The following is a 143,832-nucleotide window of genomic DNA, read 5'->3' on the forward strand; positions in this document are numbered from 1 at the left end:
ACTATTTTCCATCCTCAGTAAAGATAAGGGGGAAATGTGTTTACAATAATGCTAAGGGATTGGGCTGCATGTATAATGAGTTGGGGGGGTTTTTCCCACTAGAATTTTCAGAGAGACATTTTCAGATATACTGTCATTATGATGTATATAACTTCCATATTTTAAAACGTTTATCTCCAAATGCCCAATACAGTCATGCATTAAGTAATACATTCAGAAATTAAACAAAGAACCATGTAGGCCTATGTATCCTTCTTTGCATCAATGACAATTAAATATAAGTACCCCCATTATGAGTCATTTTAGAGATTACCTTCACAATAAATGAACTTAAAGATTTCGACAGCACAAGCTGTTTAAAAAAATAATCATCACTTTTAACAAATTCGATACACTTTAATTACAGACAAAATTATAAGTTCATATTAACCAGACTGTAGTTTACCTTTTTATCAATCATAAATAAATGCCTTGCAGGCAGCCTGGCGCCGCTTCGGACTACTAATGTGAGAGATTGCTACATAAAATGTTCATATAAAATGAGGAGGGTGGAACATTTTTTTTTCTTTTTTGGGCATTCATGAGAGAATCGTTGGATTCTTGGTATATTTATCATCACATCAATGAAAAATAAATGGCCAGTTTTTCTATGTTGTGTGATAAATACTTTTTACGCATCAATACAAAAACGACTGGTGGGTTGTGGAGCGGTTGAAGTTTTGTGAAAGCAAGTGTGTTTTTGTGTCTCTCCTGGTTGTTATTCATTTGCTCAGGCTTTGCACTCATCGGAGATTTAACATAATAGCGTGCCCTCGGCAGTAAACATAACAGTACACTTTTGACAGTAGCATTTTAGCATAATCTTTTAATAAATAATCATCTTGATAACTTTATTAATGAGGGCACGCAGTAATAACATAAAATGAATGTCCTCTTAGCAGCAGTGCGCAAAAGTAAAAAAATAAATAATTAGCATAAAAAATGTAATGATCTGAACGTTGAACTTTTGCTTATCATTTTCTATTAGTATTAGTATTATTAGTATTTCATCAGATTTTTGGGGGGCAAACACAAAAATGGAAATTATGAAATTTTAGTTATGCTTCTATGCTGTCAGTGGCGTGCAGAAGGGGAGGGGGGGTGGGGCTATTGGCCCCCGGTATCTACTGCAGAATCCATTGCACTGTGTTTGTTTTGTTTGGTAGTGTTTTAGAAATTAATATAATTCTGAACTTTTTGTTATATATAGAAAATACTTCATCAATTTCACTTCCTGTCTTCGCCTTGTGGCTGTGTAGTCGGAAATCCTCACATCAAGTGTTTATGTGGGTGAATTTTGTTCCACCGTTCAGTGAGCAAATGCCTTTGATCTGCACAAACATGTGACAAGCATGACTCTGCCATCCGCCTGCCTTATCTCCAGCGCTCTCGTTCGTTTTGCCTCACCACTATTTATCATGCCCTGTGACGTCCCACATCACCAGCTGAGTGGGACTAAGTAAGAAAATCTTCTGCTCATCTAATACAGTGACTACCTCTTAAACATTTCTTTACAATTCTTATATATTTTTTTAACCATATCGATGCTATATCCTCTACCCAATATTTATGTGTAGGGCCAAACCAAGGTCCCAATCAAGGTTATTAAAGTTAAAGAAAACTAATAAAGTCACGAAATAGAAATAAATAAAAATAAATTTGAAAAACAAAAACTCACAGACACTAAATCAAACATTGATTAAACAAACTAAAATTAATTAAATGATCTTTTGGGGTTCATTTTAAACGTATTTATTTCTGTACTGCTGTGCATACAAAAGAACGATGGTCAATTGAGAATTGAATACTTAAACCCACAATTTTTCATTCCCTTTTTTTATTTTGCACTTGAAAAATACTCCATAAACTAAAAACAAAAAAACTAAATCTAATACTAAAACAAAAATGAAGCATTAAAAAATACAAACTGATAAAAAATAACAAACTTGCTCTAAAAATTGCATAAAAATAATTGGAGAAAAAAAAACATTAGTCAAAATGAAAAAAAAAATTATAATGAAAAAAATCTACAACTATTATAACCTTGTTTTGTTTGTTTGTTGTATTCATTTTTTCCCTTTTTGGACACATTATTACAGGTTACATCGATTACATCATATCATTTGCACACAACAACAAAAAAAGTTATTCTTGGCTGATTTTGGTTGTCTTGGTAATGTTTAATTTATGATAATTTCCTTTGAAAATGAAAATGCAACTGGGCTGTTCGGGTTGTCTTAAAAGATGTCCTGAACAGTTTACTGTATGCACAAGGTTAGATAGGGCGGTAAAAACCCAACTGTTTATCCTCTAAGTTCAAGGCACGGTTCAAGATATGAATGCCATCACTCTTTTGTACTGCAAAAGATGCCTTGCAAAGTGGCCTCTGCCCGCCCACAGCAGTCCTTGGGTACAATCATTATCATTAATATTCTATTCAGTTGAAGAAAAAAGTTGCAGAGCCACCTCAAGGGCAAATTTGTATTTGTTCGATGTTGAATCATTACGTCTCTTTGGAAGAGTTGAATAGACGGAGTTGTGTGGGAAATCAGTTGTGTCGTAAGCCTCCACCTCTCTCAGTCATCCTTCAAACCATTATTTTTTTGTCCAGAAAATGTACATTTTTTGTCCTCAAAAGAATGCGCCTACTTTTCGGGGTGCTGGCACACAGTCGAGTCTTTGACCTGAAGACTTTCGTAAATAACAAAAGCTCAAAATCTAAGTTCAATTCTCCGCCTGTCATCTTATGCCAGAGTTAGTGCTTAGCTTGCAGACATAAATCGGTCAAAGAGGCAATCACACACTGCGGCTGTTGGTCTGCTCTTGAAATAAATGATCTCACGCTCACATCTGTCTTTATATCGCCTGCATGCTTGAGTGAAGGACCTTTTATGAACCTGACTTTTTTTAACCTCCTGGGATCGCCAATGCATTTCTGATGTCCATGTTTTTTCCCTCCTTGTTGCTCTCATGAAGATTTGACTAAACATTAAAGTCCATATATTTACTTTGTCAATGGACTACATTGGTATAAAGAAAGTTACGATGCATGTAAATAATGAGAAACTTCTAAATGTCACCATGAAATCTTTTGCATTTCCTTTTCACCTCTTAATGAAACCTGATCAGAATTTCCCACAAACATATAATCAGGATTTCAATTATTACTGCAGTGCAGCCGCAGTCATTCCGCAGTTGGTGCACTGCACCCCACAGGAATTTTATGGGCCATGATATGATGAACACTGTTTCACCGTCACCCTTTTGGCCAATGAGAGAAGCAGAAATGTATGCAAATTATAAAACAACATATTAATGTAGCAGTGTAAAACATATACCACAATATTAGGCACACCTGTACAATCTAATGAGATCTTACTCACTTTAAATTGCCCAAGATGTGAATTTGAATGTGATCGGTTGTTTGTCTGTTTTTTGTGCCCTGTGATTGACTGTCAACAAATCCAGGCTGTAAGCCAGATGGATGGATACAAAACAACAATAACAACTGAACATATATGAGTTAGAGCAATACTGAACTTGTACTGGGAAAGGTTTCTAGTAGGGCCTTACCTTAACCCTAAGGTTTCAAGTCGAACAGATCCAAATTAAACTGCTACCTGTGTTTTGTGCAGAAAAGTCCCTGTAGTGTATGTGGTGACAGACAGACGACTCCCATTTTAAAGTTGAGATGAGTTCAATCAAAATAGCAGTACGGTAAAAAAAAAAAAAAAGAAGAAGAAAAAAAAGGATAGATGTCACAGCAGCTTTCACACTGGCTTCCCGGTAAATTGACACATCAAAGTTGATTTATTCACCTATCCTTTTCAGACAGAACTCAGCAAGACGTTGCTCAGTTTGAAGTGTGTGATCACACGGTCGATGCGGATCTGTGCAACGAAATAATAAGATGCATGTTGTAGAAGTTTTAAGTGGCTAATTTTAGGATTTGGGACTTACTTGGCTAAAACTTAACAGGCTCAAGTTGACTTTTGACAAAACGTTCTGGTTTGCATTTTGCAAGTGTACTATTTGTTTTATTTTTGAAAGAAAAGTATTTTTTTGTGACACCAGTAGTATTACTACACCGTAAATTCTCCAAAGGAATATGGATTATTGAAGTACTTACGCCGTCTTTGCATAATACTGTACAAGTCTCCGGCGTTAGCAGCTAGGATAAACATTAACACCTCACCATGTGCACAAGACATGAGGTGCATTCACATGCAGTCGGACATTTCATATTCAAGATTTTTTAATCTATTATCTATCTATTTATTCATTATTAATTAATGGTTTGCTGTTACCCACCTCCTACTTTACCTGGCAACAGTCAAAGAAGGGGAGTATTTTTTTTTTCCATTTAAAGCATGGCTCAGTGATTAAGCGTTCGTCTCCCATCCGTGAGGTTGTGGGTTCGATCCTCACCCTTGGTGGCCATACTGAAGTGTTCTTGAGCAAGACACTGAACCCCGTGGCAGCAGTCGGCAATTGGTGTGTGAATGGATGACTGTCAGGCATTATATAAATATATTTTAAAAAAGCATTCCATTTACATCGAGTAAGTCCTCCTCGGCAGTAGTTGGCGCTATACATATAGGCAAATCAGCACCTGGCTCAGAAAAAAAAGTCTTTGTTGACAATTTTTTGTTGTGTTACTGTAAATTAGATTGTATATATTAAAACTTCAATCAGTATCGCTACTCGGTATTTGTGAGTACTCAAAGAGTACTCATACTGGTATTGGTCTGTTTGTGTGTATTGGTTGTTTATTTTAGTAATATTATTACTTTGGGGATATTTTCTAGACTGCAAATGCAGCAGAGAATTAGGGTAGATGTCTCGTTTTTGAGCCTTCACAGGTTTTTCATAACATCATTCAATGTAGTTAATTATTTAGTTAGTAGCTACTGGTTAATGTTAATTGCTTAGGCGCATGACGTCCATACAAGTAGAAAGAAATTATTTTCATGCTCTAAAACGAGAGGAAAAAAATCTTGACTCAAGCTTTCATAGTCAATGCACCTGAGTCCAATAAAACTGTGTTGTTTCTGTATCATTAGCCCAGCACATGTTGCCGTATGTTTTAATTTTAATAACCACCTTTTAAAAAATAAAATAAAATAAAAAAACATCCTTAACGGTGATTGTTGAAATGTCATTAAAAATGCTGTTATTATACAATTGAGCCAATTTGAGCCTCCCAGTGCGCTTGTTTTCCAGCATTGTCATTTCTATGTTCATTTAATTCAAACTTTGAAAAGCATTGGCTCACCAAACTGTTGTTACCTTTACTTTATGTCATCTTTTCTGTCTGAACAGGTCTCTTGCCTCTAACACTTGTCAGCATGGATGAACACGAGATGCAAAAGCCATCGGTGATTGCCTCGTAAAGTATGAATATTTGTCATATCTATTGTGCCCCCGCTGGAAGGATTATGACAAGCCATGGCTACGTTTGTCTTCCTAAATATGACAGTCTGCCAAGAAAAAAAAACCTCTGGCTGTGCGGTGTGATGAAAGTAGCTGCATCTGCAACTTAATTAGAAGGACAAGATGAAAAGTTTGATCCACAGCATTAGGAGAAGCAGGAGCAATAAATATGGAGCCGTTTGACAAGAGCTAATAAGGTAAAAACAAAAAGACACAAAAGCTGGCCAGAGCATGAGTGTTTTTTCTACTGAAGACACTTGTCGGAATTGTAGCTCCACCACAGAGCCAAAGGTGGATGTGGCTAAAATGGCCTTCTTAGGAATAGTGCTGGTAGTCTTTGTCGTGTTCGGCGTCCTCGGCAACATTCTGGTCATCCTCTCGGTGGTGTGCCATCACCACTGGCGCTCCGTGACTCATTACTTCATCGCCAACCTGGCGGCGGCCGACCTCCTGCTCAGCTCTGCGGTCCTGCCTTTCTCCGCCACCTCAGAAGCGCTCGGTCAATGGGTGTTCGGACGGGCTTTCTGCAGCGTATGGGCCGCCCTGGATGTCCTCTGCTGCACCGCCTCCATTCTCAGTCTGTGCGTGATCTCTATCGACCGCTACCTCGCCGTCAGCTACCCTTTGCGCTACCCGGCTATGGCTACTGGCCGACGAGGCCTGGCCGCGGTGGCTGCTCTCTGGGGCCTCTCGGCAGCCATATCTGTGGGCCCTTTGTTTGGCTGGAAAGAGCCTGACCCCGAAGACGAGACAGTGTGCCGAATCACGGAGGAGCCCGGCTATGCCTTGTTCTCGGCATTAGGATCTTTCTACATACCGCTGGCAATCATTCTCTCCATGTATTGTCGCGTGTATAGCGTGGCAAAGAGGGAGACAGAAACCCTCAAGAAGGGGAGTGACGGAGCAGGGGTTGAGACCGAAGGGGTGATTCTGAGGGTTCACAGAGGGAACGCCGCTCAAACCAGCAAGCATGAAGAGGACAACGGCACCGGGAGGTACAAATACATCACCAGTACTCTACCGAAGATGCTCAAGCTGCCAAGAGAGGAGAAAGCAGCCAAGACCCTTGGGGTTGTCGTCGGGTGCTTCATTCTGTGTTGGCTCCCGTTTTTCCTGGTCTTACCAATTGGTAAGTAACTCCGACTACAACAAATTTCTGAAACATTTTGGATACATGTGTGAGCGGACAGACTTGTATACCGATCTAAATTGTGCCGCACGGACATTGTTACAAAAATAGACCACATGTCCGCTTTTAAGTTCCTGCAGTAAAAAATTTTTTTTTAAATGATTCGGTCCTACTTAGGGCCTTAAATATTTATTTTCAGACGGGTATGCCGAGAAAAAAACTCGCAAATTTGCGACTTTATTTACGTTGCGTAGCTATAGTCTAATGTGAGGATTTGTTGGTGGTTAATGGGACACTATTTATAAAATGAAAAGGCAGGATGGAGATGGATTAATTCCTAATTTAAACTTTACTCGTCATACACGGCAGCTAGAGCGACAACACTTCCTGATCCCCTTATCAGCTGACTAAACACTAACCAATCAGAAGGTAGCATACTTTAGGTAAATGCAAGCGTATGACGGAGCGCAGCAGATTCGACAAATCAATTGAGCTATTTGTACAAAAAAATACCAAAATGTGTAAATCATAATTCTGGAAACCAAAATGTACAAGTAAATATTGATTTTAACAAATTAACTTAATTGCTTGATCCTCAGGGTGTGGACCTTTGCAAAGCGAGGTGTCTTTGTTGCTGGCAGTACCCAACGCTTCAAATTCATATGGTTAAAGCCATTACTATCTCCTTATTTGAAAATCCGACCGAAAAGTATCGGCACAAACATCCGAGTAGTACACTACGTGTATTTCTCCCAATTTGCTGAGTTTTTTTCTCGCAAATCTGCCATTTTAGAATTTTTTTTTCTCAGAATATTGCCCCCGCCCTCTAAAAAAACATATATTTATACGTGGCCCTGTAATACGCCGTCGTACGGTCCTGCCATGACATGTTTCGCAATTTTTATTTTCCTCTACTTGCAGAATTCCGGTAGGTTGCGCGCCAGACACGTACCGTCGGACTTATAAACACGCTTAAGATGGCTGCCACACATACAAGTACTGTAGTTTATACCAAGATTACGTGTGAATAGAGCATGCACAGAACACAAACCAAAGTTCCGTACCCCAATATGCATTTATATGACCAAATATTAAAATTGGAAAAGGGGCACCCCAGGGTTCTTACTCAGTTTTTTTTTTCAGGTTTTCCATTTAAGTCTTATCTAAGCCACAGAAGGTCAAACTAAAACCCGTGGATGTTTGGTCAAGGGCCACATTATTAGCTACGTTTATTCTTATAAATTATTAAATCCGATCACCATACAGCACAAGAATGATGCATAAGCATTAACACGACTGTCAAACATGAAACATCAGTAGCTCTATCTTGTTGGAGATTATAATTACAATCCTAACTGAAGATTCATTTGAATGTGCTTTGCTAATCTTTGAGATGAATCAGATAATCGCGCTAAGAAGTTGCTTTGATTTCTGCAGCACTTTTATCACCATGTCGTCATTCATGTTAAAAGATACAGAGAGTTAATTATGGAATTCTTGAAGTGGCGATGATGTTGTGGTAACATCTTCATTAAAATGCCTTGTTAATCAATCTGTTAAGGAAAGATTGTCCGGGGACTATTTTCAGAATATTTTTGATGTTTTGTTAGGCAAAAAAATGAATGTACAAAATCACACAGTCATCCATAAAATTGTACAAAGTAGAATTAGTAGGCAACAAGAAGGATTGTCACTAAAAGTTGTCTTAGCCCCTGCAGACAAACATAATGCAATGTGAAAATTGTACAAAGTCATCTAATCAATTCAGCAGCAGCTCTCTGTCACTGTTGATCCTTGAAACATTTGCATAATGTTTGTTCTGTCATATGAGCACAACATCGGGTTTGACCTTGCCCAATATGCCGCCCCCTTACCTTTTCCAAGAAGACACATCAAGAATTCAACCACAAACAGCCAACTAACTATTTTTTTTTTTTTAAAGCACACTGTAGCAGAATTGACTTTGACTGCCTGATGAAATTGAATGAACGTCTCTCCAATGAAACCTATTACAGATAACAAGCATAAGGTTTAATAAGCCGTAATGCGCATCGGCATCCTCAGTCACCGGGTAGCCTCTCAAGGCAGTCACGTCATCACAGGAAAACATATGCATTTCAATCGAGGCAAGCCTTCACGGCTCACAGCACAACGCTCGTTCCAGCTCCGAGGCAATGATCGCTCGGCGTTCCCACTATGACAGTTTTGAAAACTGCTGATGTTTTGGGTTTATTCCTAAACGCACCACGGGGAGCCTTCTTTGTTTGCCTGCCTGTCATTGCAAATGATTACTGGCAAATCTCATACGAGGTGACTGATCACCATCAGTAGATGGGATCGCTCGGAGGGTGGAAGAGCTTTTTTTCCCTCACATAATAACTTGGAAGACAGCATTTTCTATTTAGCAACTTATGAACCAAATACAAATCTGGACTTTTATGGCACAAACACTAAATGATTGTTTCAGTCTGTAGATGATTACAACAAATCTAAGAATCCACTCAGACGTAAAAATAAGGCTGGGTTTTAAAAAACGAATAATCAATATTGAATCCTTTTCAAGCCTGATATCAACTCATAAAACAATGAATCCATTATTTTGTATATCTCATTTCCCCTAAATTCTTAAGGAAATATATATTTTTGGGGTGTATCTTACTGTTTTAGCATTAGAATCTAGCTAAGTTTCATCATTAATCACAAACCCGTTCAAAACACTGGGAAAAAGAGCTTGTTGAAACATGGCCCTGGTTGATCTCTTTTATACTTTGGTGCCACCTGCTGGCCTCTTTTTTTTTTTTTTAAATAACAACTACCATTGCTTTAAGCGACCTCTTCAGGTCAGAGGCTGCATCAAAGCTTTCTGTATGCTCTAGCATAAAAAAAAAAACATGTATAAATATGTTTTTGGGACTATGGCAATATTTCAAATAAAACGTTTTTATACGTTTTTGGGAGCAAATGAGTGCATCGATATCGGATGGAATTAGGTGAATTTAATGGAATTGGAAAAAATCAAAATTGAATCAAACTGAACTCTTGTGAATCAAAATCGAATCGACTGAGGAAATTAGAATCGATACCCAGCCCTAATAAATAACTGTTTTTAGCAGGTGTATTGGTATTTTTTTAGCGATACTATCATGATATACTGATTTATGTTCGTAGGATCAATCTTCCCATCCTGCAAGCCTCCTGAGACTGTATTCAAGATAACCTTCTGGCTGGGGTACTTCAACAGTTGCATTAACCCCATCATATATCCGTGCTTCAGCCAGGAGTTCAAGAAAGCCTTCCTCAACGTGCTGCATGGCCGCTGCCTGAGGAATGGCAAAACCCAAGGACCTCACATCCACTCCTCTAGCCCAGGACCTAAAACCCCTGAGTTCTCTACCGCCTACGGTGTTTCGTCATGGGGTTGCTGCGGAGCGCTGCGCATGTCCTCCGAAGGTGGTTCCGACGATGCCAGTTCAGCAATCCAGAGGAAAAATCTCCTGAGGTCATGGTGCTTTTCAACTCGTCCAACTGCAATACCTGAGAACTCATCTGCAAAGGTCTTACAACTTTCCCTAAATGTTACCGGGGAGGCTGTTTGACTGGTACCTGACAGTACTTTGGGAAGTACAAGGATCACTCACAAGTACAGTGTGTATATTATTATTTTCATTCGGATGTCAACTGATACAACTACTACTACCTATATTTGTGGAACCGAGCCTTTATGGGGGATCATTTACTACAATGTTAACATAATTGTTGTAGTATACATTCTTTAGAGAATAATCCACCTGTTCAACAATACTGGGAAAATAAAATCTTATTGAAAAAGGTGCATATTTTCAACAGATATCTTCACTACTTCAAAATGCAATTGCAGTCTGTCTAAATGAGTAGAAGTCATATTCACAGATCATCGGAATTTTCATGATGCAATGTTAATTGGTATGAGAAAACACAGAATGAGAAGGTTGTTAAAGGAGAAAAACAACAGAAAAAGCTTGATGTCCTCCTTTGGTGTTCTTTTGTTTGCATTGCTCTTTGATGGATTTATGGGCAGGTTTTTTCTTAGTGTGGCTTGGAGAAAGGACTAAAAGCAACAATGGCATTTTTTTTTTTACATGACAAATTACTTCTGTGAGATTATTTTAAACTTGGAAGTATTAACAGTGTTCATAATAGCAAAAGCATTGAGATTGCATTTAGTTTTTGAGCTTCAAATAATAATGGATAAAAGCCCAAAGAAAAAGCGGGCTAAGGGAATACAATAATATTGATGTTTTCAGTTTCATGTGAATACACTGCAGCACTTATGTTTCAACAAATGCTGCCATTGTAAAATGACATTCAACTAGGATGACTGACAATCGACACAGACAATCGACACTGACAACTAACCACTAGCCATGCTATCGTGACAGCTGGACATGAATCTCATTTCTGAAAACTGAACACCAGGTGGCCATTTTCCCTCCCAGTCATTAAACGGACCACTTTCTCTTTAAAACTACTGAACGTAGAATATTCCATTTCGAATCGCTACCGCCACCTGCTGACAAAAAAATGAAACTGCACATACCGTTCTTCACACGCACACACCACGCACATTACGTCACACCTGCAGACAGGGCGCGGGGAATTCTAAGGTGTTAATCTACTAATTAGAAGGCATTTCAGTCATAAATGGTCAAATAAAAAGCTTACTGCAAAGTTATTTTTAGGTGGGGGGTTCCATATTGCAGCTTCAATTTGACCTCACCAGAGCAAAAAAACAACCCTGGATGCAAACTGACAACACAGCGCTTCATATTTACCCTTCCAAAATCGAGATTCAGCACAAGTTCCGTCGCACAGTGTAAACGTTCCGTGAATTGATGATCTATCCATTTGACAACCATGCAATTGGCATTCAAAAAACGTGCAGTGCATAACAGGCTTCTAAGGCACTGTAGTACTCCCTCGTGTTCAACAAAGCACCAAAGCAGTCAGTCAGCAAGTGGAACAAACCACACCAGTCCGTTTGCATCATACATAATCACAATAGGTGTAAGCGGAGGCAGGCGGGCCAAATAAGCCGAAAAGTAGTCAGGGAGATGAGGAAGTAAAAACTGAGATGAAATACTAAGGATGTAACAATAGCACAACAAGTTATTGTCATCGTCAAGTTAGGATATTAAATCTGTTCAAATGGCCAGGTTGTATTCCATTGATGTAGTTCAAGCACACCCTGGTGGTTAGTTTATTAGTGCAGTTTAATTTTAATTATTTTGGCCACCATGCTTCATCTGAGGGGCAACGTACCAATTAGCAAGTAAGTGCCTCAAAATTGTTTTTAGTGATCGTAGGTGGTTTATGTACATTAATGTTACAACTTGAATTTTATGTATAATTATGACCTCAGATAATTAGTATTCTGATTATTGCTCACATGGATGAAAACTGTACATGTGCTTTGTAATTGGCTGCCAACCAGTCCAGGGTATACCCCGCCTCTCTCCCAAAGTCTGCCGGGATCGCCTCCAGCACAACCGCGTCGCTAATATGTGTAGAAAATGGATGAATGGGTGTAAAACAAAAGCCGTTGATTCTCCTTCCCAGAGTAAAAAAGCTTTGAAAAATAATTGATGAAAAGCTTTAACTGTGTTTTTATTCTATTCAAGACTCGTACTGGAAGTAGCACTAGAACGAAGTAGCCTTTCTTCCAGCGTGCCTGCCTGCCTGCAGGCTGTGATGATACCTGAGCAGGCTTATCTGCCAAGCGCAGGACGATGAAGGAATTTTTCGAAGACAAATAATTTGTCATTTTGAAGTCACCTGAGGTGAGAAGACAAGAGGATGTGCTGCCAATGTTCTCTTTCCACTCTTAAAGTTGGTACTTTTTTAACAACAACAATGCATGTTTGACTATATTGGCCCGACCTCAAACAATTCATTTTCTTAAATCTCTCAAATATGCTTTTTCATTGAGATATTATGCAACCAAATGAATTTTGTTGGAACGACTGGCCGAAATATGCCTCTTCAAAATGTGTTTATTAAATACTTTGCCTCTCTTGTTTTCCCCTCCGCTAATGTAAATCCGAAGCTGTTGTGGTCTGTTGACGTGGAAAATTTCTGTAATGTTTGTTGTGATTCAAATCGTTGCATGCACTGGAGATAGAGCGTTCAAGCTGAGTTGAAAATAAAAAGCGCAAACCTTAAACATGAATAATTCAGAACATATTTATCGAATCCACGTTTGCGTCTCCTTACCGCAGTCAACCTGCATATGTTATCTTCTCTGTGTGTGGGAGTCTGTCAGATTTATGTTTCAGCAGCTCTCATTTAAGAAGCAGTACGCTGCTAAATTAGTCCAAGCAAATGGATAGCAATGGAGACATGTTGCACTGAATGAGGTAAATGTCATATTCTGACCGGTTTCCTGACACCCCTGGAACCCTCCAATAGAGTAAAACTGCACATTTTAGAGTGACCTTCTACTGTGGGCAGCCAAAGACACAACCTCATGATGTCTAATAAGCTTCATTTTAACCTACTACGGAGTTCACGGCAAGGTTGAAGTCAGAAAAGCGGCGGTGAGTGAATATCTGCCGTGAGAAGTTCACTGTCACAACAATAATTCAAAAAATAACATCATATAATATAAATTGTAAAATTTTTATGATATCATGACTTTTCTTACTGTTACGTGACTTGCTGTTAGGAGTATGACATCAAATTGATTTATTTAATGTAAGATTTTTCAGCTGATTTTTGGCGCCCCCTTGAGTCCATGAAGCTCTAGCAACTGCCAATCTCGCATGATGGTTAACTCATTCACCGCCGTTGACGGCTATAGACGTAAAAAATTCATTTGAACTATATTAGTTAAAAACATTTTTTCACTTTTGTTAAGAGTATCAAAACCTAGATTTTTTTTATTGTGCATTTGTAACAGATATAAAATTTGTGATTAATCGATTAATTACACTTTAAAAAATGGAATCGTCTGACGCCCCTAATTTTTTATATTCTTTTCTTTAGGCAATTAGAATTTTTAATTGTAATTAATCACATGACTTCACTAGTTAACTCATGATTAATCACAAATTTTATATCTGTTCTAAATGTACAATACATTTTTTTTTTTAGGTTTTCATACTCCTGTTAACAAAAGTGGGGGAAAAAATGTGAAACTAATAGTTCAAATTCATTTTTTACGTCTATAGCCGTCAATGGCAGTGAATGAGTTAAACTGACCCTGCCTGCCTGCCGCTACTGATGATTATTACTCTAGCTAGGCGAGAGGCGGGGTGCATCCTGAGCTGCTGAGTGTTGCCGCCTACTGGGAATGTTCAAGTGGAAGTCAGCGTTAAACATTTATTGACAATAATATGTTATATGTGAACTTATTAGTCTAAACATGACATTCTGATTAATATTACATTTGTGGAAAATGAGTTATAAAGCAAAATCCAGCCGTTTTTATCCATTTTAGGGGTAATCTCCACATGGAAGTGAATTTGTATGGGATCAAAACTGATTTTATATCAAATATTGCAGCTGCGAAATTATTCGTAAAAGTCCAAAATAACTGCTTGTAACAATATGTGAACCGTGCGATAAGGTAAGCAGCTGGCTGTTATCCTTGAAGTTTGAGGACATAAAGGAATTAAAATTCATGTGGGGATTACTCCTTGATGTGTTGCGTAATCTAAAAAGGTCAGGGTACTTAAAGTGTGGAGGTTTGAAGTTAAAAAAATCAGGGCTGCATTGTTGAAATTCCTTTTAATCTAGAAATTGGGTGAAAATAATTAGCGGCTGCAGTAGGAGACCTTTTCATTGCTCAGAAATAATATCCGCGAGAAACAAAAATGAAAGGTTATTTGATGGTTTGGGCGGCATAATTGTATTCAATTAAGGCTGATCAACTACTTTCTTTGTCTCGCTCTCTTGACCATGGATCTGAAATCTTGAATTGTTTGGATTTTTGGTGTTTCCACAAAACAATACAAAACAAAATGGAATTTATTGTAACAAACGTGAATACAACCAAACATCAAAAAAGCCTTTTGACAATATGTGCTAGCTTTCCAGTCAATAAAAGGCGTTGCTTGTATTCATGTAAGGGAATGTGAAGACAGAAAGGATTTTTCTAAAAGCCCATGATTGATAGGGTGCCTAAAACATAGCCTTGTGCAGACTACTAGCTCTGACCCAGTCTTCATGGGAACAAAAGTAGTACATGATGATGACTAACAACAATACTCATAGGTATATATTCTTAATCCTCTGCAAAGACCAAGTACCATTTACCATATTGAATTGAAACAAATGTGGCAAAAAAATAATAATTTATTGTTTACATTCTAAATGTCATTACTGGTTGTTGTTATTATAAAGTACAATAAAGAATGCAATTTTCCTTATTAAAAACACATTACAAAATGTTCTTGTTTTGTTTGTTTTTGTTTTTACTGGAACGGTCATTTCTAATCATCATGCTGTGTTTTGAGTTATGAGTTGAACTTGTATCTCGAGGCACCACTGTATATTCAAAGTAGCGAAATTGAAACAAATGTATATATTATATCAGATGATATAACATTTTGGCAAGTGTCACCATAAGATATCAGTTGTTATCAAACTATCTTCTAGAACTAGATCCATTTGTATACAGTTTGACCTCATTAGAATATGAAAAGTGAAACAGCCAAAGGACTTATTATCAACAGGGTTGCAGATTGTGTCTTAAGGATAAATGTGTTAGCTAACACACCCAACCACGCACGCAGACTCAAAGCCTGTCAACACTGTGTCAACAAATGAAGCTCCCGATACACACATTAGGGAGACTCTCAATCAATCTCTCACGATAACCTGCCAGTCATTCGCTTCTCTCTACAGGCCACTTTAATGAATAAGAAGGCTGTTTTTCGGTATGCCTACTATGCCTTATTTACTGTCAAAATGTCAGAGCAGGCGTTCCTCCTAAAATCCATCTCAGCAGCATCTGCATATACAGTACGAGTTGGATTGCAGGCACGCACACACAGTTTTTGAAATAAAAACCAAGGTGAATCATTTATGAAGAGAACAAAGCAGAAGCGGTAGAATCAACTAGTGGGAACCAGGACCCAGTTGAGTCAGCGAATGAAACATTGATCTGGTTTTCAAGAATGAACAGAGAGTCAGACAAGCCAACATAGATATAACGTATACCAACAGTATCACCATGAAGCGAATGTATGATAAAAGAAAAAAACTACAACTAGTGCAGAAGGTACAATACTACTACAATAATAAGTTTGGTGTTCTTTCAGGCGCAAGACACAATTTTGTAGATTTGTAATTATTTTTAAAAAGGCACAAATAACATTAATGGACACTATTTATTTAGGAAGTTTTTAAAATAATGTTGAAGCAGACATACTCAGACCGTCGTAAATATGTTGGTGTGGTGTCACTAGCGGTGATGATAGGCATTGATTAAAATGTGTCAGACTTAACCAGCCGTTATGTCGCCATTTCATCCCAGTATTTGGCGGAGTAATTGTTTTTCAACCTCGAATATTTAAAAAAAAAAAAAAAGTGCATGATAATCACAGAAACAAAACGAGGGGTGAATAACAAAAAAAGTTAAAGTTTGCCGGTCATTTCCGGCCACTGCTGGCCGCGTTCCAACACTAGCACCCACACCCCTGCGACCCCCCGACCGCGCGCTCCCGTTCATCGGCGGGAGGGCGTCTCGGCTATCTGCAATGCTTCGACACTGAGACAGACTCTACCTCGCACCCGTCGACGGGAACGCGCAACTGAAAGGTGGAAGCGCAAGTACTGGGACGCGGCCACACGTCACAAACCGGAAACGGAAACAAAGTTGATGGGTTAAAACACAGAAGTCGGAAGTCACGCCTCCTCCGTGGCATATAGTTCATTGGATTCAGGTTAGTGCTGTGGTTGATCCATTGCAAAACTTGTATTTTCCTCTGTTGAAGCCATTCTTTTGTTGATTTGGATGGATGCCTGGTTGTCATGGTGAAATGTTAAATTCCTCTTCAGCTAAATCAGAAGCCAGATGCTTTTATGGCAGAATAGACTGCTATTCAGAGCTGTTCATAATGCCCACCATATTGACAAAGGACCATGTTCAACCTGAAGGAAAACAGCCCCAAGCATCATGCTGCTATTGACACATTTCACTGTGGTTATAACATTGATTTTGTCATGTGCAGAGCTGTTTCTGCATCAAACACACCAATTATTAATTATATCCCAAATTTTGAACCCTGGTTTGAGGAGACGACTTCCAGTCTTTTTTGAATGAAGAAAGAAAGAAAGGAAAAAAAATCGACCAAGCCATTATGTCTGTTTACTGTTTGGCCATCCTTCTTCTCTCCCGGTCAACTCATCCTGTTAAATTTCAAAATAAGGGCTAGACTACCATCTAGTGTTAAGAAATCGCATTGCAAATAGGTTGTTCTGCATTCAGGGCGAGTAAATCAGAAGCGAAGCAATGATTAGAATTCAATATCTCGCGATTCAAATTTTGCTGGTGAGATTATGCGTTTTATTTCATTTTCATATATTATAACATCTTCATGACACCTACCTGATAAATATCCTGTCATGCAGTAGTGGACCTAAAGTAGAAAGTATTTCCCCAGGACAACTGTAAACCATACTATCATATCATATCTTAGCATAACACAATTATGTCCACATTCCTTGTCCGCTAGCACTGTTGTGAGCTGAAGGTGAGAGGAAGAATACACTCTGGAGTGGTCGTCCATGGGCAAGATGTCTGAAAGCTAAATTAAATGGAGCAAATGTGTTTCCTTGACCATTACAATGCTACAAGAGAAAAATATATTTGATTTTTATTGCCTTTTAATCATCTGGTATTCTAAAAGTGTAGTTCTCCCTTTAAATAATCTTTTATATGTTTGTCATTTCTGCATTTCATAAAATATGACACTAAAGAAACAAGATTGAATCATGTTTTACTTTTCTTTTTTTTTATTCTTTGAAGTCCTTGTTGTTTTTCCCCTCCATTTTTTTTATATTACCAGCCATTGAATTGACACTTTATTTCCTATAGTGAGCAAGCATCCCAAAGCCACCGGAATAAACACCATCACACAGTTTCACTTTCACAAAAAGGGTAAAAGAGGAGTATTGTCGGCGTATAGAACATCCCTTCTCAGTCTGCAGCACATTGCGAACATACATATTACTTGATTAGCATATCGCATAGCATTCAAACTCAGGCTGACACGGCTTTCGAGAAAAGTACAAAAGTTGTGTGGTTGACGCGTGTATGTGCAAGGAGGGATGGGACGTACACAATGGGTGATAATGGTGAACTCAGACAAACCACAAGCAGCGGATCATGAGAGTGGAAAGATATGTTGGCGTGGTAACAGCTGCAAACGACCCAAACATATTTAAAAAATTGTTAACGAAAAGTAAGAAAATAACTAAAATTGTAAAAACATTTTTGTTTAAGAAATAAAAATGAAAATGCTAAAAATAAAATAAAATAAAGATTTTACAAAACTAACTCATTATGACGAAAATGTCCTAAGTTTTCGTCTTTGGTAATTATTTTAATACATGAACCTTTAGGTTGATTTTGAATGTGATTTTAAGTGTATTTATTTCAATAGAAGGACATAAAAAAAATGTGTCGCGCAGTAGTGACATCGTCTAGCAGCAGCCAATAGAAAAGCGCCTCAAGATGAGGCCGAAACGCAATGCTAGGTAAGATTAAGAAGGTTAGACAGCTCAATGTAAAACCAATTTATTAGTAGTAGTAGTAGTGGTGGTAGTCGATCATAGTGGTTCAGGAGCATCGTACACAATCTGGCCCAGCAGTCCGTAATTTGGACAATGGTGATTTAGTTTCAGTAATGTTGAGTGGTTTCAATAGCAATGACAAGGGGGAGGACCGGCGGCCAGATAACAAGCCTCATCCATGATTCGACATAATGAAAAAAAAAAAAGATAAATGCACCCAAAAACTATTAAGAGGTAAAGAGGACTATTGGAGCGCTGCCAGGGTCCATCCCTCCAACGTGGACACCGCACGCGACACACACAGTACAGAACATCAGCTCGCCGCCACTTTCAAGCGCAAAACAACATGCTCAGCCTTTCAGCAACTAGTTACAAATTGACACCAAAGAGCAGATTAACAACAAAGTAAAAAAAAATAAAAAATCAAGACCGTGAACTCTTTGACTTTACAGGAGCTCGAGACCCAAATGAAAGCGCAAAATCTGGCACCTTTGAATCGGTTTATCCTTGCTATTTTACATCTTTTTTTATTTTTTTTTATTATCTTACATCCTTCACTTAAAGAAGAGCAAAACAATTATGTATACACCTTCTACGGATTCAGGCACATAACGAGTAAGAACAGGAACATTCTGAGTGAAGATGCACGGCTTGGTGATGGACGGCTTCCAAAGTTTGCAAATTGGACAGCTGCTGTGCGAATTAGATGATGTGGCGCGACAATAAGGCATTCATTCATCTTTCCCTTAATTAGCCTTCATCCCACTTGCTAATGGCAAGATATGTGGCGAGATGAGGCGTAAAGCTACATTTACAACAGGAATCTTCAGCTGACAAAGTTTAGACTCGTATGTTACGTCAGCAAAGCTAGAAATCATAAGAGTGTGATGGGTTGTACTATTTAAAAAAAAAAAATTTTATAACTTAAGACAGCCCTGTGGGTGAATTATCGATTAAATGTTGGGTGGTGATAAAAGCACACATGCTGCTCTCAATACAGTACATTTGACCTTTTGCACTAACGTACCAAATCTGCTTGACGATGTTAAATCAGCCCACCCAATGGTGGGTGAAAGGGAGAAAAAACAGTATAAAACAAAATAAAAAGTGCACAAAAGAGTGTGACTGTGTCCTCAAGGTTCTGGTTTGAAGGGGTGAAAGGGGAGTGAGAATGTGGGAGAAAAAAGCATGAGGTGGCAGAGTTACAGCTCACGGATGGCCGAATGCCAAATGGATCGTCGTGAGAAGTTCCGGCGCGGAACCCTCCTCTGATCCTTTACCCGCCCCTCTGCGCAATGGATGGAACGCTTTAACCCAGGGTGGTGATGTTAGTCTTCCCACCAGGGGGCGCCACAATGCGCTGGGTGTTGCGGCGAGGAATGTTGTCGTCAATCTGAGAACCTGTGTGGCCAAAAACAGTCAATTGTACTTTTAAAAGGGAGGCTGAAGCTTAATATGTATCCATTTGATTAGCAAAGTGGTTGTGGAGCTTTTTACATCATAACATGGACATAATCGCAACAATCGCGTTTTTGTCATTTTTTTGAGTCACAACATGGTCAAGCAGATTGTAAAAAAAAATAAAAATAATTCTTATTTTTGTGCAGATGATTTTAACACGGCAGAGAAGTCAGAATCATTGAAGGGGGAGGGGGTGGTGGTGGGGAACCTAATGAGTTTCATAAAAAGCTACATTTACAGAAATAACGAGCAGAGGATAACTTTACAAACTCTCCAGCAGTCAGCGTCATCCAACTGTAGCATACCCTCTTAGTGCTAAGAAAGCCCTTGAGATTTTCTTTTAACACAATACCACATTACAACAATTTTTTTCCCAGATTTTTCTCTCTCCTTTAAAGTTGAACAAATACCAAATGACAAAGTACTATATTGTAAAACAGACATATTTTCTGCCTCTAATTCATAACTTCATTGCTGTAAGTGTTATTAAATATTGGCATTAACATTTGATTATCAAATCCATACGGGTCAGGCCCTACTCAGTATTCTCCATTGGTTTCTTTCTTTGAAGAAATTTCTAAGACAAGTGTGTGCGTGTTTTTTTAAGATTGACCGAACATTTCTTTTTCTCAAAGCAAACATGGTGCATCGGCATTTAGCCGTTATGCTGCACGTAAATGGAATAAGATGTCAACAGAACTGACATTAGCTCCAGGTGTAAAAGCTTTTGAATACAAGTTAGAAACTTTGCGTCTTTTAGAGGATTTCTATCATCAATTTTTCCACACTTATGTTTGTGTGCAGTACAATATTTTATCAAATATGTAAACTCCTTTTTATTTCTCTATTTTGCTTTTTTTAATGTATTAGACTCTTCTGCTTTTTAAATTTCGTAAATTCTATTTCATGTTGCCTTGTAACTGTAAATGACATTGTGTATGAAATGCGTTACATAAACAAAGCCTTGCCTTTAGTTTAGTCAAGTCTAACTTAAAAGACGACGTATCGGATGAGACTTTACTAACCAGAGAGGCTGAAGCCAGATTGATGCAGGTTCCTGACAGGTTGCTGGCTGGGCTGCTTTGCAGGTGACGTCTTGGCAGATGAGGAGGGAGTCATGGCTTTAGGGGTGATCGACACCTCGCAAACCGGACCGTCGTACAGTCCTCTGGGTACACCCCTCAACTCAGCCAGCTGCATTGTGGGAAATATAGTTCAGAAGAAAAAAAATTGACATGTAATCGAATTGTGTTGTACCCTGCTGCGAGCTTTTATCCTCTTGTAGACGTAGTCCGGGAAAGGTTTGCGGGCCACGTAGCGTCCAGAACCTTCTGTGGTGTGGAGGTTTCCTTCCTCCAAGACGATCTTGCCCTGGCTGATCACCACCAGAGGCCCTCCACGCACCTCTGCTCCTTCAAAGATGTTATACTCCACAGTCTGTAGGAGGAAGCCATTAAAGAACAAAAGAAAAATATATGAAGGCAAGTCTTCCTCTTGCAACATAAAAAAATTAATAAAAAAATTCAGACTGAGACCAAGTACCGATACCACTAGTATGATAATTATCAAGAAAGATCTAAAAATCCCAATGTAGCCTTTGTTCCCCCAAAATTTAATTAATAGCAATTTTCTATTCTTCTAAATTCTAATTTCTGATTTTCCTGATCGTACGCATCATCCGTATCTGACGCAGTCGCGAGTACCGATAACTTGAAATAAGGCCCAATACCAATACCTGGTATCGGACCTCGTCCATCCCAAGCAACGAATCTGCATCATTGTAGACATGCATCAAGAATCGTCCACAGAATATAAAGTGGAAACACTTAAGTATTAATATAACAGGCATGCTAGGTTCATTGAAGCCTCCTACTAGCAGTCCTTTGGTGTGGATATTTTATATATATATATATATATATATATATATATATATATAGAGATAGATAGATAGATAGATAGATAGATAGATAGATAGATAGATAGATAGATAGATAGATAGATAGATAGATAGATAGAGAGAGAATCAACATACATAAATAATAATAATACAACTTTATAATTACATCCACAGTCAGGGTTTCATGAATTAATATTCACAATTGTACTTTAAATATGCAGTTAAATGAAAAAAAAAACTTGTGTCATAGTATCAAGAGGTTAAGAATAATGCATTCATGTGAAAATGTCCGAAAAAGGACTGATACCAAAATTTTCATTTGAGATATGGGGGGTGGCCAGAGAGTGGCAAAGGGCGCCCCGGGTGCCCCCCCCCCCCTCCCCTGTCCATTATGTAGCTCCACTCCTGATAAGAAGCAACAACCCCAATAAACACAGCACAAATAATGCTCCTTAAAAAGAACCAGCTAAATGGATGTCAAAACTAAACCCCTTGCAGCAATATTAACCATGACATTGTAATAGAAACACATTACATGCTTGACTTCCTGTGTGTATTTCCCAGGTTGTGTTAGATGTGAAGGAGCGAGACATTTTGATCAAACAGCTCCCGGCTGGGTTTCTCGAATGCTTTATTACAGCCACGCTGACACAAATACGGGTACATTACCGGTACACCAAAATAACTTCAAAGCAGGATTCATCCTGTCGACATGATATTTTTTTGCTCCTTTCTTCGGGATGATGATGTGAACTCCCAGTAGACCGTGTTGCGCGCACAGATTTATGAAAATCCTACCCAGGAAGCTGTTGACGTCCTTCCTATTTGGAGTATCAGGCAACCAAGTAAAATTAGAACGGTATGAAAAGTACTTATGGCGATTGAACCCACATTGACCCAAAAATGTTCTTGGTAAAAATTGTCATAGCAACAAGTTTGAAAACAACGGATGAGGCACACAAGCCTCAGGGAAGAAGAACAAACGGGGTCAATCAAGGATAGTCCAACATGGAGTTGTGTGTGCTGAAAAACTACTGAAGGCTGAGGTCATTCATTTTGGATGAATATAAACGGCGGAAATGAGATCACTAATACAGTACAATAAGCTTGTATAGAATGAGCAAGCCCTACCGCTAACATCATCATTTTCCGACCAGGCGGAATAAGAAGAAACCAAATAAAACGGATCCAAGAACAGCGCAGACGCACACAGATCTGTCTGCAAACAATCAACACCAATGCGTTCCAGTTCCTTGGCAGATTTTGAGGATGACATCAGCCCCCTGCTGCCGCGGGAGGTCCACACCCTGCTCAAGCGGGACGACCATAAAACCTCTTCTGACAGAATGAAAGAGTCTGCCTGCTAACTAACTCTTCTGGCTTCATTAATCACGTGAACTAAATTGTGATTAAGTGCATCTTGGGAGAGTTTTATATTCTGTATTGTAAATGGAGTGTCACTATTCCACTACTGACCTCAGTTTTTCCTTGCTCGCTAATAAATAACACAGCAGACAGCCTTAGCGGGAGTTGGAAGACAACGACACTATACTTGAAAGTAACTCAATAGAGCAGAGACCTCGGTAAATGTCGAACTGTTAACAGAAATATTATGTAATCTACAATGTAGATGTAATTTGATGACCTACCATATTGGAGAGAAAAACTTTAAAACAATATTGATAATTAATATCTATTATTACGATTCAGAGCGCAGGTATAAAAGGAACTGACAGAATGTGACTTTACGTAACTTCATGCCAAAAACACAACATGCACGGGAAATACGCAAATTCTCACACACACACAAAGGAGAGAGATTGCAAACGGTGAGGGAATAGCATACCGAGTTGTGGCTCTTGGCAGAGATGATCTTAGTAACGTCGGGGTCCCACAGTACAAGATCTGCATCGGAACCCACAGAAATACGACCCTTGCGGGGGTACAGGTTGAAGATCTTGGCCGCATTGGTGCTGGTCACCGCCACAAACTGGTTTTCATCCATCTTGCCAGTCACCTAAAATGAATCCCAATTCAGTTTGAGAATAATCACAATCAGGGAATAGATGAGCACAAATTCCAGTGTCATTTCCAACCTGCTCAATTATACTACACAAAAAATCAGCTTTTATAAAATAATGCCTTCTGCCTTGCATACATTTTTTTTTAAATTCGTAGTGGCTTATATTTGATACCGTTAGCTTGTAATATGTAAACCGGCAACATAAGCAGTAGGCATGGGCCGACATTAGATTCTGGCTTCATCTATCCTTCCTTCCTTTCCTCAGTCTTTCCTTTGGTCTCTTGAGGTCTCCCTAATTTGTTGGAATGTAGATGTTTCCTGGGTTGGTGAAAGATTCTGGTTGGTAACCCGGTGGGTAGAAGGTGATGTCTGGTCGGTTCAGGATTTCGCTTTTCTTTCTTTTATTTGATCCTTCCTCGGGTCTCCTGACAACCTCACGACTCCAGCTGGATTTTGAAGTATTCGGTTTAGGTGAACGGTATGGGATTTTTAATAGGTTTTAGGTAATTTAATGAGCATACACTCACACGCACATGCACATACTCACGCACATACAAAAAAAAAGAGAGAGAGAGGGGAATGATGATATGTCGAATCGGTAAGATTACGGAAGGACCAATACTGAGCTCTCGCTCAAAAAAGAAAAAGAAAAAAATTAGATTCTGGCTGTATGATAACCGTGAGCAAAATGATCGTGGTATCACAGTGTTCAAATGACAACTCTAAAATTACCTTTTTTTTTTTAAATATTTGGGTTGAACACAATATATTTTATCAAAATATAGAATTTTTGATACAAAAAAAACGTGTACCATTTAACATTCTTCTTCTGTTTTAATTACCCACTGGTGAGCTACTTTTAAAACAGACCCGTGGGCTATTTTTGCTAATTTGGACAATCCAAATTAAGGTATCTGTCTCTTTCATTTCCATTTCACCTCCGTGCAAAACTGCCCACATCCCCTCACTGGTGCTTGCCAAGAAGGCAGAAAAAAATTAACTTCAAAGAGACGAGAGACTCAAAAAAATCTATGATGTTACACACAGCACATTCACCTCATTAGCGCCGAGACGGGAAGTGGAAAAGCTACACTACTTATATACGCTGACAGAGATAACTTAAAACACAATAAATATCTTATCATTTATAAAGTCTCAATTATTGCCTAAATGAAGCCAAATTGTTGAGAGAATGGCCCAATAATGACATTTTCCTTGGAAATTTAAACCACTACGGTCATTCAGTCGGACAAAAAGAAATTCCTGTATCGTTCCAATGAAGTGAAGTTAATGTGCAATACACGCGAGAACACGCACCACACACTTGTCCCAGATAATCGACATCCTCTCTTCTGTCCCGTTGACACCTTCGGGAATCAAGCTGAAGTCATCTTTGCCCACGGCGCGTTGGGCAGTGTTAAAGGGACAATGTGCACTTCCTGTCACCTGCAGGTCACCACTGCGAGAAAAGGAAGTGAAAATAGAAAAGACTTGTCCGGATATCTCCACTTGGAATGTTTTGATTGCGGCGTTACCAAGAGAGCAGGGAGTTGAGATAGTCTGGTGTGGTCGGGTCGGTGCTCAGCGGTGGGGAGGTGACGTAAGCCGCTGCCTTGGCCCAGTTCTTGCTCCAGTAGTGTGAGCCGTCTGTTCCCAGGCTTGCAGTGATCGGCTCTCCGTAGACAACAGTGCCTGCCCAAAACACTTTCGTATCAATATAAACTCATGATACATTAGCCTTAACTCTTTTACTACCAAACGTTATCCAAAAAGACAAACCCATACAAGATTGGATTCCATTCTTTCAGTAGAAAAAAAAAAGCACGATTCTACCTTATCCCGTTCTTTAGTAATCACCAAGCAAAACAAGCTTTTTTTGTGAAAAGATACATTTTCTGCAAAACATTGATATGACTAATATTTTTTGTTTAGTGATGCTCTGTGAATTAGATTTAATGTGACAAACGCTTTGATCATTCAAATCATCCTTAAAAACGTTCTATTTCCTAAGATCCGCCATGATTTCATGTAATTTGATACAAGGGAGTCCATTGAAAAGAGTTACAATGCTGCCATCTGCTGGCCATAATTAGTGAGTGTTCCCCCCCCCCCCACCCCATTCACAAACCAGAGCTGCACAAGACGTTTCGCTGCCCACTGAGAAAAAAAAAACGTAGTACTCGGTGGGCGTGTCCTTAACGTCAATTTTGGCAGTAAGAGTTAAAAATCAAATAATATATGAGCCATGGCAGGAAGACTCACTGTAACAACCCTGTGTTAACTCAACAACTTGTGTATATATTTGCAATGATAGCCTTTGATTTATCTCGACTGAGACGTAAACAAATCAGTAGCGCGCCGTTTTGGAATCTCACCCTTCTTCCTGGCTTGAGCGATGACATCAGCAGCACTTTTGCTCATCACCTTGGTGATGTACAAAGGGCAGTTGGTCTGATTAGCCACAGTCACAGAGCGATTTACAGCCTCTGCCTCCACCTGGAAAAGTAAAATAATAATACCATAGTAACTTGGTTTGCAAATTAAGTTATTCAGAAAATATTAAGGACTGTGGTATCATTTTTAACTAATTTACTGCCATAAATTCATTAAAAAAAATAAAAATAAAAGATTATTAAAAATTAGGGGTGACAGGCGATTAATTTTTTTTATTGTAATTAATTGCATGACTTCATTAGTTAACTAACAATTAATCACAAATTTTATATCTTTTCTAAATGTACAATAACAAAATTCTAGGTTTTCATACTCTTGTTAACAAAAGTGGAAACAATTTGAAACTAGTAGAAATAGTTTAAATTAATTTTTGACGTTTATAGCCGTCAATGGCAATCAATGAATTAAAAAAAAAAACATTATAAAAAATTTGGGGCGTCAGGCGATTAAAATTTGTACTCATAATTAATCGCATGACTTTACTAGTTAACTCCCAATTAATCACACATTTTATATCTGTTCTAAATGTAAACAAAATTCTAGGTTTTCATACTCTTGCTAACAAAAGTGGGAAAAAATGTTAAACTAATAGAAATAGTTCAAATGAATTTTTGACGTCTCTAGCCGTCAATGGCAGCGAATGAGTTAATATCTTGCACTACTCATCTGAACCGCTTTGTACAATGTCAAGCAAAGTTGCGTGTCTGCGCGAGGACTATGATAACAAGAAGAGCGATTTGGAGATGTTTTTAAAGTCCAGCTCTCTGACACACTTAATCGCTCTTGTTTCCATTGCTTTCACCAAAAAGGATGTGCTGTAATACATCTGCTCATCCTCACAGCTTCAAACTCTTCAAACACACGATATTGAGCGCGTAGAGGATGTTGAAGGGCTTTCCAAACAAGTGACACATTCAAGGACGAAACGCAACACGGTCCCCATCCTCCTTTGCAGGATGTCTAAAAATGCAACATAACTGATCCAGCATTTGACACAGATTTGAAAAATGTGTCTCACCTCCTCAGGACGGCTCAACACGTGTCCCTCAGGACCGTTGATGCCCTGCTCCAAGACCCTGCGCTGTTCCTGTAACACGCACATACAACAGAATGCTGAGGATTATGAGTGCAGACTAATATGCCCTTTATGAATATTCATCAACTTTGTGTCATTATAGCGATAAAAGGGATACTACTGATGAAGAACATGCTATTTATTGTTGAACTTGTCTATATTGATTTTGTAGGTCATACCTCTGCAACAATGTCTCCATTTTCAGCATGCACCTGAGCGATGGCTCCAAGATCACGGATCACACTAAACACTTCATATACCTGCGGGAACAACCAGGAATTATTACATGTCACATTGCATTTACATTCAATGGCCACTATATTAAAGCATCACTAAGGAACTGTCACTTTATGTTGATTATGGCGGCGCCATATAGACAAAAGCGTTAAGGAAGACCACGTTTCCCATGATGACAAGCGCATCGCGTCATTTTTTAGCTCACGCCAGCGAGTGAAAGCCGGGCCAATGTTGATCCTTGTAGCTTCCCTTTTTACTGTTTCTTTTTTGTCTCCTCAGACAAAACTTTTCAGTTTTTTTGCAGCTTGTGCCCGAAAAGCAGTAATCAACATTCAAATCGACCTGCGTCTTTGTAACGAATGGGGAAAGGGGGAAGTGAGCAGTCAGCACAATTGTAGTTTTTTGTGTGGTAGTGTTCCTACCATCCTCCTCAAAGTTGCTTAGTGCCAGTAAAAATGATACAGACCCTCTCAGACCAAGTACCATTCAACCAGTTTTAAGTCGATGTTTCATCAGAAGTTATGAAAATATTTTATTAAAGTTGAAAAGTTCCTTAGTGCTACTTTAAGTACACCAAAAACACTGCTCACTATCCATTTTACAAAATAATGAGATAGAAATCAATCTACCCAATTTACATTGCCACTTTACTAAAAAAAAAATTAAGGATGTATACACACACTTAGAAATATGAACAAAAAAAAAAAGAGTAAATGGGCCCACCTGAGTGTCAGTTAGCTGGAACAGATCCTTATAAGCCAGATAGACCAGGAAGGAGTTGATACCTGAGAAGGTGGGGAATGACAGTACTATTTTAATTTCAAAACATGATTATGTAACACACACATCAGAGTAGGAGAGCAATTATCCACAAAAAAAATATTAAATTTATAATAGGACATGGGTGACATGCTAAAATTGTGTAGAAGTATACAAACTTATAATGACATCAACAGCAAAAGTGTTGGTTCATTGCGCCATTCTGGTTTACGAGTGGCACACACCCGCCACAAGGGGCCACTAGTGAGCTTTAGTAGTCTATTCTTATCAGACATACGGATTTTTGGAAACAAAAAGTGTGGTTTAAAGCCAATTATTTTATGAAAGTCATACCGTGATCCTTCACAAGGGTCTCCATCTCTTCCTGCATGCCTCTGTGCCACTCAGTGATGTCCATATGCAGCGAGTAGTCGCAGCACGACTTGCTGTCGGCCCATTCGCGCCACTGCTCGAAGGCCGAGATGAGACTGACGCCTGGCTCGGGTAGCACGTGGTCGACTGGATGCACGCATAAACAAAACAGCTTGTTCTCTTTCATCTGTGTTGTGTTACTATTGGCTACATTCAGACTGAGATCACAACCTGGCAGCGGAATGTTGCAGTTTGAACTTGAAGTGTCAGAGAGAATCATGACGTAAAGCAGACAAGGCGTGATGATGATAACAAAGGCTATTTGCAGTATTTGTGTCTATTGCCACATGCACGTAAGTAAGTAAAGCTGGGAGATTTTATCACTCACTTATCATTGTGGTGCCTCCCGCCAATGCCGCTTTGGTGCCCTGGTAAAAATCATCAGCAGACGTCATGCCTCGATCGGGCATCTGGAAGCGTGTGTGCACATCGATCCCGCCTGGCAGCAACATGCGCCCATGGGCGTCGATGGTTTTGACCCCACCGGGCACGATGAGGTTTTCACCAATTTGCCTGAAGAAATGCCATTAAATCAATTGTTATATATTTCACATTAATCATGTGTTTTAACTCTTTATTTGGGCTAATTGAAAAACAAATTCAATTCTTTAAACCAGGGAAATTATCAAAACCGTTTAAACCTAACATTTAAAAAATATTCATTATCTTTTTATCTATAATATACAAAAATATATTTAGACCCCTGCATTCTTTCATCAACCGATTGGTTGGAAGAAAACAAAGAGCTCATTAATTATTATTTTTTTAATGTTCAAAGAATCTCGAAATTCATGTCCAATGGCATTTTCAAGTGTAAAAAAATACAATGTTTTTAGCAATTTTAATTGCTATCCACAATCTCAGCCACAAAAAGAATGTACACAAGCAGAATAGAAAACAGACAAATGGGTTCCAATTATTATGATTAGAATATTGAGATAGCAATGTTGAGAACCCTTAAACCATACAAAAAAAAAAATGTTTTTTTTTTTTGGGGGGGGGGGGGGGTAACAGGTTAAAGACACAATCCTTATATTTTAGCAAATGTTATTAAAAGTACGAGAAAATAAAAGAAATAAAATTAATCTACTCTTAATAATGACACAAGATAGAAAAGAAAATGGAGAGATGGGTTCAAGTTATTATGATTAGAATCGAATTAGTTGAGAACCCTTAAACCATAACAAAAAAAACAGATTTTTTTTTGACAGGTTAAAGGCATAAAAAGTACAAGAAAAGAAAAGAAATAAAATTCATCTACCTTTTAAAAAGAAGATTTAAGTACATTTCATTGCTTGATTTATTAAAAAAATTAAATGATTTTTTTTTTTTTAGATAAAAGTGTTAAATCTTTCTCCTTTTTATACATTATGTAAAATAAAGCATAAACAAGTATTTACATTTTTAAAGCCCCTCGACAACAATGCCATTTGAGGCCTTAATCTGAGCAAAATCCATTTAATGACTCGCGGAAAAACACTGTTTTTACTGTCCTTTTTGTACTATTTTGACAATTACAAATATTCCCCTTTTATAAATAAAACATTCTGACATACTTTAAATTTTACTGCGGTGCATGTGGTCTAACTCAAATGGTGCAAAAGATTGACTCAACAAACAAACATGCAGCTCACTTGATAACTCCATCCTCCATATAAATGTCGGCGCAGAAGGACTGGTCATCGTTGACGATCTTCGCCCCTTTGATCAGGAGACGGTCACTCTGAAAGATGTGGTCAGAATGACTCTCTTTAGTAATAAAAAATAAAAGTCCTAGCTCTTGGGTTACAATTTCTTCAATTAGATATTCTACAAGAAGCAGATGCTGCAGATCTGAACATACACTCATCAGTCTGGCATTTTAAAGACTATCAAGGTAAAGTTACGAAGCTAAGTATTGGCTTTGGCTCGGCTTGCCAGGAGATGTAGTGTGTCTATGGAGAACGTCAAATAAAACAGAGGTGTGACACTCCAAACTAAACATTTATATACTCTAAGAAATTGACCGGGCAGCGTTCTGATAAAGAAACATAAGCTGACGTCATTCCTCGAATAAAACACTGCGAAACACATGAATGCATTTTGGGCAAGGCAATTAGAAAAGCCTTCAAAAAATTAAGGTGAAAGTTGAATTGCTGTATAGGTACAAATTATTCCATTGAAATATATTAAGTGCAGCTGCTGAAGCAATTATCCATTGTGTTGGCTCTGCTATTCAATTATGGATGTACTGTAAAAGACATTTCCCCCAATGATGATTTAATTACATTAAGGCAGACAGACAATGCTCTTGTTCAGTGTGCTGAACAGGCTCTGTCACAGCAAATAATAATAATAATAATAATAATAGGATAAGAATTCACTGGTTAGAAAAGAGGACAGCAACCCACCCCCCTGACACGCCCCTCAGTCCTTTTTAAGGATTCAAACCTTTGCGGGCCCAAGAGTTAAATCAATCATTATTCTACGCCCACTGCAGGGCAACTATGTCTCCCTATGCAAGAGAGTGGGGTGGAAGAGCGGGGGGTGGTCTGCTCCTCCCACTCCTCCCTCAAGTCACCCTGCTGTTCTGGCACACTGTGCAAAAAGGGAGTGGCTGCTCCGGTCACAAGGACTACAGCATCCTACGCTAACAAAGGACGCTCTATTTAAACCAGTGTTGTTAGCCTCAATACAGCCAGTCCTGGTCCCAACAGCTGGTTGTAGCCCCGCCCTACATCGATCCACTGCAGAACTGTGAAGCAATCCAATCCAATCACAGACTTGTCAAGTAGTAATGCTTGACAAGTAGTAATGCCTTGCTACACAACTGTATACTGCTTTTCCTATAATACAGCTTGGAAGTTGCAAAACACAAGGCTTTTGTGTACAATTATAAGCTAAACCTTTAGATCAGAGGTGTCCAATTTTTTTCCCTTCAAGAGCCATTAACAGAAAAATCGGAGAATGCAAAGGCCACGTTAAAATTCTCCAAATTAAATGTGTTAAAAACACCACACTAAAACAAACAATGTTGTAGTTATGTTTGAAAAACTGCTGTGCTTTAGCTTTCTGTCAAAGGTGATAATTCTAATTGGTTGAGATTTTTTTTTCACAATGTTTGTCCCACTAGAACAGATCTGACACTGTAGGAAGTTAACCATTTTTAAAGCTAGCGATAGCTACATAAGTTTAGCTAGGATTTGTTAGTGAACGTTACAAGAGAGTCTATGAGTGTAAAATCTTATTAAAGTGTTTACAGTTTGTGGTCTAATTAATTATACAGTATAGGCAATTATGAACATTGTTGTTGGGGCGTCAATTACTCTCACAGTAGAGCATTAAGCTCGAGCAGGTACAAGGAACTACAACGCAAACTCTTTCTTATCTTCTCTCTTGATGGGCTGTAAAGGAAAAGAAAAAGACAAATAGACTATAAAACAGAATCATTATTGACTTTAGCATGTCTTGGAGATGTTGGTCATCTGGCATACGAGTGGTTTGAAGCTTCTTTGCTAACTGTTAGCTTACTTCGACATCAAGCGCATGACCTTAGTAACAACATGGCCAAACGACAATTTGCTTCACAGGTCCGCTAGCCTTTTCACACAGATGAAAACCAATTTCAGGTTTGCTTTTAGGCTCCTTAGTGAAGGAGAGGTGTATGATTATGACAAATCCTCATAAAAATTGTATATGTTTGGAACAACAGCTGCTGAAAGTTAAGTGGGGGAATTCTGTCAAACTACAGCCAAGAATCCAAACTTCAACTTCAAGCTCAACAGAGGCTGCAGAGTGTTTGTGTATGATAGTACTGGGTCTGTGCCAAGCATGACATCGACCTTCGTATCATAAGACCCTCTGACAGGATGTGGAACAAACTCAATAGCAAAATGCTGTTTTGAAGTGGAACTAAACTTTAGCCTTAATAAAAGCTCTTTATCTGAACAAGGCTTCTACAGCATATGAAGAGTGAAAAGTACGGCATCCCCGAATGACACGCAACCCTGATGGCCACTGACGTAATACCAGTAAAATCGAGTCATTTAATATTCAAAATACAGGCCAAAAGCATCATTGTTGCTACGCAAACGACTGCTAGCATTTGTGATTGCCCAGCAACGCTTTGTTTTTATCCAAATGGAAAATATCCTAGTAACACAAGTGAAGTCAGGTGGAGAACACTGCCAGTTATGACATTCAACACTATGATTTAATATACAGCTATTTTGACTTATTCCACCACACTGTAAATGTCTGTCCGCACATGGGCTGCAAAAACAAATCCGCACTACATTTCATTTACATAGTAATAGAAGAATAGTCCATAATAAAATGACAAAATAGGGATTACGCATCACTTAGTATCATACAGGGCTGGACTGGCCATCTGGCATAGAGGGCAGATGCCCGGTGGGCCAGCGTCTTTTGGGGCCAATGCAGTGCTTGATTGATGATTATTGTCCTCCATTTTACCCCAAGAGACTGGCCTAAAATTTAGAGGGACTAGTCCATTATTCAATTTGGAATATAGACAGCAAACTGAACCAACATAAGTTGTGTTATTCAGGAGGGTTTAAGTCAAAATGCCAGGGCCAATTTTTTTTTGTGCCAGTCCAGCACTGGTACCATTATTTCAATAGTAAAATATTCTGTATCATTTTACAAAAAGAGTACCTACGTAAAGCGTATATGCAGTGGTTAATAAATCATTTGTTGACGCAAACTAGTAAACCACAAAATAGTAAGCCCAGATTTAGTTTTAGTGCTTTGCCCCATTGCCAATAATAACTGGTTGTGCCACAGTATTCACTACCAATTTCTTTGTGAGGCTCAATGGTTAATTGAATGAGTGAATGAAGTATTATAAAACCAGTTGAGAAAGATTAGATGATCACATCTTGAGTCCAGGCGGGAAGACATTTACAAACTTATTTTTCATTGTAGCGCCACCTATTGGCTATAGGAAATACATGTTTTAATCTTTGATGTTTTTTTTTTTTACAAGCGGGTTAACAAGATCTACCTCATATTCGCCGAGAAGAATGTTCAGGCTTTCATGATGTTGAAACACGAAGTTTGGGATTTTTTTTTCTCGTGAAACTGTTGCCAGTGGCAACGCGCTGTTTGCCAAGAAAACTGAATTTGAGGGTCTTTACATGCATGAAAACTCACAAAAAAAACACACTAGGCTTGGCAAAATAATCAAATATTTGATCAGTTTGTTGTGAGATTTTTCAAAAGCGTCTCAGTAGCACCCCCTACAAATTATCAACGAAGCAGCCGTGGTTGTTGTTTAACTCTTTGACTGCCAAAAACGTTAAATGACGTTTAGTAAAATCCTATGGAGGAGTGCCAAAGACGTTAAAAGACGTTTTTTTTTTCAAAACAGAGGTGAAACTAACCATTTTCTATTGTTGATTACTGAAAAACGGAATAAGGTAGAAACAAACTTTTTTTTCTGATGAAAGATGAGAGTCCAATCTTTCATTTGGTAGTATGTGTGTTTCCATAGTCCAAACACATAATTTTCTGTGGACCTTGAAAGATCAGTCAAAAATGCTTAAATCGGCTGGCACCCACGGCATCCCGTTTCTGAAAACGTCTGGCAGTCAAAGAGTTAATACATTTTAAATGACATTTGTAGCTTGAAGCTTCGAAAAGTAATGTTGTATTTTCACTTTTATTTTTTACAATTATTTTCTTTTACATTTCCTTAAAAATCATGTCTCTCTCTTTCTCTTCCATTTCTTAAAACCACACACAAAAACCACCAATACTCCTTGTTGACCCCCTCGGCTCAGGACAAAGAGCAACCAGAGTCACTGCGGCCTTTTTGCTGACTTTGCAACACAATGGTGCGCCTTGTTCAAGCGCTAAGCGATGAAAAAAAGTTCCATTCCTTTGCAACTTTGTCTGGTGCTTGACTTTGGGGGAAATTTGTGATTATGCCGGAGGGGCGGAGACGTAACCAGTGGATGGGTGGCTGCATTTGGAGAGCAGCATGCTGTGTAATGTGCGAACAGACAGCGCCCCAAGGCCGCTGTGTGCTGTGAGATAACAACATGAATGGCGGGGAACATCCTTAGAAATTAAGTGCAGTCACTAAGGGACAAGTGCAGTGCTGCAGGTGTACACTGTCTAATATTAGCTCATCTGTTAAAAGATTGTGGCTAAAGGGCATTTAATCCAGCCATTCTTATTTAAACGTCTTTGTTTCCTTTAAAAATAGATTAGTCGCCACTTTGTGTGGTTTTCATTTGCTTAGGCTGCAAAATAAGTCAAACTGCTCATGCAGGGAAAAAGTCAACAATATGATTGAAGAGAAAACATTTCCGATCTGATTTTGATTATTCTTCGATTTACATCAACTCAAGTATATGATTTATTATTACGCCTCAGGAAGGCAAAATAAGTCAAACTCCTGAAACAGAACATTCAGCAAGCAAGATTCTTACATCCCTAGAAGGAAAACTTAATCAACACCTCACAAAATGTGCAAATTTCTAAGTCGCCCTTTGTAACTACAGTAATAGAAAAACAAAACAATTGTCAGTTGCAGCCTTTCTAATAGAATATTCACTTAAATTGCAAATTCTCCAGTCATCTTCCTGTTTGAAGGAGAAATCACTGGCAGTGATTAGTCTTGATGCATCCAGGAGGTGAAATTGCCTATGTCATGTTTAATTGATGAGAAATGCTGTCTAAGTACTGCACAGCTGCTGAGTCTTGTATCAGGCAGATGATGACTGCCTGCGCATGTCATGTGTAGCCTATATGACCTCACTTCAGAAGAAATAGACAAACGCTTCAAATTTCATTTGTCCTGTGCCTTACATTTTCCTTTGACAAATATTACAAATAAAAAAAGAAAAGAGAATTAAAATCATTTTGACCTTCCACACCTGAGTGATAAAAATCATGTTTGTCCCATGCATTTAAATTTGAAAGGAAAAAAAATGCCTCTGACCTCTTTTTCTTTCATGCACAATTCAGGAATAGCCCCTCTATCCATTTATGTTCGACCTAATTACTATAAGGACTACAACACCAACTAATCCTCTGATCTCCACACCACCAACTGGCTGCTGCAAATGCCTTGAATCAACCAATAATGGCACCATCAACTCTACAGATGAAGTAATCAATAGTATGTCTAAAGGATCAATTGAATCAGCGCTGAGGTAAATTAGAAACATAATTGTTGCGTCTGATAATTTTTTATGTTGCAAGTAGACAAAGTTAACACTCACTGGGCCTCACTATACACAATGTAAAGCGACATAAATTATATTTACATATAAAATGCACAATTTTGAGCCATTTACCTGTATAATAAACATTTAGTTTATGCCAATCAAAACTGTTTTAGTTCTTTTATTTTGCCCCGCAATCTGCAAGGGGACAGGAAAATACGACCCTGCAGCTCTTAGCTCCTCCTGTGCATCCTTTTCTCACTCAGCTGAGAGGACAGAAGAAACATGGAAGGAAATAGGAGCCACTGCCCCCCTCCCTTCCCCCTCCCTTTTCACTCATTTACATCCTTGCAAGCTCCAAAACGTTTCCAGGGAAGAAAAAAAAATAGTCCTCCAATGTGACACTTTCAATTTGTTGTTTCCATTTTTGAAAATCAAAACAAGAAAGGGTGCATGTAAAGCGATTCTATCAAACCCTGCAAGCAGGAGGCATACGTTTATAACAAAGACCACCGGCGTAAAGCTGACTGAGAACAGCACAGTGCACCTAAACCTGCATTAGAGCAATATTTAGTGCGGGAAGTTGACACTTTACACGTACAAGTAACGACCGTCCGCTGTAACGTGCTATCTTTAAAACGCATTACTAAACGCGAGGAAGCGGCTCAGATTGGAGATTTCAGAGCGGAGGGTGAGACCGCGGCGTTCCCGGTGACATCCTGTACCCACACCCGCAGGCCCACACGGCCACACCGCAGCCCACCACACTGCCTTTCACGCTCCATTTCCGCGGGAACTCACTGTGATGCGAGGGATATTCTTCTTGCCTTGATAGCCCGACATCTTCACCGCCTTGCTTTCGCCAGGGGACCGCTACGAGCGCGAGCCGAATTAGGGGAGGGAAAAAGAGGATGAGTGGAGAGAAAAAGCAGGATCACGGTTGTTCTTCGGGAAGCTCCCCCACCACAAAAAAATGTGGGAAACGGCAACAAATATGTGACACTGTCTGAAAGTCAGGATGGAGTCCTTGGCAGCCTCCCGGTCTCCGCCGATGCACCGAGCCTTTCCGAGCCAGACAAGAGGGGAGGGGCCGAGCCGAGCCGAGCCTGGTCCCCATAAGAAAAGGAACGCCAGTGCGCATGCGCAAAGCCTCGCCCTGCTCCATTGACAGGACTGTAATGCCGTCAATTGCTCGCCTAGGATTAGACAATGTTGAGAAGTAACGTAGTACAAATACTTTGTTACGGTACTTTTCCCGGTATTTGTACTTTGAGTATTTATCTTTTCCCTTTACATATTTTTACTTTTCCTCTCGACAGCTTATATTTATTTATGTACTTTTGACAACTTTGACAAACCAAGCTTGTCACTTTGCAACCTCCCCAGATGATGACACAATGAATAATAAGGGAAATAGAGAGAGGTAAAGTCAACCACGGTTGAAATCTTGATTGGCTGAGATCTTGGGGTCTTATGGGGTGGATGCCACGGACTTCCGACTTCCGGGTTTTGCCGTGTTTCCGGCCACTGTTGGCCGCGTTCCAACACTCGCACCCCCAACCCCTGTACCCCCCAACCGCGCGCTCCTGCTCATCGGCGGGAGGGCGTCTCGGCTATCTGAAATGCTTCGGACACTGAGACAGACACTACACACTCGCAGCCTCGCACCCGTCGGCGGGAACACGCAACCAAGGGGCACAAAGGCGGAAGCGCAATTACTGGGACACGGCCCACACGTCGCAAACCGGAAACGGAAACAAAATTGATGGGTGAAAACCCGGGAGTCCCGCCTCCTGCGTGGTATAAGGCGTAAAAACAGGAAAAGTGGGCAATATGGAAGAACGTGAACCAGGAAGTAGGGATGGGCGAGTACCGATACCACGTATCAGGATCGGGCAATACCCGGCCTTTTTTCAAGGTATTAGTACTTGCGACGCTTCTGTAGTCGTTTTACAATCAGGAACTAGAAATTAGAAGAACAGAAAATTGCCATTAATTTAATGTAATTTTGAGGAAAACTGCTATATTGGATATATAGGTCTTTCTTCAAAATTATCTGCCATTGTTTTTTAAGGAAATGTTATGCATTTTAAAAAAATCTAGTTTCAGTATCAGTACTTGGTATCGGTATGTTCTCAAGATTTGGTCTGAAAAAAAGTGTTATTGAACATCCATAAATGAAGATGGCAACAGATTAAGAGAAGCCAGATGTTCCTTATCCATGGCCTTATTTAAGAAGTTGGAGGGGAATTTGCCGTTTTCAAACTCCTAGCAAGATATGAATGTAGCTTTATGCTACCTGTACATCAGAAGATTTGTAAAAGACTCTTGGAAAACTACCATCTCACACCTGCTCACACCTTTGGTCTATACCAACGGTGTCAAACATACGGCCCGCAGGCCGGATTAGGCCCGCAAAGGGGTTTAATCTGTCCCGTGAGACGATTTTGCAAAGTAAAAAAAAAATGAGTCATGTCGGACCAATTAGTCAGCTGGCTTCAATCAAAGCATATAAATTTGAAATTTCACACGGTAATATATTTTCCTTCATGTGGCCCCATTATATAACTAATATGAGTTTGACACCCCTGGTCTATACTGTATAGCTTTTAGTCTCAGCCTAGTCTCAGAATGAGATTTTACAAAGACTATGAATTTTGAAGGGTCACTATTTACAAGACTACGTATGGTTGTCTCCAAGTACTCTGGCTTCCCCTCGCATTCCAAAAACACGCATGTCAGGTTCACTAAAAGCTCATCCAGTACATGCGACAAATAGAGAGGAGGTGAACCCAAATAGTTTCAACCTCTAAAGATGGCTTCCCCAATCCTGGTCCTCAAAGGCCGGAGTCCTACAGGTTTTAGATGTTTGCGTCCTCCAACACACCTGATTCATTTGATCAACTCATCAGTAAGCTTTGCAGAAGCCTGATAACGATCCTGATCTCTAGAATCAGTTGTGCTAGAGGACGGAAACATCTGAAACCTGCAGGACTTCGGCCCTCGAGGTCCAGGATTGGGGAAGCCTGCTCTAAGAGATACAATACCTGACAAGTTCACTAAACATAGACACAACTGTATACAACGCTGGGCAAATGCTTGTAATCTTTCCAAGAGCAATTGCTTGTTACCCTGATAAAGCAGCGTGTCTTTTAACTCTTGGAAACATGTTTGTATGATCCCATCCCATTTGGCCACTGTGTACAATTACAATATTTCTGGAACTGGAAAGGAAATGAGCTCAAATTAAATCGAGGCCTCTCACCAGAGATAAATCCCTTCAGAATGAAGAAAATCTAATAAGATAAACTTAATATATTTGTTTCAATATTGAGATTCATCGATTCTAATGAGCTGCATGTGGAAATGTATTTATGAAGCTTAAGTTATACCAAGCCTTTGACTGTCAGATGATGAACTGATCATCATTATCATGTCAATGGTTGAGAGCAAGTGAAAACTATCTTGTGTGTAGCTAAGGCTTCCAATCAATATGCAACATGAAACCCGAGCTCAACACCACCACTAAAAGCTTTCAACGGCATCCTGAGTGCTTAAAAACAACATAAACGATGGATCGACATGGTTGGTGCAACCCAATGAATTAGCAGCAGCAGCAAAAAAAAAAAAAAATTGATATATTTTCCTGCTAATGTGCCACATATCCCCATGCTAGTAAGTCTGAAACATGAGTTGCAAGCAATGCGTGTGCAGTTGTATAAGATAATGCACTGTAATGCTGGCTAATTGAACAATGATGTAAGCAGCCACTCCCTCTTGCAGCTCTGCATGCCTCCATCCACTCGGTTGCATCACAAGGCTTTCTGGGAAATTGAGTCAGGGTAAGTTGTCTGGTGGCCAGTGAGTGAACCCATGTTAAACAATTAAATGATAGGTTAATATAATGTGCTTATGATGAAAGTGTGTTTTTTTTTCTTTAAATATAATTTATACAAAGCGGGATTGGGGGAAAACTTTATTGGGGCGGAATAAAAAATAAAAACAAACATTACCTTTCCATCATCCAGATTCTGCAGAGCCTCCTTCCCTGTGCTCGCCCTGATCTCCACCTTCTTGGGCTGGGAGATGTCGCTCTGCCGGTCAATGATTCGACTGTCTCGCTTGCCTCTGCACGCAGAAAGCGCATCGAAGTCCAAAGTCTTACTGTCGAAGGAGCCTTCCACCGGACAGAACACGCCACAAAACTGCTGCCTCGGCCTGGCGGGGCTGTCGGAACCCATGTTCTTAAAAAAGCCGCCTGCTGGCACATCCCCGGTGGTCGACATGCCTTGCAAACGGTGTCGCAGCTGCACAGGAGAAAGGGGGAGGAAAGCTCCTTCTTTATCTTTCAGCTAGACTGCTCTCCTGTGCGGCCACCGCCTTGAGATGATTTCAGTTGCAGGTGGTGGCAGCGTGACCAAAGCGGACAAATGAAAAGGACAATAGAGCATGAGAGCAACCCCACCCTTGTGAAAATGCCTTAAAGTGAAGGAAAAACGAGAAAATGTTAACGCCGTTGGACTTTTATTTCTAAGAATAATTTCCTAAGCTTCTTCAGTATAGCATGCGACCACAATGTGACAAGTCCGCCTACGTGAGGGACACACCGGGAGCCAAGCCTGTCAAAATAAAAGCGAAAAAAGGATTACCTGTAGCCGATGTTGCTAAAGATGCCAAGAAGCAGGTGGCGTACCAAGAGCACAATAGTTCCTTCTTCCTTGGAGAAATTCAAGCCGAAAAAGCGAGGCACGTGTCACAAATGAATGCTCTAATTGTCACATGTGGACGGATACGTGTATGAAGGGCGTTTCCGGTATAATATCAAACCTTGGAGAGTTCCCTGAAGTCAAGTCACACATCCAACAAAAGAAGCACGCTGTTTTTTTCAGCACTCTATCTATCTATCTATCTATCTATCTATCTATCTATCTATCTATCTATCTATCTACCATAACATAACTGTTAACCTAGAAAAGGGGGGGGGGGGGGGGGAGTAGGGTGTTGGGGGGCAGAATATTACAATAACAAAATTATTATGTTTTTTAGATTAAAAAAAAAAGATTAATTTTGTGGGGGTAAAAGGTGCAACTTTGCAATTATAGTCATAATATTATTATTTTAAAGTCGAATTACGAAGGGAAGAAAGTTACCACTCATTATAATATACCACTTAGCTTATTCCTGGAAAAAAAAGACACTAAGGAGAAAAAAAAGGATTATATTGTCAAAAAATACTTCTTTTGTCCCTGGAAAAAATAGCATATGTTACTGTATTTTAATTTTTAAAAAAAAAGAAGAAGAAAAAAAGAAAGACCATTTCTGCAGGGATGTCAGATATCTGTAATACATCACAACCATATCAGAACTTTTAATGTTTTTATTATTATTATTTTGTATTTTACAATATAATTAATTATGGCCATTTTTTTAAATATTATTATTATTTGGGGGGTGGGACTCCCAAGCCAAGGCTAGCAGATCTCTGGAAGCCTGAGATTGACTACCACTGCATTACAGTGTTGTTTTAAGTTTATTTCTGTTTCAAATTTAGCTCTGTTTCTGTTGAGTATAACTTAAATACAGATCAATTGACAAATGTAATTCAGTTTCTTGGGGGTGAAGTGCTGCTTCTACAAGTGAAAATACAATTGATACTTTTACTGTGTCCATTGGTGCTCAGGTTACTTTTCTAAAAGCAAGTAATTCACATTTTGGGCTCCAAAAAGCTCCTCCCTTGGTCCCCAGTAACTTTGGCAACAGCTTCAGCCTAACAAATTCTGACTCACACTTAAACAGACTGCAGAAGTGACTGTGGAATACATTTCAGCACGTCAACACAGTTTCCATAACAACATGTTTGGTGCTGAATAGTTTAGTTGCCACTATGCTTCCTCTCCGGAGGGCACCACTCTGTGTGTGTGTGTGTGTGTGGTAATCAGACCAACAACAGAGGCTGAGAATGTGTGACGTGAGTTTGGAAACGTGAAAATAATAGTGGGTTCACCCAAGTAAAGACAATGCTCTTAACATACACACAAATCAGTGTGAAACACAAAAGGAGAGGCTGAGCCGAGACAGAGGGGAGCGCTGGATAATTAGTGAGGAAAATTGGCAGCATGCCTGATAAACAGTTGGACGAGCTGGAGGGGGGGTGTGCTCTCCGGAAAGAAAGGGCATGGTCCTGGCATCCATGAACAGACATACAACAAGTAGCGAGAGCAGCAGATCCTATTGGTCCTTGTGTAAAGCTATTTCTTTTTAAATGAGACCTGTTTACTTATGTTTACACTGCAGTTCATCACGCTGAAAAAAATAGCGTGCTGTTGTTTGGAAGTGGGGTAGGAATCCAAACATACAAAACATGTTAATCAAACAGTCAGCTAATGGCAATACCATTAAAGGACAAAGGGAAGTTTGTAAACACACTATACAGCTTTAGTATGGGCCATATAATTTATGGTTGCCTCTGGCGGTCCTCCACCATGTTTTCTTTCTGCATCACTTTGTGGTCAGGGGTTAACCACATACAATATACTGTCATATAACATGTCTACAGGAAACCTGATTAAGAAGTGATCACAGTATTAAAGTGTTAAATTGTGACAGACTGTGCAGGTGAACCTAATAAAAGTAATATTAATATTATTATATAGGTAGACCGGTGATTTGAGCTATACTTTAACAGTGAAGGCAACCCAAAAATGTTCTTTACAGTATGGTTTATGCGCCCTCACTAGTCTAAAAACAGGATTTTATGGCAGTGTCTGACATGTACACATTCTACTGCTGGTGCATGTCAACTAAAACTGAAGAGAAGAGGAAGCAAAAATGCTCATGCTGAAGATTGGGTGTAGGGACGTTTTTCATTTTTTTTTTAATGAATCCGTCTAAATTTTTGTTTGTAATTGTGTTGAACGTTGAAAATGAAATGTTGCATCTCAAGGGTTTTCCTTTGAACTAAATAAATAGGTATGAATGAGAGATTCTCCTCACCGACGCAAGGGAAATATCTGGCCACCACCCACGGTAACCCATGGTAACGCCATCGGCTGCAGTGGGAGGAGCTATGGGTATTGCTGTGCTGGGATTGGCCAATAAAAGGTGTGCTGACGAAGGAGGAGGAGATAGGATGTGCGTTGTACACTATAAATCAATCAGGCAGGGATTAGTTGATTAAAACAGCTGCTGGGTCGACTAATAGCTGTTTTTGAATGTTTCAGTTCATAATATTGTTTAAGATGAGCATTTATGGCAATGAGAAAAATCAGATATGGTCGAGTTTACCATTCAGTTTGATGCGCTCGTTTTGCAGTATTTTTTTGTGAAATTAAAGAGTAAATTGTAAAGCAGTTGTTCACTGTGTTAGTCAAGAGTAGCAATGTACTTTGTGTTCAATTGGACAAAATCAAATTATGTTGAAATCAGAATACTTTCCGACAGCCTGTAAATCATTATTCAACAACATTCTTGGTAATTATGTTTTAACAGTGAGAGCATGACTTGGCAATTTATTGCGTTTGTGTATGAGAAGAAACATGGCAGCACTGCAGAATATTCACCACTGGAGAGCAGTGTTAGTGAGAATTGACGAGAGGCATATTCTTCAAGTGAGGGGTGGGGCTAACTAAGCAAAGACATCCTTTGAGTAGCTGAAATGTGAGCAATGTGGGATCCCCCACATTGCTCACATTTTCAGCCACTGGGGGGGTCACACAACTGATAAAGGGCAAGTCTACTTGGGAGGTCATTTTTTTCCTTTTTCCTCCTCAAAGGTCAGCCCATGTCCCTGTTTATGACTATAACGCTAACAGGAATTTTTTAACAAGTTATGAAACATGGGACTCAGGGCTCAGCTATGCCGAAGCAGGCACGCACAAAGCTGTGGATTTGAATGAGGTCCAAAAAAACAACAGTTGTGGACCGTGACAGCTGCCAAAGGGTGACACAGCTTGCTGAGCACAAGAGGAGGGAGCAAACGACACAAAATCCCACCACAAGTTTTTGGAGTGGTCCTTAAGGAGCAGTGCAATGAATGTTCCAAAATATCCACTCTACCCCGTGACTTGTTTTGAAAGTCTAATACAGTACATAAATAACATGACATATTCATTCAGGTTATCTTTAATGACAAAAATGTTTATCATCTGCTGAATGGAATAGGAGAAGAAAAATAAAGCAAATGTATTACAATAATTACTGTCAGGCCATCTCAGTGTGAGAGTACTCACCAGGTCCCTTCTCACATCAGGACCAGTCAACGCAAATTTTGGGGATTTTTTTTTTTTTAGTTTGGAACATGTTCAAGGCGACTCATGCGCTGTGCATTCAATTCACAATCATGTTAAAAAAAAGGAGGCATAATGAGCCTTTTGACTGCTGCACATATACACAGGAGCAGAAATAGTAAAAACAAACAAACAGCGGAGTAGTCACGCTTATGGTAATACGGTGATAGCTAAATCAAAATCACCACTCTGTTAACTAATTGTTATTTTTTTGGTAAAAATGATCACAATTAACCCGGTGGGACACTGCTATAAAGAATACTACAGAAATTACAGAGGAATACTTTTACCTCTCATCTGTGCCTCATCAACAATTCTTTCTATTAAATGCTTAACATTTTTGTCTACAATGCATTTCCACCTATTTCGCATTAAGATGATGGGGTCAAAGAAGTTCAGCACTGGGCAAGACCCATGTCTACTCCCATAGAACCTTAAATAGCAGATAAAGTTTTGTGCTGTTTTTTAACACTGTCAGTCACGTGTCTGCCGTCACACATGGAGTTGGGCCTTAAATTAAATCTTTTAATTGTAGATGAGAAAACACATCTTAAAAACTGAGTAACTACTGCCCCAACTCAGGAAGGCTTTGGTGCTTATTTTGTTTTTGTTTTTTTTTAAATGGCAATTAAGTCTTTAAAAAATGCTTTTTGAACTAAATGTTCAAAACTTCAATCTGATCTACATTTTTGACTACATAAATTGATAGCAAATCTTTCCAGGTAACTTAAAATGGGCACAAAAGACCAAAAGAATCCAACAGCATACCGCTGTGTACCATTCAGGACCCGATTAGTTCTTACGACATGTCACAAAGTGTTCAACTAAAAGAACATTGACACACAGTCTGAAACCTTTCTGGACCCTGCAACACTGTTGCCCAAGACCCAAACTTGAAATACTGTCAGCACACATGTGACTTGCACATACTTGCACACACCCTGTTTTCCATTTACTGTCTTTTCTGAAAGAAAGTCACCCAATTTTGACATTTAAAACAAGCCCACAAATATAGCCATTTGCACTCTTTGAAAAGCTTTTACAAATGAGTGGATATAAGAGGGGAATTAAGTATCAGAAAGGCAATCAAGAAAGAGAGCGGGCAGGGCTGAGGGAGAGGAGGCTGATGCATTTCTCCTGAGAGGAAGGCAGCAAGCAGGGGAGAAGAAGGAGAAACTCTTCAAATGACAGCAACACTTTCTCTGGCTCCAGGCTACTTCTCAGGCACTTTTCTTCAGTTTCAGCTTCAGAAGGAGCTGGTGGGAGGCGTGGTCAACCTCTTCCCAATGTACACTCTGTTGACAAGATGACCAGATGCAGGTCACGTGGCAAAATGCAGCCCCAGGTAAGGAATGATGGTTAAAATGACATGACGTTTATGTTGGCAAGACAACTGACATGTGACTAAACAGCGCCCCCCTCTGGAGATAATCGGCAATTCTGGAAAAATATACCATCCATCTATCTAGCTTTTTCCACACTCAACACTGACCAGAGTACAATTGATGGATCAACAGGTATAAGTTTTAATAATCACTTGGTGTTTCTTACCCAAGTCCGAGGGCGAGGATGTGTGAAATCAGCAGTGATGGGATGAAGACTTTGAGGAACTCGGCAGAGAAGAAGCCTCCTTTCTTCATAGCCCCGGTCTTCCTCATGCTGAGTGTCACAGAGCGTCGAGGGTGACAAAAATGAAACTCCCTGGGCAGGAAAAAAAAACACACACAGGGCATTTGTATCGTACATTACATATAAAGTATAATAATAATAATAATATTAAAGAGAACATTTCTTCAAAAAGAGGCTTCGAGCTGTTTATTGAATATTTACTATCAAAGTAACCCTAAAATGAAGAGACATAGTTTTGTATATATACCAACAACATAACGTTGCCTTAGGAATGTCCAATATCTTCTTAAACACACAATGCAAAACGCCATTTACTGAGTGGCTGCATTTGAACCCTTTTAAGTTACAAACATTTGAACACCATCGGTGCAGCAAGCATATGTTCTTTATCATCTATTTCTCTATTATACTGACCCCTGGTGGCCATTTCAGTGAGGACATATGATTTGCGGTACAAGTGCTTTGAGTTAAGAGCATGGTCATGGAATGAATTAGTCATAAGTCAAACTACCTCTGCTCTGAGTTAAGTCTGTGAGTCACAGTGACATACGTAATAATGTCAAGCAGCTGAGTTATTTAAGTATCCTGACTTTATTTCTATAATGACTAACCACTTTCTCAGTAAAAACAAGTAGGTGTGTGTGTGTGGCGGGGGGATGTTTACACAGTTAGGCTTACTTAGGAGGAATGTTTTCCGGTCGACTAGACCAGTCAGCAACCCAATCTGCGTCCTTCATCAGGATGTCCATGTCCTGCTCCTTGTCCAAGACATCCTCTTCTGTCTAAAGACACAAACATTAAGTCAGCATCTATAAAGCCTACAAACATAATATACTTGTGATTATAGAAAAACACAAAACCTATTTGTCATCTTGATGTGTTTGCAACCCTTTGTAAAGAATGTAAATGCTTTTCATGTTAGTTACAATTCTCATGAATACCCCAGTGTGGGGATTGAGGTCGTCACGGCAACCCCCTCTAAAAAAAACTTCAGAGGCCCCACTTGAGTTCTTACTTGACTGTCTCGTCTGCTGGTCACGTCCACATCAAAAATGATCTGCCCTTCATCTTGTGGAGTGTGGGGCCGTGGAGGACTGGAGGGGGGGGGGGGGGGGGGGCAAAACAACAAATGAAAAATCTTCAGTCAGTGTACGATCCCTAAGGGTCCTCCAGAACATCGTGTATGATGGGAAACCTCCTAGTCATATCATGGAAAATATTTTGTTGTATTATACACTGGTGCATTTTGTACAGCATTGCTAGACGGCCTAAGCAAAAGTAAAATGTGTTTGTGTTAAATCTGGCAGCCACCCGGGGCTGGCAGGTGGTCTGGCATGTGACAAACATTACATAGTGCAAACAGTGCACAACCTATCCAACCACAGGTAACCATAGCAACGATAGATAGGCCTTCAGGATCTTCAACGATTTTATTCCTCAGCATGCGAGGACCTGATCTGGGATGTTCAGCATCACTGAAACTCAGCTCGAAACATTATTCAACTTATTCCTAGTATTACTGACAAGAACAACGATACATTCATGTAAGCGTTTTAAAAGGCACTGTGGTTTGTGGTTGTTAACTTATCCCATGTATTCCAAATAAAATGAATTCATTATTCTAAGTAAAACCTCATAGATGGAAACGGGAGTAACTAAATAAGTAGTCACAGGATCATCTGACCTTTTTGCCGCAGATTTGATCCGGTTTAAAAAGGCTAAAAGTCACAAAGACCTTTTATACAAAAGTCAACTACTCCGGTGAAATAACAGAATGCTGTCAATCCGGAAGCTTGGGACTTTCCGTGAACTTTGCCAAAGAAAATTCTTGAGCTTTAACCTACTGTGTATTTATTAGTAGAGAGAGAATAATAATACATTTTATTTGTAATGCACTTTATATTTCAACAATCTCAAAGTGCTAGAGAGAATGAACTGACAGGGTGATTTGAACCTGATAAGATAAAACTAAATCAAAACATATTTTGTTCAACAAGTCAATAAGTCATTTTTACTTAAAACTGTCAGCCAAAGTGAAATAACCTTTGACTTCTATAGCCATCATTGGCAGTGAACCCAAAAATGCTGTTTAGAATAATATGATAACAATACTTGCGGATTAATATTGGATTTGTGGAATACGAATAAAGCAGCAAAATCCTGTGGCGGCCATTTTTTCACTTGTTGACTGAAAATGACATCAGAGTTGCTCAGTGCTGAGCTAATGACCAATCAAGGCTCAGCTTGTTAACGTTACATGACCAAGCTCAGAAAATAGGTGAGCAGTGATTGGACGTTACCTTACAAGTAGCAAAATGGCCGCCCCCTGAGATGGACAAAAAATAAGTGGATTTTGCGACTTCATTTATATTCCACAAACACAATATTAATCAGAATGCCATGTTTAGACTAGTTGGGAAACAAACAACATATTGTAAAGAAAATTCTGACTTCCCTTTCAAGGTGAATGATGAGCCCACCTGTCACAGGAGGAATTGCTACGGCTCGACTCGTGCTGCGCATCCAGCAGGATCTTTTCCATGTCGCCGTTGTGGATGGAAGATGAGGATGGGACGTGCCCCAGTGCCCCCACAATGGCCTCCTCTTCCTCCACCTGAGGAAGGGGCAACAGGCCTGAAACAGGGCTAACTGTGGAAGAGGATTGGGTTGACCCTGCAGCACCTCTGTTCATTTCCAACTCCACCCAGGACCCTGTGGGGAGAAACACTCGTTTGCTGACTGTGACTCCAAACTACACACTGCGTATTTGTGTACATATTCTTACGTTGTGGTACAACCATTGATGTTATTATAACTTAAATTCACTAGCTTGATCGCATTCTCTAACTGTGTGGAACCGATTGTTAACTAATTGTATCAGTTGGACTCAACACTTGAGCTATAAACAGGAGTTCAGTTAAAAAATAACATTTTCCAACTAAGTAAATGTCATTTTGTGAAATGGACGCCCCGAGATGTTCCAAAAATAACCGTTTTGACCTCAGTTCTGTCTGTAGAAAGATGTCATGACATTTTTCAGGAAGGCAATAAAGTAATTATATTTATTTTTAGGGTTGCAGTTTCAGTTGATGTCAAACCAGGTCGCTTTTTTTATGATTGTTTTCGTTCCTAGTCTTTACGTAGGTGTGACTTATGGAAAGGAAAAACATCATCAAATCATAATACTGTATGTTTTATATTTGTGAATTATAGGTCCAGCTATTGTACTGGGTCAAATTCCACAGGCATTCTCAAGGTGTGGAACTAGTACCACAAAAGAATTTCTACCAGGTACAGTTCAGTTGTGTTTAATTTTTAAGTTCAATAAACTTGCATTTAATAGTTACCAACTACAGTCTTTGGTTTCGATTAAATTTTATTTAGCTTTAATAAACAACACATTTGAACTGAATCCTCATTTAAGTACATTTTTTATTACTTCCTATATTTAAGCAAAGAATATAATGTTACACTGGCTTAAAAAAAATCTACTTTTTAGGACTAAAATCTTGGTCTCATGTACGATTAAACTCAGGCCTGATACAGTCTTGAATTTTAATGTTGATCATTATGGTGGTACTTGTTGGACAATGCTATGAGTTATTTCCCACTCAAATGTGGATTTACTGTAACCCTAAAATGCTGTTTACATGGCTTTGTCTTGCTTAATATTAAATGATGGCAGTACAAGTAAACATGGACAACGTTATGGGAAGGAATTACATCCCTGCTTGCCCTGATTTGACCTCACAAACTGGCAGGGTCCAAAAAAAGAATCTGAGCAGCACTTTCACACAAAGACAAACAAGTGGATATGACGATGGACTGCCTGAGAGTGTCAATCAAATGTTGATGAGGAAAGCACTATTTCCTGCTCTGTGGTGACAGGGCAGTAAATGCCTTCCTGTGGGTTCTTGTGGACCTTCCATGTGATATATGACGCTCGTTTTGCATGAGCAAGCAGCTGAGCGGGACTGACCGCACAAGTTGTATTGCAAATTACAGGCAGGCTGGTGCATGACGCAAAAAAACAAACAAATAAATTATTATTTTTTTCTCCAATATCATCAAGATACTTTAAAAACATCCTTACCATAGACTAGGGATACATCCCACAGAGGTCCTAAGATCCCCTAACAGTAAAATAAACAGTGTGTTCACACTGTCAATTGCAAAGGCCGTCCTGTCCAGTTACACCCACTGACCCAATATGTGATCCTGCCTTCCCCCTTAGACTGAGCATTTGCTCTCATCCTGTGGATTACATAGTACACTATGAGCAAAGCTGCTGTTGACAGAGCATTGTCTCTGCTCTGTGGTTTGAAGCCACGTTGCCATGGTGCCAGCGTTTGCGAACATTCTGGCTTCAGACCTGAAATCAGCTGTCATGTGGATTAAATGAATGGACACAAAGTGACCTTTCTGATTTACTGATGTTAAGAATCAGAAACAGTAGAAGATTGCTTAAGAACCATGCTTTGGAAAGCATATGTAATATAGGAATTTGTTTATTACCTAGCTCCAGGAAAGTCCAAAAATAGCCTGCTGGTTCAGATAACACACTTACACACTGTGCCGGCCTATCTTGCTGATATGAGGGGGGGGGGCATGTATTTAGAACTTTGTTTTAACATGTACGGTGACAGTCCAGTATGTCTCAAGGCTTCATGGTTGATCTGAATTGACACCCGAAAGCTATAAACAAAACTGCTGGCCAAGTAAACTGAGAAGTCCAATAGAAGACTTACTGGAGCCTCTTAAATATTATGACACAAATAAAATACAGCTTTAAGCACCAAATAACAGAAAGTTTGCCTAAACGGATGACAGAAGGCCATTACATCTGGCTATTTTATCTTAATAACACACACACTGTACACTATTTTTAAGATGGTAGGCGGAAATATTTGAACTCAATGCCCACTTTCTGACGTCCGAGTTAACTGTCTGCCACTGGCCCTCGTCAGCTTGTAGCTGTAAATAGAATGCCCCGTCATGCCGCGCTCCATAGTGATGATGAGAAACGTTGAAAGATTTAATAAACATGCTTTGTTCGCATCGGTTAAGTGTTCACTAATTTGGATTAGCAGGCTGATTTCTACTTGGTTTGCTTAGCTAACGTAAAACTCCGACATCAAGTGAAAACAACGATTACTGTATTTTCGAAATACAGTATGTTGTTTCATTCAGGTCAAACAAAGTAAAAAATACAAAAAAAAAACAGGGGGAGAAACACAACCACAAAGATAAAAAGGACGCTATGAATCCTCGTCAAAATGGTTGCAGAATCCTCTGCCCAAAATGTTACCAATTTTTTGACATCTTCGATCTCGCCTTGTTGACAAAACTTAATCCCACCTCCATAACACCGCGTGAATTTCTGACTGGTTCACATGCCTGTCAGCCAAAACGATCTAAACAACCATTGGTCCGGACGCTGTCAATAAACAACGAAACATGGGGCTCTTCGCTCCACCTCCTGAAATGTAGCTTCGAGAAGGGAAAAAAGATAAACTAACACGCACAACTATTTGAAAGAAATGTAAAATACATTACACAACACATCACAGACACTCCCACACTGCAGTCGGTGCCACATTGAGGAAAAAAAACAGTTAAAAACGTGAAATATAGCTGACTACTCACCGTTTAGCCCCGAGTCTCCGTTGTTGTCTGTAGCACTACTAGCGTCGGACATCGTTGAGCTTGGTAACAACCAGTGTGGGCTGTATAAAAAGCTTGTCAGTGGAAAACGCGTGCGACTTTCCCTTCATACATTCAGACGGGTAACACAAGTGTACCGTCTCGCCGTCAGATGCTTTTGTTGGCGAGGAGCAAACGTAAGCAAGGCTGTTACTGCGATTTGTTTATATGGGCTACTGCTGAGGCGGTAGCCGCCGCGAGGCTCACAGATCCTCCCGGAGCTGACTGATGACGTCGCACAAGGAAGGCGACAGTAATTATATAACGTTCTAAAAATACATATATTCATTTAACTAATTACACCCCAAATGCATGTGTTATTCTTTTAATAATACAATGTAAAATATTGAGATTTTTGTCTTGAGATGTAAACTCGGCGCCCATAATAAGCGTGCGTATACTCACGTACACAAATTGGGCCCGCATGAACCTGGTTTCAACAGCCAGCTGATTTCAACGATAAGTTAATTTTCTGACTTGGTTCCTACAGAAGAGCAAAATACAAACCGTTATATCTGGTGCATTAACATCAACAGGCGTCAGGTAATATTCGGCAATTATTTTAGCGTTCACTGTTTTTCATGTATCAAATAATTGCTCAATTAATTTTTAATAAACATATTTGTAAAAAATAATAATAATAAAAAAGCACCATAAGACCTACTTATCAGGTGCCTCATGCAAACAATCAAGAGACTGCAAAAAGTAGTTCCTTTATTACGGTCAGTCATAGATTTAAATTGTAGTCGCACATTGACAAATAGTTTGACTGGTCCACGTTTGTACGGTGTGGCGACAACACGCATCAATTCTCCTGCAGCCCATTGCACCAACACATAGTAGCAGTGTGTTTTTATTTGAATTAACAGAATGCAATGAAATGCCTCAAATAAAAATGACCAGTTTTGAACATTTGCCTAACAAACACATACACGTACTTTAGTCAGAGCAAGTCCAGTGTCATAGCAAACAATTCCCTTATGAAAAAAAAATTCTGATTTGTGGTACACCATGGGAAGACAACACTTGAGATTAGAATACCCCAAAGTAAAAATACTGAAGATCCAGTTTAAAACTATTAGAAAGGAGGACGGAATAATTCTGGAGACACAGGTATATCATTTTTTTTTTAAATATAAATGGACAACCATTGTGATGGATAAATCAACTCAGGTTGCTATTGTTCAACAAGTGACACAAACCAAATTCGATCATCACTGTTTTGAATACTGGCCTTCCAAAACCATAGTTAACATGACTAACTAACTAGATTCGAGAAGATCAGAGCTTTGCCTGTGTCCACAATTGCTGCATTCGTTTGTGACTTTGTGTGCGCACGTGTGTGATTAAGATATGGAAGGAGACTCAAATAATACTTTTGACAGCATTACAGATAATTTCATAAAAAGGTGTATGCACACGCATTTAATTAAAAAGCAAACAAACAAAAACGGTAATTTTTCTTTTAGAAACTTAAACACTACTATGGCACGGGACAATGAGGAACATACTAATAAAAATTTTCACAGAGCCAAGGGAGAAGATTATAAAAATAAATTTGTACTCAGAAATCTGGTACACCCACGTCACTTCAGGAGAGATTTGTGGGCGGGCAAAAACAAACAAACAAACAAACATAAAAAAAAAATGGCACATGACTGAAACAACAAGGCAAGTGTCACTGTCACAGACAGATTGATGATGGGCAAGAGCGAGGCTTCCTCCGTCTCCATCTCCCGTTCACACAGTAGTGACAAACGGGGGATGCTGGTTGTCAGCGTTACCATGACCCACCCTGGCTGAGGCCGCGAGGCGGCAGGTGGTGCATCACGACGTCTCACACACACACCAGATACTGTGCACGTTAATTGACTTTATCCTGGAATATGTAGAGGTTGTTGGTCGTCGCTACTGCGATGATGTTGTCCTGGGGATGCCAGGCGGTGTGCAGGATCTTCTTGTTAAAGTCCAAACTGTCTACGCTGATCTCGTCCTTCTTGCGCTTGCCCCCTACGCACACCTTGCGGGGTTTAAGGACCTGCATGGGCTTGATGTTTTCACGGGAAGCCTCCAAAGTGACGTCGCGCCGATGGCTCCGGTCGAACATCCGGAAGAAATTGTTGTATGAGCCAGTCATCACCACACTGCCAGGAGAATGTAGAGAAATGCAGAGAATTTTAATATTCGGGATCAAACATTTCTGGCAAAAATCTGTCAGAAAAAAAATGCAAGTTATCAATAAGGGTTTCTGCAGGTATCAGCAAATCTAATTGAATCATTTTTAATGCAACTAAAAACTAATTTTATGCCCATGTCGTATTACATATACACACACTCACTCACATATACATACGTTTTAGATATTAGAGCTGTCACCCGATTACAATTTTTAATCGCAAATTAATTGTGTGTTATACTTTATCTGTTCTAAATGTACAATAAAATATTTTTTCCAGGTTTTTCATACTCGTTCAATGCCATTGACGGCTACAAATGTCAAATTCATTTTAATTATTTCTATTAGTTTAACATTTTTTCCACTTTTGTTAACAAGAGTATGAAAACCTAGAGAGAAAAAAATATTGTACATTTAGAACAGATGTAAAATTTGTGATTAATCATGAGTTAACTAGTGAAGTCATGAGATTAAAAAAATTGTATCGCCTGACGCCCCAAATTATTAATAATCTTTTTTTTAATGAATTTATGGCAGTGAATGAGTTAACATAAAAGTGGCCAAACGTGCTTACCAAATACAAATGTGGTTCTATGTTTTAGTTAATTGCTACAGTAATTTTATAATTCCTGCCACTAGATGGCATTAAATGATTCATGTTGGACATTGGTGACATGAACAGTACATTTTTCTTTTCAAATTCAGAGCAATTGGCATTTGGAACATGAATCAACTCTTGGACTGTTGGTCATTTTGTTCATTAATTCACGAGTCTCCAATTCCCATAAATACTTTTTTTTTTTAACTCACATTTATTATTGCTAAATTGTGTTATTGTAACTCGTTTGCTCAATTCTGTATGTAAAATAAAGCATAAACAGCAATATTTTTTACATCAATTAAAATTGTTAATGGCTCTGGACGTCACATTTAACGCTTGTTAATGCCATTTAAGGCCTTAATTTCAGCAAACCTGCAGAAGCCCTGCCAATACTGATGATCCCAAATGAATAAAATCATGAAATTGACTGAAATCAACCAAAGGAGAAGTTGTCCTTTTATCACCTGTCGTTGCCATTCCAGCAACATTCAAACTTGTCAAAGATGCAGTCATTTTCATAGAGCGAGCACAGTTTGCTCCTCAGGTGCTCATGAACCTGAAAGGAAAAGTCGGAGCAGGTTAGAGACTGAAAGATCTTTTCAACTCCAGAGTATGGAGTCCCCCCCACCAAAAACATTTTATGTGTAAAAGTCTGGTACAAATACAGTAATTTCTGGGCTACAAGCCGCTACATTTTTCACTTGCATTCGACCATGCAGCTAATACAAAGGTGCGGCTTATCCATCAGATTACGATAGGACGAACTATAAAGGAAGTGCGAGAGCATCTGGCAGAGCAAAACAAACCAAGTGAGCCCAAATACAGTAGGAGGGAGAACGAGAGCGAGACAATTTGCGCCCTCATTACGGAAAAGAAAGTAGCGGGAACCCGGTGTGGTAACATTAAAACACCTGCGGTTTACAGTCGGGTGCGGCTTATATGTGTAACAAACTTTGAGTATTCCCCAAATGTAGCTAGCGCGGTTTATAGTCAGGTGCGCCTTGTAGTCCAGAGTTTACTGTAATTTAAGAACACACCTGATATGTCTCCACTGGCCTGTTCTCCATGTTCAAGTCCCAAATCTTTACGGACAAATAGTCCCGGGTCATCATGTAGCGTCCGTTGTGGCTAAATTTCACATCTGAGATTGACGATATAATCTCAGAGAAGAAAGAGCGATTACTGGGATCTTCTGGTTCTTCGAAAACTGGACATAAGAAACCAAAAAAATTAAACGTTCATGTCTTTTCTCAAATATGCATTATACATCTGTATTTGAGCCGTGTCAATAGGAAGGAATAAAAGGCCGTTTTACACATAATGTGACCTATATGGTGAAAAATCAAAAAATTAAGAGGGAAATTGTAGCAAGTGTTACTACTCACGTTTGGAGTGCTTGTCACAGAGTGCAGAGATCCTCATGTCACACAGACGGATGGTTCCTTTGCTGCTGCTATAGACGAAGGTGTTACATTGATGAGGATGGAACTCGGCCGCTGTGATCACCTCTGTTAGCTCCTCCATGTTGGCTGGTTTGATGTCAACAATATCTGGAAAATGCCGGGTTAAGAGGAATACACATGCAGGATCCACTAGGCCGAGTAAAATTGCACAATGGTGTAATGTGTCTGCACGATTTAAACAAAAGGACAAGGGCATAAACAATCATAACTAAAATAGAAAATCAGTATGACAGCTGATCAAACGTGCACATCCCAAAAAGTCCATTCTCATCATCACTTTCGTAAACAAACCTCTACCTACAGACGTCTGTAAATCTGCCGTCGTGTCCAACAAGGACAGAAAAAGATACTGAAGCTGCGGTCGGTGATCTCTAGGTGCCAAAGGTTAATGCGGAGGTCATCTGCAGACAAGTAAGTCTCGTTGTCACTGTTGACCGAGATCGAGTTGATGTGGTAGGTGTGAGCGTTGGCGAACACCCTGCGTGGGCTGGCTTCCACCATGAGGTCCATAGGTATCAAAACCGGCACCTGAGATATGAAAGAACAAGCAAAGGGTTAGAGAAATAGAAACTTGAGCCACTTAAAATAACTTTAGCAATCCTACCCTCTAGGAACTGAATTTGGAAATTTGAAAATGTTAGGTCAGGGATCTCATTGCAGGATCTCCTAAAGGCTTGCAATCGTGCTCCTGTGTTGTTGTATAATGTGATTCCTTGTGCTTTCGGGGTGTGTTTGATTCATGCACTGACCCGTAATGAGGTGATAGTGTTGGGATCCTTGTAACGTCCATCTTCCTCCTTGAGATTATAGCCCTCCGGTCTCCTGTCTCGTTCACTGATTTTCCACAACTTAATGGTTTTATCTGTCGAAGACAAAATATGGCAAACGTCCCCTAAAATGAACACAAATATTTTGCCAAACTTGATTTCATAACCTTATGCATTCAATTATAACGATCTAGAGTTTACGTTAGCAGCCCAATGAAGACAATTAGGTCTTTTTTTTGTGTGTTAAGATTGTCAAACTCTCCAACGACAACAAAATATCATCTGAAGGCACATTGGAACTGTTTCATAGGTGCTCATTAGAAGTCTAGCCAGTTCCTAAATTATCTCCCTCAAGCATTCAATTACTCCATTGGGCATCATCAAAAGGTATTAGTAGACTGTACCAGCACAAGCTAATGCAGCAAACATGATTCCTGAATGACTAATATACCATTGGTTGACAACAGGAACTGAGCTGCATTCTTCTGAGGAAGCCAACGAATCTTGTTGATCTTTTCTTCAATCTCCAAACTCTTCAAGTAGTCAAACTCAGGCTCGTGACTCTGGAAAGTGCTATAAACGTTGTATTCGCTCCGAAACTGAGGCATACTCTTATTCTGTGGGAACATTAGAAAAAGACACGTTGATAAAAGAGAGGGATTGTTGTTATAACAAAGGAAAATATAAAATTTCGGCAAAAACATCGTCAGTGTGAGCAATTTTGAGTCGTACCTCAATTTCCTGTTGGAAAATGACCACACGCCCGCCTTTGTCACCTGTGGCCAGTAGCTCACCTGTGTGGTTGAACTCAACCGTGGAGATGATGTCAGCTGAATGAATATTAAAAAAAATTAGCATGAACAACTTTTGATTAAAAACAACAACATTTTCCTTTAACGTACAGTCATTTCAGACGATCATGCCTTTTTGAACACCAAATTTCAATCTCAACCTGACAACGCATAATGCATGCTCTGGCAGCCTGATTCACTACATTGAGGGTAGGCCCGAGAAAGAGAAGATGTAGAGCAGACAGGATAAGAGTGAGCCACTTTTTACATATATTGTTACTTAATCCATTCCTGCCCGGTGAAGCAAAAAATCCAGGAATACAAAGGATTATAGAATTTCTATGAGAATGTCTTTGTCAACTGTTTGCCTGAGGAGAGGGCTCCGCAACGTGTTAGTCTGTGTAATAACTAACCTACATTAATATACATGTAGCAAAGGAGTGACTAGTTTTGTTATACATACAGGATAAATCCCCCCACATAATGCAATTGGATAGAGGTGGACTTGATATGCACAAATGTATTTTTCATTTTAGCACAAATAAATATAGGTACATAAAATATGTAATACCTAATTTCCGCAAATAGGATCCAGGGTGGTTTATTTAGTAATCCTGCTACCTACACTATATGTCAAAGGAATCTGAATAGGGCTTGGGCATATTAATTAAATAAATAATTTATGATATTGGTGGTAGATGGAAAATGTTTGGTTTCAGCAAAGAAATTGCTCTATATTAAGTACAGCTATTGAATCAAATCTTAGAATTTTACTGTCGCTTTATTCAACGCTTGGATTACTGAATTTATTAATAGCTTGCTTTGTTATGGACGTCAACAACTAACCTTCAACTAACTGATGACGTACAAATGAGGTGCATTCAAGGCCCATTTAACTTTCCAACTGTGCGCATCGCTACACTGCTGTGAGCTCTTGGTAACAATACCTTCAGCCACATCGTCATCAATGGCTCCTTTCACCTGAGAGAAGCACCACTGCATGTCACCTCCAGCTCCTGTTAAGTTCAAATAAACGCTGAAATGAAAGTGATGACGCAGACAGGTAGTTATATACACTACACATGCAGAATATTGAACGGGGAGGTACTTAAACAATGAATACTATAATTCAAAAGAAATGTCAGATTTTCATTAAATATTCATTAATTTAATGCAAGGCACCAATTAGCGAAACACACCACCATCCTAAATATTTTACATCAAAATATGGTTACGTGCAGATATGGGAATAAGCAGTCAGTCATTTATGAGTCATCACAGTTGCCATATTCACATATTCGAAGGAGAGTCGTGACTCCAAAAATATTTAATAACAGAAAATGATCCAGAGAGGTTATGAAATATAATTCCAGTAGGACAGATTACACAGTAATTTGATATAATGTAAATGAAAATGAGCAATCTGATGAGCACCTCATTAGCAACCATCGCATCGCAATGCACAAGCCCGTGAACCCATCTCACTTCCCCGCCCAAAAGGAACAGATGCATTGCTTTGGTGACCTTTTCATGCCAAACGACTAAATAATCGTTCTGCCAAATTGGGTCAAAATGGTCAAATTACACACCTCATCAAGCATGATAACAAAATCCAACGGAAGTCGTGACGTTAGCAGCCGGTGAATGAAAAGTAGAATGGTAAAATACCTAGCTCCATACATTTTCAACGACAGCGGGACATTATGCACGAGTATATATTCCAGTTTCATCTTTAGTCACCTGCAAAACCTCCCGAGCATTTAAGAGCTAGCTCTGCGGCGATAGCATGTGGTCAATGTCAAAGTTTGAGCTAACGTTAGCTTGCAGGCTCTCTTACCAAGACAGTTATAGCATGTGCATATTGGATAATTTCTTTATTTTTGTGTCAAATGTCGCTTTTAAAATTCACTTGACAGTGGCGTTGATGTCTCAAATGATATGATTCGAAGTGCCACGGATATACCCTCGCTGCAAAGCAGGGAAGTTGTCGTTAACACTCAGGCCAAACGCGTGATGACACTGGAGTTTGCTGACTAGCTAACGTTAGCATTAGCATAGGCTAAGTTGTGTTAGCCTGCTACCTTTAGCTAAACTGCCAGTAGGGCGTACGCAGGATCGTCCGGCCATCGAGGCGGGGGGCTTGTGCACCCCGGGCGGAGTTGCCAAAACGTTGGCGTATTCGTAGTGTTTACATGTGGAACGGGTGAAATAGATTACCTGCCATGACGGGACAGACTGGGGGCTCGCCTCACTCAAACACGATCCTTCCTCCTACTCCCACTCCCACGCGTTGCTTCGTGGTGGGTAACTGAACTTTCTCTTGTGATGGATCTCCACTATCCGGCAACTCGAACCAGGCACGTCGGAGCGTTAGGTGAACAGTTTTCAGCAATCGGCGCTTCTATTTCCCGCTCCCGAGTCGGTGTCTCTAGTTAGCATCCCACAAGCCACTTCTCCACCCCGCTACAGCCTCCTTCCGCACCTCCACTAAAATGTTTTTTTTACAATGCGCGCGCACGCCGCAAGGCAGATGCTCTGATGCGCGCGCATGAACGCGCATAAATTGTGGCTAAAATATTGAATGAAATCAGCATATGCAAAGAAGGCGCTTTCGTCAGAATGATCTCACCGTGACTTCATTAGCTGATCCTAAACCATTCATTTGAACTATTATCAAAATGTTTACAATGTATTTGAAATTAATCATCATTTCTTCATAGAGACATTTTTCTCCTACGTTTCTTGACTGATTACAACCATTCAAAGTCCCAACTTCAAAATGTTTCGTTTATACAGGCCATATGCAGTATCACCCCCTACCCCCTCAAAAAGTCCATCATTTTTACGATTACAAAATTAAGAGATATTTGACACTTTTTCGTCCACCTTCCAAATTTCTCGCTTGATTAAAACGATTTAACATAGAAATATTACAAAAGTTGTAGGAATTGTGTCACACCTATTTCAAACCCAACAACAAATTTCTCTTTAGTGTATAAAGAGACCCCGCAGTGTTCGCTTCGTTCATTGTGGGCGAAGAAGCAAGAGTTGTAGAAGCACAATACGACTTAATGCCCCGAGCATCTGACGCTTCCTGGCCGGAATGATCACCGTGGTGCTGGAGCAATCTCTCTTATTCATCTGACATGGCGCCATGTGATGTATTTTCTTCCTAAAGCGCAAGGGGGCCCATTTTGAAGATGTGGATGACATCAAGACGGCTGTAATGATCCCAGGAAAAATCCATGCAGAAGTGCATGATGAAAGAGAAGTCTGGGGAAGTGTGTTAGACTCCAAGGGGATTACAAGGAAACTTGTAAATATGAATTTGAAATACTGTGCAGTATATCTTTTCAACATACCGTTTACTAGTTAGCACATTCCAAAATTTCCCACACTTTCCCAATAAAATGTTCTAATTATTAAGAGATATGTTTTTTAATATGAACTCCTTCTTGACTGAAATAAACCATTCCAACTTCACGTCTCTCATTCTACATTTCAGCATTTGAGTTTATTCCACAGCATTTTAGTTCTTCACTAGAGCTCCAGCATTCTCCAGTTCACTATAATTATGAGAGGAGCAAACCTTGGATGATTTTACGGTATAGCGTATATTTTCACGTGATAACTCGTTGCCTATTTGTTTCCTCCAAAGAACAATAGCCTTTTGTCAATTTTTTGTTTTGTGGTGTGCCATAAGATTTTTTAAATGTAAAATACATGCCTTGGTAAAAAGCTGCAGACACTTTAGCTTTGATTTATCCCGTGCGTGGATTTTTCTTAGTCGTGTCACCGCTAGGTGGCAGCATCGTTCAACGTAAACGCTGTATCACATACCGGAAGTAGAATTATAGCAATATGTGTGACGTCAAATTCCATATATTTTCTCGCGCCTGTCTATTATCAAACTGTCTCAAGCATGCAAGATAATCACACTACACTTCGCAAAAGGGTCCCCCACCTTTTGCGAAGTGTAGTGTCGGGATTGAAAAAAAAAAAAAGGCGTGCGCGTGGACTTGCGCACGCACTCGACCCCCACCTGGTCTTGTGCAGGGCAGGCTTGGCAGCAGTAACGGGGTGTGTCGTAACGGGGAGTGTCCCGGGACAGTCTCAAAAGTAGCGGCTTTGCGCTCGACGCCTCACTGCTCCCAGCCTGCAGCTTGAAGCGCTCATCGGGTCTCGCCCACATCTCCTTTTGTTCTCCGTTTGTTTTATATATAACTCAGGAGGATCTGTCAGGTACGACAAATTTAACTTTACAGCTCAAGCATTCACGCCAGTGGGGCAGATTGTAGGATGGTAATTTGATGCCTCAATTTACGATGAAATTTCATGCATAACAATACAGAACGCACGGGCCTGATTTTTGCATGGCGGCCTACCTTGTCTGGTTTAATGCCGTACTGAACAGTAGTAGTAATGCTGTAATAACAAGATTAGTCTGTATTCCAGTCAATGCCATAAAAGGACATAACCCTTGCTTGCATGCAGACATAAAATTATGGTTTCACTTGTATACACTTGGGAAGCACAGTGGAAAAGTGGGTAGTGTTTAGAACGTCTGACTTTGAGATCTAGTGTTCCAATCTCACCTCCACTTCTCCCCATGGATGAGTTTTCTGATTTCCTCCCACATTCCAAAAAACATACTTCTTAAAGAGACTGCAGTGTCCATGTAAATGTGAGTGTGAATTTGTTTGTCTTGTGCGGTCCAAGGTGCACCAAAGTCAAATGGCCTGGGACAGGCCAAGCTATAGCTCCCCTAAGGAAGAGAAAGGATGCGGTGGATGGATAGCATACATACACGGATTCACACACTCAATTAAAGAACAGTTGGACTTTTAGAAATGATGTGACAGTCCTGACCAATTGCCATCCACAAGAGAAAATGTCTGTTGTTTCCATAGAAACGTCTAAGCAAATAGTGAGAAAGAGGAAGTCGAGTCAGCGACCACAAGATGAGTGTGTCACTCATTGTTGTGTTTGCCGCAACATGCGCGGAGGCGATATAGATAGACAGTTGCTATCCAATCAGAATGGACAGCGTCAAATCCACATTCAGCTGTGAGTCCAGGAAGCCTGCATCCTGGCTAATCCAAATTCTCAAACAATTGCATGCTTTCTTTGTGTGCATCTTGCGCGAGATTTGGATGTTTGCTTGCGTTCCAGCAAGGATTCAAAGAAAAGAAATTAGGGGTTTATTTGGTTCACAAATTTATTTTAGATTTTTGCAGGATGAAAACGTTATGAGGTGTTTCTCAAATGTATACATACTGACTAAACTCATGAGACATTTAAAGGGGAAGTAAAGTAAAACAGTTTTTGTACAATAATATGTGTTATGCAGCCCCATTTGTCTAAACAACATTCTGATTAATATTAGCAGCATAATCCACCTGTTTCTATCCTCTGTCAGGGGGCGGCCATTTTCCCACTTGCTGTCGACAGAGAATGACATCAGTTGCTCAGGGCTCAGGTTACAACCAATCACATTATCAGCTTCAGAGAACAGGTGAGCCGTGATTGGTTGTAACCTGAGCCCTGAGCAACTGTGATGTCCCCATTTTCAGCCGACAGCAAGTGGCAAAATGGCCGCCCCCTGAGATGGATTAAAACGGTTAGATTTAGCTGTTTACACCATATTCCACAAATGCAATGTTAATCAGAACATCGTGGTTTGACTAGTGGGGGTATATACAACTTATTATTTGTAAAGAAAATGTTTGGGTTGATTTCCTCTTTAAGAGTTAAAACTATTTATGCTTTTCTGAATAGGTCATCTCTCCCAATACAAGCCTGAATTGTGGGTTTGTGAGTTTTCAGCTGGGACACCAGCTGACAAATCACAAGGGTTTTGATGCCCACACTGTTTTGTGACATCTGAGGCTACTGTTTGTGCTGCACCAGTAGTGAGGCCTGCAGGAGGGTCTGTCCAAAAGGAAGGGCCATTGGTGAGCTAAGAATGGGGGAGGGGATCAGATTATTGTGTTGGGAGCCAAAGGGGGTTAGAGAGTTCTCTGCACTTCCACAGAGGTTTGGGATTGTATGCAGATTTGTTTACTTCTCCTAGTTTATGGTAGTAGTTGTAATGAAAACAAACATTAATGCTTTACATAACCAGCGTTATATGCTATAACAAACTTGTTTGGTGTATTTGGGCATTTTCAGACAACAGGGGTAGCAAAGTGGTTAGCATTGCCTCGCAGGTCAGAGGTTCTGGTTTTGAATCTCAGGCTTTCCTGTGTGGCGTTTGCCATTGAAGTCTTTCGTGTAACCTGCCTCTCACCCAAAGGGTCAGCTGGGATTAGCTCGAGCTAACCCATTTTCTTTGTTCAGACTATTTTCAGTCTTTAAATTTTTTTCAAATTGTTAAGTTCCTCAGGCATGACGATTCCCCCCAATGTTTGCTTTATTAGGATTGACAAAGCCAGTGTCTTACTCAGGGAGAAAAACAGCTTCGGTGCGCAGTGATGGCAGAACGCTTTTCTCCATCGGGGGCTATAAGGCTGTTGTAGTGGATTTTTTTTAGTTTATTCTGAAGCTCCTCAAAACCCAAAAGCTGAACAAAAGAGATGAGAACGTAGATTTGTGTTAGTCTCCAAATTTTTTTTTTTATAAAAGGGTTTCTATATTTAACCAGACAGCTAAACATGTGTCACTGAATTTGAAGACTCTCCTGTGGCGCTGTAGATTTATGGCATGCAGATTTTAACAACATGAGTATGAAATATCACAGTTTTCGATTGTTCTTTTGTTTGACGTCATCCTCAACATGCCACGTTAACATTCTCTGCCAAACATCTGCCCTCATGTCCAACAAGAATCCCGTGCTTCCACTCAGATCTTTGCTTGCATGTGGTAATCCGATTGTTGGGTGTGTCGGTTAGTGACTTTTATAGCGACTCAAGCAGAAGTTGATTATTTATAACCTGCAGTTTGGAACATAAGTCGTTGACTTTAGAAAACTCGTACGGACGCCCAGAAAGAATGTAAAAAAAGTGGACATGTCCGGGCAAAAGATGACATTTTGGTCACCCTAGTTTAGGAAGTAGCAGTTTGACGGTTCCGGTGAGTCCTGACTGTTACGCGAGAAAAGCAGAAATAGTGGGAAAGAAATTAGCTTAGCCACTAGCTTTCTTCCACTTCTGCCTCCAATTGGCAGTATAAGCTTCCCATTCTTGTGGTCAGACGGCCATTTTGAACGCTGTCCGATTCTCGCTCCAGTATTTGGACCGAACTAGCAATAGAAAGTGCTCGTTATAGTTCAGTAACACTGTGTTCTTGAGGTGTTTTGATGACATCTTCAGCTAAATGAAAGAGTTCAGTGAAACATGAGTGGTATTACGCAGGAAAGGCCATGGCTTAAAAAAAAAAAGAAGTCAAAATCTAATTTGCTAACACTGCTTCAATTCAGAGAACTTGTTTATACCCTGTGGTGTTGACTCTGCCAGTCAAGCCAGTCTGCAGAAAACATTTCTGTGACCAGGTGTATTATTCATGGTCACGTCACACTGTGAATTATGTAATCTTAACATAACCATTGGTTGTTGTTGTTGTAGCCAGAGGCTGTTAAATATCCAAGTTACATTCAATAAGAATAGATCACTGTGCATTGACAATATAGTCCTTTTTAATACATATTTTTGGTTTAGTGACTTTGGAATGTGACTTTTCAACTGATTGCTCCCCGATGAGGCCGTGTTTTCCTCTGTAAAAGTACTCCACTAAAGGGCTTGTTTTCATGAGTGCAGCACAAGGAATGAAGGAAATACCATTTTTTGTTTATTTCAAACATTCTATTTATAGGATACAAGAAAGCTCCTTATAAATCCTTGTTATTCTACCTTCAAAAAGTGAATGTTTGTAATGGCTTTCTAAAGCTCAGCAAATGTGATGATACTGCACAGGCTGTGCTTTTCAGTACTTTACTATTGTTTGGGCCTTTTTACTATTGTTATTATTCCACGAAACAAGCAATAACCTCACTACTTTAGTTATCTGACAGTGATTTAGCTACTCAGAAAAAAAAACTTTGAAACAGTCAGGTCAGCTCCATTTCTCACATTATAAACATCACATGGCACTGAGCAGGCACCTACTTGAAACCCTTGACTAGACCGGCGCCCATGTGTCTTTATGCGCTTTCGCAAATGGTCAGGAAGGAGTGCGTGTTTTGATGTGAACATTTAGCTGAGGCATACACATTAGTATTTGGTAAATGTTTCCATCCATCCACCCATTTTCTATACTGCTTGTCCTTATTATGGTCACGGGTGAGCTGGAGCCTATCCCATTGTCCGTGCAGTATTCTTTTATTTTTTCATGCAATATCGGGAAAGACAGCAATTATTATCGCAGCGAGCCTTTTATGTATGCAAATCATGCAAACAAAAAATCAGGAAATTAGTTCTTTTCATAAAGCACATTCATTATCAATCAATTAATTGTTAAAAATATGCATATCGCAATAATATAGTGCAAATTCAAAAAAATTGATGGCATTTTTGGACTAAGCAGCCCAAAATCACTCAAGATTTTTTCTTTATTTTTTTTGGGCCAGTTTTATACAGTAATTTTGCGTGCAACACTGCTACACCCTGAAAATGAATGAGAGAGTGGAGACATTTAGATAAACTTGACCTCAACCCAAGAGAGCATGTTTTTTTTTTTAGTTCAAAAAGCACAAAAGTGAAGGTAACAATTAAGAAACGTAAACAAGCAGCAAATCAAGATAGCTTCAGTAAAGGCCTTTTGAATCTTTTCCATGAAGTTACTGTAATTGCTAAATGATAATTTTCATATCGTACGGACAACTCCGGAATTAAAGTTTCAAATCTACACTTCAAATCTTGATTGCTTCATTTGAAATGGTGGTTACTTCTGAGCCTCACAGCACTCAACCTCTTTCACTAATGTGTGTCGCAGATGTGCAAAATTGGAATATGCTGAAGAGAAAATATACATATGAAGGCTTAAGTCAGCTCCATATGGTGTTTAGAACTTCTATGTCGGACTGTCTGAGTCATAATATCCAAAGCTTCCTTCCACAACGGGAAACACCCGAGCACATCGTACCCGTGATTCACTATGCTGTGTGTGCACTCATATCTAACTATAGCTCAAACTGTATCTTTGTATCCATGGCAACAGCTCAGCCTTTAGGGGAGTGGTTTGATATTTCCAAGCGCATGCGGCTCATAAATAGGAGGAGCTAAGCTTCACTTATCACAGAGTGACTACTGTTAGCGTTTCCTCTCCAGTGTTTGCCCACAGAGTCAAACCAAGCTGGTTGCCAGGACATCACACCTGTATGCTCAAATCTGCAAAAGAGCAAAAATAATCCACTTTTAAAAAGCAGTGTGATTTTCTTTCCAGTAGAATGGCACAGCACCCAGAGTTTGAGCGGGCTGGAAAGAAGCAGGGCCTCCAGGTTTGGAGGGTGGAGAACTTTGACCTGGTGCCTGTTCCTGAAAACCTGTATGGAGGATTTTATACAGGAGATGCGTACATCATCCTCAACACCATCAAGCAACGCTCAGGAAACCTGCAGTATGACCTCCATTTCTGGTTGGGTGAGTGCAGAAAGCCTAATAATGCGTTCCCAAATGCAGAATTAAAGAGGAAGGCCACTGTAAAACATTTGGTCCATGATGACCTAATTATTCTTTTCTGCTTTTGTTAGCTATTGTATGTGTATGCATGTTCAATGGTTGGACAAATATGAAGTGCTGGCTCTATTAGGTCTTGTGTCTGATTTAACTCATTCACTGCCATTGACGGTTATAGACGTCAATGATGTGTTTTTACTGGGCTGGCAGTGAATGAGTTTAAATCAAAATGGCCTCCCTGGATAGATGTCAGACCCCTGGAATAAAACACTGTGTAGGTTTATCATGGCATCTCTGTGTTGTTCATATGCAGGGGATTTCTGCACCCAGGATGAGAGAGGCTCGGCGGCCATCTTCACATTCCAAATGGATGACTTCCTTGGAGGAAAACCCATCCAGTATCGGGAAGTCCAGGGATATGAGTCAAAAACGTTTCTTGGCTACTTCAAGTCCGGGATCAAGTATATGGTGAGATTTTAATTGACGTTTACATTACAACCTGCAAGTTTTTTTTGCCTGCTGTAGTTTACACTCTAAAAACAGTTGGGTCAAAAATAACCCAACTATGGGTCAAAAATGGACCGATCCTCTACTTGGGTCAATTTGACCCAACAACCCAGAAAGTTGGGTCAAATTGACCCATTAAGTGGATCGGTCCAGTTTTGATCCATAATTGGGTTACTTTGTTATTGTTTGTTACCCTTTTATTTCTATTGTTTACATTACAACCTGCAAGTTTTTTTTTTGCCTGCTGTAGTTTACACTCTAAAAACAGTTGGGTCAAAAATAACCCAACTATGGGTCAAAAATGGACCGATCCTCTACTTGGGTCAATTTGACCCAACAACCCAGAAAGTTGGGTCAAATTGACCCATTAAGTGGATCGGTCCATTTTTGATCCATAATTGGGTTACTTTGTTATTGTTTGTTACCCTTTTATTTCTATTGCAATTTGGTGCACAGCTTTGGTATGTTGGCGTGTTAAATTTAGCGGGGCAATCTTATCATCACCATTAACATAAACTAATTACACTTGATATTGATAGGCAGTCATTAACTTTGGAAAATGTACCTTGCAGAAAGGAGGTGTGGCATCAGGGTTCAAGCATGTCGTCACCAATGAAGTGGTCGTACAGCGTGTGCTCCACGTTAAAGGTCGCCGTGTTGTCAGGGCAACAGAGGTGCCGGTCAGCTGGGACAGCTTCAACCAAGGGGATTGCTTCATACTGGACTTGGGAGATGTGAGTCACTTTGGGGGTACCATTTGGACTTTATGAAAAATGGGAACCTGTCTGCATTATGTAAACTTACTTTTGCTCTTTTTCATGCTTTACAGGAGATTTATCAGTGGTGTGGTTCCCAGAGTAACCGCTTTGAAAAGCTGAAGGCCACACAGGTCGCTAAGGGGATCCGTGACAATGAGCGCAGCGGGAGGGCCCGCGTCTATGTCTGTGATGAGGGTACGGAGAGAGAGAAGATGATCGAGGTGAGATTCTTTAGACTATGTGGTGTGCTGTTATTTGTAACAACAATAGGTACACAATAATCAAAAGTGTCAAAAATAAAAAACAATACCGCAAAATTCCTCATTTTTATTTCGTAGGTTTTAGGAGAAAAACCAGACCTGCCTCCCGGAGCTTCTGATGACATCAAGGCTGATGCTTCCAACAGGAAGAGGGCCAAACTCTACAAGGTACCACTGCTTCCTTTTTGCATTATTGAAGTGATTGTTTGTTGTGATGTAGCCTCATTTTGGTGGGCATTTTTGTTAAATACAAAAAAACTCCAAAGGCCACGTAGATAAAAATCGACAGATGCAAGGGCCATTTTGAATTGTGTATTTTTTTGTTTGTTATTTTTTTTGGGGGGTGGGGGAACTGCTACCTGCGCAGATTTCTATAAGGGAATTGGGGTGGTCAGAAAATATGACCCATCAGAAAATGTAAATCTTTGCACAAAACAGCAGTTTAATCCTACATTCAGAACGAAAACAGGAATCTTTCATGTGATATGTTCAAAATTTTGATCTTGACAGTGCAAAAAAATGGCGGAAACCATTTTTGCTTGTAATTTTTTTTTAAATTCACAACAGTGTTATGAATAGAAATGTTATTAGCTAATTTGCATCTTTTCATATTTAGAAAAGCTCAGTAAATAAAACAAATGTATTCGTAGCAAATGCCATTTTCAGTATGTCCTGTGGAACGCTTAAAAATGAGCGGCGGGCCATAAATTGGACACCACTGGAGTAGACTATTGATTATTTCAGAGAGAAATATATGATATGTAAAAAAAAGAAAAAAGGATGCACCATGAGATGACACTTCCAGCATGTTTTATAGCAAACGACCCTCGACCAAATAATTTGTGATTTTGAAAAATAACAACTGTAGTACATATCACAAAGCAGCACGTAAAAATGATGATAATGTTATCAAACAAACAACTCATTAAATTTCCCTTTGAATTGTCATATGACAATTATTTGGGATATCGACACTGTTGAAGTGCACAATTCTAGAACAGTGTGCTTCTAATCTGTAATGGGTTCTCTGTGGTCAACAATAAAATAGATTTTTTTGGTTAGTAAGATTCTACAAGAGTGAACCAAATTGTTTTACATTGACACAAGGGCCAAGGTGCGTATATCTAATTATGAAGGTGCACAATTTGATACTTAGCTAAATTAAAATTGTGCTCAAGAGTTCCATTGTAGTTCATTTCTTTTTAGGCTAGTGTGGCTAGTGAACTACTTTTCCGGGCATAAATACCCATTTGTATTCAGTACAGTCATCTTTCACTTGCATGCAAACCTTTAAAAGCCGGTGGGGAAGCTAGGCGAGAACATTTGATCCAATCCACCATGTGATTCTAAGAACAAATAAAACCTCAGGGGAACTTTACTTAAAAGCCCCAAAATATTCAAGCCGCAAAAGGTCAAAATACATAATAAAGAACAGTTGTTTGATTGTTTTTTTATTGACGTTACTTAATAAAGAAAATTAAATTTCAAATCGCTACTGCCACCTGTGGCCGAAAAATGAAACTGCACACACTCACGTACACAATGCACACTTGATGTCATTCTGAAAACTATTGACTTTTAGGGATACCCGTTGTGAACAGCTAAAGTGTTAATCTACTAATTAGAAGATGTTTCAGTTATATTAAATGGTCAAATAAAAAGGCTATTGTAAAGATATTTTAGGCCAAATTATGACAGAGAGCAGCTGTAAATGTATTATGGCCCTTGAGGACTTTATAAATACTGAGCTCTCCCCAAATAGGAGTTAGGTTTCCTTTCAATGCTCTACAAACTGACCAAACATATTTGTATTAAATGTGACGTGCTTCTATGTCAGGTGTCCAATGCCAACGGTGGTATGACAATTGCACTGGTGGCTGAAGAAAACCCATTCCGCCAAAATGCCCTGGACACTGGCGACTGTTTCATTCTGGATCACGGCTCCGATGGAAAGATCTACGTATGGAAAGGTATGCTAAAGGTGTACTTTTCAAAACATGATCCGTTTTGATCAAATGTAGTCATAATGACTCGCAATTCTCGCGTCACGTAAAAGGTCAAGGCGCCAACATGGATGAGCGAAAGGCGTCGATGAAGGCTGCCGAGGAGTTCATCAAGAAGATGGGCTACCCCAAACACACCGAAGTGCAGATCCTGCCTGAGATGGGCGAGACTCCGCTCTTCAAGCAGTTTTTCAAGAACTGGAGGGACAAGGATCAGACCGTGGGCCTGGGTGTGGCCTACATCGCCAACAGCATCGCCAAGATCGAGAAGGTGCCCTTCGACGCCGCCTGTCTGCACGACTCCCCCGCCATGGCCGCCCAGCACGCCATGGTGGACGACGGCACCGGAGAGAAACAGGTGAGATGATGGAGGCACTCTTTTCTAATTGTGCTGTTTCTTTTGACTCAAAAGAACAAGGCTTGATTCCCCCCCCCCCCCCCCCCCACAAAAAAATTGAGGTTTCTGCTCTCAAGCTCCTCCTACTATTGTGAAGTGAGAAGTGTAATGTAATTTTCATTCAGTTGTCAATTTTCGTGGTTGAGATTATGTAGCGGGGTGTATCTAAAATTAAATATCTTAAATTAATACTACTATGGTGGGAAGTAACAAAGAACAAATACTCTGTTGCTGAACTTATGTGGATTTTTCTGGTATTCGTATTTGTACTTATTTTTCTGATGACTTTTTACTTTTACGAGCTAACTAATATCTTTACTTTGTCAAAATCGACTTTTTTATTATTATTTTTTTTTTCAACGTAGCGGATGATGGATGACACAACAAAAAAGGCTTTTAAAGTCAACCACTGCTGACATTTTGATTGACCGATTGATTAATTGATATCGGCGGGGCTTATTAGGTGGACTTTCCCATCCATGATACAGTAGAGTCAGAATCTACAGTATGGACTTATTTAAGTGGATTATCTATTTTTTCTATTATCATTAACTAATTTAGAATTGTATTTGTTGTTTAGGTCACAAACTTGACCTAACAGAAGGGAGAAACTGGGGATAAATTATTATTATTTTTTTTATACATTGTGCCATTTCCCATTTGATCAAATCAGGTATCGCATGCATAGTAACTGATAGTAAAAATAGATTTGGACTTTTAGCTTTTGTTCTTAAGTAGCGATGTCCCAATCTGATCGACATGATCGGTAATCGGTGCCGCTTACGTGATTTTCAGCTGATGGATATCGGCTGAAAAAGATCAGATATTTAAATTTGCTTAACTTCTGAAGTTGAGAATGGCATATTTTAGCACTATACTTGATTTGAACCACTGCTGATTTCCAGTCATAGAAAAAGGTATTATGTTGGGATACACCTTTGTTCAAATATTTAAAAAAAAAAAGAAAAAAAAAAAAGGTAATGTTGAGACAATTTGGATGTGGTCTGCTTTTTCTTCGTCATTACATTGCCTTGCAGAGGTTTTGCATTGGGACTTGGTACTCAAAATTGACCTTTGCAAACGGAGCCCTTTGGCACTATGATGTCATTTTCAGTCTACAGCAAGTAACAAAATGGATAAAAACAGGTGCTGCTTAATTCATATTCCACAAACTCAATATTAATCAGAATACAGGCGTCATGTTTAGACTGGTGGTGCCACATAGAACATACAGGAAAGAAAATGTTGTCCTTTTGCCTGCACTGCTATGACAGTTCCAAAAATGATTACCATTGCGAAGGCAGAGTATTTTTATCCTGATGGATGTCATTAGATGATACAGGTGTACCTAATGATGTGTCCTGTCCTGCGAGAGTGGCAGACATAAATCTTGGTGTCTTTCCTGCCAGATCTGGCGTATTGAGGAATCTGACAAGGTGCCGGTAGACCCGTCCACCTATGGCCAGTTCTTCGGAGGAGACAGTTACATCATCCAATATAACTACCATCATGGAGGACGTCATGGACATATCATCTACATGTGGTGAGAAGGATGAGCTTTTAAAAACTAAACCTGTTATCTTTATTCATCAAGCTATGGGGACGGAGGCTGATTGTAGTTGTTCCTTCCCAGGCAGGGCACGGACTCCAGCCAGGAGGAAATCGGGGCCTGTGCTATCCTCAGCGCCCAGCTGGATGACGAGCTTGGCGGCGGCCCCGTGCAGGTAGCGCACGTCATATACCCTTAATGACTTTGAATCAACTGCTTTTTAATTTTCATGATCTGTAACCCATTCGGTCGCTCACATCGTCAGTGTTCCTTTTTTTTTGTTGCCTCCTTGTAAAGGCCTCGTCTGACCTTTTGCATCCTTCCTTCTCTCTCCTTTGCTGCTTCTTTACCCCCTCGATTTTACACCGCTTCTTTCTCCTCAGGTTGTCGGTGCTCCTATAACCACTCAGGTATTCACCTTGTCAAACTGGGTGTTGTCTTTTTGTCCAGAGCCAGTGACAACATTCTAACTGTAGTTTGGATATTATTATTTCATTAGGAAATAAGAATTTAACAGTGATGTTGTAGCTGCTAGCCGTTCACCCGTTCAACTAATATATCATTTTCCAGTTCTACAATAGTGTGATAATGCCTCATACCATAATCAAGAGACTTTAACTCATTAACTGCCATTGACGGCTATAGACGTCAAAAATTCATTTGAACTATTTCTATTAGTTTCACATTTTTTTTCACTTTTGTTATTGTTATTGTACATTTAGAACAGATATAAAATTCTTGATTAATCTTAGTTTCGATTAGTTTCACTTTTTTTTCACTTTTGTTATTGTTTATTGTACATTTAGAACAGAAGTAAGTAGTTGTCATGTGATTAATTACAATTAAAAAATGTTATCGCCTGATGCCCCTAATTAAAAAAAAGAAAGGATTATTAAAAATTAGGGATGTCAGACAATTACATTTTTTAATTGTAATTATCCGCATGACTTCAATATTTAACTCACGATTAATCACAAATTTTATATCTGTTCTAAATGTATTTTTTTTAATTTATGTTTTCATACTCTTGTTAACAAAAGTGGAAAAAATTTGACACAAATAAAAAATTTTTTTATGTCTATAGCCGTCAATGGCAGTGAATGAGTTAAGGATTAAATGCGCATGTACACAAAAGTCTACATGCACAATAAAGATGTAATCAACATAGCAACACATTCCTGGCTCTGTGCATGAGATGTTCATTTCTCCAATTTGTCTTCATTTTCACTTCACTTGTACTTGTGTCATTTCCATGCGCATGCTACATATATTGTACTTCAATTGCTTGTACAGCATTTTCCAGGATCCCCACTCTTACTTTCACAGGGCACTCATTTAAACACTTGGAAACTGAATAATCGAATCCCATGAAATTAAACAGGACTTGTTTTCAACCGTCATGTTTATATTTATGAGATGATATACCAAGATTATATACTTTTATAAATAGTTAATGATCATTTTTTCTGCACTTTACTATATTGATTTACATATTTATTTTTCATAATAAAGTTTATGTTAATATAGCTTTCTTTGCTGGTAGCTGGGCAAACTCACATTGTTCTATTCATCTATAGTGAGGTGTGTGGTACCAATGGTTAGGATAAAGGGATTCAAGAGACAACAGGTGTCTTATAAATGTCGTAATCCCTGTCTAGACTGAAATTAGATGTACAGACTCACACAACACAAGTTGTAGATTGACTCAAATGCATTCAGATGTAATGAGTTCAGGCTTTAGTATGATTTCCGGCCAAATAATAACCACAGTAAGCCGCCGCTATTCTTCGCGGGGTATTGAGACGAAGCACTGCCGTGAAAGAGGAAAATCTGCAAGGAAGTGATGTCCTTCCAAAAAGTTGCCACAAGATGGCAGCAAAGTCCCCCCCCCCCCCCCCCCCCCCCCACTAGAAAAGTCTCTGGCCTGACCAGATGAACATATGAATGGGCACCAAACTGTCCCCCCCCCCCAAAAAAAAATGCTAAGAATTTTTTATATTAGAAATGGCTTTGGCCTAAACACAAAAACAACGTAAAGGTGGAGGATAGACTTTAAAAAAAAAAAATGTAAACACTAAATCACTTGCTTTTTGGAATTGGAATTTTAAATGCGTTTTTGGTTTAAAAAAAGAAAAGAAATAAATAATCAACAGTTTCCCTCACATTAACTCATTTACTGGCATTGACGGCTATAGACTTCAAAAATTCATTTGAACTATTTCTATTAGTTTAACATTTTTTCCACTTTCGTTACCTAGAATTTTTTTTATTGTAAATTTAGAACAGATATAAAATTTGTGATTAATTGTGAGTTAACTATTGAAGTCATGCGATTAATTACGATTAGAATTTTAATCGCCTGATGCTCCAAATTTTTAATCTTTTCTTCTTCTTTTTAATTCTTTCACTACCATTGACGACTATAAACGTCAAAAGTCATTTGAACTATTTCTATTAAAACCTAGAATTTTTTACATTTAGTACAGATATAAAAATTTGTGTTTAATCGTGAGTTAACTAGTGAAGTCATGCGCTTGATTACGATTATAATGATAAATTATAATTGCCTGACGCCTTCTAATCTTTTCTTTACAAAAAAGAAGATTTTTTTTAAATTAAAAATTAGGGCGCGTCAGGTGATTACAATTTTTAACTGTAGCTAATCGCGTGAGTTCACTCGTTAACTCACGACTTAAAAAAAATAAAATTATTGAAAATTAGGGGCGTCAGGTGATTAAAATTTGTAATCTTAATTAATCGCATGACTTCACTAGTTAACTCACGATTAATCACAAATTTTATATCCGTTCTAAATGTACAATGATTTTTTAAATAGGTTTTCACACTCTTGTTAACAAAAGTGGAAAAAAATGTTAAAATAATATAATTAGTTTAATTTTTTTATGTCTATAGCCGTCAATGGCAGTGAATGAGTTAAAATGGCATTGTTTTCTGGCTTTGATGCACAGAAAGAGTGCACAAATGAATCTTTACAAGCAACAGTTACTACAATTGACTCAACTGCATGACCACATTTAGACTTTTTGAAACATTGTGATTGGCTGCTGAGTTGATATGTTCACTTTGTGTTGTTAATTTAACTTGACCAAAGAGATTGACAATACTATAATGCACCCATTCACAAAATCGTAGTTTAGCTTGATGCTCGTCCTTTGTGGCCAAATTGTGGCATTGCTTTACATTAGATTTGACAACAAAGGATGATCAAACTGCTAGATAACTAACATAAAGCATGAGACTGCGTGCGCAAGGAATCAGAGCACCCACGTGCGTGAAAATGAACCCTATGTTGTTGACGTGTGTGTCAGGTGAGGGTGGTGCAGGGTAAGGAGCCGGCCCACCTGATGAGTCTGTTTGGAGGACAGCCCATGGTGGTCTACAAGGGTGGCACGTCCAGGGAAGGAGGTCAGTCAGCTCCTGCGGAGACACGCCTCTTCCAGGTGCGCTCCAACTCCGCGGGACACACCAGAGCGGTGGAGGTGAGACATTAGAAACAGTAAACATGAAGGATCTTCTTAAAAAATGAAAATCAATCCAAATATGATCTGTTTCGTATGTGTATGTTTAGGTTGATGCAGCGGCAGCCAACCTGAACTCAAATGATGCTTTTATTCTGGTGAGCCCCGGAGGTTCCTTCCTGTGGGTGGGAGTGGGTGCCAGTGACACTGAGAAGACAGGAGCCCAGCAACTGTGTGGCATCCTAGGAGTGTCGCCCTCTGAGCTGCCTGAGGGAAGGGAAACAGGTACCATCTTTTTTTTTGCAAAGCGGGTCTCATACCACAGAGATTTCCAACCACTGTAGCTCAGCACATTCGTGAAGAAAAAAACTATTTTTTTTACTACATATAATGTGTCTTTGTTCATCTTCCTATGTTTGTGAAGTATCGTGACAGGCAGAACAATTCAATGTTCTTCAACTAGATGGCAGAAGATAGCACCGGTTGCCATTCATTCAACAGAATATATATTTTTCTAATGTTTGCACTGGCTCAATAAAAGCTGTCCATTCACAGGTCAGTTCTGGGAGGCCCTGGGAGGAAAGACAGATTATCGTACTTCTACCAGACTTAAGGACAAAATGGATGCTCACCCTCCTAGACTCTTTGCCTGCTCTAACAAGACTGGAAACTTCATCGTAAGTCATTAACCGTCATAACGTTAGGTGCATGCAGAGCATCTCATGAGATCCTTGTACGCTACACACTCCAGATCGAAGAGGTACCTGGAGAGTTGACCCAGGATGACCTCGCCACTGATGATGTCATGATCCTGGACACATGGGAGCAGGTTGGGAGAGCGGAACAAAATGGAGATACGATCGAAAAGGCATTCAAGGAAAATGTGAATGAGTAATGCATACTGTACTTCCTCCCTTTTGTGAAGGTGTTTGTCTGGATCGGCAACGAGGCCCAAGAGGAAGAGAAGACTGAAGCAATGGCATCTGGTAAGAACATTTTCCTGATCCACATTCTAATATTAACAGCTCAAAAAAATATATATATTCAGACCACTGCAAAAGTATGCTTCTCTGATTTTGCTCATTTGATTACCCATTTTTTTCTCAATCAAATCCTATGCAAGTCATTTACATTTGAAATGCCGTATGATTCTAAATTATTTTTAAGTGTTTTGTGATCATATATTGTGGATTAAACAATTAATATAGGCAACTGTAAACATTTTTGAGAGTGTCAATTTTTAGCGTCTTTTGCTATTAGCTTGGTTTTACTTATTAGTCGAAATATTTGGGTAACTAAAAACTGTATTTTTTATTCTCCATTGTTTTATTAAAAATGAATACATACATATATATATATATATATATATATATATATATGCTTAATTCTTCTTAGCAAGTTACAGAATCCCATCACTGGTGAGCTATTTTTAGAACAGAGCTGTATGCTACTCATGTTGTCCTTGGGGTTAACTAGTACCCGCTATATATATATATATATATATGCTTAATTCTTCTTAGCAAGTTACAGAATCCCATCACTGGTGAGCTATTTTTAGAACAGAGCCGTATTTTACTCATGTTGTCCTTGGGGTTAACTAGTACCCGCTGGCACTTTATTTTTATTCATTCATTTTTTTAACAGTATTATATTTATTAATACCTTACCACGGTAAACCGCCATGCCTACTTATTACTAAGTTTTTATACGGGTAAGATGATTATTCATGGTTGCTAGTTGCAAATGTAAGCCAAATCATTGGATACCATAAAAGTTGCGAATCAACAAGTATTCACAAAAAAACGCATCTCGCCCTTCAGCGTTGCGTTACATCGAGACAGATCCCGCTAACAGAGATCGCAGGACGCCCATCGTGAAGATCAAGCAATGCTTCGAACCGCCAACCTTCACTGGCTGGTTCCTGGGCTGGGACCATGACTACTGGACCAGCGACCCCCTGGAGAGGGCCATGGCTGAACTGGCCATGTGAGATCACACCCTGCGCATCACAACATCCAACCAGCACCCGACACTTCGCCGGCTCTGCAAGCAGAAGACTGTTTTTTTATTTTAGCCGCTAGTATGCCTTGAGACTTACAGTACGTAACAATGTTAAAACCAAAACAAAACTAGTTGTTGCCTCACAGTGCGCCCTTTGTTTGCTTTTACAACCAAATAGCGGTTAAATGTTTTATAGGCTGGCTTCATGCAATGTTTTTGTTCAAAAGCAATCTCTTACACATAAAAAAAAAAAAAAAAGCATTTTATATTTGGACACGTGCCTAAACACAGCCAGCAAAGTAATACAATGCCTTAACATTGTAGATTATTTTATCCTTTTAGTTTTCAATGGTACTGTGCCTGTTGCTTAGGATGGTAGATGTTCATGCAGGAATGGCGTGCTTGCTGTATTTATTTGACAAGCTTTGCTGCTTATCTTGTCCACAATTTTATTTTATTTTTTTGCCAGTTCAGGTTTTACTACACTTTGCCATCACAATAAAATACAATTAAAAGTTGTGTGTTTGTCTGATCATATAAAAAATAAATGAATCCAAATCTCTTGATTAACAAGATTTAATAATGTTTTCAATATACTGCATATGTATGGTGAGGATAAAATGGACACAAAAATGGCCGGGCACTTCATTTCCAGCTTTGGGATCAGAACAGTCTTCAATTATGAATACTGGACAGAAAGGCAAACAAAACATACTTGCCATAAAAACATACAGTGCACAATTTACTAGCTTTCCTCATGAAAAGCAAAATCCATGACAGTACAGTATGTTTTCACTTAACGTAAATGAACACGTTACAGCATTTATCTTTACATTAATAAGGTCAAGATGACAGCAGATAGTGTTTTTGTTTCCATCAATAGCACATCATCGGGACAAATGCTGTTTGAGCGGGAAAACATCTGATTCGACTTTTCAACAACAAAACGTAACAGTAGCAGTGTGACAACATGATGGTTACTATAGCAACGTGTATATACCGTATAGGGTAATGTAACTTTTCAAAGCGAAATTTGAATACACTTGCGTAGAAAAGCACATGCGCGCACACCTGAATGTTTTTAGTAAAGCTATTGAGCTAGTAATTCACTCCATAATGTAACAGCTAGCTATGGGTCACATCACATTTAAAAGACAATTAAAAAGCTCTTATGACTATTTGGCTCCACGAGATGAATTGTCTGACTAAATACCTTTTGTTTTGAAAGCAACATAGATACGTATAAACTCTTAAGCTACGTTTGAAACTGCATAGAAAAGTGTCAAAATAAATCCGTGACGGTCAGTTAAGGCTTTTTGTTTCGAAGGGAGCATTCTAAGGGACCTGTCGTACCCATGAATGAATACTCTTATTATACACGTATGGCTTGACTAAATTGCAAGGAATCCACTCACATGACTTAAAATATGATCATCTAGATAATACGGTATTATGGGAGTCATCTCTAGGTTGGACTGTAATTGTAACTTTAGTAGTGACAACTAAATATTTTTTTTGCGGCACGCTTCAAATTCTCCATCTCTAAATTCTCTCTATATTTGAATAACTCATTTGGGTTAGTATGAAACAATATTTATACAACTAAAATCTTAAAAATGTAATGAATTGATGGAGTACAACATCCTTAAAATAATGTATGAAATTTTACCAAATAAAATGCAAATCAGATTTTTTTTAAAAAAAAGGGAAAGTGAGTATAAATGAAGAGGAATCTATATTTTTAACACAGAACAAAAGGTGACAGTTTGTGGAACAATCTGGATTGTAAAACCAAATCATCTCAATCTATCTGTAATTTTATTTTTAAATTTTTTTTAAATAAAAGTACAATGACTAAAATAAATATACATAGCATGAAATCATGCTATGTATATTTATATGTTGGAAACGTCTTGACTGCTTGCTGCCATTCATTTTGTGTTGATCAGTTTGTGTTGGTCAGCGGCAGACATTACAAGTTTTACTTCTTTCTGTCCTCTTTTCACGGCACGGTGGCTGACGGTGGCTTAGCACGTCCGCCTCCCAGTGCAAAGGACGTGAGATCGAGTCCGGGCTTCGGCCTTCCTGGGTGGAGTTAGTATGTTCTCCCCGTGCCCGTGTGGGTTTTCTCCGGGTGCTCCGATTTTTTCCCACATTCCAAAGACATGCACGGCCGGTTAATTGAGCACTCTAAATTGTCCCTAGGTGTGATTGTGAGTGTGATGGTTGTTCGTCTCTGTGTGCCCTGCGATTGGCTGGCAACCAGTTGAGGGTGTACCCCGCCTACTGCCCGAAGCCAGCTGGGATAGGCTCCAGCACCCCCGCGACCCTTGTGAGGAATAAGCGGTTAAGAAAATGGATGGATGTCACCTTTTCATTTCTTTTTTTAAGGAGTGAAATATTTATTTTATTTTATTTGAACTCCTCCAGTTATAGATCACCGATTAAGGATCCATTGCATTGTATTTAACTCAATTACTGCCATTGACGGCTATAGACGTCAAAAATTCATTTGAACTATTTCTATTAGTTTAACATTTTTCCCACTTTTGTTAACAAGAGGATGAAAACCTAGACATTTTTTTATTGTACATTTAGAACAGATATAAACGTTTTGATTAATCAAGAGTCAACTAGTGTAATCATGTGATTAAATATGAAAAAAATTATGTCACAAATTTTTAATAATCTTTTCTTAAAAAATAAAATAAAATTATGTCCCAAATGTTTAATAATCTTTTTTTTTTTTTTTTTTATAAAAGATTATTAAAAAATTTGGGACAAAAAAAAAGAAAATATTATTAAACATTTGGGACATAATTTTTTTCATATTTAATCGCATGATTACACTAGTTAACTCACAATAAATCACAAATTTTATATATCTGTTCTAAATGTACAGTATTTTTTTTCAAAAGTGGGAAAAACTAATTGAAATTGAAATAAATTTTGACATCTATAACCGTCAAAGTCAGTGAATGAGTAAAAATACTCAAAAGGTGACAAGAGTTGTGCATTAAGGCTGAACGACTTCCAGCAGGTGGCACTGTGGTGTAAAATGCTTGAGTTAATTTTCATTATAAACTACTTTTTATGTTCAGAGTAGCTACTCATTTGCAAAATGTGTTGAAAATAACTTGTCCGTTATCTTTTGCAATTTCCTTTGGGTGTGTACTTACATGTTTGAAAGTGAGGATGCGTGAACACGTTAGTATAAACATGCAATGACAAAAACACAGTGCATGTAAAAAAAACAAAAAACAAAACATATCGCGAATTTAAACCTTGTAACTAAACTAAAATGGACACTGGCAGTGGTTGCAGCAAAACTGCAGCATCAGGCATTACATTAAAAATATGCGTATGAGCGTTAAGGTCACTTCCACATGTTTTCGATGCAAATGCGTGTCGCGTGGATGTTTCAAGGTGATGGATGCTTAGCGTTTGATGAAGCCTTGCATCATCTCCAGAGGCAGAGGGAAGATGATGGTGGAGTTCTTTTCGGCGGCGATGGTGTTGAGGGTCTGCAGGTAGCGCAGCTGCAGGGCGGACGGCGACTCGGCGATCACCAGCGACGCCTCCTTCAGCGCCCTCGAGGCGTTCATCTCGCCCTCGGCGGCGATAACCTGGGAGGGGCACGCCAGGATTTATATCCTCTAGATCTATTTTCAAGTTGGTCCAGTTTCCATCTTTGGTCATTTGTACAATAATTAGACTCACTCAACTTTTTTATTTATTCTAAAACTAGTCTGCAACCTCACCTGGCATCAAGTGTTGAGAAATTGAATTTAAAAAAAAATCGTAATGAGAAACTTGGTTAATCACAGCTTTACGGAAGAGGATTAGGGCCAGTGAAGAGGAAAAAAAAAGGTTGGCGGGATTCTGACTATTCTCTTTATTCTCAGAATTCTGCCTTTAAAGTGAGAATTCTGACTTTAATCTCGAATCCTGACTTTAATCTCGAATTCTGACTTAAATCTCGAATTCTGAGAATAAAGTAAAAATTTTGACTTTATTAACTCTTTGACTGCCAGACGTTTTCAGAAAAGGGATGCCGTGGGTGCCAGTCGATTTAAGCATTTTGACTGATATTTCAAGGTCCACAGAAAATTATGTGTTTGGACTATGGAAACACACATACTACCAAATGAAAGATTGGACTCTCATCTTTCATCAGAAAAAAAAAGTTTGCTTCTACCTTATTCCGTTTTTCAGTAATCAACAATAGAAAATGGTTAGTTTCACCTCTGTTTTGAAACAAACGTCTTTTAACGTCTTTGGCACTCCTCCATAGGATTTTACTAAACGTTATTTAACGGTTTTGGCAGTCAAAGAGTTAATGCTACTATTATTGTCACAGTCAGAATTCTGAGATTAAAGTCAGAATTCTCACTTTAGAGTGAAAATTGTGACAATTCTCACTTAAAAGTGAGAATTCTGAGAATAAAGTCAGAATTCGCAAAGTCTGAATTCTAAGATTAAAGTCAGAATTCTCACTTGAGTGAAAATTGTGACAATTCTCACTTAAAAGTGAAAATTCTGAGAATAAAGTCAGAATTCGCAAAGTCTGAATTCTAAGATTAAAGTCAGAATTCTCTCTTTAAAGTCAAAGTGAGAATCCTGCCAAACTTAATCTTCCGTACAGCTTGACCAACTAACCATGACAAAAAGGTCATGAAAATGACAATTTCACAAACATAATGATGACCTATTAAGACCCGGTAGAAACAATAAATGAAGACGCTCCTGTTTTAGATCATCAACAGTCAGTCTCATGTTAGCAGTGCATACCTTGGCTCTGGCCTCCCGGGTGGCCTCAGCCTCAGCCGCCATCGCTCTCTGGAGCTGCAGGGGCAGCTTGACGTCTTTGATCTCCACTCGCTCCACCTTGATACCCCAGTCGTCAGTAGCGTCGTCAAGGGTGGACTGACGAGACACAGGTAGGCATTAAAAGTTGGGTTTCTAGTATTGCTGGTAACTGGAATATATGATTATGTGTGTGAAGTCTCAGGTTTAGACCCTCAATATTAAAAGAAAATTGAAAATGTTACAATTCTTTTTAGGTTTAGCATATGGCTACAAAATAAACATTTTTAGTTTTTGGGCTTGTAGATATATTATGTTAAACTTTCAACCAGGGGTGCTGTTTTTTTATTTATTTATTTAATTTATATATATTTATATATATATATTTTGATTTATAGAAGATACTCCTTTTAACAAACGGCACAAGAATTCTCTAAAATATAAATGTTTTTGCCAGGCCTGATATGTGTACAAAGTTTCATGAGTTTTCGGCTTAGGCCCTTTAAAAGCAGCATCATTTTCTATGCAAATGGCGTATTGCCACGGCAACAGCGTGCTACAAAACAAAGCTTTCAAATAAAATTTTCATCTTATACATCTTTCGAGGAAACACCCAAATTTAGAAGATGGTCGGATAAATTTTGATTCTTTGCAGAGAATATTATTAATAATAATAATATTGATGATAATAATAATAATAATAACAGTAAAAATAATAATAATAATTCCTATAGAAATGTGATCATCTTTGACGAAGAAGAAAAAAAAAGAACCATTAGTGTATACAGAAGCTCTCAATTCTACTCTTGGCCACATGATGGCAGCAGAGGGCAGATCTTTAAAATCCATTTTCAGACAACGCAGACTTTTTATCACTGGCAATGCCAGATGTTCAAATAATGTGCAATACATTGTGGAGCAACACTATGTGACACACACACACACACACACACATGACATTAGCGTGATTATGAGAGAATTTTATGGCTCAACCAACAGCCTCTGAAAACTAACATTAAATTATTCACAGGGTTAATGTATGAATAAATGATATGAATCAGATGCAAACGGACAGCTGTGCGCTACATGCAGAATCACCTGCTGTCTCTTAGTGAATTGTCTTCATTGCAGTTTGTTCACTTTAATATTGACACTTGCGGCTGAATCATGCAGCTCGAGAGTGTGGTTGCAAGCAAGGGGCCACTAGAACCCTCCCATTGTTTTCTATAGGCTCGCTGTTGTGCTATGTTGCCGCAACAGCTGCTTGACGAACTCAATCGCCAGAAGAACACATTAAGCGCAGGTTATTCTGAGAGCGGGGCTCTCTGGGTATAAACTGGCGACGGGGCCGTTGGAAGTCTTGTGAACCCTCTGCCAAACACGGACATGTTTGGGTTTGTCTAGTTGGTACAAGTCATCATCAACAGAACGACTTGGCTCCTCTTTTTAGTGTACGAAACACAAACCCCTCACATGTGATGGCAATTACAAATATGGCCAGTGTTATGAATGACTTTTTTCTAATATGGTGTTTGAAACTATTGTCCAATAACCGTACAATAATAGCACTGGGGTTCAAATCTGTGATCATCCACCTGTAGAGGTCTGCTTACTTCAATCTTCTGCATGGACTCAAGCAGATCAATATAAAAAAAATGTCTCAAACCATTTTGATCAGGTTCCATTTACAACATTTGGGGGTAGATGTAGACTGAATTTGTTGTGTAAAGTCCACAAACTGAAAGGGCTCTGGGTCATTCCAATTTGAATTCAAATAGCAGCTGACCACAGTGGGTATGTAAACACATGCTAAAAGTAGTGCCGGGGGCGGACTTTCCATTAAGCAAAAACAGGCGATTGCTTAAGGCCCTGAGATTTTTAGGGGCCTCCGAATGCCTCATGAAAAAAAAAAAAAAAACGTTTTCTTTAAATAAAAGCAATTATATTTGTTTTAGTCTTAATTCACACACACACAACACAATAAAAATGTTTAATCTATCACGATCATTTCGATGCTCCCCTTTGCCTTCTCAAAAAAAAAAAAAAGGGCTACTCCAACATCTCATCTGAGCGGAACAGTGGATTAGAAGCGGAGAGTGACAAGAGCGACTGTTTTCATCACAAAGACGTTCGTATACAATTGGTCAAAATGGTAAACGATCGAAAAAGCTCATTAATGTTCTTATCAATTACAGCAAAAGCAGTGAGATGATTTAGTTGTAATCCTCAGGAAGGATTTTAAAGACTTTATCTAGCTCATGAAATCAATTCTCAAATCCACACCATTCAAAACCATTTTTAAGTGCAGAATACAGATGTTAGGGCCCCATGGCCGAGTTTGGGCCCCCAAGTGACTAGCTATTTCCTGATTGGAGCATTTATGTTGTCGTAGATACGAAATACGCAAGCAGACTGTGAATGAAGACGGCTCTACCTGCATGCTGTGTGCAATTTCTTCCCGGTCGGAAAGGATCTCAGCCAGGTTCTTGGTACCGAGAACATTCCTCAGTGTGGTCTGGGCCAACAAGCGTGTCGCAGCATCAGCGTTCGTGATGTTGGCCACGGCCAGCGTAGCATTCTGAACCCGGTAGTACACCACGCCATCCACACTCACTGTCACCGAGTCTTTGGTCAATACCTGCAAGGGTTTGAACGCACCAAACAGGAAAACAGGCAGGAAGATATTGTTGAGTGTGAGGAGGATACATAAAGTGCTTTTTATTGTAACACGCAAGGAAACGCATCCGCCAGGATTTTTTCTAACATTTATTATTTCATTTTGGCGTAAACGTTTTTGACTGGCAAATATGTTTTAACATACAGGGAGTCCTCAAGTTACGGCAGAGTTCCGTTCCTACGCTACATTTGAAAATTAAGTAAGTAAATCTTTTTTTAATGATTTATTACTATGTTTGCAGTGCATGAGCACCGTTCAGCATTTTTTTTTTTAAACAATAATGCCATGGCATATTGCCTTCAGGATCCCGGTTGCATTATGTGAAAAAATGCGAAAAAAGTGAACAAAGTTTTTGGAAATTTTGCCTGCAAGTATGTTCGACCATATATGCAAATATGTAAACGTATTTGTAACGTACATGGAAATACGTTCAAACATATTTAAATATGTTTAACTCATTCAAACCCAAAAATGTATAAATACTTTTTTAAATACTTAGTACTAAACTCCCAAAAATGTATTTTATACGTTATTTATGATTTTTTTTCAAATGCTAGAATATACAGAAGGCTTTGATGCAGCTTCTGACCTGAAGAGGTCGCTTAAAGCAATGGTAGTTATTACAAAAAACGGCCAGCAGGTGGCAGCAGAGTATAAGAGACCAGCCAGGGGCATGTTGCAACAAACTCTTTTTCCCAGTGTTTTCAACAGGTTTATGAATAATGATGAAACTTACAGGTAGCTATATTCTAATGCTAACTGCTGCAAAATGGAAACAGATACAAATCGGCTTTTTTTTCCTGATGAAAAGAGAGACTCTATTCTTTCTTTTGGTAGGTTCCATGTTTTTATAACAATAGAACACAATGTTCTGTGGGCCTTGCAAAATCAGTCGAAATCCAGTAAGACAGCCGGGAGAGAAGGTGGTTGCTTCAGTGAAAATGGCTGGGAGTGAATGAGTTAAATGTATTTACAAATATGTTTGAAAGTATTTGACAGTTAAAAAAAAAAGTTTACTCCACACTGGAAGTTGCACCATTCCATAGATAAGAGCCACAAAACCACTTAGCAAAGGGATTAAAAGGCTAATTGTGTTTGGTTGTTTTCCTATTTAGAATATAAATAAATAAACAAAATGTATTTGATCAATTTCTAACGAGAAATTATTTTATAAAAAAAAAAAAAGGTATGTGAAACCATCAATCAATACGAGTCGGTGAAAAAGGTTAGGCTTGCAGAAGGACTTTTTTTTTTATTTCGGGTTGAATTAGTCAAGGGATTGGATGAGCACAGAATCAGTAAAGAAACCGAGATGGAACATCCACTAATGGTGCTTTTGAAATGTACATCCTCAAAATGTGTCTGCAACGATGCACCATCCAGAAGGTAATCTGCACAAAACCATGCATTATAAGCTTATAGTCTTTTATATTCTTGAGCTGAATGAGGAATTTTCCAAACGAATTTTGACAGCCTTTGAGTCTCAGCGGATGCGTTTGTTTAGCGTCAACACAACCGCACGTGTCGTACCTCTTGCGGCGGGATGTCGAAGGTGATGGTGCGCATGTCCACGTTAATAAAGCTGTCAGTGCACGGCAAGATGAAGAACAAACCTGTGGAATCACAAGAATGCAAATAGTCTTAGCAAAGACTACATCGGCGGTAAACACAATAATAAGCGAGCGCCTTCACAAATGTTTGAAGCCGGCGGGATGAATGAAATCTTGGCGCCGGGCCAAGTCAAGCAGGCTTTATAAAACTGCAGCTGTGCTGACAGTCGGGCAAAGCTGTGAATATTTGCAGCTTTCAGAAGGCCCGTTTCAAGTCACAAGCAACCAGCGGGGGCGCCGAACAATACTTGGCACGTGCCTGAGTGAAATGCTAGGTATGCAAACATTTAGCACTCCTGCATTTTCAATTAAGGAAGTGCATGTTTAGCTGGGGAAATCGGAACCGACGGCAAATACTAACCACGGCTTTCCTTAGGCCAAGTTGAGATTAAAAGCATAATGGCCTTGAGGTGACCTTTAGAGACTGCGAGGTTGCGATATTAAGTAAAATTCCAGTGATAAAATAATTGAATTCATTCAAACCAAAAACATATAAAAACGTTTTTCAATACTTAGTTAATTTATTTATACGTTTTTATTATGCTAGCGCATACAAAAGTCTTTGATACAGCTTCTGACATGAAGAGGTCACTTAAAGCAATGGTAGTGATTACAAAAAAACGTTCAGCAGGTGGCAGAAGAGTATAAGAGATCAGCCAGGCCCATGTTGCAACATGCTCTTTTGCCCAGGTTTAAGACAAATGATGATGAAACTTAGCTATACACTATTCTAATGCTAATTGCTGCAAAACGGAAACAGATACAAATATACTTTTTTCCCTGATGAAAGAAGGGATTATAATCTTTCTTTTGGTAGGATCCATATTATAGCAATAGAACATAATCTTCTGCGAACCTTGCAAAATCAGTTAAGATCCAGTAAAACAGCCGGGAGCGAAGGGGGTTGCTTCAGTGAAAATGGCTGGGAGTGAATGAGTTTAAGGGGAAGTCAACCCCCAAAGAATTTCTTGACAATAATATGTTCTACGCAGCCCCACTAGTCTAAATATGGTAATCCTATTAATATTGTGTTAATGGAATATGAGCAGCAAAATCCATCTGTTATTATCAATATTAGAAGGCGGCCACTTTGCTGCTTTCTGTCAGGTCTCAGCTGTGATTGGTCGTAGCCAGAGCCCTGAGCAACTGTGATGTCATCTTCAGATGACAGAAGTGGCAAAATGGCCGCCCCCTGAGATGGCTAAAAACTGCTGGATTTAGCTGCCTAACTCATATTCCACAAATGTAATATTAATCAGAATGTCATGTTTAGACTAGTGAGGTCACATATAACATAACATATTATTGTCAAGAAATGTTTAGCGCTGACTTCCCCTTTAAGTGTTTTGTTTTCTTCTCAGCAACACCAAATGTTTCATATACAAACTCGCTACATTTACAGGCAAACTGGCTGAACAAGCCGGAACAGATTCGAAAAAACAAAAAATGCATATTATGTTGTGCCACAGCCTGATTGCGTGACTGAGGTTAAGGGGGACATTACACGGAACCAAGTGCTGAATTTAGTTGAGGCACACACACACACACACACAAACCACAACACCCCCAGGATTGTGAGATTTGCTGGCAGAGAGCTATTATTACCCATGCCGTCACAAATGGCGTCCCCAGACACTTCGGGGAGTCCAATTTCACCATTTTTTAAGAGGACACTCCCTGTTTTTTTTTTATTTTTTATTAGCTGCAGTAAAATAACAAATCAAAGATGAGGAGACAGTGAGCTATGAGATGTATGCAAATAGTTTCTCGTGGGAGCCTGTATTTTTCCTCAACAAATACCTCGTCTTACAAGAAAAGAATAGACAGTCCCATCAGTGTTTTCAGATTTATGACTGCATCTATAAGTCAAACAGCGCTGGCAGACATATGGCAACACATAAAATGAGGCCCTGGTGAATGTCATTGCAGGATGCACTTTGAGGAGGGGCGTATTGTTTCAGTTTTGGATTTGTGCCAAGGATGTCTACCAGGATTCCTGTTTTTGTTTAGGCTGTACAATTGGACCTTTTACTAGCCTGACAATTCCTGTGTTCGTTGTGTACGTTTTTACACTCAATTGTGACTTTTTTTTTGTTTTGTTCGAAATGTGCTTTTGGAAAAGGCGCTCCTCTGTCTTTAGATCCAAGTAGCTTTATTCCCCCCCTTTTTCGGGTTTACAATGTCACCGCACAAGTCTGTGAGCAACCCGGCAACCGTTGCTACACGAGCCTATTTGTGTCCGAAATTAAATCAACCCGACTGGCGCCGCAGATTGAACGGATCGGGCTCGGTTCCGCCTTCAATCTGCAGCCATCTTTTAAATCATGAAGCTGTTTTCCCCGGGACCAGCCGCTCATTCGTCCCACAGGACACCACCAGCTCCCTGCAGCACGTCGAGCCGTAAAACAACTGCAAACTCATTCTGTTGCAACTAATTGCTAACTGCAATTCCCTCACACATAAAGTGCAAATGCCCAGGGACGCCATCTTCCCGTGTTGAAATGTCAAAGAAATACATTTATTGACTATGTCATTGATTAATACATCGCAGATTACCATAACACTCCCTTCATACAATGTACGTATGGTACACATTAATGGGGCTGTTCAATATCATTTTTTTTGTCAGACCAATACCAGTATGAGTACCCAACCATTGAGTATTCAGTGGTCACCAAAACCAAAAAACAATACCAACTACTGGTACCACTTTTAAGGCATAAAATAAAACAACCCAATGACTGATCATTTTAAAGAAAAAGCTATAAATACAAATATAGAATTTTCCCTAAAATTTCATGAAATTCTTTTTTTCTTCTTCTATTCTTCTCATTTCACATTTCTTGTTCCTGATCGTAAAACGGCCACAAGAGGGTCTTGCGGGTATCGGACAGTTATGATACCTGGTATCGGTCCATCCCTATTATTTGTTCTCACACAAACACTATTTGTTCTTAACACACCTTCAATCATTACCTCGCTACTGTTATACATTAGCTCTGGATACTCCGTCATCTTAACTTGGTGGGCCTTTTTCAGCTGCCTTCAGTCTCGGCTCAATTAAAATCCTTAGCGGACTTTTTTTTTTTTTTTTTAAAGCCACCCTAAAACAAAAGCAAGTAAGTACAGCTGAGCCGAGCTGGTATTGTGCAAAAGAAAAGTGACATACATACTGTGTGGCTATTTCATTGTGGCTGTTCTGTCCATTAAATCACTTGCGATGTTGCACAGGAAAAAGTCCAACACTTCAAAACTGATGAGTGTTTGGCTGAGAAAAGTAATAGCTCACTTATTCCAAATGAGATACACATTTTGTTCTGAAGACTAAACCAGTGCATTTCAAGTATTTTTTTTCCCACCTACTCCAGGAGGAAGAAAAATATTTTGCCCCCCCCGCCCTCAACACCGCGACTATAAATAGTACTGTATCATTAGTCTATAATTTTGCTATAAGTAGGCCTCTCCAGAGGAGCTAATATTCCTTGCGCTTGCTAGGACAATGGGATCGCTAGTGCCACCTATTGTAGTGGATGTGAAATAACACTTTATTCTAGTACACTAAAAAACAAAAAAAAAATCCCTGGGGTCTCTCCGCATTCGCAAATTAGCCACGACAAGTTTCCTGCACTTTTTCATATTCTACATACACGGCTTTTTGGACCTACAGGCAAACGGATTCAAGTGCATACCAATGGACATACTGTACTGTATGCTAAACCCTTTTCATCACAGGGTATAGGGATTGAGCCACGCCGCCAACAGTGAAAATGGTCTGACTAAATAAAGCTCCTTCCATTGTTTCAATATTCTTTGCACAAAGATGCCACAGGATGGCGCCAAAGCACTAAAGCAGTAGTCAGTGTACAACAAGTATTGTATACATCACACCAAAGTATTTTCCAACCTGGTCCTTTGGCTCCTCCTCGTAGAAGGCGTCCTAGGCGGAAAATAATGGCTCTCTCATACTCCTTCACAATCTGTGTGCAGAGGCAGAGCGCGCAATCAGCTTGTACAGCTGCCTTTGGCAACTCCTAACTCATTCACTGCCATTGACGGCTACAGACGTCAAAAATTCATTTGAACTATTTTTATTAGTTTAACATTTTTTTCCACTTTCGTTAACAAGAGTGTGAAAATCTATAATTTTTTTTATTGTACATTTAGAACAGATATAAAATTTGTGATTAATCGTGAGTTAACTAGTGAAGTCATGCGATTAATTACAATTAACATTTTCATCGCCTGACGCCCCTAATTTTTTATAATCTTTTCTTTCTTTTTTTTTTTTTTTTTTTTTAAATCGCGTCAGGTGAATAACATTTTTAATTGTAATTAATTACATGACTTCAATAATTAACTGTGTTCTACATGTACAATAAAAAAATATATTTTTTAAGTTTTAAGAAAAAGTGGAAAACTAATAGAAATAATTCAAATGAATTTTTGACGTCTATAGCCGTCAATGGCAGTGAATGAGTTAATTGATATCATGTAAACAGGTAGGTCAACAGTTCATCGATTCACTGAGACAAAGGATTACCAGCTTTTAATCCGAATTCGATTTATTGGCCAAGTATGTAAAAACAAACCCGTCCCAGAAAAATGAAAACTAACAATGACCAACAGAAGGAGACAAAAGAGGGAGTCTGACAGTTTGCTAGTTAGCGTCTCATGTTTTTTAGATGGAAAAAGGGAGAAATGAGGAAAGAGGGATGGCAAATGTAATAGGAAGATTGCATTAAAACATTAACGACAAGACATAGAAGCAGCATAATGCATGCCGTCAAACAAACTTGACCTTGATGCACATCCAAATGGAGAGAGGCAGTGTGACGATCATGAGTATAAGAGACAACAACACCAACGTCCAGCCACAGAAGCCAATGTCATGGTCTTCGCTCTCCAAGGCTAGAAGAGAAAAAATTGACACACAGCCGTTATTTTCATGCCGATACACGGGGGGTCCTCGGTTTATGATGGCCCTGCAATACAACAATTTGAGGTTACGGCACACAGATGATTTGATTGTTTTGTATTTATGCTCTAGTTGCTGTACTGATGATATTTTGAGGTGAAACTAGATTGTGTAGCAGTTTAAGAATACTGCATTATGTCACAACACAAGAAAGGTACTCAATTGTAAACCGAGGACGCCCTAAATTCGGCAGTTTTCAATGTGAAAATCTGCAGTACTCACTCCTCTGTGGTAACTAGCTCAACTTTAAGGCCTTCAACAAACTGCATCAAATAAACCGGGACTGCTTTGTGATTACTGCGGATGTACCCCAACAAAGTATGGCACAAAACACCATGAGTAACAATATTGTCTGACATCTCCTTCACATCGGTAACATGAGATTGTCTGATTGTCATGAATGTCTGCTTGTGGTTACATAAAAATACACTTTGCTAGCTTCAATCAACTGAATGGAGTCCAGTAAATTGGTTTCTGCTCCTGCCATGTCAAAGACTGCGAGACTCTCTCACACCAAATTGAAATGGAATGAGAAGAGCTGCTTCCATTGGCTGTAAAGCAAGATGATTGTGTTCACACCCACAACGGCACAATTGACCGGGCTTTGTACCAGACTTGCATTGGGCACGAATACAGAGTCCAATGTGTTAAGACTGCTTTTTGGGAATAATACCAAGTTATAAAATAAATTGTGACAGGAAAACGTTAGTGATACTTTACCACACCGTCGCTTGCTTCACACCATTTACAGAGAATACAGTAATTTGCAGTTTCCTAAAATCATTGCCATCCGTGTCAAACTAGTATGCGTCAGGCTTATCATATGGTTCATTTGTGTACTATTGAAGATTTTTTTTTACAAGTACCAAGTACTGTGCAGATATACACTATTGGCACGGATACTATAATAATTACGACATTTCGAGGTTACGAACAACATGCAATGTACTTGTTAATGCAAATATTTACTAACTACAATCAGCGTAGATTAGTGATTGATTATGGAGCCACAGAAATTGTCAATATATTAATGCACTTTTTTTTTCTTTTTTTTTTAAAGGAGGATTCTTGTGTCATGCAATTGAACCGCTGTCATTGATTTGCCATCATCTTGTACTACACGTTCCCATTCATGGATCACTCGCTTAGCATTATTAGCCACTACCCTTCAAAGCCATTTTTCACTTCCACTTCAAAACCTGTTGGCATGCATTGATTCAAAGGGTGTGATCGGATGCAATACCTTCTGCATCATGTAACGCGCTGCTTGGACCTACAGACAAAGTTAAAGGTCAAAAACACCATTTGATCCAAGTTGCACAATAAGAATATACTGTACAGTAAACCCTGGCGATTCACAGGGATATGAAACGAACCCTATAGGAAAACGAAACCTACATATTTTTTCTTAAGCAATTGTCTCTTAACTGCGCTACCACAAACTATGACGCCAAACTTATTTAATATAATTTGAAACACAAAACAAATGACTTACAAATGGTTTCATTTTGGTAAAAATGCACCAAAAGTGCAAGCACATGTGGAAAAAAACTCGAACCTTAATAAACACAAAGATGCTATAGTCTGCATCATTTTAATATACTTTGACACCAATTACTGTACTACTTTCCTATTTGCCACGGCTTTGACGTTCAGGGAATAGCTGAGGAAAGGTTCTGTTTAGATAAGGTGCTCTCAAACTGTTAAAATATGTTGCTACTGTATTGCATGCTTGTTACATGACAGAGTTGCTTTGACTCTTCGTTGTTTGTACTAAACCTCTTTCTTCTTTCACAGTTTCAGACAAGGCAGGTTGTGTGTAGTTAATTCTTTCGTCATTGTAACGACGATTTTCAGTTTGTAGATCCCAGAAAAATCGTCGGGCACGATATCATTTTACTGCTGCGTAGTACTCGGCCAACAGGTTCCCACAGAAAATAAAAACAACTGAAATGTGCATTTGTGAATAGGCTGGGGTTTACTGTACTGTATATCTAAAGGAAGTCAACCTATCCTAGATGATCTTGGCATCATGCATACGTCCAAATGAGATAGGTAATGACGAAACATTACGGTACATGCTTTCAGTGTAAAGTTTGTGTGGACTTACTGCCTCACTCACACACAGCAATTTCAATGAACATAAACTCGCGACTATCGCGTCATAGCAGTTTGCGCTTGAAATCAAAGGGTGGTTAATTACATGGAATTATTAAGAGTACGTTACGTCTGCGCAGTTAACTTGCACGGAGAGTCTCGCGACACTCTGAGCTTGCAGCTCGCCTTTATTAGCTTAGTTTATAGCATTGGCTTTTGCTAGCTTTGGGAAACCTCATGGCGAATTTAGCACCTTTTTTAATTTATTTTTTAATAATGATAATGCCAGACGACGAGTTGTGATATTGCAAATAATAGATTTTTAGCTTTTCTGCGTTCAAAAATGGATACGTTGTGACGCGCCCGCTGCACAAACACAAGGAAAAATAATGTTAACATATGCTGTGTCGTCTACGAGTGTTACCTGCTTGACGTTCTCGCCTTTTTTGAGCTTTCAATGACAAATCTTCGTTCTCCATTGCGAATTTTACAAAAAATTATAATACCAGGAGAGAAGAGGATTTTACACAACACGGGCGATGGTTATATCCGTAGTGGCGCTGCTTGATTTTTCCCTACACGCGGACTAGAAGGTGCACTGACACACGAGTTCCTGTCTGCGCCAAAGCTATATAAATATATAAAGGCCACCCGGGAAAATATATCAAGCTAATGAGTAGTTTGGAATTCTCACTAGTTTAAAAATCTAGACTAGACTCGAGAATTCTGTTTTAATAGCTTTAAAAAAAAAAAAATCTCCCAATTACTTCAACATAATGTTAAGAATGCCTAAATTAACAATGATTTATCATCTTTAACGGCTTTCGTTGTTTTTGTGTGGTTATGGCACAATTATGATCTATTTATGATTGATTTGGTTTTGGTAGCGACGTCCAAAACACGCAGCCTGAAAGTCAAAAATTAGGATATGTATTGCTCCATACCCTTCTGGTCTCCTGCCTGCATCCAGGGGCGTCACTAGGTTTTATGGACAAGGGGGCATGAGATGCACAGAACGTAAGCGAATGCAGGGCGTGAGCACAAAATTTCACAAGCAGCTAACATAGACTTATAATACTGTTTAAAACTTTAAAAAGTCAACATTAAAAATGTAGTGTTTACAATCAGAAGTATGTTTATAGCATTAATTTAAAAAAAAGGAAAGATATGTACACTTTGTTACAGTTCATGCAAAACTATGCAAAACTATGCAAAAACAGTTGTGGAGTTATTCAATAAAAAATACAGAGAAAATGTTCTCTTTGGGGAGTTGTTATTGTGATAAAAATCAATTTAACATCTGAAATTGCAGGATAATTGGTGGACAGTAGCATCAAAGAATGCCATCTGTTTTCAAGGGTGGCGGTCCACCACTGTCGTGGCTCAGTTTATAGGGGCTAATGACATGACTTTGGCTCACAACAACTAATTTGCTCCCAAATACTTTTGAAGTCACACAGATTACACTTGGGCACATATGTGCCTAAATTAGAGCTGTCAAAGGATTACATTTTTAAATCAGTTTAATCACATTTGAGAGTTTTGATTAATCACTTAATTAAAAAGGTTTTTTTAATCAACATTTTTTTGCCCGCTAAATTGTTATGTGTTAACTCTTTCGACATTTAATGGCACACTCTCATCCTTCTATTTTTCTAAGCAGTTAATTACTTGCATAATTTAAAATGAAACAAAAAAACTCCAGTAGTTTGACGAACAAATATTCCGAATCTCATATGCAAACATTTATTAAATGCTTTACCTTATTGCATGTAGTTATGTTCCTTGCTCAAACACAACCTGCACTTCCTTTAACGTAGCCATCCGCTGTCAAGGTAAAGGATCATCTGCGGTCAAAATTGATTAATCTGTGATAATACATGATTAATGCCACCATTTTTTTTGTGATTAATCAATGAGTTAACACTTTTAACTTTGACAAGCCTAAATTGATGTTTAAATTAAATAATAAATGTAATATTCAAGCCCTCAACACATTTCAGACTTACTGACAAGCTAATTGGTAGTAGCATGGGAAACCAACTAATTGTTGCTACCAGAAGTGACAAAGACTTACTTTCTTCACAACCTTTATATCCATCCTTCATGTTGTTTTTCTCTCTTTACTGCTTTAAATCACCCTGTGTGCTAAGGCAAGCAATAGTGAAAGGGATCAGTGTAAGCAAGGTTGCTGGGAAATAATGGACTGGATTACGAGCAATACAGATCAAGTAGATCAATCGAATGGAACGAATTGGAGAACTACACAAAATAAGGGCCTTGTACCTTACGCTTTGAAGTGAAGGAAACCCATAGCAAGATTGCAGAAAAAACATGGACTGGAATTTTTTGTAATACGGACACTCTCAATAGAATTAGGTAGAGCGGACACACAGCAAGGGCCGTCCTCAAGAAAAGGGGAAGCGCACAGATCAGTGAATAAGTTATATTGTGGCCACTTTATATTTTATTTTGCTACTTTTGTTTGGTTTAAAAAAATAATTAAAAACAAAATACAATGAAATCATTTTATTGTGTGCGTGTAGGATGCAGTGCCATCTTGTGGTGAACTAATGGAATGCAAGGAGGTCCTTGGAACATTTTAGACCAGGGGACTTAAGCCCCTCTAAAATAGGCCTAATGACACCATTGGTTCCATCCACCACCCGGAGAAAAAAAATTCATTGTGTGATTTTCCTGTCAGGCTGATGAAGCCTATGTATTTTATGAAAGGTTCAGAACTCCATCCCATCTAATGTGGAAAAATGTGGGATTGTTGGATTAATTGCCACACACCCACAAAGCTGGGATCGATTTATTGGACTGATTTTCAATGAGTGAATCACAAGATAGGTTCCGTTATACAACATTTTTTGCTCGGCCTAATGAGTACTTTGTCTTCCCCTTTATCACTCTATGTACAGATACTGACTGTATCTCTCTTTACGATCTTCTGTCCGTTGCTCTCTCTTTATTGAAAAGTCTCATTCTGATTGGAACTGCGGGGAACAGTACAATTAAGGAAATGAACTGTATGTCTGTTGGCCACTAGAGGTCATAGCGGAGGTGCCGCAGCCAGCAAAAAAAAAAAAAAAAAAACCTTTGATGAAACAACTCATGATAGTCCTTTGTAAAAGCACGAGTGAATAAAGAAAAGGCAATACAGCAATTTGAGATGACAAAAAGATGTCTCTAAAGTTTGGCAGTCATAGCACGTTTTCAAGACTTTGTGACCTGACCTGAGAAAATGGCGCAGCGTTGCGCAATTGTGCAAAGTGTGTTATGGGAAAAGGCTGCAACTGAGCCAAAACGCGCACCAGAACAATCGGGAAATGATTGTGAGAGGTAACATTGTAGAAAAAGAAACAACAATATCTCTTGTTTCAAGTTTAATTAATGTCCTTGAAGAGGATACACATGGACGACACTGCCACTTCCTTTTCTCACTGGTTGTTGGATGAAAACATATTTTACAGTCTATCCCACATAGAGGGGTCGTTATTGTTTTAAAAATCCCTCGTTACTTTTTACTAGATCAAGTCTTAGGACATCCTATTGTTTCATAATTGTTTTGGGTGGAGACTCATCCTGACTTGAGGACTGTGAGACACAAAACTAGAGACCAGCTGTGGCTAAAAACAACTTGACTCTTACTACCAAAAGAATTTGGAGGCTGCACTGCTGGCTAGAAAGACAGTGGAATGACCATCAAGGTGCCCTTGAGCAAGGCATCGAAACCCTCCAGTTGCTATAGCGCTACTCATACATATTCGCAGCCCGACTCTGACATTTACTGAATGTGTGTTTGGATGACAAAAATGTTGCAATCATTTCAAATCAGTTCAGGTTTAGGGACTTGTGCTTATTATCTTAATTCAATTGAGCTAAAATAAAGAAAACCAAACTTTTAAAAGTATTCTTCTATTACTCATCCGAAATGCAACTAAATTCTCTTCAACTCAAACAAAAGTGTAACGTGGAAACTTGGCAGGCTGCAGTACATAAATATTGAGAATGCATTTTTATTCCTATGGAATTCAAAATGGGTCTGAAGGGGATCAATATTCCTCTTTTAATGATTTCCATCATTTAATTAATATTCAATGGGGCAAGAGTAAATGATTAACAGAGTTTGTTTTACGTTATATATTACTAACGTAAAATTATTATTGTATCACATAATATATAATTTACAAAGATTATTAAACCCAATAATGTAAAAAAAAATATATAGGGTACAATTATTTTCTATTTGTATTTAAAGCCAGTCCGTGTAAAACAACAACAATTTGGTAACAAACATTTTTTCAATGACTTTCTCTGCTGACTTGTGAAGAAAAAACAGCCTTATTTTCATTCTGTGGCGGTTTCCGAATTATTATTCCTAAAGCAGGTCGCCCCTCACCATTTTAAATCTCCTTTATTATAATATAGAAGTGCATCATATTGCAAAGAGTCACATCTCGAAGGATTTATCAACTTTGGATGAGGGAGCAAGTAGGGTCAATTACAAAATCACACTTGAGTTTTGATGGGTGTACACTTCCACAGAATCAAGTGCAACATTGTGAGAGAATTATCTATTTGCATTATTATACACAATACCAGAGAAGTCTGCAACAACTGCAAATAAGCCCCCCGATGTCATTTTATTCTACAAGTTGACAGCCAAGATGGAGGTCACAGAGGTCAGGGCGAAGAAAAAGGTGCAAACTTGTAAATCCCGTCAATCTGTTTTCAAATTACGGCGGCGGCGGCGGCTGCGTGCGAGGTGTTGTTTCCGTGTATTATGGTAATGCGATAGCTGAGGCAGGCCTCGGTGGGTCTGCGGCTCCTGCTCGTTCGCAGGTACGGCGGCAGTCGCGTTTGGCATTCTGCTCCAGTTCTCCCACTGAAATGAGTTCTCCCTCTAAACTTACAGAGGATGCAGCGCCCACACAGCTGTTCTCCCCTGAGCTGGCGTACATAAAACATAAAAGGTAAGCCTATATGAAAAATGCACAGAGCGCTGTAATATAATGTGCTTGATGCCCCCCGACTGCTGTCGGGCAGGAGGGAGATAAAGAGAGAGGCCTGCCCTGGATAGATTCCTTTTTTTTTTTTGTGCAGAATTCGTTTGACTGCGGGCTTGGATGGCTGCCTGTGCAAACATTTACTCATCGTGCTCAATCCGTGGATCACATTACAAAGATTGATTGTTCACTTGCCTCTCACCCTCTCACTGTTTCATCGGCCAATATGAAATTAAATGGGATTCTTCAAAGTGGGGGGAGTCGACTCGTTATGCATGGAATGATGCGACTTTGTCTCTGAAGCGGATGTGAACAAGCAGATCGTGCGTGGAGAAAATGCTTCCATTGTTCTTTGCGCGTTCGAGATGAAGCGAAACCTTGAATACAAGGCAGCCAAAACAAATCCAAATGATTGTCACGGTTGAAAGAGTGGCACATTGCTGGGCGTCCTCATGTAAATTGGACGAGCGCCCGCCTGAACCGGCAAGGCAATTAGTTTGTGACACGCAGGTGTCTCGCTACCTGCTCATAAAAGCTAAATTAGACACTTATTTTTTTTTTTTCACCAAAACAGATCAGTGGGTTTTACTGCACCGCACAGTGCTGCTAAACCATGGCTCATCATTTCAGCTGTGGCAATTGGCAGATATTTCCTCACTTGTTTTTAGGGGACCCCTGGGTACAAGTCTTACTAAAAAAAAAAAACAATAAAAAAAACAAACATTGGAATAGGAGCAAGAAACTACAACCCATCACATAACAAACTGATACTTCAGGTAGTTTCTGCTCAGGCCAGCAGAACCAGCGTTATCACTGTTAACTTGAAAAAGTAACTTACTAACTTTAAAAACTAACTTAGTTCCTTTACTGATTACTTTCTTTAAAAAAATAACCAAGTTACTTTGCTGATTACTATCTATAAAAAGTAACAGTTACTTTGCTGATTACTATCCATAAAAAGTAAGTTACTTTGCTGATTACTTAAAAAAAAGTAACATAGTTACTTTGCTGATTACTTGCTGTAAAAAGTAGGTTAGTTAATATACTTGATTTTGTTGTTGTTGCTTTAAGCAAGTAATCAGTAAAGTAACTAGGCTAGATTAAACGTTACTTTAATAGTTACATTCAGCAGATACCAGCCACTAGTGATGGGAAAATGAAGCTTCATGAAACACTTGGAATATTTTTATACTCCTCTAGATGGCGTTCTTGGTTTGAAGATGCAGTGGAAATGTAATCAATTTCCATTGCACTAGCCTTTAACTTTAAACCAACAACACCATCTAGAGTGGTTCATGATGCTTCATTTTCCCATCACCACCGACCATCCTGCTCATTGTGCGTAACATAAAAATGACACCCAATTTAATTGAAAGTGTGTTTTAACAGAGGCGTTTAAAAGCAAAGCTATATTTTTATAAAATAAATAAAATAATAAAGCTGGCAAACTTTTTGGCTTATTCTAATTATCTAATTATAAAAAAAGTTTTCAGGGTTCCGCTTAACATAAATTTGCTAATTGTTTTAACTCATTAAAATCCCAAAACATATAAATACGTTTTTTAATACTTTGTCCTGTACTCCCCAAAATGTATTTATACATTAAAAAAAAAATATATATATATTTTTATGCTAAAGCATACAGAAGGCTTTGATACAGCTTCTGATATCAAGAGGTGTCTTAAAGCAACAGTAGAAAAAAACGGCCAGCAGGTGGCAACAGGGTATAAGAGATCAGCCAGGGCCGTGTTGCAGCAAGCTCTTTTTCCCAGTGTTTTTCGGAAACAAATACAAATCGACTTTTTTTTTTCTCTGATGAAAGAAGCGACTCTAATCTTTCTTTTGGTCGGTTTGATGTTTTTATAGCAAAAACAACAGAATATTCTGTGGACCTTGCAAAATCCGTCAAAATCCGGGAGTGAAGGGGGTTGCTTCAGTGAAAATGGCTGGGAATGAATGTTAGAGAAAAAATCAAATCAAATGAATTAATTCATTTAAAAATGACTTAATGTATTCATTTATCTAATTAATTTAAAAATATTGTATTTTATTTTATTTATGAAAGTCATTCTAGACTTCACTTAAGTGCTTATTGTGGTGTGTACTCCAAAATCTGCTCATTTTAGGATAATGTTGCAACAGACACTAAATAATCCTTAAATTCCATGTGATCTGCAATTGTTCCAAGCAAGTGCACTCGTCAAAGAAAATCAAACCTACACCATATCATTTTGTGCAACAAGTGGAAATGTGCTATATGTGCTTTAATCAATAAAAAGCAGGTTTAAAAAAAAAAGAGACAACTGCCCGGCTGGAAGTAAAGAGCCAAGACTGGCTATTTTGACCTTGAAGACTCGGGGTCAACACAAAAGATGCCGGGCTTTCTTCTTGGCAAGAAGCTTCCGGGGAAAAAAAACAAACCCAAACTGCTGCCGGTGAGGCCGAGAGCAAGAAAATCGTAGCCCCTCCCTCGCCTTGCGCTGCCGCATCACATCCTCCATCCATTCCATTTCCCTTTCTGTGTCTTCCTCCCATCATCATTTTCCTCACCCTCGCCCCCTCACATCGTTAGCATTTAGATAGTTGAGAGCAGAGGAGCTTGGGTAATAGGCTTTTCCCTCCCCGCCGTCCCTCCTTGCTCAAATCAGCTGAAGTAAAAGGGATTAAATCAAAAGAACAACAATGATGATGAGAGCGAGTGCGAATGAAAGAAAAGCAGCGATGGTGGTGGTGGGGGGAAAGGGGGGGGGGTGCCGGTGCATAACGCTTGATCGGGCTGTGAGCTCATTAACCCGGGCCTTGACTGAATTGATGTTAGAGGTGATTGGAGATTATCACATTTAGGAGATACTTCTTCTCAACCGCCCCCCCCCCCCCCCCCTCTCCTCCTTGCCTAGACGCTCCCTTTTCCCCCTCCGTGGTTTTTCTTTCTCTCAATTTCATCCAGGTCAGCTGTCTCCCCCACCCCCCCCCCCCCCCCGCTTGGATCCCTCGGGTGCAAGGAGAGGGGGATCCGGGCGGATAGCATCAACGCCAGCTCCTGTGTTCGCTTGATCTCCTAATTCTGCTTCATTTAAACTTCATCAACTCTTCCACTGGACCGGAAGCGGAGAAGAATGAGAACAGCTTGGCTGGAAACAGCTTTTTTTTTCTCCCCTGCTCCTCTTTTGTTGTGTGTGATCTGATATGATACCCGAAAGCAGCTGGAGTTACGGGCCCCGTCCGTCGCACGCACGTACGCGCACACACTTGCAGCCGAAGTTTGGAGTCCGCGGTTTTATGAAAGCAAGGAAGATTGCTGTTTTGGAAAAGTTGCTTGAGAGTAACTTTCTTGAAAGTGTTCAAGGAACGTACACAAGCAAACAGTCTGTTTTGATTAACTCTGGTTTAGGGTGTTAATTAAACATTATTTCTATTACTGAACTGCACTTGATCGTAATGAGAGAGGTTTCATGATAAGCACATCTGCAAATTACATCCTCAACAATAAAAAGTGGCATTGATTGCGAACTACATCAGCTTCAAGAAGGATAAAGTTTGACAGTGGGTGATAGAAACATTATTTTGATAGTTCCTTTTGGTTTTCGTCTGTTTATTTTTCTGATTACTTTTCAATTCTGTTATTGTTTTCAAAAATCGTCTGGTTAAAGGACTTTCATTTTTATAATTTATTTAACTTCAATAATTTACAACTTGTAGTAACGCAAATATGCTGGCTTGACGTCAAATAACTTCAGTGTATGTGAATGAAGGATGTTTTCCATTAGACTTTGACTGACTCGGGATCAGATAATATTTAGCATTTGATGCAAAATCTGTGATCAGCTGTAATGTCGAATTTGCCCAATTGATCAATGACGTCACCGATCTAAGAGATTAGGTGTTAAATTTAATGTGGACTGGGGCCAGAATTGAATTGAAAAAGTCAGAATTCTCAGAATTAAGTCAGAATTTTCAATTTAAAATGAAAATTCTGAGATTAAAGTTAGAATCCTGCCAACTTTTTTTCTCTTCACTGACCCTAATCCTCTTCCGTATTTATTAGTGTTTTTTATTTTTATTAATTAATTAATTTTTTGAAAGATTTTTTTGGGCTTCTTTTTTTCCCATGCGTCTCAATTGGAGTCAATTTTATGTGGCGTTATGGGCCAGTCCAGTCCCTATTCCGTGTGAATGGCAGCGGTCGACTATAAATATATACGTTTTTCAAATAAATATATTGGTCCATCTTCTGATCGAATTGGTGATCTGTTTTTTTCACTCGTTGCTCGCTGAAAAATCCTGATTTTATATCCCTATGCAGGTATGGTATACATACAGTATGTGTGTATTTTTAAATCTTAAATGATTTTAAAAAAAGTAGCCTTTTTATATTTACTTACTATATTTATTGATTTTATACAATATGAGTAATTACGTAAATAGTAAGTTCGATTTTATAACACACACACTTGGTGTTAAATTGAATGCGGAAATCAAACATATCATATTTAACGCGAAAAGTTCCATGTTTTAATGTTTACGTTTCATGTTAAAAGTTAATAAAAGTTATGTTACAACATGAAACACGCTGACACTGGCTTCCACATTCAACAATGTATTACTTGATACAATTTCATTTATCATGTTATTACGTGAGGTTGTAGTTTTTTTTTTCTGTGGCAGCAATATGCTTAGCTAAATTTCTGTTATTATTTACGTTTTTTTTTAAATTTTGTGATTAAGACTGGAATAAAAATGGAATTAAATTGAAAATGTCACATCTCAGTGAACAAATTTGACTAAATGTTAGAAACTCATTTAGATGACAGTTTTCAAAAATGTGCCTTTTAGAAAAAAAAAAAATAGCAACAAAGTATCAATTACATCCACTGTTTGCACATCCACAAGGACAGACACGCACACACACACTACACGTAAAAAATCACTAATCCCGTATGCCTTGGACACCACGCATATATTTCCCTCCTCCCTTCCCTTCGAAATTTAGCATGCCCCCTCGGCTGAGGCAGAAAATGAGATTACTGTATTTAAATGACTATGGTAATAGAGAGCATGCTGCCGGGCCCCCGTCGGATAAAGGATTTCTCCTGCGCTCATTGTTAGCAGTTTTGCAAAGTACTATCGTCCTGCTCCTGCCCACAATGGGGATGTCATTTAAAAGACATTTCTCTTTCTTTTCCTCCCCCCCCCCCCCCCCTTAGTTCCTCGTCAGGCCCATGTACCAGTCCCCAGGAGGCCCCAGACGCCGAGTGTGTGTGCGTGTCAACCTCGCGGAGTCACCAGTTCAGACACAAGGAGAATATTCTTCATTCAAAGCCGCTGCAGAATGATTGGACACGGTCAGTCTGTTTTGGAAGCCATAATCTAATCTATGATTTTAATGAAGTGTACTCTCCAAGGATGAACACCATGTGTCCATTGGAGAATGCGGAGGCAGGTGGCCAGGAGGGGGAGTGTTTTTGCCTGCCAGAATCCATCCATCCATCCATCCATCCATCCATGGTAAAGCACACCACTGTAAAATACACCTCTGCTCTGCAGGTTCGAAGTTAGCAAAAGAACACCTGGATAATTCAGCAGCGCTATTGACAAACCTTTCTGTGGACAAAACAAACCAAAGTCGAGCTGTTTGGAATGTTATGTTTTGAGGAAAAAAAAAAAAGGCAGAACACACCATCATCAAAAAGTCACCCAAATGTGAAGTTGGTATCAAGGTTTGGGGCTGCTTTGCTACCTCCGGGTCTGGACGTATGAATTGCCAAGTCTATCAAGACATTTTGTATGAGAATTTTGGAGCTCAACCAGAGTTCTGTCCGCAGAGATGTTGTGACCTAATTTCATGTAAGTGAGTCACATCAAATAACCCAAGAAGTTGGTTGAAATGAAATAATTGACCAAAAGTCAGCTAAAATTAACACATTTGCAAATTGAAACTAATCTTGCTCCTGTGACATGCAGGTTGATTCTGCAATGTTCCGTAACTCTGGAGAGTAATTTAAATTCATTGAAGCCTTAAAAAAAATTACTCAATTACTCAATTAATTAACTCAATGTGGGGAAAAACTTGTAGGAATCACTGGCGGGAAGATGAATAAACATGGACTATAAATCTTTCTGATTTACTTGCTCGATGCTTGTTAGTAGAGCTGTCGAAGTTAATCGATTCATCTGCAACAATTTTAATAATCGAATAATTGTTTGGAGCCATTTTCTAATTCAAAATTGACGATGATGATGCTGAAATCTGAGGATTAGGAAATCCTCAGATTTCAGCATCATCCACTGATTTCTGTAGTCCTTCGTGAAAGAAGACTGATTATTTTCTGTGTTTAATCAAAATAAAACATTTACAAACGTCTGTTTTTACTTCAACATCAATCCCCTTTTTTTAAAATCACTATACGAATACGAAGTATGAAATAAACACCAATCATTGGTTAATAAACGGCAATCGGGGAAAAAAATGCTTTTGTAATACACTTTAACGCAAAACTAAAATGAATCGATAAAAATAATCGATAGATTAATCAATTCTAAAAATATTTGATAGTGACTGGGCTACTTGTTGGAGCATTATAAAGTAATTTGCACATTTTGCAGAGCCAAATTCAAGTTAATTAATTAGTATTAATTTCAATATTTTACTCAAGTAAAACCTGTTATAAGCTTTGAAGAAAAAAAGTAGAAGCAAAAGTGAAAAATTAGAAAAATTGGAATTATCACGATTAATCACAATTAACTCATTCGCTGCCATTGACGGCTATAGACGTCAAAAATTCATTTGAACTATTTCTATTAAACATTTTTTTCCCATTTTTGATAACAAAAGTATGAAAACCTAGAATTGTTTTTGTACATTTAGAATAGATGTAAAATTTGTGATTAATTGTGAGTTAACTACTGAAGTCATGCGATTAATTACGATTACAAATTTTAATCACCTGATGCCCCTAATTAAGAAAACAATTAATAAACTTTGTTTGTTTTTTTAAGAAAAGATTCTTAAAAATTTGGGGTTTCAGGCGACTACAATTTTTAATCGTAATTAATCGCATGACTTCACTAGTTAACTCACGATTAATCCCAATTTTTATATCTGTTTTAACACAATAAAAAAAATATCTAGATTTCCAAACTCTTGTTAACAAAAGTGGGAAAAAACTAGTAAAAATAGTTAAAATGAAATTTTTATGTCTTTAGCCGTCAATGGCAGTGAATGAGTTAATTACAGAAAATTGTGACTTATTTTTTTGATTAATTAGTTTAGAAAAATATGGTTTGACTGCACTAGTTGACACATATCAGGTCCGTATCATAACCATGATTCACCACACTAAGTACAACAGGCTAAATAAATAGGATATATATATATATATATATATATATATATATATATATATATATATATATATATATATATATATATATATATATAAGGCTATATAAATAATCGTCGACATTGAGAATCTTTGAGAGCTTCACCATGGACGGAATACAGTCAAGAAAGGAAACCGTAAGACTTCGCAGAGAGAGCTGTTTCAAGAGATTTTTTTTTTAAAGTGAAAAATGCACCTGAGGATGACGGGATGCCAACTGTGAGCTCTGATGATGCCGTTCCTTCCATCTACATCACAGCATACTTCATCATCGCTGTGTTTTTCCTACCCGGTCCCCACCCATCCGAACACAGCGCCGCCACAGTCCCACTTTTGCTTCTGGAGCCCCCTGCCGCAAGCCTGATCTATTGCTTTTCAGCAGCGCACGGAGCTATAAATCACGGGAATGGGGACCATCGATGATTAGGTTACGGGTGCGGGGAGCGAGGGAGGAAAGAAAAGAGGGGACATAATGGAGGAGGGGTGAAGGTGGGCCCGGCAACCTGGTGCACGGCAGACAGGTTACTGATGGTGTTTGTTTCTCTCAGGCATGTACCTGCACGGGGGCCACATTCTCCTGGGTGTTACATAAAGGAGCTATGGCTCTGCTGGGGTCCGACTAGGATGCATAAAGCGAGAAGAAATTACTCAGCTACGGAGATATACAGTACTGTATATATGAATGCGGCATTGCTTATTCTGGACTATAATATCGGTGCTACCCCCGAGAGGGAGAAGAGGAGGGAGGAGCGGAGGGGAGCCCATGGGAGGGGAGAAAATATTGATTCATGTTGTGACATATTGTACTGCAATTAAAACTTCATTTGTTTAAAATGTGGACTTTAGCCTCATTTAAGCTTAGGCGGAAGTTTTTTGTTTTTTTGGGAGAAATGACTCAAACTCATTTGCTGCATAAACCCAGTCATATGATTAAAAAAAAAAAAAACGTACAAAAAAACCAGTAATTTCCCGGCAGCTGGGGCGCCATATACTGTTGTCATATACTGTTTTATTACATGTGATCTTGTTAAAGTTACAGTTAAAAACTGTACTTTAATTATAGGGGGGGATGTTTTTACGAGAAAGTAATTTTCTGTTATTTCACAGTATTTTTCTGTCGCCCCAGCTGCTGGAAAATTATCGTATCTTTTATTTTTATTTTTTACAGTGTATATATCATTAGGTGTCCTTTCAAAATAAATGTTAATACAAATAAATGTTAATACAATATACAATACAAATATGCATGATACCAGCTATAGGACATTACAGAAATTGTAGTTATTTTCACTTTAAAAAATTGTCAATTCACAAAATAATTATGGTAAAAAATTTTACTGTTAATTTCTCAGTAAATATAAATGTTTTTTTCCCCATTATTTTTTAAAGGTTTTAAAGTTGAATTTGACATTTTATTCCGTAAAATAATCAACAAATATTCGTGAATTTACGATACATTTGTGAACGTATTTTAACAATCAATATGTGTATTTTTAATGGAGGCTTTTTTTTTGTGTAAAAGAACAGACATCTTGTATGTTTTTACAGTTACATTGATTTCATGTTATTTTATGTCAAATCAGAGTTTAGTTTTTGTAAATTAAATGACATTTTTAAAGTAAAGCAAAAAACTGTAACATAAAAAGTACAATTCTGTTATATTACTTTTTTTTTTTTTTTTTACACTGTACTGCTTGTTTTGGAAATTTTGCTCCCTGTCAATTATTGATACCCCCCCTTCAAATGTGATTACATACTCATGGAGCGGGATGTCTATTTGTTTGGAACTTGACCTTAATGCCTCATTGGCAGAGATTTGCCAGTGGAGACCCCACCGGCATGACACTTTCCCTCAGGTAACAAATCTCCCACAATGCACCCAGCTGCCAAATCTTCAGCCGAGAAGTCAAATAACACAAACATGAGCGGGGATGATAACGAACAAGCTTCATGTGCGCGACTGAGAGCAGGATACGCCGCAAGCGCACCCCCTCTCCAGACACACACGCGCTCATATTGTACAATTGTGTTTTACTTGTTCGCCCATTTAATGGCTGTTCCGTGTTACTGTATGTTTCATCAGCATCAGGGTGGCAGGTGGGAGGGATCCTGCCTTTGGAGGAGCGGAGAGGGGCTTTGTTTGCTTTAGTTTACATGCTCGCTCGTTGTTTGTTGCGTGTTGGCGTGCCAGCGCTCTGCTGTCAGCCTCCGTATCAGCGAGTCTGACAGCTCGGCGGCCATGTTTTGAAGGGAGAGGAGGAATTAAAAGATAAGAGATTAGGGCTGCAGCTATGGAATATTTTGGTATTCGGACAGCCTACTGAAAATTCGATACGATAATCAGGCATTCGGATTCAAAATAAAAAAGGTAGATATTTGCTTGGGTTAGAGAACAATTATAAATACAGAAGAAAAAAAACACATTTGTACTTTCCAGATAATCAACTCCTTTTTTAAAACTTAAATTTAAACTGTGTTCTCGCTAGTCCAAGCAGCACTTGAGCGTTGCTAGCTAGCAATGCTAGATAACACTGCTAACCACTAAACGCTGGAACTAAATGTTAAAACTTAAATTTAAACTGTGCTCACACCAGTCTAAGCAGCACTTGAGCTTTGCTAGCTAGCACTGCTAGTTAGAACTGCTAGCCACTAAATGCTGGAACTAAACGTTAAAACTTAAATTTAAGCTGTGCTCTCGCGTTGCTAGCTAGTATTGCTAGTCACTAAATGACGGAACAACAGGCGCCATACAATACAACACCATTAAGTCCTTTTTAGCGTGCTTAATTGGTGATTGAACGTAATTTTAGGACAAGTTGTGTTGTTGACGTCGGTAGCCGTGACACACTGCCGGTAACAACTTCACAATAAAAGCTAGCGTTTCAAGGCATTGACGTCCATTTATTATTGTGGGAATGCTGAACAACTTATGTTGTTTCTAACCTTTATTATTATTTCAGGCACTTTTTTGCCATGCAATAACTCCCATATAATACTTCTGATGGTTCGATACCAACTGATTATCATATCAGGAAATGGATTATAATTTCTCAGAAATTATTAAATCCCACTTTAGATTGAAGTTCAACTTTAATTTTTTTCATTTATCATTCATCTACAATTGATCATTTATAGTTTTTATACCATTTATCTTTCATTATCATTTGCTGAACACACGTTATATTTAATTAATGTAATTTTCAATGACGCCTTCACTGGCATTCAGCAAGACATCCTTCACTAGAATTTCACAACACTTCAACGATAACATCAAGTCCACTGTCAAATCGAATGAACAATACTGAGCTCGCCATGAAAAACAAACAAACAAAAAAAAACATCAAGTCCACTGTGGCTCAATGACACAATGCACTTTGTCTAGTTTGGTAAGGTAACGTTTATTTGAAGGCTAGTGTCTTGACAACTACTTCCTGACAGTGTACACCAGAGGAGTCCAAACTATGGCCCGGGGGCCATTTGTGGCCCACTGTCCAATTTTAACCAGCCCGTGGCATATACTAACAATGACGTTTGCTAGTAATAAATTAGTTTTACATACTGCAGAGCTTTTCTAAATATGCAAAGAATCAAATCAACTATTTACAATTAAACAAGCAATATTTCTCTTCATAACACCGTGGTGAATAAAAGTCATTTTTACAAGCAAAAATGATTTCCTCCACTTTCTACTCCTCCGTGCAAATTGTCGGTCCAAATTGTGAAAGTATCAATGAATGGTTCGTAAATTACTGCTTTAAAAATGGTCATCTTTTGACGGATGGTTCCTGTTTTTGTTCTGAATATAGAGATGGGATTGCAGTGCAGGGCCAGATATTTTCTGGTGGGTTGAAGGGTCTCTGGCCACCCCAAAAAATTGTAAAATTCGAAACTATTTGCTTTATATGCCTTTTGTCCTGAACATTTTTTTTTTTAATCGCGGTACTTGAATGACTCATTTCAGCCCAGTGCAAAAAAAAAGAGAAAGAAAGCAAGCAGGTGGTTGAACCTCACCTGCTGAACAGATTGCTCTTGCGTTGAGGTTGAGGATGAGGCTACATGAGGCATCTTTGGAGCTAATGTGGGTGATTGTCTTGGTTTTCTGGGGTGCAGGCGGCGAGGAGGGAGGCCAAGGATTACAGGGATGATCCTGCCATTCAAACTAGCTCAAAACAGAGCCTGCTCTTCCCTCCCCAAACCCTGCTAATTCCCTTTTGATGAGGCGTGCTAAATAAATCCTATTTCCACGCCTTTATTCCCAGCCGACTCCCGGAGCGGAGATCAGGGGACGCGGATTTTACAGGCTTCTGCCGCCATTTGGGACCCACAATAGTATGGCGGGCCGCTCCGTCCGGTCGGCCTCATTATGCTCTCCCACAAACCCCGAATGCCAACTCCAGCAGAGTGACACATTTACACATGCGCTTTTCCACAGATGTGCCATGATGGCTTTGTGCGATTGCCGGGACAAATGCGGGACAACGTGTCATGTACTTCAAATTTGTTGTCGCGGATACTCCAGGTGTGTGCGCGCTGTACATCTCCCAACTGTCCTGTCGGCCTTTCCCGCTCTCACACGCTGAGCCCCCGCGCTCGCCTATGACGCTAACAAGCTCCTCCGTCTCTTTTACTCTGTCTACAGCGGGGCCCTGTTATTAATGGGGACCAGCTGGGAGCGGTGCAGGTACACGCGCAGCCAGACAAAGGCCCATATATAATCATAAAGTCATAACAAACGACCTGATGTAAATGAGGTGAGGATGGGAAGCGTTGGTATAGAAAGAATAAGGCCGCGGCTCTGGAGGTGACTTGAAAAAAAAGAGGATCATCATGTGACATCAAAAATGGCTTGTGCCCACTTAGCCGGCTGGCAAAGAACCGCCGATGGGACCTTTGACCTCTCTCTGGACCGGGTCAAGACTTGTGAGTGCCTCCTCGACATCTCATTTCTCTGCTGATGGGGCAGTTAGGCGGAGAAAAATGCTGCTTGTGAACGTGTCCGGGCAAACAAAAGACAGATTTGCAGACACTCTGCGATGATGGCTTGGCCTCTTTGACATATGGCGACGCTATATTGCAGTCTTCACAACCCTGACAGCTTGCATACTCAATAGGGAAAAAATATTCTTTGGTCTTTTTTTTTTTTTTTGTGAGGTGAAATGATAATTATGACGTTAAACTTGGAGGATTCCAGTCTGCTCATCTGCAGCGTGTCTGCATTGGTGAGGCTTTTCAAGACACATGCTTCCAATTAGCCGGGCTTCATGATGTAAATGCTTCATAAATTATCTTCCCTACCTCGGGATTAGGAGCGTGAGCGTCGCCACAGTCTGCAAAGGTTGTGCATGGAAATTAAAAGTGGTGGGCGCACGGTTTTGGGGGGGGTAAAGAAGGTGACTGAGTGATACAGCCGGCAGTGGGTGCTCATGTTGCTTGGGTGCGCCGAGCAAAATGATCATAAAATAACCGCATCAGATTGTGCTCTATTAGGGCAATTCCTAAGGTGTCATGTCACAGAAAAGTTAAGGAACTTTCCAGGGGGGTTAGCATGTGTTACTTGCTCAAGATTTCTATAGAAAAAGCCATAAGCGATTTAAAAGTATTTCAACAATGCAATCTTACTACTGATTAAGGTCATGCGATTTGGTCAAATAGATTCAAAACAAACTCAACACACATTGTTAAAGTCATAATCAATGCTAAAAGTGCAATTAGTAGGGATGGGTGAGTAAAGACACTGGGTTTAGGGTACCTGCCATGGTGGCCGATACCAATATCGGTTAAATGAAGTTACAAGGTACAACCACTGGATTATTTGTTTAATTTCACTGTGTTTATTTATGTATTTATTTAAATTTATTTGATTGTGTGTTCTATACAAAATATGTCATCATAAATAAATTACACATATATATATATATATATATATATACAGTATATATATATATATATATATATGAATGTAATGAACAAATGGAAAAAAAGATAATAAAAAATTGCCATCAATTTAATACAATTTTTAAGTGAAAATGTTATACTGGGATATATAGTCCGTCTGTCTTTGGCTTAATAGAATTTTTATGGATCAAAAGTGGTATCGAACTAACACTAGTAATTAGCATTGTTCATGTCAACGTAGAATAATAATACTGCATATAGTGTAGTGGAGAATTACATGTAACCTTCTAGTTTATCAATTACAATACAAACTCAATAGACACAACATTGAAACAAAGTGAAAAGGTTTTGAACCATGTTGAAAAATATTTTTAAAGTCCAAATCCTTTGATTTTAGCCCCTCAAATGTGAATAAATTATGAATCCTTCATAAAAGCGGACAAATTGTCTCTGTGTTTTAAGCAATACAAGACATTCATGTAAGCTTGGACTTAGGAAACCTGATCAATATCTTTTCCCGATTTTCTGACATGTTTAGAATCAAATCCTCCAGTGATTCCCAACATTAAACATGAGACAACCTTCAGTATAGTTTCCATAATTACCGTATAACAAGAATAAGTTAACATGAGAGTGTGAAATGCAAGTTAATAATACATCCAATTAATTAAGTCTAAACTTTCATATTCAAACACATGCTTTTTTTTATCAAATCAAATAATTTAATCAAAATAAATAATAATGAACATATTAAAGTCACTATAGTAAGGCTATATAGGACAAAGCAAACTCGTCTTCATATTGTATTATATCGTATTCAGTCATTCACTGCCATTTAACCGCACTGCAAACCACAACTAAAATAGAATTTTCAGCTCTTTCATTAGAACTCAATAATTCTATAAAAGTGTACACAATATTTCCATGTGAGTGTATTTATCCTTTTAAAGAAACAGCTTGGATATAGGACACCTTCCCTAATAAATACTTTTTAAATCAAACAACTAGTTATGAATGAGAGCCTAAATGTTATTTATGGCGCTATATAAATGTCACCTATCAATGAAAGCAATTATGTTACTAGTTGGTGAGACTATTCAGAAATGAATTCAATATTACACATCATGCAAAAAAAAAAAGTTTATCTTTGAGTAAGTTCATTACTGTGGGAGACTTTGGTAAATATCCCTCCTTCGAAAGGGGGGAAAAAAAAAAAAGCTTTTGGTATTATGAGATAGGCTGCTCCGTTTCAGCAAAGGTGTCGAGCAGTTTGAGGGGCTTTTGAATCCTGCTGGGAACGTAAAGCGTCTGTAAACACGAGGCACAAAGAGCCCTGTAAGGCACTAAAGCTCCGGCCGCGGCGGCCATACAATGGACTGTCGGAGCGAATTGGCCCAGAGCTGTGGGAGAGAGCCTGTTTAAGAAGACGCAGGGTGGGAGGTAAGCCCAGCCCGAGCCCGGCATGACAGACACTTGTCCATATAACAGCGCTTGGTGAATCTCAAAAACACTCTGTTTTACTGTCGCTCACCAAGACACTCGGCAACACCAGCTGTCAGCCGTACATGTGATATCAACGCAATCTCAATTTCTTTTCCCCGCGATGCGAGTCGACCATCTCGGAGGGGCGCGCGCACACATGCTCACGCCCCGCTCACTTTTGCATACAGCATCATGCAGACAGTCAATAACAGAACGGGGTGCGAGATTAAGCCTAAGCCCACCTCCTTTTCATGTGGCAGAGCAGCCGCTGCCCCGAGATCTGGCACCAGATGGCGCTGTGCCGGCTGCTGCCAGGAGATAATCGGGACAGATCGGGCAGCATTACTACCCATTATCTTGTAATTATTCTTGTGTGGAGCGCTGATCCTGCCGTTTGTGTAAGTGGATGGCACAGAGAGCCCGTCGCCCCCGGCAGCGCCGAAATCCTCGCCGCTTCCCTCAAGCCTCTCTTGGGGACGCGGGGAGAGATCAGCGAGGGGAAAAGGAGACGGAAAGGAGACGGAAAGGAGGGGAGCCTTTTGTTGAGACGCAGCACCTGACATTCGTAAAATCATTCTAGCGATCGGTGAGGAAACCTCTGAAATCCAGCTGACCTTTGACCTTTGCGCCCCGTGCCACGCAAGGTGCCATTTCGACACAGCCAGAGTGAGAAGAGCATCATTTGCCTCTGATGGCTTCTATAAAAGTGTGATAAGGAAACAGTAGAACTCTCTACGGCTCCATTTGCACGGAGCAGTCGTTGTAACAGCCCACCCCCCCCCCCCCCCCCTACCTCAACCCATGCGCACTCCCCACTTCTATCACCCCTAAGGATGGCATATGGCTTACCATGTGCTGGGTCCCACGTGCACACTCTAAAGCGCGACTCTACCCGGAACATCTTCGCTTAATTATCGGTATTTTGTTCTGCATCCTCCTGTTTTGCATATCAATATCTGTCAGCTCAGTACGTAATATGAGGCTGTGAAGGCTTAGGCTACATTAAAATACCTCGGCGAAATGCAGGCACGAATATACACAGACTCCCGTGGGGTGCCTGGTCCGAGATTATGTGCATGCTTTCGGCGCCTTTTTAACCAGGTCTCAGGTGTGCACGTGTGCATATGCGGTATGTGCGTGTGGGTGACATCACATCAGAATGTGGCCATGAATTACCATCTGCGCAATCAATGCGCTGTACACGCCATAGCTCGCCATAACGACCTTTCAACTGGCGTGGATAAAACATTGTTGATCAATCTTCAGCACAGCGAGAGCATGCAAATGCAAATGAGAAGAGCTAAATGCCACTGAGGGGCGGGAGAGGAAAGCAATCATTTCAGATGACAAATTCCATAGGAAGGATGGTATTGGAAAGAGAAGCAGTGGGGGGGGGGGGGGTGATGGAGTGAAGGGGGTATACAGCAAAGATGGGGTTCTTAATGCTGGTGATCCAAGAGAAGTAAAGACAGAAGGCATAATTACAGTGAGCACACCAGGGAAAGATTGCAGAATGATGTTGCGTTCCAGAAAAGTAGGAAATTGGAAATTTCCAGGCTTCTGTGTAGGAAAAGAGCAATGGAGTGTTTTCACTCATCGAAAAATGGATGTTACACACTGCTCATCCCAAAATCATTCAGATTGATCTATTCCGATGAGGTCATTACATTTAATCAGAACAGCCGTAACAGACAAATCAACAAAAACAATAAACGTCACATGATTTATCAATCGCCTTGTCTCTAATGCAGAACGGTTCTGTGTGCTGTTTGAAAGCAGCCATATTTCCACGTGACGATGTAACTTTACTTCCCATTTACGTCAAGACGGAGACCGAGGTTATAGTCAACGGAAACTGATGACAAAAGTCAACTTGAACTAATTAAAGCCAAAATGTCCTTCATGTTTTTGTTATTTGATATTACAGCTTTCAGAATTCATTTTGAATGTATTTGTTTTGGTATTACTGTTTGGCCGTACAGAAGACAAATAGTCCATAATATTAACTCATTCACTGCCATTGACGGTTATAGACGTCAAATATTCATTTTAACTATTTCTATTAGTTAAACTTTTTTTTAAACCTTTTGTTAACAAGAGTATGAAAACCTACAATTTTGTAATTGTACTTTTAGAACAGATATACAATTTGTGATTAATCGTGAGTTAACTCATGAAGTCATGCAATTAATTACAATTAAAAAATGTAATCGCCTGACACTCCTAATTTTTAATAAACGTTTATTTTCTTTTTTATCGTATCAGGCGATTACAATTTATAATTATAATTAATCGCATGACTTCAATAGTTAACTCCCGATTAATCATACATTTTATATCTGTTCTAGATGTAAACATTTTTTCTAGGTTTTCATACTCTTGTTGACAAAAGTGGAAATTTTTTTAAACTAATAGAAATAGTTCTAATGAATTTTTTACGTCAATAGCCGTCAATGGCAGTGAATGAGTTAATAAACTAAAACTAATGTAAAAAAAACTAAAACTAATACTAAAACTAATGTAAAAACTAAAACAAAGCAATTTCAAGAAAATATTAACTCATAAAAATTAACTAACATTCTGTAAAAACTAATTTAAGATAAGTCTATTTTTTTTTAAATAATAACACACAATAACGAAAATTTTAAAACTGTCTTATTACCTTTGCCAGACAACATTCCAATTCACATGATTTTTTTTTTTAAATTCTGATTCGTTTGGCAAAAGGAATATTCTACCACTGAGAAACTGAAAATGATATTCCATTTGGCTTCAGCCTATTGAGGTATTTTTATTCAGTTTAGGATTGAATCTGGATTCTAACCGGAACCAGACTATTAATTATTGTTATTCACACTGGAAATGTTAAACTTCAAGATTATATAAAGCACAATAGACCCTTTAAAGACAAATGTCCCTGAAGTCTTTCAGTTCAAAATCTGCATTTCATAACCCACATTTTGTCACACAAAACTTTCACATAACTCAGTAGATTCCTGTTCAGTGAGGATCTAAAGCGTGCCTACAGAGATTAGTTCAATTTCTTTTATCCGTTATAAAATCATTTTAAAATAAAAACAAAACGAGGTCAACCGGCACCCAGTAGACGTTTTTGTTTGACATCATAGGTTCCATATAAGCAGTATTTATCTGCATTGCTTACACCAAATGTCACTATTTAACACAAGGGGTGTCAAACATACGGCCTGTGGGCCAGAACCGGCCCCGCCATTGGGTAAGAACAGAACCCAAGCTGCAATGTTTCACTAAAATGAACTGTTGTTGCTATTTTTTGGCAGACGACAACTTTGAAATTTGGCTGCAAAAAGTTTGTGCTCATTGAAAGAAATTTCAGATTATTCTGCAGTAAGATAATAATAAACAAAATATTTTCAGAATGTAACTAGGTAACATTTATTTCTATATAAGTACAATTTGTCAAGTGGATTTACAATGTACACTTTACAGTAAAAATGTTGCACAAAAAATGCCGCACCTGTTGAACTGGAGGTTTGGCATAAGTGTTTGGATCAAGGTTCGACAGCGGCCAGGAAGTAGACTAGCATCTCTCCAACCGCTAGTTGCCATTTTTTCATCTTTGTGTATCTTGAACCTTGCCACTCCGGTTCTAAAACCAAAGTCCTTAACAGCTTTTCACCCGGACCGCTTTGAGGTTGGACCTTTAGAGTGGCCAAGTGAGACATTTTCAACCTCCCATTTCTTCGAATGCAGCATCAAAATCTTGACGTCTGCCGTGCTGTTAACAAAGCGTTCCGCGTGTGCATTTTGTGTGTGGCATCAGCGTACACACCCAGAGAGACATGATTAAAATGTAAGACAGCCCGCTGCTCAGAAACAACCTTTTTTTTTTTTTTTCTTCTGCCGAGCCCGGGGGGTCAGGTCAACTGATCTGGGGGCCACTTGGGCAAATCCTAAACACAAACACGACAGAAGAAAGAGCAGAAAAGCTCGAGGAGGCTGGCGGCAAAAAGGACTGATAGAACTCATCCATGGGAAGATGAACAGCCAGGGAGATCATGAAGCGAGAGCTGATTAACTGGCTTTTGGATCTCTGGGAAATATCCAAAGGATTGTGCCTGCAGCTCCGCAAATCCTGACCCTTAACGGCGAATCTATCAACCCTGGGAGTCTGTGGGCAACAATAAGAAGTCTATAAGCTTGGCCAAGCTGCTCCATTGACGGTTCATTAGGCGACAATGAGCACAGATTACCACCGTGTTGCCGCGTTGGTGGCTTTCACTTTACGCTAAGAAAGAGCGCTTAGCTTACGTCGCCTTAGCTTTGAAGAACTTGCAAGAGACCACCATTCAAACGGCGGTTTTTGTCTTCTTGCAATTACTGCTTTGCACATCAACATCAAAGAGAACATCATTTTTAATCATCCCGCGGCGTGGATGTTTGAACCTGTGGCGTGCACGTACTGCACGCGGGCCCGCCTGTGAAAGACTGTCCGGTATGAAAGACGCTGGATTGAAGCCTGTGGCGGCCCGCTCTGCCACCATCAGATATTTGGACTAAAGTATCATTTCGATTGTAACATGAGTAATACGCCTTTTCAACAATGACAACACAAAGAGAAATCAATATATTAATCAATAATAATAAAAGGAACGGTTTGAACATGTGTCACCAGCAAAATCAATGAGCATCTTGTGATTTTGTTCAGTGGAATCTGCAGGAAATCTGGCTCTGGATCAAACTTTCACTGCTTTTAGGTGTTAAAATCCTACAAAAGCCGAACAAGTTGCACTCTTGTTTTTTTTTTTTTATTGGATTTGACGAAGATATAAAGCTCCGCACATCAAACCTGGAAAGTATATTACTTTTTACAGTTGTATCAACAATGTGCATAACACGGAAAAGTAACATTGACAAAGAAAGTTAATTTTATTTCTCCTTTAAAATGTATCATATACTGGTTTACACATAATGTATTACATTTGAAAATCAGAATTGAAATCCAGAGCACCAGTCACAAAATGCATCATGAAGAAGAAAAACCTGTCCCATGTCTCGCTGGGCTAAGTTTTTTTTTTTGGGGGGGGGGGGGGGGGGTGAGCAGACAGCAGTATGGCTGTGCATTGCCTAGTACCTGACGATTCGATTCATATCATATCAGCACTTTGAGTTGTGTATGAAAAGTGCTATTTAAATAATTCAATACCGATTAATCCCAATAGGAATCTATAAATCAATTATTGTGATTTTTTTCACTCTAATTTAGAAATGACTAATATAGTAAATTTATACATGTACACTGTAAGATTTGTATGAAAGTGTATTTTTATCTGAAACTTCAGGCTTATAACTGTCAGCCACTGTATTTAACAAAAAAGGTTGCAATCTGTTTCATGTTTGAACAGCACTGAAATAAAAATATTAAGGCTAAATGTTCCATTAATAGAACATTCTTCCATGTTAAAACTGTGAACCCTAACCCTAAGTAAGACGTTTAGTTGAATATTTCCATCAAAAATTGATGTTTAAACATCGATTCGACCACATATTGAATCGATACGAGAATTGCACACTGTAATATCGCGATATATTGCCGAATCGACTTTTTTTAACACCCCTAGACGACAGAGAATTAGTTCGGGCGAGATTCAAATTTTCCACTTCTAGCTAGCGGGCTAGCCGGAGAAACGGTCCCTTTGCTTGTCAGAATTTTCGTATTAAAATCATAATAATTCATTGAATATTGTCACATGAACTCCATAGTAATCAGAGGTGTGGTCTTCTGTTTTTCGTCCCACATTTTCGGCGAGACGCAAAGCCTCGAAAAATACACAAACTGAGAAAGACCGTTTGTACTGATCAATGGACGGAAAGCTGCTTTAGACAGTGCTCAGTCCGTTTATTTTTGGAGGCTTTGTGTCATAATGCACTTGCTGAAAATGTGGGCATGCGTCAACGATGGGAAGAGACGAGAGACGTTCGTGCCCACCTGTGGCGGTAATACAACAAAATTATTTGCCAACCACCAAAAGAAAGTAGAAGTAGAAGAAGAAAAAGAACAACAATGAAGAGGAAGAAGTAGTTATGGCAACTATTGTGTGTTCGTTTGCTGCTGCCTCTGACGGCAATAAACAAACAGACCGTCTCCTCAGCTAGCTTACTATCTTAGCATGCAGCCATTTTAAACAAAAAGTAACTTTTCTGTAGTTATAAACGGACGTTTCAAATCTCTAATTTTAACCCATTCACTGCCATTGACGGTTATAGACGTCAAAAATTTCTATTAGTTTAACATTTTTTCCCCCACTTTTTGTAACAAGAGTGGGCAGCACGGTGGCTGACTGGTTAGCACGTCCGCCTCCCAGTGCCGAGGACGTGAGATCGAGTCCGGGCTTCGGCCTTCTTGGGTGGAGTTTGCATGTTCTCCCCGTGCTTGCGTAGGTTTACTCCGGTTTCCTCCCACATTCCAAAAACATGCATGGCAGGTTAATTGAAGACTCCAAATTGTCCATAGGTGTGATTGTGAGTATGGTTGTCTCTGTGTGCCCTGCGATTGGCTGGCAACCAGTTCAGGGTGTGCCCCGCCTACTGCCCGAAGCCAGCTGGGATAGGCTCCAGTGCCCCCCGCGACCCTTCTGAGGAGAAGCCGTTAAGAAAATGGATGGATGTAACAAGAGCATGAAAACCAAGATTTTTTTTTTTAGAACAGATAGAAAATTTATGATTTATCGTGAGTTAACTCATGAAGTCATACAATTAATTACGATTTTAATAAAATTTTTAATTGTTATTAATCACATGACTTCAATAGTTAATTTATGATTAATCATCAATTTGATATCTGTTCTAAATGAACAATAAAAACATTTCTAGGTTTTCATACTGTTAACAAAAGTGGGAAAAAAATGTTAAACTAATAGAAATAGTTCAAATGAATTTTTGACGTCTATAGCCGTCAATGGCAGTGAATGAGTTAATACTGTATTTTATGCATGTCACACTTGAGTAAAAGCCACAGGACCGGCCAAACTATGAAAAAAATAAGTCCGAAAAACACGTGATCTTGTCCTCAGAGGTGAGAATTGAGCTGCTTTTGATTCCCCTCCGTTCCACTCCTTCACCTCGAGACACCAACACGTCACCCGAGCGCCTCAACACTTGCCGTGAGTCTTTTCGTTCGCTCCCCAGAGCAAAAAATATCGCCGACATCAACGGGGTCGAGCCCCCGACAAGAAATGTTAAGTTATGACCTGCGAGTCAGTAATCAAAGTGAAAGGAGGAGCGAGCTGAATGGTAATTGTGCATCATTGGCTGCTTTAGCCTGTTGATCACTTATGTATAATTGAACACAATCTGCGCATGCATTATGAACCAGCAAGGCTTGCAAAGAGGCAAAACGAGCGCAATTAATGCCACACAGATCGTAACGCGCGGAATGAGGCTTTTTGAAACTATCTTTTCTTTTAATCACCCCTTCTTCCTTCGTATACCCCAACGTCAGCTCCCCACATTCTCTCTCTGGGAATCAACTTTATAAAAGAGTATGAGTGAGAGCGAGTGAGCACTCTGGAGGCAGTCAATACCTTATCAACTCCTGCCGAACGCTTGACACCTTGACGTCCTTGACAGCAAATTATTACTTTTTCATGACGCAACCAGGTGCAATTACAGCAACATCTTTGCGCCGTATCCTGCTGCTCCTGCAACTGTCAAAAGACATTCCTGGTGGGATCGCGGAGGAGCTGAGACATCAGTCTCCCGATCCCCTCCTAAGGTTCGTGCATATAGACACACTGACAGACGGAAAAAGTCAGGTAGGTGCGTGGTTTGTGGGGGGGGGGGGCAGATTGCAAAGGGAGAAAATGCGAGGGGATTAGTTGTATTCCACTCAAATGACTTTTTAGGGCGGTTTTGTTTTGTTTCTGTTGACTGACAGAGTGAATGCGCGCGTCATGGTTTTGTTGTTCGGTAGCTGGCGAACTCGCTGCCGCCGCATCCGCAAACAAACGTGTTTGTAACGGCATCACACACTTTCTCGCCGTGTGCTGTTCCAGACCCTGTAGGCCTGATTATAAAGTTTAACCACACTTTAGCACACAACAACACAGAGGGGAGGGGGGGGGGGGGGGTGAAACAGCAGGTAAAGCTCAATTAAGACTTCAGAGTGTCATTTTTTCCCCTCAGTGCTGCCGGCAGAAGAGAACACAAAGAGTGCACAAGCCTGTGATGGCGCACTTGTGAGTGGAAGGATGCTGGCTGGTGGGGAATCAACTTTGCCATCCTGGAGGTGGATGTTGCCTCATGTCTCTTTGTGTGTGTCCTTTGGTTGAGGGTGAGGGGGAGATGTGAGGGTGCCGGTGGCGTTAGTGTGTGTGTTTGTCTGCGTATGTGTGTGTGTCGCCGAGAAGAAGGGCAGAGAGAAGAAACCGTGAACGCACAACAGAGACACTTGAGTCTTAGCTTTCATTTTGCTTTTTCCTTCCCCACTTAGTCAATTTCTGAACTTTCGCATTAACACTCAGTGTGCCAAGAATCTATCGACATACACTTCAATTGGGATTTGAGTGGGCGTGGAAAAGTGATCGGCAAATCAGAAACTCAGGTGTGACTTTAAAATGAGGCAACCAAAATCACTGTCATGGTTGCATTCAGAAATTCACGCTGATGCTCTAACACAATTAGGGAATAAGGATTTTAGGTGATAGTCCTGTAAAATAAATTTCCCCCCAAAACGGAAATTCTCCTGCAGAGTGACTAATGTATGCTTTTTTTGCTTCTTCACGATGCATTTTTTGACTGGTGCGATTTAAATTGCATACAAAAAAAAAATATTTGACCATTTTTTTAGCTTGTGTTTTATGGCTGACGTTATTTCTTAGCTTCAGTTAGTTTCATCATCATCATGGATCACGGATGCAAAGACCGTGGCAGAATGTAGAATTATTTTTTTATCCAAGACGGACCGGCAGATGACGAGAGCTAGCCTACTAACCAGCTAGCTAGGAAGAATATAGCGGGTCCCAGCTAGCAAGGTTTTATGGCACCGCCAGTTGCAAAACCCAAACATTCACCATTCACACTCACATTCACACCTACACAGTAAATTTTATAGAGTAAATTTTACTCTAAATTTACGGTGTATGGCCAATTTAGGGTCTACAATTCACCTTACATTTGGAAGATGAGAAATCTAACGCCACACATTAAGGACGATGTGCTAACTGGTAGTTTACCTAGCTTCTAATTGTTAATGAAAGGTGCTAGCTAAATAACTACATCAACAACAACAAAAAATCTATTTTACACTTGGTGGCATTAAAAAACACACACAAAAAAAAACATATGACAAGCGGTACGTGCGTAATAACACCTCAGTGAGCTGTTTGGTTTTTCTTGGCCCTCGGTGTGTTTTTCTCCCCTCCTGTCATCCCCCCCCCCCCATCTCTGTTAAAGCGCTACCTTCTCCCTTCGTACTCTCCGAGGCCTCGCCCCCCCACCCGCCTCGGCCACCTCCACTCACTTTTTTTCCTGTCTGCCAGACACAGATTTATTCTGCTTGTGATGCGCGTAGAGCACAGGAGTGTGAGGAAGTGGAGGTTGGACAACATTGGTGTGTGTGTGTGTGTGTGTGTGTTTGTGTGGGGGCGGCGGGAGTGGCAAAGGAGCAGGTCAGTGGTGGGGAGGGAGGTGTGCATGTGTGTACAATAAGAGATAAGATCATGGCTCCCCAGGGGCTTGTTTGGCCCTGTACCCGATCCATCAAACGCCCGCTCCAAGTGTCAAGGTCAACTCTAATGAGCATTTTCTGGAGTCTTATTCTGTGAGCTGAACACCTCCGCTGTCGACGCGCACACACACACACACACATTCAAATACACACACTGAGTACACTTTGGACATACTGTAGCCTACCTGTTCGGCTGCACGATGGATGCTTGTGACAGGAAATCTAACATGCTCGCATTCAATCCCAACAGGTATGAACTGGAGCCTTCATGTTGAAGCTGGAGATGACAAGAAGTGGCAAAATCTAAACATCCACTTATTCAATGATAGTTGTTTTTTTTGTTTTTTTATTTCATAGATGTGGATTACCTTTGTTATGGCTAAAAATTCCCTTTAAAATTAGAAGACAGTTTTAAAGAGAAACAAAATATTTGGCTGTGAAATTTAAATATTAACCCTCCTGTTATCTTGTGGGTCAAAATGACCCACTTTCAAGTTTTAGAACAAATGTTAGCTTTGCGCTATCAAACAACAACAGACAATAAAAAAACGTTTTGAGATATTTACAAGGAGAACTGAGCATATACCGGGTCAAACTGACCCAACATTCACATCAACAGTCCATAAGAAATGGTTAATTTTGCTGTATGTGCAATGCAAAGGGTTAGTAATAAGCTATAATAAGGTTTGTTGTGTTGGTTTTGGAATCTTAAAGATTCCGGGTCAAATTGACCCAAAGTGTAATAATTAGGTTTTTTTTTTAATTTTTTTTTTTTACTATGAAACATCTAATCGACAGACAATTAAAATTGACCCATTGGGCTAAATTGACCTATTTTAACATTGAACTACAAATAAGTAGTTTTTTTTTGCTATGAAACTTCTCACTTAAAATGGCTCACTTTGACATATTTTCAATTAAATGGCAAATGTTTATCAGAATGCTTTTGGAATATCAAACATAGCCGGGGTCAAATTGATCCATTTTAAAATGAGTTTTATTTAGTTTTGACATATTTTCATAAAAAAAAAAAATCATAAGCTATAATTATTTTGTAACACTAAACATAGCACGGGTCAGACTGGCCCATTTCAAAGGTAAAAAACTTCAAATGGTGATAATAAATAATGAAACTTGTTAAAAATGGTTCATTTGAAATATTTGCAATGAAAGTGGTTAATAATGTTTATTAGGATGCGCTTTTTATCATTATATATAGCCTGGGTCAAATTGACTCGAGAACATTATTGCTGTTCCTGAGAAACCAACATAACAGGAGGGTTAAAGATATTGAAATTTGTTAAAATTACTTACAGTAAAACTTCATATCAGAAGTGAATCCGGTGCTTATTTTAGGTTCTGACACCTAGAAATACCCACACAAACCTTCTCCATTTGGGTGCGTGCTTGGCCCAAAAAAAAAAAAAAAAAAAAAATCCCCAGCGTCACTAACCTAGATGGGCTTTAAGTATCAAGAGTCCCTCATCATCCCCTCATCACACTCCGCTCTGCCAAAAGTTGTTAAGGTTTGAAGGCTTGCAGAGTGTGGGTGTGCGCCGGGGCATGTGGAGCATACTAATGAAGCAATAAAAGTCACGGCGGGAGGGGTGCAGGTGGGGGCTCGGTGGAGGGGGGCGGGGGGATAAAATCCACTGACAGGCGGTGTGATAATTAAGATGTTGCGACCCCACATATTACCTGCATATTGGCCAAATTAGGACACAGGGAGTTTAAGGCCAGAAAGCAACGCTGGGATCCCCGAGAGTGTGTGAGTGTGTGTGTCAGGATGCTTTTCTGTTCCAGTAAAGGAAATAAAGCATTTAAACCAGAAAAAAGGGAAAAAAGCTTGCTGATGAAAGAGTGTCAAATGTTAAATAAATATTTGTTCCACAAATTCAAGAAAGGCTCATTAAGGCTATATATATATAATATTTTTATTTTTTTTAACTCATTCATTGCCATTGACGGCTATAGACGTCAAAAATTCATTTGAACTATTTCTATTAGTTTCACTTTTTTTTTCCACTTTTGTTAACAAGAGTATGAAAACCTAGATTTTTTTTTAATTGTTATTTTTAATAATCTTGTCAACTTTTTGATTAGGGGCATCAGGCGATTCATTTTTTTTAGTGTAATCATTCACATGACTTCACTAGTTAACTCACGATTAATCACACATTTTATATCTGTTCTAAATGTACAATACATTTTTTTCCTAGGTTTTCATACTCTTGTTAACAAAAGTGGAAAAAAAATGTGAAACTAATAGAAATAGTTCAAACTAATTTTTGACGTCTATAGCCGTCAATGGCAGTGAATGAGTTAACGAGTGTCTGTGAATTTGCCCCTTTCTCTTTTATGATATTTGCAATTGGGTTGGAGACAGGATGTTGATAAAGAAAATCAACAATTGAATATTTTCACATTTTAAAAAAAAATTATGGAAAAAATAGTAAGTAAATATGAATAATATTGAACGAGCACCCACCTCTCCATATAGGGAGAAAAGGTCGGAGGCCAGCCTTCCGGTGTCTCCCCACGGCAGGTAGAAGGTATTTGAGTGAACTTTGAACCTCTGGCGCCTCTGGTGTCTCCCAGCTTGTGTGCGTCTCCCTTTGGCAGCTGCAGGGGAGCCGCCTCGGCCAAAGCGAACCCACTCATACTGTACGCCATCACTCAGGGAAGGTGGGCGGAGGGGGTCGCCGTGACAGGTTAACATTGAACTTTGACCTGCATCATGACATAAATTAATCTGTGTAGTAGAATGGATCTTAAAGCTAAGTGGCAATAAAAGCCTGTACTCTATAACCACTATGCTGTTTGGAAATAAATGACATTATGTTTAATATGTAACATGTTTTTTTTTTTAACCTTTATTTAAACAGGTAAAAATGTTTGCGAACTAATTATCATTTATAAACATGACCTGGACAACATAAGGGAGAAACCTTGTGAATTTACAGTATAGCGGGGAATGATTTCATGATGTATTTTCTTCCTGTTTCTAGACCTGTGAAGATCGGATTCCAACTGCGCACTGCACTAAATAATGCATTCTGACCATCCTGCCTTGGCAAAAATGACTTTATCAAGATTTTTTCCATTGATACTTCAGTTTTTTGTTGTACGTGTGAATTTAACATCTTTTGATGCTTTTAGGCATACGTTGTTATTTTTTGAAAAGTTATATCATTGCAAAATTTAAAAAAGAAAAAAAACATCGTAGTCCACTGCAATGACAATGTAAGCAGCAAAATCCAATAGAACAAAAAAAAAAAAGAACAAAAAAGAAAAATACTAATAAAATATGGCCGGATTTGTGTTTGTCTGTGTTAAGTAAGAGGCCATTTCCAAGTTCCACGGATAATAAATAAAGATAATATGATAATAAAGAAAATATAAAAATAATCTCATAGTTTCCATTATGAAATAGGTTTAAAAGTTTTTTTGGGCGAACAAATACAGGTTTGTCCTGCTTGACTTGCCGTACTGTGATTGTGCCAGGGACAGTCTAAACGTCGAATATATGCAAACAAAACGTTGAATAATGTCCGAAAACTGCGTCAAATGGTCATCAAACTTTTTGTTGACATCTCTACTTATGTGCACATCAATTTCTGAAAGTAGAACGATCGCCCCATTATGGCTAAATTGCTTTCTTTTGATTGATTACAGTTTTCTGACATACTGTAATACTTTGGTGATGTAAGCTTTTTTTGTTTTTGTTTTTTTGGGTGTGTTTTAGACTGTCCCATGCGTCAGTCTGTGGCAGGTCCCTCAACTCTCGGTATTTACAAATACATTATTTTATAGACACGTTGAAAAATGTGCGGGACTCTTGCAACATTGACATTTTCATTGCAGTTAGCTACTATCATAAAATAAAATGTAATTTTTTTTTTTTTTTTTTTTTTTTTTTTACAGATCCGTGCCTCAAGTGGTGTGGCACAAGCAACTTGCTGGGCGGGCACCGTGGGAACGGGTCTGTACTTCCTGTTTAATTTTGCAAAATCCTGCTAACCACTCGATATGTCTCTGGTCTATTTCTTATATGTGAACATCGCTGCCATAAAAAGCAAAACAACAAATCCAGCGAAGGCCTTGGACTTTTTTTTCCACCGAATTATATGTTTGACTATTTCCTGAAGTATGGAACAGATTGGCAAATCTATAATATATAGTGTATAAACATTTGCTAGTTCAAGAGCCAACTGTGTGCTCTCATTTAATGAGACTCAAATGTAGTTTTTGGAATTTAGCACACAAACAAACAAAGCATATTTTTTTCAAGTCAATCAAGCAATGCCAATAAAAATAGATTCAAATGAGTTCTTACGGTTATCTTGGGGTCTCCTTGACTTCATTCCGTTTGGACTCCTCAAGTGGTCTAAGGCCAGCCAAAACGGGGTCAACCTGGGTTTGAAGGAGCTGGCATTCCTCCTGAGGCCTGATCATGATGGATGCTTGCGGTTTTTCGTCCTCGGCGTGGCCACACCCTTCTCCGTTGGCTCCTCACTCACCTCCGGGGCCTCTTGGCACCGACCCTGCGTCCCACCTTATCCTGACCAGATGTGTTCGCTGAACTCTGTCAAGAATAATAAAACACTGGTTACAAAGGGCACGCGAGCGAGCGGTGTGGAATCGTGAAGTGGGCACCGATCCTGTAGGCGTGAAAGAAAAACACTTACGTTGAAGCCAATTTTGTCATACTGATTAATTTATTATTATTTGTTTGGGTGGTTATTTTTAGCGCAGTGCACATGACAGTTGAAGCTGAACATGACAAATCAAAGTATCCAACAATCCGCAGTCAAAAGTGAAATTAATGTTGACAATAGCTGCCGTATAAACGTTCACTTCTGCTGGGCTTTTAACACGATTTGGGCGTTTGGGCCTCATTTATGTTCTAATTTATCCCAACTGGGTTTTGTGATTGATTACTTTCACGGTAAATTTGTTCAAGCAGGCTGCTATGGACTTTCCTTGTGCATCCTTCCTTTACACTACAAAATTGGAAGCGTAATGTTATGGACAATGTATGTATCTATGAAAATGTATTTTCACAGTCTTTTCTCGTTTGCGAAGGTAGAATGCTGATTTGGTTTATCGTCAGGGTTTGTTCAAGGTTGCAACGTTCGCTAAACGTTGGCCTACTGTTTTAATGTTTTTTTCTGGTCACACGGAATTTTTTAAAGAACATTCCGAGCTTTTTAGATGGATTCTGGAAATCTATGTGTCAACTCACAGGAAGCCAGTAGAGACTTTAGGACTGGTGTGCTGTGGTGCAATTTTCGTTTACCAGAAAGAACTGGAGCAGCAGCGTTCTGGGCCATTAGCGCCTGTCAGATAGATTTTTTTGTTCAGATCTGTAAAAAACAAAAACATAACAAACTGTAAGTGAAGTTATGAACCATTTTTCTGTCTTGCTTGGACATCAGATATCTGATTTTAACAGAGGTGGCAAATAAATCCTGCCACAGTTTGGCTTTAACCCCTAATTAGCTAGTTAGCTCCCTAGCAGGTAAAAGGAACACCATGGGAGCTAGCTAGCTAGCACCTGGGGCTAAAGCCAAACTGTGGCAGGGTTTCTACTTTCTAGACCAGGATTTGCCACCTCTGGATTTTAGACATGGTCTTCGTGCTTAGTCATGTAACATAATTAACATTGCAGGGACTCAACAGTGACTCCTGTTGTACACCGATTTCTGACAATATTCTCAATTTGGCTCCATCGTTTGCCTTTGCGTTTTTTTTTTTGGTTTTTCCATTCACCCCTCCAATGTTACACTCAGCCAATCAGCCACGCCCACACCATTAGCCACTTTGCTCACCTGGGGACACAGGAGTTTCAGATCAGCATTCAGACAGGATTTCAGCCTCTCTTGCGGACTCACTCTTTGCCAGATTCTTTTCATCATCTTCTTTGCATTGGCGTCATGTTGTTAAATGTCTGCCCCTGATTATGAGCTTTTCCTGGGCCCTTCCCACTTTGTTTGCCTGTCCCCGTGGCTGTTTGGAATTATTTTGCAACAGTTAGTTTCCCTTTTGCGGTACTACTAGTGGATCGTGGACATTACAAGTCTGTGGTCTGGAAGCTATTTTACGTCTATCAAAACATCAAGTTTGACATCAAAGATGAAGCAAAGTTTGAGTTTGGTCCCAAACTGGGATGTCCGTGAAAGCTCTGACTAGCGGTGGCCGGGTTCAAAATTGGTGATGACAAGAAATTGTGGCAAAGAAGCCCAAACTGCATTGATAGCGAGAGCGATGATTTCCTTCACAAATACCCCCACTCATCTTTAACGCTTTCTCCCGGCTCCCCATGGCCTTGGCCCCTGCAGGCAACACACATTGTCTACCTCACACACACACATCATGGTTAGGCCTCCAATTAAATCAAAAGTGGTTTGTTTTTATTGGTCTTTTGCGCTGACAAGTGGGCTATCATTCTGACGGCTTTACCTGTCAGCGAGCAGCTGAAAATCCTCTGTTGACAATGCCCAATGCTTCCAATTAGAGGAGAATCACACTCCCGGTGCGCTCGCCATCCTTCCACAAGCCCTACCCCCTCCTCCTCTCCTCCCTGGGCCACCCCCTCCCCTCCCTTTTTTCCTCTTCCTCTCTCCCCTACACCTCCTTTCGTCTCCCTCTCCAGGAGAAGGGGCTCTGTCTCTGCCGCAAATTACCGACACAAAACGAAGGTGGTGGCGGCACTGCCGGTCCAGGGCCCCCGTCAGCATTAATGAGCCGATGAAGGTTTATTTGGTCGGCATGCATGTGCTAAATTCTTTCTTGTGTGACAGCTGACTGGGAAATGTGACTGTTAACCTTATAAAAGATTCAGTGGGTTCTCATTATTTTCTGTCAACTCCACTACCTGATGGCGTTCAGGTGCGCCATTTGCATCCCTGACTGGTTCAGGTCTACATCACCACATCCACACTGAACACTCCCCCCCCCCCCCCCCCCCCTCTATACTCACTCTTGTTTATTTGTTTGTTAAGGGGAGTCATCTTCTACACAAACGCACCCTCAAAAAGACACGAGTTACTTGATGTTCCTAAACCGTAGAAATGCCAAAGTTTATTCAAAGACGACAAACAATATTACAAACCCTATCTGGATGCTGTTTTGACAGGAACAAGGGAATAAAACAGAGCACATCTCACTTGTTTCCCACAAAAAGCAGCAAGCTGAAGGGGCCCAGTAGGCCTTATTAGAAAATCTTATGGGCACGTTTCCAATGTGAGAAACAAAACAAAGTGCTGATACGCGAACCGACAGTCCGGTTATGGAGCAAATCCACCTGCTGCCCCAATCTTACGTTTGCTTCCAAAATGGTAAATAATAATATTGGCTGTTAATACTTAGATAATTAAACCGCTATTATAGCCAGAAGAGAAACAATCCCATCTGAAGTTAAACGAGTGCCAACGGTATTATTGCGAAAAATGCAATGCCAAAAAGTTGCAATTGTTCTTTATTTATTTATTTATTTTTAAAGATATCCCCCCATGAAAAGTGCATCAATTCTGAAGAGTCACTAAACAGTCGTTAATAATTTACTAGCATTTGCTGGCTGGCTTTATTTTGTTATTTGATTCCATGCATTAAACAATAACTTTTTAGCAATCAAACCAGATTATTTGTTAGATATTATAAATAAATAAATAAGATTGTCAAGTAACTCAGGCAAACATGTTTGATTTTTTTTTATATTGCAAAATAAATCAAATAAACTATTTGGATTTAGTGAAAATGGCTACAAACAATTTTCAGTTTACTTTAACTCTTAATAATGTATTTTGATTATGCTCTAAACAAATGATGACTTTAGTCTAAGACTATAATGAAAGTTTCACACTCCAGACTTTTACAAAAGGCAAGTTCGTATAGTTTAACCTATAATTTATTTACAACTCCATGAGAACGGACATGAACGGTTTAGAAGACAAAAAAAAAAAAAAAGTCCGCAATGAAGAAACACTGTTTTGTTTTTTTTCCACGAGAAAAGAAGCAGCCAAGGCAGGGTATGTGCTGCCTGATATCAGCCTGGTCCCCGCCTCACTTGTGACAGCTTGCAACCGTGATGGGACCCCATGGGAGCCGGGAGCGGATTCACTAACCTGCCGGTGTCTGGGACCGACGCGCGCCTCCAATCTGGTGGTCACATGGTGCGTGTATGCGTGTGCGTGTGTGTGTTAGATTATTAGGGGCTGTCGAGGCCGTCGCGGGGCAAACTGTGCAGTTAAAAGTGCGCACAATGGTTTTGCATGCCTGTTAAGGTGAAAAGAGCACACAATGGCAACTCGCTTGCCTCGGTGCGTATTGTTGACAATTACCAGGGACTATTAGATTGTTATTGTGTTTTTAACGGATCGAAAAAAAAAAGTTTTTGTTTTGGTCGTTTAGAATTTATTCAACAAAATTCAAAATGCAAGAGTGTTTTGAATTATTTAATAATGTATCGAGACAAGAAGGCATCGAGAAAACAATCCCCACTCAACATGAATAAATAAAAATAAAAAACGAATTTATTTTTGACTTGTGTAAGCTTCGCTTATTATTTTTTTTTTTTTATCAAATCTGTTTCGCCATATAGTTTAAAAATATAAAGCCAAAGCGTGGAGGAAGCAAAAACAATCCAGTCAAAGGAGGAAAAGCAGTTCCTCGTATAATAACCCCATTAGAAGCCTCATCAATGATGTAATGAAAGCAAACAGTGTGAAAATTGCCTGTAAACACTTGGATCCGAGTCTCCTGATGAATCCACTGTCTCTTTTATCAAAGTGAGGATGAGCCCGGTAGGGGACGTCAGAAGGAGGGGCTGATGGGGGGAATGGGGGTGGGAGGGCGTGTGGGGAGGTCCACCGTCAGCCAATCAAGGCGTGTCACAGGGGACTCACGTGGACGAGCCGCTCTTAAAACCTATAGCTCCTGACTTTTCCTCAAGTTCCATTTTTACCACTTCCTCCCTTCTCGCCTTAGTTGGGACTATTTAACCCACTTTACTGCAATTGCGCGCGCGTCCCCATGCACGTTTCAGGTTGCAGTTCTCCACTCCACCTGCTCGGCGTGGTAAAAGAATGAGAAGAGTTGTCTCACGCGCTGACCCGGCGATCCATCTGGTGCCTGTCCATGGTGCTGAAACGGCTTCGAGAGGCTTTTTCCGGCTCCAGGCGTGAAATTGTCCGGGTGGTGCGCGATCGAAGAGGACACCCCAACTGGATGGACGACGCCAGGGACTACTTTTAGGATATCATTATTATTATTATACGAAAAACTCTTTCTGGACCACACTTGAAGACGTATAAACTTGTCTCAAACGCCAAATGGTAGTTTGAGGAGCACCCCTGTCCCCCCCCCCCGCCCCCGGTCAAGACAATGGAGGCGTCCGCCAACGGCTCCAGTTTCGGCATCGACTCGCTGCTCTCCCATCGGCCCGGAAGTCCTCTCTCCAAGGGGGACAGCCTGGCGGGGGAGTGCCGCTCGCCGCTGGAGTTCAGCCCGAGATCCGACGCGGAAAGCGGCTGCTCGTCGCCGCCCTCGCCCGTCAGGAGGGAGTGCGCGGACGAAGTGGCTCAGAGGCCGGCGCACGGCGTCGGCCTGCCGCCTCACCTGCAGCACGGACCCGTTATCTCGGCGGGGGCCCAGCAGAGGACCATGACCTCGTCCTTCCTCATCAGGGACATTCTGGCGGACTGTAAGCCGCTGGCCGCATGCGCGCCTTACTCCAGTAATGGACAACCCACGCAGGAGGCCGGCAGACTGGCCGCCAAGATCGCGGACGACTTTATGGAGAAAATTCACAGTAACTCGTCGTCGGACAGCGAATATAAAGGTGAGGATACACACGTGCGCAATAGGAACGCAGGCTGGGATTTGAGAGAGAAAATAGAAGATCATTTGTTTACATGTTCTGCCTTTAATTTAGAAAATCTACACACATGTGATTAAAATAAAGAAATAAAATCCAGTTTAGTTTGGAATTTGGACAAAATAAAACACTACAATTGCATAATCTGTTTTTGCTTAACTATAGGGATATGCAATTAATAAGACAATATTTTAGGCGAACGTGTTACAAATAATAATAATAATAATAATAGTAATACATTTTATTTGTATAGCGCTTTTCAGAAGACTCAAAGATATTTTCAAAATAAAACTGCTAAATACTATACCGAGAAAAATGTTTACAACAACAACAAAAAACATGTGCTCGGTGTCAAATTTTTATTCATGAAAAGGGTGCTATTATCCTCAATTTGATTTTGCACTTCGAGGGCGTGAATAAGGTTACACTTTAATTGAAAATACGCCGTGTCCCAAATAAATTATCACATATATATATATATATATATATATATTTCAAATCAAACATCTTTATTTTGTCAAAGCGAGATGTTGCTGAACTTTAAGAGAACTCGAGATTTGTTTGTGTGCAATTTATAGTAACAAAAAAAGATATATGTTATTGCTCCTATTTAGAGTTCCCCTGAATTTCAAACATGACATATGTTTATAGAAAGCAGCTGTTGATGGTGCAAAAGGGGTGGGTTTTTTTTGGGGTGGGGGGGGGGGTGGGGGTAGAATATCCAGATAAAAGTCATGAAAGCTCTATCTGTTTCCAATCATGTCAGCCATAACAGACATGTCACCAAGCGCTGACACTTCAATGAAGCGGCTCGTGGAATGAAGTCCACTGCTGCAGGCTAGCACAATTAGAAACACACACACGCGCATACACACACACACACACGCACACACACACAGTGATGCAGTAAATTCCAAAATGGGAACATTGCACTTTTGTAAAAATAATAAAAATAAATTCTGTATAGATTGCATTATATGGAATTGCGTCATCACCTACATTCACTCTCACATCTTGAGTGTGTTCTGTTCGCGTGCTGATTGATGGAAAAAGCCGCGGGGCCACCAGCGAGCCTCTCCACGCGAGCTTTTTGATTCCTCCTCCTACAATATATCAACGAATTTGATGCAATTTGTCCGCGCCACTAATCACATTTGCTGGCACTCAAGGCCGAGCGGCTCTTGATTTCCACTCACTCGTGTGAAGTTCTCGCGGACGCGCGTCCTTTCCCTGGTGGCTCAATTAGGCGGATTATTGTGCGGCTGCTTGCTCGAGACGACTTCCAAAAAGATTTCCCTCTCGTCTTCTTTTTTTTTCTTTCTTTTTGTGCGTTCAAATCAAAGTGCTCGCCCTGACATGACTCCACGCAACGAGGGGGAAGAAAAAAAGACATTCGCAGCATTTCAATACATTATATAAGATGTTTGCTCAATAGTACAAAAATAATAGCCCTAATATTTATTTTTGCAAAAATAAATGACACGTTTGCCATGGAGATGACATTTTGATTTCGTGACATAAATGCTCCCTCGCACGAGAATTTCTGCTAAAAATATTACACGCGGCGAATTTATAAGCACATCCAAAGGATTTAACATCATATTTACAAGACAGATAATTCAAGATCACGCTACCGAACCATGCAAAAACGATGTGTGCTGTAATATCAATATGTATAAGGGAAAATAAATATAACTAAACATGTTAAATCTACAGAATTTTACTCAGTACTCTAATTATTATTATCATTATTATTAATAATGATAATAATAATTTGGAAGGGGAAAAAAAACACCGATCGACTCTCACTCTAAATCCACAAGCTTTTCTGACATCCTTTTTTTTTCTGGCAATAACGCCGCATTTTGATTTTTTTGTGTTCCCTAATTAGTGAAAGAGGAGGGCGACAGGGAGATCTCCAGCAGCAGAGACAGCCCCCAGGTGCGGCTCAAGAAGCCCCGAAAGGCCCGGACGGCCTTCACGGACCACCAACTGGCTCAACTGGAGCGCAGCTTCGAACGCCAAAAGTACTTGAGCGTCCAGGACCGAATGGAGCTGGCCGCCTCGCTCAACCTCACCGACACGCAGGTCAAGACCTGGTACCAGAACCGGAGGTATGAAAGTTTTATTTCTCAAGTATGGGGAACGGGTGGGCTGGATAAAACTGAGAAAAAAAAATGTTGGGTGAGCTAAGCTTTGCTATGTAGAACCCCCAACCTTATATAGTAACAACTTAGTTGCTTTATTGCACTTGCTAATGGCATATTATATATAGATTTTACAACTGAAATTATACTTTTTTAGCCCCCCCCCAAAAAAGTTGTGTTCCCTTCTATGTTTTGTTAATTTACAGTAAATGCCACATTATAATAGATGTTTTAATAAATGGACATCAAATGCGAAAATGTTTTTCTATAGTGTTAACTTAAGCATGAATTCATGCAGCTTCGACTCTCGGACATCTAAATGTCATAAATAAATACAAAAACAACACTTTGGCCCGTGAATAATGCATGCTTGCATGTGTGTGTATTAATAATTCAAAGAAACCACTATATCTCCTCAATTATCTTTAATATGAATTATTCACCTGGCGTGGAGTGCACGCCGACGTGTTTGGGTGTGAATACAAGAGGCAGCTTGAGACTATTAGAGACAGACGGACAAATAAATAAATAAATAAATGACCGGCCTTTTAATTGGTCAGTTAGAAAACAATGTGCTAACTCTTAATTGGCGTCTTTAATTGAAGGACCAAATGGAAGCGGCAGACGGCGGTGGGACTCGAACTCTTGGCCGAGGCTGGAAACTATTCGGCCCTGCAGCGGATGTTCCCGTCGCCCTACTTCTACCCGCAGAGCCTGGTGTCCAACCTGGACCCGGGGGCGGCGCTTTACCTGTACAGGGGCCCCTCGGCGCCCCCGCCCAGCCTGCAGAGGCCCCTGGTACCCCGCATCTTATTGCACGGCCTGCAAGGAGGCAGCGAGCCCCCGCCGCCTCTGCCCCCCATGTCCGGTGTGCTCTCCCGGCCGGCCCAGCAGCGGTGAGCCGGACTTCCGGATTGAAACCGTCAAGCAAAATAAAGACGCAGCAAGTAAAAATAAATAAAAGCGAACTATAGGGACTTTTATGGTGCGAATCAGAGACATGAACACCGAGGAGGGAAATTTTCACTCTCTCCTTTTTTGGGGAAGGAGCTTGGGGTGCTTATTTATGGCTTATTTATATTTATGTATAAATCAAAGGCTCTAAGTTATGTATTTATTTAAATTCATTCTGTATTTTCAAATATTTTCGCACCGTTTCCGGTTCTTTCATTCTATTAAATGCCACCTCTATTATTATTGTTGCTTTTTTTTTTTTAAATTTTTTTTTTCCTTCGACGACCCTGAGTGAATCCCTTTTAATTTGAATGTAGGATCCAGTACATTTGTTTTCTTGTAAATTATTAATTTGACTTGACACCAATCATGTTAAAATGTCAAAAACTTGTAAATAAGAATATTTTACTTTGCATTGGACAGAGACTTCTTATTGTTATTCCTTTTTTTTTTTTTATTCATACAGTGTCTTTTTACACACGGTGATGCAGTTGATCATACAGATTAACCAATCCAAATATAATTTCCAGGTGTGAAATGATGGAAATCAATATTTCCTTTTTTTTTTTTTTTTAAGTAAAATGCCAATTTACAATTTTTGCCTATATTACGCCAGTTCCTCTTATTATTTCTTCATGACCACCAAATGATGGTAGCGGGTGCACCTGCTGGCCCAAACAGCCTGTTGATTGCTTTAGATGTTGAACAGACCTTGTGATATATTTTTTTTTATGTTAGTTCATATGAAGCCGTAATAACTTTCTCCTCTCTTTTGGTGAAGAACAAAAGACATGTAACATTGCAGATGCAAGCTTGTGGAGTGGTACTCGTTTCTCTTCAGTTCCTCGAGTTCCTTTTTGGTGAAATTGACAGCAAGTGGTATAAGATGGGCGATGTGGTGTAAAAAAAAATACTTTTATAAATGTGGAAATAAAAGTCTTTGCTTTAATCGTGTGACATATAATTATTTAAAACATTTTTCTAAACTTGTGTGGAACACGCTCGGGGACCAACATAACAAATCCTTATTGCATGCGTGTATCACGATATTTTTCATAATAATTATTTATTTAGTCTCAGAAGTTTGCAGCTCTGATTTTCTTTAAATTGCAATTATAGAATGAACTATAGGCTACCATTTAATGATCATAAACGCATTTCAACTCACCTTGCAGGACATTTTGCTACAGATAATTAAATAACTCGACATGACAGACTATAAAGAACACTCTGATTATAAATATACAATCGCGACATTAAATTTAGAAGATTCTTGGGCTTGATTATCAAGAGTTCTGATCCATTTTTTAATCAGGCGGTACACATGTCAGCGTCAGTGAGCAAAGGTTCAGCTTTAATTAAACCTTGAAGGAAGCATTTCCGATGACGTATTGAGGGAATTTGAGTCAAAAACACTTTTTGCCTCGTTTAATTTGACATATTATTTAACCTTCGCTTGAGTGCGTTCAAGAAAACTAAAAAGGGCAATATCGTTGTGTCACGTCCATGCACACTTAAAACTGCTCGGTCAAAAAGATGGGCAAAAATTGGAACGCACGTGCATGGGTCAATTCGACCAACCCAATTTATTTTTATTTTTAAACAAAACAACCTAATATTTATTTATTTATTTATTCTAGATAAGCGGTTAAGAAAATAGATAGATTTATTTATCTATTTATTTAAATAAAAACATTAATTAAATGTATTTTTATTTTAATACAAAACAACCAAAAGTTTAATTTTGACCCCAAAAAAAAAACTAAACTAAAACAAAAAAACAAAACAAAAACCAAAGCAAACAAACACTATATGTCAATAGCCTATATATATTTGGAATTTGGGAGTTCAGCTGTATAGTGAAACATAAAATAAAAATTATTATTTAAAATTATAATTAAAAATTTACGCATGCACTTAAAACTTATATATATATTTTATTTTTATTTTTATTATTATTATCATTTTTCAATTAAAATGTTTTGTCTGTTCTAATTTTCTCAGACATTACATTTTATAAATAGCACGATCTGAAAAACTGTTCATTCGTCACTGCACGGCATCTTATTTTTTTTTTGTATCAGGACCAGATGAGTTTAAGATGCCGCAAAGCATTGAGAGGTGGCCGGTTCACCTCCACTTCTCTAAATTAACAGCAGCACCACCACTTGGTTTTCCATAAACAATGCACGAGATGAAATATTAATGCCATGTGCGCAATTGTTTAAGTGTCCTAAATGATCCCATTTGGAAATTGATTGTTTCCATCCTCCCCTTCCTGGAGGCTGCTGGATGCTCGCTCCTGTTCCAAGCCCGGCCCAACAGCTGCTGAGCGGCCTTGGGAGCTGACTGCAGGCCGGGGATCAGCGTGCAGGGGACAGCTGGTCAGCGGGACCACTGCCTCCATCTCCCCCACCTCCTTCCTCCTCCAGCCTGATCCTATATATACACCCCCCCCTCCCCTTACAAGTCTGCGTGCACTTTTTTGGAGGTCAAATCAGTTCAGATGCTGACGAGCGAGCCTCGCCGTGTAGGATGTTAACGATTAGAACAAAAGACTTTAATAGGTTTTAATTGAAAGTCGATAATGGCTTTGATAGGCAGCTCCCCCTGCTGTCGTCCGCGCACGGCACCTGTTATGCGGGGGCCTTCCACTTTAAGACTCGCCACCGTGAAATATCAGACTGACGGCCTGATAACTGGCGCGTTTATGAAGCGGAAAATTGCATTAAAAATACAGTGACGGCTTGGCCTGCGTGGACTGAGTGAGCAGGAGGGGGAATGAAACACCTCCCAACTTGCCAAAAGATCATTACAGTCCCATCACAGCGATCCGTGTCTGATTCACATAACGACCAATAAAAGGTTATTCTTGAAAGTCTACAGCTGATTATATTAGGGAAGCCCCGCATGTCTTGTTGGGTGACTTTATGATTTTTTTCCTTCTTTTCTTTGCATGTGAAAGGCTGGTGCTAAATCCCCCGGCTCTTCCCACGGATTGTCCCCGGCTCAGGGTTAATGAAGTGCGGATGGAGCTCGTTGAGCTCGCGACATGAGGGAAGAAAGAAAGAAAGAAAGAAAGAATGAAAGAGCCAAAGGATCAGTGACTTTTCTTAATCCCGAGGATTCTTAATCATAACGATAAAAAGCGTTCAAGAAATAAAATCTGATGTTAACATGTTACATTAGCACAAATATATATATATATATATATATATATAAATAAAAAAGGAGATGTCACTGTCGGTAAATGGTTAAACACATTTTGTGCAAATTACCAATAGTAGGCCGTAATTTGCACAAAAATGTACTTAGGATGGATTATAATCAATTTCTAAGAACACATTTGGTGTACCTGCATTATGCATTGAGTACCAATAAACATTTTTTGAAATTATATATTCGTTTAACAATATGAGTTAAAAGTGTTCATGTTTACAGTAAAACTGCACATGTTGCATAGGACACAATGAAAACGTTGCAGTATCAATTTTGAGTGATGTCATTGAAAATGTACACATATTGGGACTAAATGTGTTCTTATTTTGCACAATATATTGTGTATCAGTAAACCAACCTAATTTTGTGGCCATGCAGTGTATATAAATGCACTTTTATTATAGCCTATATGTCCTGGTCAGATTGAGTCAGCGTAGCCTTACTATTTATATGCACTTGACCTATAGGATGATAGGTGATAACCTGAACAATTTCCTAAAATAAATGAATGCACAAATAAATAAATAAATAAATAATTTGTGTTACTATTGAGCAATTTTCACAATTCAATCTCAGTAAGCAAATTCAGAGGCACTAAACGTAAGACTCCAGTTCAAGTTACTTAAAATGAAAATTAACCAAATGTCAAATCTTGTTATACATAAACTGAAATGTTTAGCACTAATGGCAAAACTTTTGTCATCATGAACTTAGCCAAATGTAGGCTATTTGAAATATCTTCAAGAAAGATCCACCTTCACGTTGATTTTGAAGGCAGAAGTGCCAAAGAGGAGAGCTAGCGACTCAGTCGAGATCTTCACCAAGATGAAAAAGATGATGAAGCAGAAGCAAGTGGAAATGATGCGAGAGCCAGAGAAGCCCATCCTTGCCTGGAGGTACATCGGGCCGTGAGGTGCAAGGCGAGACTTGCAGACTGCAGGCGAGATAACCCCACTAATCATTTGCCCAATATGACGGGCTACAACTACAACTTAGGTCAGGGGCGCAGGGATTGACATCCCAATCTGGGCAAATAATGAAAGCTTTCCTCTCGGATCAAACGGAGAGTTGGGGATGGAGCAGAGCAGGAGATGAGGAATGGAGGAGGACATGCTGCTTCACAGTCCTGAAATCACCCATTTTTCAGATGGACTATTATAGTAGCAATGGGGACTCATAGCATTATTTACATGACTGTAAAACCAAAAGCCAGCTATCTTAGAGGATTGGAAGTATTTCATTCATAAGTGAGATTGTGCAAACCACAGATATTTTTGGTTTAACTGGAAAGCTGTACATGTCCAACGCGAAAAACACACACATTGTTCACATATTGTTTACCATCAAATCCATTCGAATGGGTTAGTATTTGTGCACTCTAAAAGTAGTTGGGTCAAAAATAACCCAAATTGGGTCAAAAAGGGACCAACTCAACTTTTTGGGTTATTTAATTAGCCCAATAAATTGGGTAAAATGAATAATCCACCAAACAACCCAAACATTGGGTTTGGGTAGGTTATTAATTTAATTATACCAAGCTTCCTGGGTTAAATAATTCCAAAAGTTGGGTCGGTTCATTTTTCAACCAATTCAATTGGGTTTATTCAATTTACCCAAAAAGTTGGGTCAAATGAATAACCCAAAAAAACAACCCAAAAAATGGGTTGCTTTTAGGGTTATTATTTAGTATCATCCATCATTTTGGATTAACTCAAAAAGTTGGGTTGGTTCATTTTTCACTCAATTCAATTGGGTTTTTAATTTAAAAAAAAAATTGGGTCAAATAAATAACCCCAAAAAACAAAAAAAAAATGGGTTGCTTTCTGGGTTATTATTTAATTTCAGCAAATATTTTGGATAAACTAAAAAAGTTGGGTCGGTTCATTTTTGACCAAATTCAGTTGTATTATTCAATTAACCCAAAAAGTTGGGTCAAACGAATAACCCAAAAACAAGCCAAAAAACTAGGTTGCTTTGTGGATTATTAAGTTTTAATGACTCAAAAAGTTGTGTCTTGTCCATTTTTGAACCGATTTAAGTAAATTTTGACCCAACAATTTTTAGAGTGTACTTTTGCCGAAAAATTGTTAAAAAAGTGCTTTACCAAGCTTCACGTTCAAGTTTTTTTGAAAACATTGGAGTTTACATATGTGGCCGATGCGCTAATAGTGTCAATCCAGAATACAAAAATAAGGTGACCCAGCAAGACTCAATTTCAAAGTAAAAGAAAAACAATACATCTTAAAAGACGCTTCTGGTCCAAACAGGACAAAAACAATGGAGCAAAACGTCTACACTGGCAAACTAGGACTAAACTATTGTTAAAAAGTCAAAAGAGTCACCAAATGGCTGACGTGAATGTCAAGTCAGCACTATATTCAAATCAGTCTTTGACAAACTTTAAAAAAAAAAAAAAACTGACAGAACATAGCAGAGTATAAAAAGTAGCTTTAAAGCAACTGATTGAAAACCAGTCTTGACAGGATGTTTCCACCAGCAGTGGGTAATGAAAACTGTGTAGCTCTCAGCAGGGGTCCGCTGTAAGCTATATTCACATCAGATGACAGAGATTATTCAATCAATAAGTTGTTGTTACCACAGGCCTCGCCGCTCGCTCATACTGGAGCGTGACCAGCCTCTTGAACTAGATGACATTGCAAAAAAAAAACAAAAAAAAAAAACACACACACCCCTGAGGCCCTGACCTCCAGTAACCAGCCAGCCATGGAAACGCCTCTGGGACAAGACCACAACCTCAAACAACGAATAAATCGGACATCCAATATAAATTGCCGCACTCCCTCTTCTTGCCTGCGTACTTGAGCGGAATATATTGTGTGCAAATTCCACGATTGTGAACGAAATTATGGACGTTATAGGATTAAAAATGACAATCATAATAAAGCAAAGGCAAGAGAACTCAAATGGAAAGGAATCTTATTTGATCACTATTTGTTTATATTCTACTCTTCACAAAGCAGATGAAGCATCACCTGCCTTCCCTGACCGCATGTCCCTGTTGCATATTAATTGCCACACATCACATTCAGCGAATAGATTGAAAATCTTAACGCATCCGACTGCTCGGACCCTAAATCTATTTTTAAGTGCGCTAAATTAAAAGGGAAGAAGCAGTTTCTTGCCCAACCTCGGGGGTCACTGAGTGAAGCCACGGGGAGGCCTCTCACCTCATAAACATAAAGGCAGGAGAGGTCATCAATAAATGATGAGGGGTGGTATACATGTATTTTTAACAGCGCTTTCGTGTGATGTCTGGCAGCTCTCTCATATTTTTGTCTCCTGGTAGAGGGCAGAGAGCAGAGAAGGACCACGCATTTTTTGAAACGGCCTCCTTCGGTCCGTCGAGGGGCGGGGGTGGGGGGTGGGGGTTGGGGTGGTTTGTCAAGGCAGTGGGGGCTGTTAGATAGTTTGAGTAAAAGGATAAAATCAGTCATGTCAGTCAAGCAACAAGTTCTCACCGGTGGTTGTATGTCAGGAGTAACGTGGGATTACACACAGCAAATTTCAAATATAACCTACCCAGATTGACATACACATTTTATCAATGTGGTAATCTAGCACACGCCATAGTTTACCCCGACCAGTCTAGTTTATTTGAGTACAAAACCCAGCCTGCTTTGGAGCGTTAGTTAGATGACAAAATCATTAGAAGTAAAGTAAATGCAGTAAAGTTACCAAATGTCAGAGAGGCGATGAAAAGTTAGCTAATAGAAATAGCATAGCAACATTTTCAAATGAATTTTCAAGTGTTCCTTTTTATGACACCGCATGGAGTACTCTATTGTGCTTTTTGGCAGCAACAGGGTGGTTGATGTTGTTTGTAGCCTACAGGCGAGAGAGGGAAAGAGGGAGGGGGGGGAGAACAACAGAAGTACTCGAACCATAACAAATCTGGTAATTGATGTAACTGTCATTACTCATTGACAAGTTTGAATGGAATTAAAATGTACAGTATGTCACGAATTTATCACGTTTGTCATCAAAACGAGAAAAATATTGGAAAAACATTTGACTCTTTACATGTTAGCATTTTGGATTCAGCATTGAAGAATTTCAAACTGAATTCACACTTTTATTGCCAAATTTAAACCTCTCCATGGGCATCT

General features: G+C 39.3%; 8 protein-coding genes across 17 annotated transcripts; 4 read left to right on the forward strand and 4 right to left on the reverse strand.

Moving 5' to 3' along the window:
- Positions 1 to 5,703: 5,703 nt before the first annotated feature.
- On the forward strand, positions 5,704 to 10,375 carry LOC144033907 (alpha-1A adrenergic receptor-like). Its single transcript, XM_077542316.1, has 2 exons — positions 5,704 to 6,601; positions 9,770 to 10,375. Exons 1-2 carry the CDS (start codon positions 5,704 to 5,706, stop codon positions 10,195 to 10,197), a joined length of 1,326 nt encoding a protein of 441 aa, XP_077398442.1. The 3' UTR covers positions 10,198 to 10,375.
- A 7,989-nt stretch (positions 10,376 to 18,364) lies between these two features.
- On the reverse strand, positions 18,365 to 40,631 carry LOC144063830 (dihydropyrimidinase-related protein 2). Of its 3 annotated transcripts, XM_077585721.1 has the most exons (15): positions 40,539 to 40,631; positions 39,903 to 40,196; positions 30,349 to 30,437; positions 29,043 to 29,227; positions 28,637 to 28,801; positions 28,247 to 28,308; positions 27,466 to 27,546; positions 27,230 to 27,298; positions 26,133 to 26,253; positions 25,293 to 25,449; positions 25,075 to 25,216; positions 23,581 to 23,751; positions 21,095 to 21,274; positions 20,863 to 21,031; positions 18,365 to 19,777 (listed from the first exon to the last, which is right to left on the reverse strand). In XM_077585721.1, the coding sequence occupies exons 2-15, from the start codon at positions 40,173 to 40,175 to the stop codon at positions 19,686 to 19,688; spliced, it is 1,956 nt and encodes a 651-aa protein (XP_077441847.1). In that variant the 5' UTR covers positions 40,176 to 40,196; positions 40,539 to 40,631; the 3' UTR covers positions 18,365 to 19,685. The 3 variants fall into 3 exon arrangements, with proteins under 3 accessions (XP_077441847.1, XP_077441846.1, XP_077441848.1); XM_077585720.1 differs by lacking the exon at positions 40,539 to 40,631 and having other exon boundaries at positions 39,903 to 40,480; XM_077585722.1 differs by lacking the exons at positions 39,903 to 40,196; positions 40,539 to 40,631 and adding an exon at positions 36,691 to 36,980.
- Positions 40,632 to 43,994: 3,363 nt separating this feature from the next.
- bnip3lb (BCL2 interacting protein 3 like b) lies at positions 43,995 to 51,728 on the reverse strand. 2 transcript variants are annotated; one of them, XM_077585723.1, is made up of 6 exons: positions 51,450 to 51,728; positions 48,284 to 48,515; positions 46,819 to 46,897; positions 46,482 to 46,585; positions 45,726 to 45,875; positions 43,995 to 45,469 (listed from the first exon to the last, which is right to left on the reverse strand). In XM_077585723.1, the coding sequence occupies exons 1-6, from the start codon at positions 51,499 to 51,501 to the stop codon at positions 45,421 to 45,423; spliced, it is 666 nt and encodes a 221-aa protein (XP_077441849.1). In that variant the 5' UTR covers positions 51,502 to 51,728; the 3' UTR covers positions 43,995 to 45,420. The 2 variants fall into 2 exon arrangements, with proteins under 2 accessions (XP_077441849.1, XP_077441850.1); XM_077585724.1 differs by lacking the exon at positions 51,450 to 51,728 and adding an exon at positions 49,897 to 50,046.
- A 475-nt stretch (positions 51,729 to 52,203) lies between these two features.
- LOC144034117 (serine/threonine-protein phosphatase 2A 55 kDa regulatory subunit B alpha isoform) lies at positions 52,204 to 59,833 on the reverse strand. The gene is made up of 10 exons (XM_077542667.1): positions 59,522 to 59,833; positions 58,252 to 58,320; positions 57,246 to 57,343; positions 56,965 to 57,130; positions 56,496 to 56,608; positions 56,097 to 56,274; positions 55,669 to 55,833; positions 55,321 to 55,490; positions 54,748 to 54,839; positions 52,204 to 53,650 (listed from the first exon to the last, which is right to left on the reverse strand). The coding sequence occupies exons 1-10, from the start codon at positions 59,526 to 59,528 to the stop codon at positions 53,371 to 53,373; spliced, it is 1,338 nt and encodes a 445-aa protein (XP_077398793.1). The 5' UTR covers positions 59,529 to 59,833; the 3' UTR covers positions 52,204 to 53,370.
- A 1,521-nt stretch (positions 59,834 to 61,354) lies between these two features.
- gsna (gelsolin a) lies at positions 61,355 to 78,388 on the forward strand. Of its 2 annotated transcripts, XM_077585803.1 has the most exons (17): positions 61,355 to 61,546; positions 66,686 to 66,879; positions 67,229 to 67,383; positions 67,995 to 68,156; positions 68,252 to 68,401; positions 68,519 to 68,608; positions 70,278 to 70,410; positions 70,497 to 70,801; positions 72,250 to 72,383; positions 72,474 to 72,564; positions 72,773 to 72,799; positions 75,719 to 75,889; positions 75,979 to 76,153; positions 76,424 to 76,545; positions 76,620 to 76,697; positions 76,794 to 76,854; positions 77,689 to 78,388. In XM_077585803.1, the coding sequence occupies exons 2-17, from the start codon at positions 66,687 to 66,689 to the stop codon at positions 77,856 to 77,858; spliced, it is 2,217 nt and encodes a 738-aa protein (XP_077441929.1). In that variant the 5' UTR covers positions 61,355 to 61,546; position 66,686; the 3' UTR covers positions 77,859 to 78,388. The 2 variants fall into 2 exon arrangements, with proteins under 2 accessions (XP_077441929.1, XP_077441930.1); XM_077585804.1 differs by lacking the exon at positions 72,773 to 72,799 and having other exon boundaries at positions 61,356 to 61,546.
- Positions 78,389 to 78,429: 41 nt separating this feature from the next.
- On the reverse strand, positions 78,430 to 96,251 carry stom (stomatin). 6 transcript variants are annotated; one of them, XM_077585810.1, is made up of 9 exons: positions 96,112 to 96,217; positions 95,797 to 95,861; positions 93,181 to 93,210; positions 91,761 to 91,870; positions 90,867 to 90,939; positions 86,883 to 86,965; positions 85,110 to 85,313; positions 82,661 to 82,795; positions 78,430 to 81,495 (listed from the first exon to the last, which is right to left on the reverse strand). In XM_077585810.1, the coding sequence occupies exons 4-9, from the start codon at positions 91,800 to 91,802 to the stop codon at positions 81,307 to 81,309; spliced, it is 726 nt and encodes a 241-aa protein (XP_077441936.1). In that variant the 5' UTR covers positions 91,803 to 91,870; positions 93,181 to 93,210; positions 95,797 to 95,861; positions 96,112 to 96,217; the 3' UTR covers positions 78,430 to 81,306. The 6 variants fall into 6 exon arrangements, with proteins under 6 accessions (XP_077441936.1, XP_077441934.1, XP_077441935.1 ...); XM_077585808.1 differs by lacking the exon at positions 93,181 to 93,210 and having other exon boundaries at positions 95,797 to 95,881; positions 96,112 to 96,251; XM_077585809.1 differs by lacking the exon at positions 93,181 to 93,210 and having other exon boundaries at positions 96,112 to 96,214.
- Positions 96,252 to 97,258: 1,007 nt separating this feature from the next.
- LOC144063870 (uncharacterized) lies at positions 97,259 to 107,070 on the forward strand. Its single transcript, XM_077585811.1, has 5 exons — positions 97,259 to 97,379; positions 98,956 to 99,013; positions 104,251 to 104,388; positions 104,449 to 104,551; positions 106,974 to 107,070. Exons 1-5 carry the CDS (start codon positions 97,367 to 97,369, stop codon positions 107,046 to 107,048), a joined length of 387 nt encoding a protein of 128 aa, XP_077441937.1. The 5' UTR covers positions 97,259 to 97,366; the 3' UTR covers positions 107,049 to 107,070.
- A 25,407-nt stretch (positions 107,071 to 132,477) lies between these two features.
- Positions 132,478 to 137,435, forward strand: barhl1b (BarH-like homeobox 1b). Its single transcript, XM_077585322.1, has 3 exons — positions 132,478 to 133,349; positions 135,277 to 135,499; positions 136,138 to 137,435. Exons 1-3 carry the CDS (start codon positions 132,893 to 132,895, stop codon positions 136,430 to 136,432), a joined length of 975 nt encoding a protein of 324 aa, XP_077441448.1. The 5' UTR covers positions 132,478 to 132,892; the 3' UTR covers positions 136,433 to 137,435.
- Positions 137,436 to 143,832: the final 6,397 nt, after the last annotated feature.

The sequence above is a fragment of the Vanacampus margaritifer genome, chromosome 14, assembly GCF_051991255.1.
Source record: "Vanacampus margaritifer isolate UIUO_Vmar chromosome 14, RoL_Vmar_1.0, whole genome shotgun sequence".
Taxonomy (NCBI): domain Eukaryota; kingdom Metazoa; phylum Chordata; class Actinopteri; order Syngnathiformes; family Syngnathidae; genus Vanacampus; species Vanacampus margaritifer.

What these genes read in the sequence shown, in the direction of transcription:
- LOC144033907 (XM_077542316.1), top strand. Translation starts at nt 5,704, where the DNA reads ATGAGTGTTTTTTCTACTGAAGACACTTGTCGGAATTGTAGCTCCACC. An exon ending in TTTCCTGGTCTTACCAATTG is followed by an intron (nt 6,602 to 9,769) that starts GTAAGTAACTCC and finishes TTATGTTCGTAG; the next exon opens with GATCAATCTTCCCATCCTGC.
- LOC144063830 (XM_077585721.1), bottom strand. Translation starts at nt 40,175, where the DNA reads ATGTCGACCACCGGGGATGTGCCAGCAGGCGGCTTTTTTAAGAACATG. An exon ending in CTGCCAAGAGCCACAACTCG is followed by an intron (nt 21,275 to 23,580) that starts GTATGCTATTCC and finishes TTCCTCCTACAG; the next exon opens with ACTGTGGAGTATAACATCTT. An exon ending in GGATAAAAGCTCGCAGCAGG is followed by an intron (nt 21,032 to 21,094) that starts GTACAACACAAT and finishes CCCACAATGCAG; the next exon opens with CTGGCTGAGTTGAGGGGTGT.
- bnip3lb (XM_077585723.1), bottom strand. Translation starts at nt 51,501, where the DNA reads ATGTCCGACGCTAGTAGTGCTACAGACAACAACGGAGACTCGGGGCTA. An exon ending in AGCAATTCCTCCTGTGACAG is followed by an intron (nt 46,898 to 48,283) that starts GTGGGCTCATCA and finishes CCCCCCCTCCAG; the next exon opens with TCCTCCACGGCCCCACACTC. An exon ending in ATCCTCGCCCTCGGACTTGG is followed by an intron (nt 45,470 to 45,725) that starts GTAAGAAACACC and finishes TCTTGTCAACAG; the next exon opens with AGTGTACATTGGGAAGAGGT.
- LOC144034117 (XM_077542667.1), bottom strand. An exon ending in GTTCCTGTTGTCAACCAATG is followed by an intron (nt 56,609 to 56,964) that starts GTATATTAGTCA and finishes TGTCTTCGACAG; the next exon opens with ATAAAACCATTAAGTTGTGG. An exon ending in TGCTGGAATGGCAACGACAG is followed by an intron (nt 53,651 to 54,747) that starts GTGATAAAAGGA and finishes TTCTCCTGGCAG; the next exon opens with TGTGGTGATGACTGGCTCAT.
- gsna (XM_077585803.1), top strand. Translation starts at nt 66,687, where the DNA reads ATGGCACAGCACCCAGAGTTTGAGCGGGCTGGAAAGAAGCAGGGCCTC. An exon ending in TCATACTGGACTTGGGAGAT is followed by an intron (nt 68,157 to 68,251) that starts GTGAGTCACTTT and finishes CATGCTTTACAG; the next exon opens with GAGATTTATCAGTGGTGTGG. An exon ending in GGACATATCATCTACATGTG is followed by an intron (nt 72,384 to 72,473) that starts GTGAGAAGGATG and finishes GTTCCTTCCCAG; the next exon opens with GCAGGGCACGGACTCCAGCC.
- stom (XM_077585805.1), bottom strand. Translation starts at nt 94,513, where the DNA reads ATGGAGAACGAAGATTTGTCATTGAAAGCTCAAAAAAGGCGAGAACGT. An exon ending in CCATTTGGATGTGCATCAAG is followed by an intron (nt 90,940 to 91,760) that starts GTCAAGTTTGTT and finishes CTCTGCACACAG; the next exon opens with ATTGTGAAGGAGTATGAGAG. An exon ending in AAATTGCACACAGCATGCAG is followed by an intron (nt 82,796 to 85,109) that starts GTAGAGCCGTCT and finishes GTGTCTCGTCAG; the next exon opens with TCCACCCTTGACGACGCTAC.
- LOC144063870 (XM_077585811.1), top strand. An exon ending in GCGTACATAAAACATAAAAG is followed by an intron (nt 99,014 to 104,250) that starts GTAAGCCTATAT and finishes CCCCCCCCTTAG; the next exon opens with TTCCTCGTCAGGCCCATGTA. An exon ending in CATCCATCCATCCATCCATG is followed by an intron (nt 104,552 to 106,973) that starts GTAAAGCACACC and finishes TGTTTCTCTCAG; the next exon opens with GCATGTACCTGCACGGGGGC.
- barhl1b (XM_077585322.1), top strand. Translation starts at nt 132,893, where the DNA reads ATGGAGGCGTCCGCCAACGGCTCCAGTTTCGGCATCGACTCGCTGCTC. An exon ending in GTCGGACAGCGAATATAAAG is followed by an intron (nt 133,350 to 135,276) that starts GTGAGGATACAC and finishes TTCCCTAATTAG; the next exon opens with TGAAAGAGGAGGGCGACAGG. An exon ending in ACCTGGTACCAGAACCGGAG is followed by an intron (nt 135,500 to 136,137) that starts GTATGAAAGTTT and finishes CTTTAATTGAAG; the next exon opens with GACCAAATGGAAGCGGCAGA.